Consider the following 144,179-nt stretch of genomic DNA (forward strand, 5'->3'; position numbering starts at 1 on the left):
TTACCCTGACAAAGGGAGCTAATTACCTTTCATGTAGTTTATTTGAAGTCTCTATACAGAGGGGAGAAAGAAGCAAAGGGGTGGAATTGTGATGCCTGAAACTATCACTGGAAGGGGGGGGGTGATTAGGTGGGACTGCTGGGAAACCCCTTAAAACCTTGAATGGGAGAGCTTGGACCCCAAGTCCTGTCTAGCATGCCTGCAGCCACTTCTTCTTAATAAAGGATTCCTGTTGGAAGAATTATTCCAAGAGTTCTGTCTTCTTAAGATGCAAAGTGGGGTGGGTCCTTACAGGCACTGTGAGCCTATGGACATCTCTCTCTGCTATGGACAGGCTTCCTTCTCCACCAGATTTAAGTATTTTGCTTTAAAATAATAGTACTTATACTGAAGTTAAGAAAAGTGTCAGTTTTAACAATATCTTTGTTTTCAAAAATATAATCAAATGCCTAGTTAAACTAGATTTTTAATGAATTCTTAGGATCTTAGAGTTCTTCGAATAGTAGATAATTGCAGTTGAGTGCTTTGTTTGGAAATTATCCTCATTTGCCCAGAAAAGTATCATAGGGAAGCTGAGAGGGCAGTGTGTGCTGTGGGTACTAGATTGACCAACAGAAAACAATCTCAACAGTTTGCTTTTTCTTGTAAATGAACCATTTTATAAAGAGGCACAATTCTCCTTCTATGACAGTTCACCACAAATGTGATTCTCAGAATTTCAGATTTCAATTTGGTTGCCTAGAGAATCATTCAAAACATTATTTCCACAGCTTCTACCAAATGTACAGCAATGTTATCATATTATTTAATCATTATACTAAAACAGAGGATTGGAATATTAGTAGTAGAACAGGCAATAACTAGGATTTTCATACTGGTCATTGTCTTATCCAAATATGCTTATGCTTCTCTTTATCAGATTGGCCTCCAGTTCTTACTGGCTTCAGGAGAAGGCAAAGCAGAGCTGAAGATACTTATCAATTTAAGGATATATTTAACTGTTTCTTTGTTTAAGTGTGATGATGATTCAGAAGCCTTTGACTGTAATCCAGAGATGTGTTTCTGAGTGCAGCATACTGCTGTGGAGTTATATAATTAAATCAGCTTTTTTCTACTGATTTTCTTTTGATTGCATCAAAATCTTTCACTAATCAAACTAACAACAACAACAACAATAATAATAATAATAATAAAGTTGGAAGACTAGTTATCAAATGGCTGAGAACAATTGCACAGTTGTCTTAAATAATATCCTTAAAGATAATTGATTGTTCAGTTGAAATTAAAGGTACAATTTGTTCTTTTGTATTGAAGTGATAGACTTTCTTCTAAATTACTGGAGGAATTTACAGAGATTTTAGTTGTTTCAAACCTTAACATAGGTTTCATAGAGAGACCAAAAGAAAAAAGAAAAAGGCCCCATAAAGCTCTATGGTACAACAGAATGCAGCAGAAGGAAAATTGTGATGTAAGTCTTTAAGATTCTTGTTGGGAAAGCACTTACTCTGTCTGTAAAAATAAATTGGATTGGAAGCACTCCTGTTAATTAGGGAACTTTAAAAACTTCAGCTGGATTACACCATTTATATACAAACAATTGCAATGTTCTTTGTGTATCTTTTGCCATGATAATTGTAGTGGTAGTAGTGGTGATTAGGATGACTTTAAAATAGCAACAGCTGAAAGCCTTTTCTATGCTTCAGAAACTGACAGTCAAAGAAAGAATATTTCCTATTCATATTCCAAAATTTCTGCAATGAGAGATTGGTGCTAAGAAAAGATTCAAGTTGAATAATTAGTTAAAGCATTCCCTTTTATTATTATGAATGAGAAGGATTACCTTTTCTACCCTAATTTTATTTTGTATCTGACTTCTTTTAAAAGCCTGCTTGAAATGACCCCAAAACTTTGTGCTGAAGTTCAGAATCAGTTACAACATAGCAGCAAGATTATATAATACATTTCTTGCACATCTTTTTACATGCCTGGGAATACATTTATAGCAGTACACTTTAAACTTTAGATTTTAAGGCAGTTTTTTAAACAAAAAACCAGGCATAAATCAGTCCAATGGAAATATTGTTTCAAAGAAATAGATCATAAGGTAACATGGGTTGATGTTTCTATGGAACTAAACTTTCCTATCAAATACATACGTTTAATCTTTCTGCAAGATTTCTTTAGTCACCTTTCAAAGCAGATGCATAGGAATTTGCTCCACGTGGAAGTTTGCTAATTTCAAACAATAATGTAGAGATTTCCCTGACATTGTATGCCATATGCTAAATAAAATAGTTACTTACACTTAACTTCTGGCAAAATGTACTATTAGCAGGCCAAACCAGTATTGCCTTGCCTTGAAATTTCTATTGTAAGAATTTGCCAGATTATAATTGTTTTTTTAAATGGTGGAATAATTTTTGGTTCAGTTCAGTTTATATATTCAAAATGATGCTTATGGAAGTGAGAATACATAATATTGTACTATGGTGAAATGGCCAAAGGAGAGAGTGGAACAAACATCCTGCCTCCACTGTTTTTATTTCTCTACATTCTCTTTTTCCCACTCCAAAATCTTCTGGTCTTTGTGAAAAAAGGAGAAAAGTAAATATGATAATTAAATCTGTGAAACATAACACCAGTAATAGAATAATCAATATAGGTATACTGTGCTTCCCCCTTCTTCCTTGTGATACAAAATGGTTGACTCCATTCCTTATTCAGGCCCTTGGCTGGTAGCACTTTTCTCTTTAACATGTATTTTGTTTTACTAAAGATTTTCACAGTCATCTCTTTTGGTAATAATCTACCTACAAGTCCTTTGTGTAGCCTTGGAATTTCTTGTTCACATAGTTCATGAAAACTGACAGGGCAGTTTTTTGCCATTTTAAGGTAGGAACAAACTTATATTCTCCCAATTGTTTGATATAGTTCCATCTTATTTGCATCCTAACTGTCTGAAATGTTCAGTCCATCTAGTGATACCTAAGAACCTAAGTATGATTATTGGCATACTTGCCAGTTGGCATGTATGCTGGTCATTAAGGTCTAACAGTCATGATTTTAAAATTAGTTAGAGTTCTAAGTGTTATCTTGAGATGGCAGACCGTAACTGTTGTCTCTAGCCAGCTTCATTGCCAACTGATTAATTCTCTTCTTTCTAAAAAGTTGTGAATTTTGTACATCAAAAATAAATATTTGTCTATCGTATTGTGGAGGAATGGAAACTCAACAGTACCTATAGACTAGATTACACATTTTTGTCCATATGAAAAAGCAAATGGGTGATTAAAAAAAACTTCTGAAATCTTCTAAAGATATGATAAAATAGATAATCCTATCAGGAGCCCCTGTGCTCAGTCATTCGGGCTCTAGCCATCTTACAGCTGTACCCTACTTGGGATTACCCCTGAAGAGCATTTGGAAGCTACAGATGATTCAGAGGGCAGTGGCACAGATAGTTCTTGGGGTCCCAGGAGTGGCCCATGTAACACCACTGCTCCACCAACCGCATTGGCTATAGATCTGACTTTGGGTACAGTTCAAGGTATTGGTAATCAGCTTTAAAGCCCTTCATGGATGGATTCAGGCTACTTGAGGAACCTTCTTATCTCACTGGGATTGGCTTGCCCTACCCATGCTGGCAGAGAAGACGTGCTAATCAGCCTGGATCCAGGATCCAGGAGAAGGACCACGGGGATTCTGCCCTGTGGAACATATTGCCCCCAGTGTGAGGTTGGCTCCAACCCTCCTGTCTTTCCAGAAGAGTTTAAATACTTGGCTCTGCCAGTTAGTTTGGAGCCTAATGGGGGAGTATCACAGTGGGGGTGGTTAACTGATTAACAACAGATCCCACCTCACTCCCCATCCTGCTCCTGCCCTCCCCATCTTTTAACTGTGCCATAGTATTCTGAATTGTTTTTATATTAACTTATTTATATTTTTAGTTTATATGGTTTTTGTTTTTTATGATTGTAAGCTGTCCTACCCTATAAATAAATAAATAAATAAATAAATAAATAAATAAATAAATAAATAAATGCTATGTAATACTGCTCCAGAGGCAAATTATATTGCATTTATTTCTATGTTTCAAAGGTTAAGTTGTCCTTTTAATGCTATTTTTCTCAGAATGTTTCCATTATGACACACTGTATTTTTCTTCCTCTTTCAAGAAGGTTTCCAAATACCCAACTGGTAAAGCTAAGGCTACATGAAGGAGAGTAAAGATAATGGTTTTGCAGGTAAAGCAAAATCATTTATTTATAACATTGGATATGATTTGTTCTCTGTTGCCTCTTTGGTTTCCAAGATTGATTTGTATGTGGAGAGGGAGTAAGAGGGAAGGGGAAAGAACAAGTTGCTCCAATCTTATTTCTTTATTTTCAGTACTCTTTAAAAGCTTGTTTATAATTCATCGGGGGAAATTAAAATCTGAATGCCCAGTAAAATCAATCTATCAGCATTCCTTGAAGGAATATATTACTAAGAGCATTCTCAGAGTAACAAACCAAACTGCTTCAATCAACACATACAAAGGTTGTATATGACTTGACAAAAAAATTCTCAAAAAGTCAACATGAAAAAAATCACCTTCCATTTATTTGCAAAAGTCATCAATAAAGAATCCAGTTTATGGATATATTTTTTCTACTGATGCAATTGTTGTCATTGTACTGGGGTTTTATATGGTGGGGTATTGTTTAGACTTTTTCCTTGAAGTTCCATGTTCATAGTCAGCTCTTTCGTCAAGAGCAGGAATTAAATTTCCTATGTTGGATCTTCTGATTTCAATAATATGAACTTCAAAAGACAACCAAAGTCAATGAAAATAGAGAAAACCTATTTCCTTATAATAGCCAATTGGTTTGTTATAAATAAATGTTCACATTAGTTCAACTAGAAATTCAAATTTATCTAGACATATTTCTTGAAAATAATGCATCTTGCATAGATGAAATGACCCAACTACACACATATCCCATTCATCTATCACTGTGCACACACATACATAGCAAATCATTCTGTTAGATACTATGCAAAACTTCCAAGCTTTTTGAACCTGAACTTATCAATTCTCTAGAACTTAAGGCTGCACAACCCTCTTCCCAAGAAGTGCAGCATTTGATGGATAGTGTTGTTTCTGTTCTGTTTCATCAGAGATAAGAGAGCACATAGTTTAGGTAGCTCTCTCAGACAATCTGAAGATAACTCTTGTCTAGTGTACTGAACTGGGATTCTCTCATAAAGTCTTGATCACATACGTAGAAAGCAGTTCCAATTATTCTTAACTGAATGTTTGCTAATTTTAAAATTATACTTATTCTACTTTAAGAATGCATTAAATTCTTAAACATTTTGGGAACTATATGTTACTACAAATAGGCTTTGATTGAAGCAACTAAGCCTTGTAAAGAAATACATTTAGAGCAGGGGTGTTAAACTGTCGGCCTGCGGGCCAGATGCATCATGGTGTAACCGTGCCTACCCCATTGCTGGCAATGGAAAAAACTTGCGATACGCTGCAACACGTCACGTGATGTTGTGAGTTTGATACCCCTGATTTAGAGGCTTTTCATTTGAAGATTGGATTTAAACATCTGAATATATAAGAAACTTGCCACAGATATGCTATTCCTATTGTGCAAAGGATTCCAACATGTGTTTTTTGGTGTTAAAACCATGACACCATTTCCCAAATAAATAGAGCAACTAAACCTCAGACAAATGAGATTTCCATATAAATGTACATTATATGTTCCTGATTGTGGGAGAAGAAAGGAAACACTCTGTAAGTGGAATGGACCTCTATGTTGTGGTTACCATCTTTGGCCTCTTAGCCTCCTTTATGATGTCTACTTCATGAGTGTTTGTTTTGATTAGAATGATTCACCTACCACTTGAAAACAAAACTGCTCTGATAGTGTTTATTTCTGGTCAGCTTCACTTTCGCTGACATTTCCTGAACAATGCTGTTAGCAATTAAAGCCACTGAAGAGCTGAATTATATAGATAAATGCAAAATATTTAACAAACATAACTCAGGTTGGTAGAAGCTAATTACGTTTAGGCAACATAGCTGAGGTTCTTTATATGAAGAGAAAGAGAATGAAATATTTCTCTAGTGAGTGCCAATTAAACATGGTGGTACAAATATTCTATTGGGGCAGACCATCTAAAAATTAGATGAATATCTAAGTTGCACCAACAATTGTTTATTTTTTAGAGTCAAGAAATTTGTTCATGATCATATACTAGCAGTTTGTTATTTGACCAGACCTATTAGCCCTGTATTTTATCAGCATTTAAGTCAATACTGTAAAATTAAAAGTATTCCAGATACTAGTGGTAGAATAGACCATCTAAGAACTGATTAGCTAAATAAGAGCTACCATTTGTTGAAATGGTTTTAATTTATAGGATTTACATAAAAATCACTAGACATTAATTTTATCAGCTTTAAGTATGTGCACTGAAGCTTTAATGTTATATCATCCTTATGTGCTTCTTTGGATAGTTATTGTTTATTCCCATATGGATACAGTAGAAAAAATGTTTTATTTCCAAATGTTTTGGCTGCAAAATAATCCCTGGGCTTTATTGTGCCCTAGAATGGATTTTGATATTGAGATTCTGAAAATTTAACTCTCTGAGAAAAAAATCTACTTTAAAAATATGTAGTAAGAGTGAAAGAAAGATAGTAACTTTTATGGAATGATAATTTTGAGGGGTTTTCCCAACTCCAAATTGAATACATCTTTCCTAGTTCATATCAATGGCAATAACTTCAGCTTAAGCATGTTTTGACAGTTCTACATAGATAAAGTAACTTTGCTGCTTTAAAGTTACCTGAGATGTTTTCTAATTTGATAGCATGAATCCATGATAGAAATGAAATCCACAATATAGCTTTACCAAAAGTTCAAGAGTATTTTAAAGGAGATATTAGTTGATATAACAAACCAGAATAAATAATTTGAATATCTGATAGCGTTCCCCCTTCAATTTATGGCAGCAAGTCCTTAAAACATTATAAAAATATTAATGGATTTGAGATTTGAGAGTGGTGTGGTGTGGTGGCCTAGTGGTAAAGATGCTTGCCTCCCACTCAGAAAAGTGAAAGTTCAATCCTAGATGGTGGCGGATGTTTCTCTCCTGGGGTGCAAAGAAAAAAATAATAAATCCGTATAGGCCCAGGAAGGGCATCCAGCCAGTAAGTGTTCAGCTCCATCCAGTCACCTGACTCTACCCCGAATTAAGAGATTGCAGGTCATAAAAAGGGAATAAATGGATTTGAGATTAAAATTGCTTCATTAAAAAATTAAATATTTTGGAAGGATTTGATAACAATATAGTATTATAAACAAAATCTAAACCTGTGATACTTATCTGTTCAATATGTACATCCAGATTTGTTAAAATTCTGTTAGGATTTAAAGTTTTTTGTAAAGCGGTTTCTTTTTTCTTTATATTTTTTTGTATGGCTTAATTTTAATTTTGTTGTTCCTTCTTTTGTATGGGTCACTTTTCTACTTTTGTATTCTGTATTCTGATACTCTGTTTTGTTTTGTTTTTTGTAATCTTCTTAAAAAAAGAATAAAATTTTAAATTTCAAAATGAAAGACTTAAAATTATTCAGCTTTGCCTGAAGAATGCTTTTGTCATTTAGTCTCCATGATTACAGGAGTGAATTTTAGTAGAATAGTCAAATCATTTGATTTAAATATTTCTTACTGTATTTGACAGTTGTGCTATATGCCACTGTTTCTAATCATTCTGCATTAGTTTAAGAAAAATGCAGTACTTGGGTGTTTATGTTTGAGAAGAAATTGTTACTGTGTGTCTGCATGTGTCTGCATGCACACTGACGCCTACTCAAATCCTTTAAAGACAGCAATTTTTTATTATTGACAAAGTTAATTTTAATAGTTATGTGTTGGCTTTGTTTGTTTGTTTTTATTTATGCCTTTCTGATATGATTGTTCTTTTTTAAGTGTCTTTGATTTTGAGCATCAGAGAATTTTGCCCAAGTACCAGGTAAAATATAATTGATAACAATGGCAAACTCTTCCATATTATGGATAACAATACTACACCAGCATTGATGCTATATATAATACCCTGACTATTTTCTGCAGGTTCACCTTCTCTAAGTATGTCACACTTTTTTCAAGTGTGAAATTAGATTTTCTCCCAGCATAATGATATCCAAAAAGAAAGATGTGAGCTTTTACTTGAGTTAAATAATAACATGATAGAAAATAGAAAACTGATCTTTTTTCATCAGAACCAATTTGTCCATCAGTTTAGTTCATCCCAACTTTTTTTCTACAGAAATGTGGACATAATTTTAAAGAAAGTTCCATATTGCAACTACACAATATTTTTATTGTCTGATGATGCATCTGGTTCATAGAGAATCATTGAAATTCAGGTGGCATACAAGTTTAATAAATTATTATTATTGTCAGGTAGAACTCAGATGCTCCTGAATTAAGCATTAAGCAGAATAAGCATGAGTTTAGGGCACCACCTGAAGGAACTTTTTTCCACTCATTATCATATCCTTAACTCTTTCATTGCCACCATCAGCTTTAGTTGGGTTTTTGTTTTTTGTAAATTGTGTTTATTTGTCTTGTTTAACTCTAATCTGCATAGTCAAAAAGAAAAAGAAAACCTTTGGTATGGTGGATGACTACAGTTTAAAAATTTGGTTTGAAGATGTCATCAGATATCAAGTACATTTGCATCTCATAGCGTAAGAGTTTCATTTGCATAGAGGGGCACCATTGTTGAGCTGTTCTTAGGGCATCAGTTAGTCTTAGTTTGGCCCTGGGATTAGATAAAGTATAGGTAAAGGTTTCCCTGTCTAGTCATGTGTGAATCTAGGGGGCAGTGGTAATCTCTATTTCTTGTCCAAGGGAGCCAGCATTGTCCAAAGACATTTCCATGACTGCACACTGAGGGCATGACTGCACACTGAGATGCATGGAATGCTGTTACCTTCCCACCAAAGTGGTACCTAATTATCTACTTGCATTTGCATGCTTTCGAATTGCTAGATGAGTAGGAGCTGGGGCAAGTAACAGGAGCTCACCTTGTCACACAACACTCATGTCTTGAACTTAGGCTGTCAGCTTTTCAGCTGACAAGCTCAATATCTTTAACTGCTGAGCCATTGCACCCCTGAGTTCAAATATATTCTTCAAAATAAAAATGTTCTTGGAAATTTTTTTTTCCTTTTCCTTTCCCTTTCCTTTCCCTTTCTATTTATCTTACCTTACCATAACTAAACTCTGGTAGACCAGGTAGCTTGGTGGATCTCTCCCCCCAAAATATTCATGGATCTGTTGGTGGTTCTGGGTATTATATTGATGCTTCTATTATCAAGCCAATAATAAAGCTATATCTGTATATGATATGATTAAGAATAAAAAGGGATAGTATTGTTTATTTTTTTACCTAGAGTTGCTTGCTTACTCATCTGCAAGTAAGCATGGAAAATGCCAAGCTTGAAAATTGGAGACAAGTTGGATTTTCTTTTTTTAGCTTTTCTGTGCATCATAAATGGTTATGTATTCTATTGGTAGATACACTGGTGAAATATTTCTGGACTATGTTTAGGAACTGCTGCCAGTAGTTTAATTATTGGCTTCTTTGTTGTTTGTATAACATCCACCTGCCCCTTGTCAAGATAAACACTTTCTGGACTATGAAGATAAAACTGTTAGGAATCAAGACTTGGTTCGTGTATAAAATATTATTTCCATTAACTCTCTTGCTATACCTTGTGAAATAAGGCACACATATGACTAAGGTTATCTCAGCATAACTCAAAGAGATATTGTGAAATCAGAAAAGTCTACGTAAAGCACTAGTTTAACACAACTGTTAATGGATTTAAGATAGTGTTGAGTAAATATAAGACATGTAAGGCATATCTTATGGAGCAACAGAAAAGGATTATGAGTAGCAGCAAGAGAAGCCCAAGGGTTCTTCAGGAAAAAAGATTGACCTATAACTGAAGACCACAGGACTAACTGACTTGCTTAACAGCTTAAAGGATTAACAGTGAATGAGAATGCCAGACATTGCAAAATGTATTGTCAGTTTACCAAGAGCTTATCAGGAGGAATAGATCAGATTATACTGACTATGAGGTAAAGAACATTTTCAGGGCTCTGATATGAATGTTTTACCCTTCACAAGGAGTTCCCAGAGGACAGGTATATCTGTAAACTTTCTTTTTTAAATATTCATTCTTTCTATTCAATATTGAAAATTAAATTCAGTATTGAACACTAAATATTCAGTACTGAAAACTGAGCTTTGAAAAAGAGCCAGCACGGTCCAGTGAGGAAGATACCAGGCTAGAAACCAAAAGACAGTGAGTTCTAGTCCTTCCTTAATCATGAAAGTTGGCAGGGTAATTTGGGGTTCATTACTCTCTCTTAGCCCAACTCATCAGGGTTTTGTTTTGGAGAATGGAGGAGAAGGCAGGAACACGAAGTATGTTTGCTACCTTGAGCCATTTATTTAAAAGATATAAATAAAATCAATACATAAATAATCAATCAATCAATCAATCCAAATATTAATACTAGTATTTGGCAGATATAGGAAAAAGCAAATAAATGCAATTTAAAAATGAATTTCATTTTTTGAAATTGTTGCTCAGTTTCCATTTTCCTATGCCTAAATTTGGATAATTTTCCCATTTTATATCTTAAAAATATATTAGAAAATATATTTGTGCACCCTAAAAAACTTATTCATTCCACTCTGAACAGCCAAGGCTGGAATCAGGATCCTGCATATTTGACATAACTGCCTTTTGTGATGAGCTAATAAAATCACAGGTTGTAATATTTTCCAGAATAAGATTGTTTTGAATGCCCAGGGTGGCTTACTGAAAAGTTAACCATTGGCCTTCGATTTTAACTAGGCATATTTCTTTTTACGATTTTTTATTTTTTATTTAACAAATACAGTCTTTCAGGAATTTTCAGACTAATGTTCTGAACTTTGCTTGAGTTTTTGAAACCAGCACATATCCCAAAGTCTAAAAGCTATTAAAACTGACATTATAAATGTTTCCAGTTTTGAAAAAACACTTTTTGAGGCATGCCAAATCATTTTGTCTTTGAGATTTTTCTTTTATATCCAATTCTAATGCTGCTTATCCTTCAAGGAACAAAATCTCTCTTTGATGCACTGTAATCTTGAGGGCTCCTTTCTAAGAACAGTCTGAAAAGTTAGTGGATCAAGACGCTTACTGAGTTAGATTCTTAATCTGGGGCAGCACAATGTTATGAGTGTCAATCCAAATAGTAAGTCTTACTGAGTACAAATTGAAAGAAAACAACTGAAAAAAACTTCCCTATTGAATCCATTCTTTGGTATAGCTCTAGCCCACAGGTCGACAACCTGTGGCTCCGGAGCCACATGCAGCTCTTTGAGCCTTCCCCTGCAGCTCCCAGCCATCTCTGCCATTTGCAGACAGAGACAGAGAGAGGCAATTGCACTTCCCTCCTTCTCCTCTCTCTCTCTCTCTCTCTCTCTCTCTCTCTCTCTCTCTCTCTCTCTCTCTCTCTCTCTGTGTGTGTGTGTGTGTGTGTGTGTGTGTGTGCAAAAGAGAGTGCACTCACAGTGTTCTCCAAGGAGCTGAAAAGCTTATTGGGCAGAGTTCCTTCATTTGCTGCGTCTCAGCAGGAAGCAGGAAGGGCAGGAGAGAGCTAGCTAGCCCAGCTATGCTGACTCAGGAATTCTGGGAGTTGAAGTCCATGAGTCATAAAAGAGCCACGGTTGCCTACCCCTGAGCTTGTTGGAGAACAGCTTGAAGCCAGTTTGCCAGGTAACCAGAAGATTGGAGAAAGGGAGAGAGGGGGGGAGAGAGAGAGAGAGGGAAAGAGAGAGAGAGAGGGAGAGAAAGAGAGAGACTCACAGAGAGAGACAGAGACCCTTCTGACATCTAAAATGAAGATAATACTGCATATAACCTTTTTTACCTTTATTATACACACACACACACACACACACACACACACACACACACTTATAATAAAGGTAAAAAAGGATATATGCGGTGTTAGCTTCATTTTAGATATCAAAAGGGTTTTGCGGCTCCCAGTGTTTTGTTTTTGATGGGAAATGGTCCAAGTGGCTCTTTGAGTGTTTTGGGTTGCCTACCCCTGCTCTAGCCTGTATGCAAATATACAGCACATATTTTATACTTTGCACAGATCCGTGTATTTATCACAAAACAACAAAGGCAGAGTATAAATAATCAAATAAAAAATAAATACTACTCTCACATACTAGTGATGAGATGCTTATTTTCAGAATGGCTCTGAATATCAGTTCTGGTGAACAGAAATAATAGTGATTTTATTATAGCAAAAATCACTACAGAACACAAGGATTATATACTTTAAGGAAACTTTAAGTGTGTTAGAACTAAGTTATTTGAAATACCTGTCACAATACCATTCAGATTTTGAAGGCAAAATTTCAGATTTGTCATTTCTATTTTTTCTACATTTTATTTGAGAATTCTTGAGTAATTCTTTTACTATGGAAGGTAATAAAAATTAACTTACCCGGAATACTAGCTTACAAATGATAGTAAATTATCTATGATAATATCAGACACTATACTGTATACTCTTCCATGTCATGTGTTAGTTACTTGGCTTATGCCCAGATGCTGCTTATAAAGGATGTGCCATGAAACATGAAAACTCCACCAAACCCTAGCATGTCAAGTTCTAGTTATACAGATGTATTTTATGGAATTTAGATATTACAATTTATAACTTCAGATATTATCACATTGTATATAAATTTTAGATGTCATCACATTTTAGTAATTTTAGATGTTATCAATAAGTCATTGGTCTCATTAGATGAGTCTGCATATTGACTCATAGATGATGAGTCGGCACATAGATGGGAAGTTGAACAACTAGTCCTGTGGTATAGCAGAAACAATCTGGAGTTGAACATGTTTAAAACTGTAGAGATGAGAGTGGATTTTAGGAGGACCTCTCCTATTCTACCACCTCTTCCTATATTAGACAACAGAGTATCAACAATAGAAACCTTCACGTTTATGGGTTCTATAATCTCCCAGGATTTGAAATAGACACCCAACATTAGAACCATAATTAAAAAGGCACAACAAAGAATGTTCTTTCTGTGTCAAGTTAGGTAGTTCAGACTGCCCCAAGAGCTGTTGATACAGTTTTACAGAGGAATTATTGAATCTGTAATTTGTACTTCTATAACTGCCTAGTTTGATACAACAACCAGACAGAACAGGTACAGACTTCAACAGATAGTTAAGACTGCAGAAAACTAAATTCAACCAGCCTGCCTTTCATAGAAGACCTGTATATTGTGCGGGTCAGAAAGAGGGCTGAGAAAATAACAAAAATAGCAAATCCCTCAAATCCTGGACATAAACTGTTTCAACTCCTCCCTTTGGGACATTGCTTTAGGGCATTACATGCCAAAACAACTAGACACAAGGACAGTTTTTTCCCCCTTGTGCCATCACTCTGCTGAACAACTAATCCTCCCATGCTGTATGGCTAATTATTATTATTGTCCTTCTAATCTTCTCTACTACCCCCTCTTACTGCTAGGATAATGATGATTCTGTTGCATCAAGGTCATTTATATATTTATTACAGATAGATGTACAGGTGCTACAGATCACTCACGACTCACTGTTGTACTGGTCTAAGGCTACAGTCAACTAACTTTGTTAGCCAGTTATTATACTGCTTGTTAAAATTCCAGATACAAAGTCTGCTATCATCTTTAGAAATCAGTCCACAATTAGGCAAAACAATTTAAGCAAAGCTGCAGAGAAGCATTAGTGGACCTATTGTACAATGGTTTTCATTTGGGGATTTAATGTTTTTTTCCAGGAACAACCCATTTATAGCAAAAATAGGGGTGCACAACTTTTTCAGGCTATTTGTAATATATAAATTGAAAGTAAATTGAGTAATTGTAATTAAATCAATTACATGCAGTTAATACTTGGTCCCATGTACTAATTCCTTTCTCAAATGTTATATTAAAGAGAAATGTGGTGGCTGAAGAAACTGTATCCATGATATATAGTATATCATTATTCATGTTTTGAATAATATTATTTTTCTTTTCTTGAGCATATTTTTACTTTATTTTACATTATCTTATGTTTCTTCATTTGGAAATAGAGTAATAACAAATATCAAAAAAGAGGAACCCCACGAAGAAACCCCAAGATAGATTGCGCATTTTCAATAACAATAGTTTTAATCTTCCTAAAAAGTTGATTTCCTAATCTGGTCTACCTAGTGAGGCTGACAAATACAGCTGTTCAGAATTTTGAAGAAGAAAAATATTTCTTTAATGTCACTTACATATTTCATTATCCACATTTGGAAACTCTCCTTGAAGATCAGTTGAAAGCTTTGTCTGGTTCAATGTACAGCAGCCTGGTTTGTTGTAAGCACACCAAGGCTTACATTTATTGAGCTTGGCTAAAGTAACAGAAACTTGTTAGCTTGATTATCCTCCTCCTCCTCCTCCTTATAGTTCAATGAATTAGAAACACATCTGATTCACCATTTCTAAATGTCATCTTGTTTTGGACTTACAAAATTCTTCAGCCTCTTTTGCCTTAGCAATAGTTTCTGCATATCTTCATCTTGTTTTGGACTTACAAAATTCTTCAGCCTCTTTTGCCTTAGCAATAGTTTCTGCATATCTTCATCTTCCTTACTTCTCAATGGAAGTTAATACTACTTCTATGAACAAGCAATTAATACTAGTGGAAGCTTTCCTCTTATTCGTGTTTATTGAACACATATTGGTCAGCTGTGGGAACATGGGTTTCTTCTATATTCTAGGTGATAGAAAGAAAATACAAATAGGATTCCAAGGATACCAAGAGAGTAAAGAATTTGGATATAAGTATATCATGAACACTGATTTGTCAACAACATTGTGTGATTGATACATTCTACCTTTTTTGTCAATGAGCTGGCACTCAAAGATCTGGACCAGGGAGAACTCTCCAGTCACTTGCTCCTCAGATCAGAAGGTGATTGTGGCTTTGGTTTGATATGAAACAGCCACAGCACTGCCTGGTCAGAAAGAGCAAGTGTACTAGCCCTTTACTGCATAGGAACCTGACTCTCACAGAGCATAACTTGCAACTGACTGTTTTGATGGTCCTCATCCTGCATGAAGAAAGCATAAAATGTTCTGCAACATTGGGATTTCAATTATAATAATCCTCGGAAAAATTGAGAATTCAGTTGATGAGTTATTTGCAGGTAGGTTTTGATTTGTTACTTTCACAGTATGTGCTAGGGAGGAATATATATGTTATATCTTTTTCTTTAACTGTATAGTCATTTTTGTATTGTGTAACAGTTATAGACAGACCATGAAGCAAAAAGGTTACAAGTGGTTTTCCCCTTTCTACATGTAACCATATTGAAAGATGACTTATAATTTATTATCTGGTTCTCTAGGCCTTTATTTTTACTTGGTGACTAGGACAGTTTTACCAATCTGAAATATTGTGTCATGCATTGAAATCTCCATTCCAGTTTGTACAATTTTCTTGCAATAGGGCCTTTGTTTGTAACTCATGTTCACAGGGTTTATAGAATTCTTCACTGTTGAAATGTGACAGACTTTGTGGTTATACATTTCTCTATTACTTTGCAGCTTCCTTTATGGCCTATACTTTTCACTTGACAAAAAATCTTTATGACATGAATTTCTTCATGATTTTTTCCTATGAGATGTAATTTAACTGAAGCACAGGAAATCCAAGATTGTTGGAGAACTGATGAACACAGTCATGCCTTGTGCTATCATACGTTCCAGATTGAGTGAGAGGGTCCATTTTTGTGCTTCAGTTCAAAGATCTACCGTTTTATAAAAAAAATGTTCTGGATAATAAAGTAGTACTTACCAGTGAAAGTTGTAGCTGTCTGTCACAACTCATATAATCTTATGAAAAAAATTCCAAATTCCAGTTTTTATTGAGATCAAAGGAATGAACTAACCTTAGTGGTGGTCTAAATACAGTTTGCTCCTAGTATTTATAGATGCATAATAGCTCAGTAGTTTAAAAGACTCCTGTACTCCAATAGTTTGAGTCCTACCACCACGTGATGGAGTGAGCTTTCATCACTTGCCTCATTCCTGCCAACCTAGCAGTTTGAAAACATATCAATACAAATATATATATTTGGTTGGGAAAGTAACATTTTGTGTTTTGCCGTACACTTTGCATGTTGAACATGGAAATGTTTTTGGACAATGCTGGCTCAATGGCTTAAAGAAATGGAGATGAGCACCATATAAATTGACTATGACTAGCAGAGTAAAATTCTCAGGGATTCCTTTACCTTTACCTAGTATTTGTAATTTATATATAATGCCAGATACCATTCAAACACCAAATGTAGCTTTTTGGCTCATTCCAGAAGTAGACTCTCTAACTACTTCATAGGTGTCCATATATCTATAGGGAAGTGAGAACTTGCTTGGCAGATTCTTGCAAGATCATTTTCACATACTTTAGCACATTTCTTCATAATGTTATACTGTAGCAATCTTTCCCATTTTTGCCCATTTTAATATACTAGGGATGCTTTGATATCTGCTGATTTCAATGGTCGTAACAGCACCATTAAATTTGTTCAGCAAAATTATTGATGTTTATGAACTTAAAGAAGATACAAGCATTTTCTTATTAAGGCTATTACTATAGTCATTCTCAAGAGGGGAGCAGGGCAAAATTAAATATACATATGTGTGTATGTGTGGTAAAACTACATAATTCAAATAATGCAGTTAATATGATTAGTTCTCATGTTTTTCTTTTTGATCATGTCAACTTGGTAACTACTATTGAGGGGGCTTTGGAGACAACATCTAAAGGTATTTTGATGGGAAGTGCAAATACAACCAGTTTCTTGAATGTCTTTGAGAAATTTTGAAGTATTCCTAAATATCCTTTCCAGAAAAAAAACAGATGAACACACATTAAATTATTATAATTTTGCATTCATTTCCCTAATCTGCTTAATACTTACGTTAGGATATACGAGTTTTTTGCAGCTTGTTTTATAGATGAATTAAATGCATTTAAACAATGCCTGTCTTTGTTGATTTCATAGTGAATTCCAGCATGCTATTTCCCTGTAGATTCTCCTGCATGAAACCCCATTATCCAGGCTCATTTCATTGGGAGTAAATTTCCATCCATAATGAACTTTTCTTTATTTTCAATTGTTCTGCTAGGAGACACAATGCCTCATGCTGAGAAACCAAGAAAATGGTCTCTTTTAAATTAAAAATGGGAAATGTGGAAGAAAGAGTAGATTGGGAAGGAAAGCTAAATAGGTGACAAATTTCCAGATGGATGTCATACTTTCCATTCAGAAATATAAAATAGGAAACAAGAGCAAGAGTTATATCTCATCAATCACTATCAATACTGCTTCACAAATGCACCTATTTTTCAGGAAAGATATTTCACAGCAACATATATACTGCCTTCACTGGCTGGTATTGGGTGTTAGACAGCCATGATCGATCAAATTCTGCCTATATTCTCAACTCATGAGTCTTAATCCCATTTGTGAATTTAATATACAGAGCAGAATCTATGATAATTTACCAGAAATCATCTTTATCTTTAATGCTTTTTCCTGATAGTTTTTCCCCTGCAGTATTTCTTCTAGACTACTGATTCTCCGTTGACCTCTGGTATCTGAACTAAACCAAGGGGGAAAATCAGCTGATAATAGGAAATCTGTCAATTTGTTAATATTATTATGTCCTTCTGGAATAACTGAAGATAATTATTAGATTAGAACTATTCTTTGTCAGAAAGTCTATTACTTCATCAATTGCACAAAAGCTAGACAGTAAAGTCAAAAGGCCAGGATATTTCTTACAGGGTATGCTAAACCAGAATATGACATGTTAATTTTTAAAAAAAAAAAACAGGAAAAATACAGGTAGTCCTTGACTTATTATCACAATTGAGCCCAAAATGTATGTTGTTAAGTGAGACATTTGTTGTGAGTTTTGCCCATTTTCTAACCACAGTTGTTAAGTGAATAATTGCAGTTGTTAAGTTAGTAACATGTTTGTTAAGTGAATCTGGCTTCCCTATTGACTTTGCTTGTCAGAAGGTCACAAAAGCTTTTCACATGACCCCAGGACACTGCAACTGTCATAAATATGAACCAGTTGCCAAGCAACCAAATTTTGATCATGTGATCATTGGGATGTGAAAAATGGTCATAAGTCACTTTTTCCAGTGTCATTGTGACTTTGAATGGTCATTAAATGAACTGTTGTAAGTCAAGGGCTACCTGTATTGATATTTGAAAGATTTCAGTTTCAACTTGCAAGAGACACTGGTATATGGCGATGATCTTGGGAGAGAAGACAAAGAGCTACAGAGTAGACAACAGCCAGATAAGAGTCAGCTGAGCCTGAAGAAAGAATGTCTCAGAGGGTACCCTTGCTAGTTTTTTGCCAAGACCAGGGGGATAGGTGTAGTTTTAGACTTGCAAAATTCTTTTAATGTAACCTTACAATATAGAGTTCTTATGGGTGTGCTTCTTCTGATTTTCACCCCAGTATTTCATCATTTCAGACTCTATTTTCCTAACCTGAAAGGGAACATATGCTAAGGAACTACACAGAACACAGAATCATAGAACTGGAAGGGATCTTGGAGGCATTTTAATCCAACCCACTGCTCAAGGCAGGAGACTTTATACCATCCTGATCAAATGGTTGTCCAGTCTATTTTTGAAAACTTCCAGTGATGGAGCACCCACAACTCCTGCAGCTATTCCATTGATTAATTGTTCTCACTGTCAGGAAATTTCTCCTTTTGCATTGGATCTCTCTTTAACAAGTTTCCACCCATTACTTCTTGTCCTGCTCTCTGATGGTTTGGAGAATAAGTCAATCCCCTCTTTGTGAAAGCCTCTTAAGTACTGGAAGACAATTTTCATGCCTCCTCAAGCCTTCTCTCAAGCCCCCTCAACTAGGCTAGGTATGTCTAGTAGTCCATTCACCATAAAATTTAGCTCCAGTCTCCTTAGCATCTTTGTTGCTCTTCTCTGCAACTCTCCAGGGTTTCAACATCTTTTCTATCTCATGGTGATCAGAAATGTCCACACTATTCCAAGCATGGTTTACCAGCTATGATGAAGGATAAAAGGTCCCTTTACCCCTGCAGTATGAAATTCTGAGCCTATTTTTACAAACAAAATGAGAGGTAATTTTAATTGCATCCTTAAAAAATACATGCTTAGGAAGAAATCTTCATGCCTTTAAGATTTAGAAATGAACTGGCTATAATTCCATAGATTATAACTAAAAGAATTCTGAGATTTGAGGATTGTTGTTGTGGAGAAAATAGGAGGAAGGAATATTAGATATGTGCACCTCCTTGAGTTGCTTATAAAACTAATAAAGGCAGGATGTTAAATAAATAAATATCTACCCAATATATGCTAGAATGGATTTTTACTACAGTAATTGGAAAATCTCAGCAAAACAAATGATGAAATAATATATACCAATAGTAATACAAACTAACAGAGAAAATATTAGCACTAAGATGGTATAGTTAACTCCTGCAATGTTCTATATGCAATAAAACAATTTTTGCAGCATTTAAAGAGATTAAATCATTCTGGTCAGATAGGAGAAAAAGATAAAATGAATCTAAACCATCTGGAAAATTAACTAATAGTTATTGGGAAACGTGCACAGATATTCTTGTAGAAAGTACCAAATAAAAGAAAATGAGCTATTTATTGAATGAAAGTTACATGGATGGTGCTGAGCTGCATGCATAATTTTCCTGTATTTTCCTTCTAGTACAGTCCTGGATAATATTATGACTTTTTTTTTTCCTGGTGGCCATACAGTTTTCTTGTAGATATCAGTTTGATGCCTTCGTTGAATAGATCAAGGAAGATGTTGAAGATGGTGATATTCTGGAAAATGGTTTAAATTATTCAGGACCTTCTTCTGATTTGTTTTTATTTTGTTCTTACTGTATTTCACTGAAGTTTTGTTGTATGTTTCTAAGCCAACTATGGATATTTTAAATTTGTTTTCTAAATTCTAGAATCCAGGTAAAAATATAACACAAATAAATAAGTTAATGTTAAAATTTTTGTATATTTTGAAATCCTGCAGCTAAAATTGCCCAGAGTCACTTTAGAAAGTAAGACGGGCAGGCATTTATTTTATTATCTGGTTTCATAACCAGATCTTTCTGGGAGGTCATTTGTTTATTCATTAGATTTATATCTCATCTTTATTTTCAAAAGTATCAAATACGCTTTCTGTCCTGCTTTTTCTAAGTTCAGCCCTACAGAGTGTCAAAGGAAAAATAACTACATGAATTATTCTGAGCTTATATCTATCTATCTACCTACCTATCTATCTATCTATCTATCTATCTATCATCTATCTATCTATCTATCTATCTATCTATCTATCTATCTATCTATCTATCTATCATCTTCTATCTAGCATTATTCCCACACTATGGAAGGGTCCACTTGTTGGCAAAGCCGTCTCCATTTGGGTCGATCTAGGGCTTCTTCAGGGGCAATGCCCACATATTTCATGTGCTCCTTGATGTGATCCATCCGCCTTTCCTTGGGTCTGCCATGGGATCACTAGTCATGACAGTCCAAATGCATGGCTGTCCTTGCCACTGAGTCTTCTTTACCGTGTACAATGTGTCTCCATACCATCTAAGTCTTCCTATAATCAATCTTTCTTCTTTCTTTCTTTCTTTCTTTCTTTCTTTCTTTCTTTCTTTCTTTCTTTCTTTCTTTCTTTCTTTCTTTCATGGCTACTGAATCCATATGATACACCTTGTTCAACTCCTTGCCCATCCTTTCCTTCTTTCACCTCTACAAATCAGCTAATGCCTGGCCCTTTTTGGGGGGAGGGGAGGTAATTTCAGAGGGATTTTCTGGAATAGTCCTGAACTACTACAATCAAAATTTCTTCTCTCTGAGTTCCAGCATAGCCAAATTGTCCTACCCTCTCTCTAGCTCCAAATCCCTACTTTCTGACTTTCTCTCTAAAAAGTCCATATCCTTAAAACTGATCCAGTCTTTTGTCCAAACTTTTTGCCCCAGTCTCAGAACTAGCTTCCAGACACTGTATCAACTTTTTGTGATTTCATGAGTTATGTGTAGCCACGGTCTGCTGGTAGAAAATGTAATAGCAACCCTTAATTCAAATATGAAAGTTCTTTTCCGAAGTTCCACCCAGCTGGTGGCATAGTAAGTAAGAAAAAAAAAAAAGCAAAAGTAGTTCATATTTGTGAAAAAGAAAATATGGATTTGAGGTCTTACCTACAAGACCAGAGACTCTTTTAAAAAATGTTATTGTTTTGCTCATTTGATTACTTTCTACAAAATATTCATTCTGATTGGCTTATTGATTGTTACAATCTGGGTTGCCAATGATTCTAAGCATTTGGATGACACTAAATCAACACTGAACACTAGTTATTCAGAAGGTTTGTAAATATATTCAGGCTGCAGCTTGACCAATGCAGGTTCAATATGTAAATCTGATGTAAAGAAAAAGGGGCGTTGTCTTACCTGAACGCCTTTTCTCAGCATGATGATGGAGAATCCACGGATGGGTTGTCTTAATCTATCTGCTTCAATTGGACTAAGTCTGAAATTGGTAACGCCCCCTCTGTGCCAAGTGCACCCCAGTTTTAGACTAAGGCGATACCCAGACTTTAGTCCGACGCGTCTGAACAAATGGGAACCAGGCCAACTGACCTAATGGGAGGGAGTGGATTCTCCATCATCATGCTGAGAAAAGGCGTTCAGGTAAGACAACGCCCCTTTCTCCAGCATGATTGGATGGAGAACCCACGGATGGGACATACCAAAGCCCTGTGTCCCTAGGGTGGGAAATTAGATTGGGCCTGGGTCCCATCCAATGTTAATGTGTGTTCTAGTACCTTGCGGCCGAATGAAGCCGTAGAGGATGTGTATACATCCATCTTGTAGTGACGGACAAAGGAGGAGGGCGATGCCCATGTTGCTGCCCTACAAACTTCCTCTATGGATGCCTGGGTAGACCAGGCTGCTGTAGTGGCTGCGCCCCTGGTGGAATGGGCCGTGATATGGCTGGGAGCTTGAAGTGACTGAGTCTGGTATGCCAGAGAAATACAAGCTCTAATCCACCTGCCTATAGTGGGCGAGGAAACCTTTTGTCCTAACGACGATGGGTGAAATGACACAAACAGAGCCTCAGTCTTGCGGAAAGATGAGGTTCTCTGTATATAACAATATAAGGCCCTGCGAACATCCAATCTGTTCCACTGAGCCTCTGTGTTATTAGATGGGTTTGGACAGAAGTCCGGCAAAACTATGTCCTGGGACCTATGATATAAGGAGTTAACCTTGGGCACAAAGGAGGGATCTAACCTGAGAGTAACCCTGTCCTTATGGAAAATACACAGGTCCTTTCTTACTGACAGGGCAGCCAGCTCAGAGATCCTTCTGGCTGAAGTTATAGCAACCAGAAATGCCACCTTCATTGATAAATGTTTGAGCAAACAAGTGTCAATAGGCTCAAAGGGTGGTGAGACGAGAGCCTGTAGAACCTGATGAAGGTCCCAGGAGGGATATCTATGTACCGTTGGTGGTCTGGCATTGTTAGCTCCCTTTAGGAAGGAGCGTATCATAGGGTGTTGTGTTAAGGGCTCCTTGCCATAGGAAATAACCGTGGCAAGTGCTGCTACCTGCCTACGGATGGTACTTGTGGAAAGACCTTTGTCCAGACCATCCATCAGGAACTCCAGGATAACTGGCACTGCAGCCTGTAAGGGTTCAATATTGTGCGCTAAACACCAATTACAGAAGCTCTTCCACGTGGCATCGTATATTCTATTCGTCGAGGGTCGCCTGGATTGCTGGATCATGGCTATGACCCTTGACGAATATGAGTCTAGGCCTAAGGCCTGCCTCTCAAGTGCCAGACGGTTAACTGGAGCCATTGAGGGTCTGGATGATGTAACTCCCCCTGAATGAGGGAGATCCGATTGGCTGGAATCCTCCATGGAGCCGATACGGAGAGCTCCATCAGGTCGGCGAACCAAGGTCGTCTCGGCCAATGTGGGGCGACCAGGAGAACCTCTGCTTGTTCGCGAAGGATCTTCCTGATCGTGGCCGGTAGGAGAGGTAGTGGAGGAAAGGCATAGAGCAGTTCCCTGGGCCAGGGACTGCGGAGTGCATCTGTTCCTTCCACTGATGGGGACGGGAACCTGGAAAGGAATCTGGGAAGCTGTGAGTTGGCTGGGGAGGCAAACAGATCTAGGGTTGGGGAACCAAACCTGTCCACGATCTCTCTGAAGATCTCCGGATTCAGCTGCCATTCGGAATGGTCCACGGTGGCTCTGCTCAGTGAGTCCGCCTGCTGGTTGGCCACTCCGGATATGTGCTCCGCCCTGATGGAGGCAAGATTCAGTTCCGCCCAAGACCCCAGCAATCTGGCCTCTTGCATGAGAGGCTTGGACCTCGTTCCCCCCTGTCTGTTGATATGGGCCTTGGCTGTGATGTTGTCGGTTAAGACCAGGACGTGCTGGCCCTGTACTAAGCTGCTGAATCTCTTTAGGGCCATGTGTATGGCTCTTAGCTCCAGCCAGTTTATATTGTTCTTTAGATCCTGCCTGGACCACTGACCCTGGGCCCAGTGTGTGTGGAGGTGTGCCCCCCACCCAAATAGGCTTGCGTCTGTGGTGATGGTGATCCTGTCTGGTTCTTTGAATTCTGCTCCCCGTGACAGTGCTGGAGAGTCCCACCAACGAAGGGAGTTCAACACCGCCTGTGGAACTCGGACCTTCTGGTGGGATGTGCTGGTATGAAGTCTCTGAAATGGAAGGAGAAGCCACTGTAATTCCCTGGCATGGAGACGTGCCCATGGCACAATTTGCACGCAGGACACCATCTTCCCTAGTAGCTGTGAAAGGGATGCCAATGTGACTACTCTGTCCCTTCGGATCCGACGTACAAGAGTCTGGATAGAGTTCCGTCGGTCCTGAGATAGGTATACCGTGCAGTTGTCTGTGTCTATAACTGCCCCCAAATGGAGGAGCCGAGTTGATGGCACAGTCTGACTTTTCTGGAAATTAACGGAAAACCCGTGCTTCTGCAGAACTTTGATGGCTAGGGCGAGATCTGCTCGGGCCCTCTGCCATGATGATGACTGAATTAGAATGTCATCTAAATAACATTGAATCCTGATGGGAATTAGTCTAAGGTGGGCTGCGATCACTGCCAGTACCTTTGTAAATACTCTCGGTGCAGATGAGAGGCCAAATGGAAGGGCTCTGTACTGGTAATGGCGTCGGGCATAACTAAATCTGAGGAATTTGCGGTGTCCAGGAAAAATGGGAATGTGCAAATATGCCTCAGTCAGGTCTATGGAGGTAAGAAAGTCACCTTGCCTGACACTAGCCAGGATTGATTGAAGTGATTGCATCTTAAATTTCTTATACCTCAGGTAGAGGTTTAGACCTTTTAAGTTCAAGATCGCCCTCCAGCCCCCTGAAGCCTTGGAAATGACGAAGAGGTCTGAGTAAAACCCTCGCCCTTCTTGTTCTTTTGGAACTGGTTCAATTGCTTGTATTTGCAATAAATGAGCTATTGCTTCTGACATAAGTTCAGCTCTGGCCCTGTTCGTTGAAATAGGAGAAGAGCGGAACCTGTCGGGTGGATGGGAATAAAACTCTAATCGTAGGCCTTGGGAGACGGTGTCTAACACCCATGCATCCGTAGTAGTGGCCGCCCAAATGTTGGAATAGAGGGCCAGCCGGCCTCCTATGGGAGGTGAGGCTGCAGACTCACTTGCCTCGCTTGAAGGAGCGGCTCCCTGTGCCCCGAAAGGACCGTTTAGTCTGGAACTGTGGTCTGCCTCTGTATGCTGAACGATCTTGTTGTCGTTCCTGCCTCTGAAAGGAGGGGCGAGAAGCCTGGGCCCAATCCCAGGATTGCGCTGGCCGAAAGGGCTGCCTTCTGTAGTTACTCTGCGACAAGTTCCCCCAGCGCCTATCTCCCCTCCTTGATGTATTGACCAAGATCTTGCGTTTATTCTTACCTTCGGTTAGGTATGGCTCTAGCGCCTTACCAAAGAGTTGTCCACCTGTGTAAGGCTTGGAGGCCAGACGCCACTTGGCCTTGGTGTCTGCTCGCCAGTTTCTGAGCCAGAGGAAATGTCTGCTGTGATGGTCCGGGCAGTGTATCTGGCCGTGTGTAAGGAGGCATCGGCCAGATACTGGGACGTGGCCACCAACTTACCCAGATTCTGGTGGACTCTGAGGTGGTCCGGAGGGATCATGTCCTGGAGCTCCCGTAACCACAGGACCGAAGCCCTGGCAAAGAAGGCCATGGAGGTTGCCGCCCTCGTTGCCCAGGCTGACGCTTGGTGGGCTCTGCGTAGGGCAGACTCGATCTTCTTGTCCTCTGCTCTTAGTGCCTCATTTATGTCCCCAGGAATATTGGACTTGGGAAACAATGAGTTCAAGGGTTCATCAATTTCGGGTATCTCCAAAAGGGAGGCCAGGGAAGGAGCGACATTGAACAATTGTCTTTCTACTGGCCCAGGGCTCAAGGGGGATCCTAGGTTCTCCCATTGTTTCTGGACCATCTTTAGAAAAAGGGGAGGGCAGGGAATATGATTCTGTGAGACAGAGGGTTCAGTGTAAATGGCATGGGGACCTTGGGATGTTGGTGGGGTCTCCTGTTGTTGAGTGAGGTTAGCAGTAGTACAGGCTTTGAGTAAGAGGGAATTAAAGAAGGAATGGTCAAAGAGACCAACAGGAGGGGTGGGCTCGGATGGGGCGATGCCCTCGTCCTCAGACAAGATCAGGTCAGGTTGTTCAGCTCCCGTAGATTCCAGGTCCGATGTGGGGTCATCCATCCAGTCCGGAGATTGTGAGTGATGTGTGGTCTGGGGGGGTGGCTGTGGAGTGTTGGAGGCCATAAATTGAGCCACAGCCTGGGCTATCATGGACTGGAGCAAGTTTGGATTCAGGGCCTGGTTCTCAGGGAGGCGAAGCCCTGCTGCAGTGGGTGTAAATGTGGCCTGGAGCCCTGAGGTGTCCTGACCAGTCATACCCCTCCCTGAGGTCACAGCTATGCTTGAATCTGACTCGGTAATTCCTCTGGGGGGAGACCAAGCCCCTGGGGCTGAGGCACTATGTGAAGAAAGGGGCTCAAATATAGACCTCCCCCTTGTGCCTGCCAGATCTGGGGATACCGTTCTCGGTCCTTGGCCCCCTTCCTCTCTCTGTGGCTCCCTGCTTAGTCGGGCTCGCTTGGTGGTGTTCTTTCCACTTGCCTCTGATTGACGACTTCTCTTGACCGGCTCGCTGCCTCTCTCTGCCATGACGGTTGCTCTGGTCTCAACCTTGGCAAAACGCCCCCTCAGCGCTGTAGTTCACCAAGGGAGTCTACAGAGATAATTCAGCCCTAGAGGGGAAGGGCGGGGAACTGATGTGGGCACCCCGATCACTTAGGATCGATCAGGCCCTCCCCGGTCGGAGCTGCTCTCTGAAGCGTTGGCCACCGATGATCGAATGCTGCCTTCAGAAGAAGGTTCCAGGCAGCCTGGACTCCGGCCACACCCAAAAAGGCCTCCAGTGGCTTTAGCCACGCACAAAATGGCCGACGATGAATTTAGTAACAATTAAAATGGCCGACGAGGCTTCAGCCCCACTCAAAATGGCCGCTGAGGGCTTCAGCCACAAACAAAATGGCCGCCGAGGCTTCAGCCCCACTCAAAATGGCCACCGAGGGCTTCAGCCACAAACAATATGGCCGCTGAGGCTTCAGCCCCACTCAAAATGGCCACCAGTGACTTTCGCCACTCCCAAAATGGCCGTCACTGGCCTCAACCACCTATCGGGCTGAGCCACACCCAAAATGGCCGCCGGAGGTAATTCAAAATGGCGGCCTCCAATTTGGCGCCTTAAAAAGGCCCAGAAAACAGACGGCCGTTGGAACGAGGCCTTGAGGCCCGGGGTGTAAGCTGCGACGAGCCCTCGTTCGGATGAATCGCCTGGGCTCCTAAGCAGCTGGTGGCATGCGATTAGGCCGGCTGAGCTCCGAAAATTGGGCCGCGCCCAATTTCTCACCTGTTGCTGTCGGCTGGGATTGAGGGACCTGAGAAGGCTCCCTGCCGGCCTGACGAGGCTCGACGATCGTTGCGGAGCCCTCAGTGTGATCGGCAATGCCTCCGACGATCAGCTGGCAGTCGGAGGATCGTCAAAGCAGCTCCGGATGAAAGCGATGTGATTTTGAAGGTTCGAACTACTGTCCCTAACTGAGGGAAATGAACAAGGGGAAACTTCCCCCCCTCAGGGGAAGGGGGTGTGGGTCTGTCAGCCTAAATAGGCTTCAGACTGGTCTAGTTGATCCTTTTTCCTAGCTAATAATCGATTCAAATCAATAACAAAAAACAATTAATACCAATAGCCTGAGCTAAGCAATTAAATGGAATCTAACAGTCTTCTGCTCCAGGAGCGAAGACAAAACGCGTCTTAGAGCAAATAGGACTAAGTCTAAAACTGGGGTGCACTTGGCACAGAGGGGGCGTTACCAATTTCAGACTTAGTCCAATTGGAGCAGATAGATTAAGACAACCCATCCGTGGGTTCTCCATCCAATCATGCTGGAGAACTACTGATTTTCTACTTGTTTCTTTTCAGCTAATAGGAAGGGGATATGCAGCTTCTGATTCTGTAATGAATATGGAGGATGGCTTTGAAGGTTAGAGGGAAAATTTATTACAAAGACAACAGATAAAGGACCTTGAGCCCTGACCAAGAAAGTTGTCTCCAAAATATCTCAAACCCCCTCCCCCCCCCACACACATACACATACTGTAAAATCACATTAAACTGAAATTGGGACAAGGAAAGCACATTCAGACTTGCAATATTTTATTACTATATCTGTTCTAATAAAAGAAGGTTTAGATATATAAAGTGACTGTTTCTTAGTCTGCCCTATTTTATAAGAGCGGACAGATTATGATTTGCCATTTCTAATATCTTTTAAATCAGGAGTAGAAACCATCTGTCCAGTAATCCAACCCAACGGCATGCTTCATTGTAAAACATGAGTTTATGCATTTTTCTCTTTCATGCCTACTCTTTTTTTCATCATCCGTGTTAGTTATAGAGGGAATGTTTGTCACAGGCTTTATTTTTAGTGAAAAGGGCACAATTGCAAAACACTGTTCTAATGATATTTTATCATTATAATATTTGAAACACAAGGAAATCTACATTAAATAGTGATAATAGAATAAATCAAAGAGAACCGACTACTAAAAATAAATAAAAACATTATGTGAAAACTTTCTAGTGAAGCGTTCTTACTTTCTCTTCCATTTTTACCTAACTGCTGAATGCAGCCTAGACATTTATACTTACACCAAACATTGTAAATTATTGTTAGTGTCTATTTAAGCCCCTTCATATATTATTCACTGGTTTCATAAACTTTTTCCTAGAAACCAAATTCCAAATGTTTAAATTTGGCCTGTTGCATAATATGTAGTATATAATAGAACAATTTTTGCTTACATTTGGTGAGTCTTCAATATGGATATATACTATTTTGTCATTGCTGCATATTGTCCAAATTTGGTTTCTCAATCTGATACTGATTATTTTTTAGGATTTATTTTTTAAAATGTTTTTATATACTTATTTCTAGAACTTCTGAGATTTTAAATTATATAACCACCACACATGATAAAATGTTCTTCTATTATGATATTTCCAGATTTAGTATTATCTGATTTGTTTATCTTGCTAATTACTGATGGAGTTATATACCATCTGTAAAATATTTTGTACCAATTTTACCTAAAGTTATAAAGAGTACATTTTATTCATGTTTCCAATACTTATTCACTGTAGTTATTTCTCTGAAGTTTTGCATCCACTTTACCATTTTTCTGTTTGTTCCATATATGTGTCATATTTTAATAACAGTTTATACATATACATACATAAACAGGGGGACAGTGATGGAAGCAATTAAAGTATTGACTGAGATTCTGTTGACAGCCAAACTGGAATGGGAAAAAAATGCTGTGAGGAAAAAATTGGATGTTAGGTTTTACTTGCATCTGTAAAGCTGATAATGATAGAAAGAGAAGAAATAGGAAATGATTCGAAGTTCAAGAATCTGAATTGGTGTCACTTTGAATGAAAAGGAAATTGATTTGGGATTATTTGTAGGTAGGATATTTCTGTAAGGGGGAATAAATTAACTGAAGGAATTTCTGGGTACATAAATGGTACAGGTGTCAGAAAATGAGAGAAGGATATTACTTTAGTTACAAGTGGGGGGAAAAATCTAATCTCTTAAAGAATCTTGAAAAAAATAGCCTTTTTCTGGAACAACTTTGCCATTGATTGTAGAGAAAAGAACAAGGTATTAGTAGTGTTGGACAATGAAAACATGAGTTTGCAGAATGTATTTCTTAAATGGTCATAGTTGTTTTTTGAGATACCAATTGCTAAATCTTTGACTGGAGGCTACCTTATACTAAATGCTTAGCATAGTATAAGCATTCACCCATGAATGCTTTCATATACAAAGGGAAGGAAGGAACCCATTCCTTTATGCAGTTAAAATATACAGTATATCATTTCTTTATTCCAGGAACATTAAAAGGGAAGGAAAACAACTCTTGGAGAAGCAGTTGCATATGACAGACTAAAGAGATACAGTACAGGGGTACCAAAACTAAAATTATATTTCTTTCTTTCTTTTTTAAATTCTCAGTATACATATATAGTGTCATAAGACTAATGCAATTTATTGAGGAGAAGCATGGTAAAGGATGATTTTGTATAGCAATAAAAGGGATAAGTGCCCCCATTTTCAAGCTGGTATATATATTGCTGTCTTCAAATAGGAAATGTGCCAGCAGGAATTAAAATCTGGAGCAATTTATCAACAGCAAAATGCTAGTGATGTATTATATTCAGGGGAAACCAACTATTCAGAACCCTTTCCTTTGCAGATGTAATTTAGATAAATTAAACTGAGTCAGAGTTCCTTTGTTCTCTTTTATAACAGATTGTTTCATCTGAAATCAGCAATTAATGGTATATACTGCTCTCTAGGGCCATTGATCCTCCACTGTCTTTGTATTCATCACATGGTGAAACAGGCTTATAACTACATAGAAATAAACCCACATACAGTTATCTCTTGGAGCAGCCATCAACAAAAAACTCAAGTTACATTTTTTTTTTTGGTAAATCTTTAATTCTGGAATGTTTTCCATTTCATGAGATTTTGGAAGGGGTGTCTTGCCATGTCATAAGAAATTATGGAATGGTCTCCATTGCCAGGAAAGACTGATGGTGGCTAACTGAAGGCGAAAAATAACAAGGAACTCTAATGAGTTGTCTTTGGGGATGCAAACTGGAATGCACAGACATGTAATATTAGGTTCTTAAACTTTAATGGAAATGTGAAATAATGGCATGACTAAATTATAAGATATAGTACTAATGTATGAGATTTTACTAAAATTAGTGTTATGTTTGTACTTTAAAATAGATTATGGATTCATGACTTGTTTTATCAATGTATAAAATACGAAGAAAAATAAAAACAGGAAATTAATGAAGGAAGGAAATAGAGACAGGAAAAGAAAATATGGAATAGAAGGGGAAAAAAGGAATAAGCTTCCAACCCTTTTTAGCACAGTACAAGGTAGCAACATTACAGCCTCAACTTTTTATTTTTACACATTAGTATATAGCTAGCAATTTCTATAACAACAAATCTATCTAATCGGCAAAACCAAAGTCAAAGTTTCATTTTTTTTCATCACAAGCACAAAATCCAGAAGTGATATCCAAATAAAAAACATAATTAAATATATTCTCCTCTTTGAATAAAGTAATCAATTTAACCATTTCTGCTTTATCTTCCTTGCTGTGGAAATAATATATATATTTCTGCTTGCAATTAATAATCTTTATAAACTATCATCATTTATATTAACAAAATTCACTGTACTCTTTCAGATTCTTGAACCTTAAAGGGAAAAAACTTTTTTCATATATTCACCTTGTAGGCAGAGCATTTGAGCCAGATGCTGGAATCAAAAGAACATTAAACAAATAGATGTGACCAATGGGAAGACTAGAGGCAGATTCCATCCTTCTCACAAAAAGGTTTTATTGAAAAACTGAACATCTACCTGCATGGGGGCTCTACTCAGGTAGAGTGATCTGAATGTTCCTCTTTTCTTTCTATTGGATACATCCATCTATCTGCCTATCTGCATCTATCTGTCTATCTGTCTGTCTGTCTATCTGTCTGTCTCTGTCTCTATGTATCATCTTTCACCTGTCCTCTATCATCTATTATCTATTGAGAAATTCTTCCTTGCTTCTCTTTTTTTTCAGATTGAATTTTATTGTGTTTACCTTCAAATTAGCTACTGATATGATATCCAGAACTTGCCTTAATAAAATTTGCTTTACTTCATGTGAACTTTTTTCAGTATGTGTGTGTAAATAATCTACTAATAGCTTTCAACTCAATGGCTTTCTATACATCTCCCACCATCACCCCAGTAATCTGCATAGTTTTCTGATTATCACTGTATGTGTTTTAGGAAGTAGTTGCATCTTTTTTAGTGAGCAACTTACTTCCCATTCTTCCCTATAGAGCAAAATATAATTCACTCAGAAAACATATGAAGTTATATGTTATGGAGCTTTCAAATATGCATCTGTCTGCATTTACTAATGACAATAAACCAGATGGGATTTACTAAAATTCAGAAAGACTCAGTAAGTTTGTGATAAATGTACCAACTGAATTAAACCTGCTTGAACACTACCATATTGTAGAAGTTACTATGCAAAACAAAAAAATATTATTATGCATGCTAAGTTTCACTTTGGCCAGCTAACTATCTTGAGCTAAACTGATATCAACAAAAATATAAAAGAGAACTAGACATGTAAAGAGAGCCAGTGTGCCTAAGCTCTTCCATATCCTTTGCTTTTCTGAAAATCTGCTGAATTGGGATGATCTTTTTCATGGGGATTTTCTCTTTCACTAAACTAAGTCTCTTGGCTTTCATGCCCAGTTTCATTTCAGTTCCATCTGAGAAGAATCACAAAGTTTGTACCATAAATAAATAAACCATAAATTCTTGCCCATACTATGGAGGTCACATCATCCATATTGCATTCCATGCAATCACTGCAAAATTAATAGTTATCAAAGCTGTCTTAATTAAGTGAATGAATGGTTTTAACATGTGAACTATCTGAGCATCTGAACTATCTTCAGATGAAATCAATAGACCTAAAGCAGTTTTGCATCTCACAAGATTATAACTATATTTACGTAACTGAAAAAATAAGACTTGTTTGATACTCCTGTAACTAACACAGTAGATCAATCCAAATCTGGTGTTTGTGACATTTATTCATAAACTATTGTATTTTGCATATTTATTCTAGAATTCTTAAATTCAGAGGAATCTTTGCATTTCAGTACACAATTTACTTTTTAAAATATGTACTATTTAACACAATTATTTAAATCACTTTTTGTGTGCATCTTTTCCTAACGCATACTAACAATACAATTCCTTCTGTTGCTGACATTATGTGATGAAGTCCATATTGGAAGCTGAAAGAAAGTTTTGTAAGTTTCAATAATTGTTTAATATATTATTTGTTTACTCTTTAAGATCCCAGAATTTTTTTAAAAAACACCCAGCACAGTGGTAAATTAAAACACTGGTGTTAAGTCCTCGAGTTAGTGGTGAAAGAAGAGCATGCATTCTGTAGCCAACCAGTTCTTTATTTTTCGTCTGCTCACTCCAACAACAACACAGAGGCTCGCAGGCCTCTCTTTAATATAAGGATTCCTGGGCAAAAATGTTACAATGAGAAAATGGCGTGCTTTCGCGCCTTATGCATATGTGCAGGCTGGTGCCGCTTAGTCTGGTCCCGGGCAGCTTGCAACAGCCCGGGACCATAGCAACGTCCCGAGCCTGCTTTTGCAGGCTCAGGACACAACACCCCTTCCCCCCAGATAAAGCTTACTCTATACACATATCCGACTTCTCTGAAGTGATGTGGTATCCTAATCCAACATTGAAATGCATGGACTGTGGATGTTGCTCCGGGATCACACTTTTGTATGATACTGTGCTACCATTTTGGAATTATGGTGCCTGACACTCACAATTCCAACTACACCATTCAGTTATAGTATAGCTGCTTTGTTTTTTCCTTGACTTGACAGAAACATCACAAACTCCTTAAGGTGTTTAGGTGGGTGTTTAACCCGTTGCGACCTCCTCGGACCTTGGGAACACCCTTTACTAGGGTTGAGTTGCCCCCTCTTTGCTACCCTGGTGGTCCCCATGACCTGGGTTCTGTTACCTGGTCTGCTTGCTCACCCACCGAGCTTGGCAGACCAGGACTTTGCTCCTCCCCATACCCGGTTGATCTGCCTGAGTGTAGGCTGTCTGGACCCTCTGAGTCCCACCCAGTATTCCGTTGACTTGTGGTATTCTCCAGGTCCACAATGGACCTATCTTGGGAACACAGTCCCTCACTCCCAAGCCCAGTAGAAGGGTTGTCCATGGTAGCTGCAGTGCCCCAATACCCTATTGCCCCCCATTCTGTGCTGGAGGTACCAGAATCAGGATTCGCCTATCTGACTACCCCCTTTTCCATTGATTTCCTTCTGGGAGCAATTGCAGAATTGGGCCAGTTTTCTTGGGTGGATGCCAGTTCTCTTGTAGACTTTGAATTGTTTGGATACCCCTGGTTATTCTCCCTGTCTGGAATGCTGTATTGTGTTTGTGAATAGTGTGGGTACCCCCTGTGTGACTCCCTGGCTGGAGTAAGTAATGGTGTGTGCATTGTTCCTTGTCCCCATGAATTCCTGTTGGGCACACTTGTGGAACCTTGTTAGGGGCCTTCCCCTGCTTCTTCATCTGCCCTTGACTGTTGACAGCGACCTTCCTTCTGCACACTATAACCCTCCTCCCCCCACAGACAAAACCCAGGAGCGGAAGAGGAAGAGTCCAGTCTCATACGCAGCTGATCTATGTGCCGCCGAAGAACACAGCCATTGTCCAAGGACACCTCATAGGACAAAGGACCAGTGAGCTTGCAGACCACAGCTGGAATCCAAAGATGACCGGGCCCGTAGGTCCGGGTCCAAACCAGAGCTCCCACTTGCAAACACCTTGGTGCCTGTGGCTGTAAAATCAGAGGCACCACCCTATCAGGGTGCAATCTGTCAAGCTTAGTGATTAGTCTTTGACCCCAGCGGAGTTCGGCTGGGCTCTTCCCAGTGGATGTACAAGGTGTGATGCAGTGTGCAAGAAGAAAGTCTGCTAATGTGTGATGTCAGTCACCGTAAGTCAGTTTCTTGAGGGCATCCTTGGTGATGCACACCATTCATTCAGCCATACCATTGGTGGAAGGGTGGAAAGGGGCCGAAGTCGCATGATGGATCATGTTGGCCTGAAGGAAAGCCTGGAACTCAGAAGAAGTGAATTGAGGACCGTTATCTGAAACCAGAACATCTGGAAGGCCGTGTGCTGCAAAAATGCCTCTCAACACCTGGATTGTCCTGGCAGTAGTAGTGGAGGAAACAGGAACAACCTCTAGTCACTTTGAATGGGTATCAACAAGGACCAAGAAGAATTGCCCCTGAAAGGGCCCAGCGTAATCTATATGCACTCTGGACCAAGGTGATTGTATTTCCTCCCACCTATGCACAGGGGCCTGAGGCATTTCTGGCCGTGAGTGCTGGCACAAGTGACACCCATGCACCTGGGCCTCTATAGCCTTGTCTAGCCCAGGCCACCACAGATGGCTGCACACAAGCGCTTTCATACTGACAATGCCAGGATGACCCTCATGGAGAGAGACCAAGATTCTCGGTCTCAATGAGGCAGGAATAACTACCTTGCTGCCCCTCAACAGGCAACCCTTAAAGGTGGATAACTCATGCTTCTTCAGCCAGAAGCTTTGGAACTCAGTACCTGGACTTCTGTCAGGCCATCCAGACAAAACCCATGAAAGCACACATGTAAGTGTGAGATCTCTGGCTGTTTCTGCAGCCACATCCCTGGCATTGAGGGGAGATTCAGGCAACTCCTGAATGGAGAGAATATTGATGGCAGGAGCAGGGTCTGCTTCTACCAGCTTCAGAGGTAGTCTGCTTAGGCCATCAGTGTGGCCCATTTCCTTACCAGGTTTGTGAATTAATGAATAATCATATGCTGACAAAAAAATAGACCACCTCAGCATTCTAGGGGAAATAATATGAGGGGTTTGTTTGTTAGTTGTAAACAACCCCAGCAGAGGCTTATGGTCTGTGTAGACTGTGAAATGTCGGCCATATAAAAAATCATGGAATTTCTTAATTCCCACTACTATGGCCAATGCTTCCCTGTCTATTTGAGTGTAATTACACTCAGCAGAAGATAGAGTCCTGGAGTAATATGCTACAGGAACCTGAGTTCCATCAGCCCTCAAGTGGCTAAGTACAGCTCCCACCCCATAAGGGGATGCATCACAGGCGATGCAGACAGGTAATTTTTCATTGAAATGTGCAAGCACATCATTGGACGTTAGCAAGGCCTTGACCTCATTGAAGCTCTTTTCGTGGACTTTGGTCCACTGCCAAACTGCCTGCTTGTCTAAAAGCCTATGTAGTGGTTCTGCTACAGCAGCTTTGTGAGGTAGGAAAGCGTTGTAAAAATTCAAGAGACCTAGGAAAGCCTGCAGTTCACTTTTAGACTTAGGGCTAGGAGCCTGCTGTATAGCCTTCAATTTAGATTCAGCAGGGTGAATACCTTGGGCATCTATTCTGAATCCCAAGAAATCTGTAGAAGTGACTCCTATCTTACACTTGTCTTTTTTTAGTTTTAGGCCTGCTCTTCGGACACGAAGCAAAACAGCCCTTCATCTCTCTGCTAAATTCTGAGTAGATTCTCCAGCAATAAGGACATCATCGAAATAGGGGCAAACTCCAGGGATACCCCTAAGTGTACTGTCCATGACACTTTGGAATATGCCAGGGACTACATTTACCCCAAATTGCAGTCTCTTGACCTTGAATGCATCCCTATGCATTACAATGGTCTGTGTTTCACCAGCTGCTTCATCAACAGGTAACTGTTGATATGCCTGTGCCAGATCGAGCTTTGCAAAAACTCGCCCCCCTTTGAGGGAGGCCAAAATATGGCTGACTACTGGTCAACGCATGCTGTTGCAGTGCCTTGTTTAGTGTGTACTTGTAGTCTGCACATATGCATATGTTCCCGTTAGCCTTGAGAGGCGTGACTATGGGGGTTTCCCATGGACTTGAATCTACAGGCTCTAAAATACCTTGCTGGATCAATTTATCCAGCTAAGCATCAATTTTACCTTTTAGTGCAAAAGGTACTCTCCTAGCTTCAACCCTAATGGGTGTGATGGTAGGGTCAAGCCTCAGTGAAACTGGAGGCCCCTTGTAGGACCCAAGCTGTGGACTAAACACATCTGCAAACTCCTCGCAGACTTCTGCTAGGCCCATGTTTGCAAATATTGCAGCCCTGTAACCTGTATTCCCAAGGCCTCAAACCAATCGAATCCTATAAGACTCATTCGTTCACCCCCAACAACCAACACATCTAATGGACCTTCAAAATCCTTGTGCTGTACTGTAAGGGTGGCCTCCCCCTTTACACACACCTTGGAATTTTGAAAGTCTATTAAGACTATGTTTGTCCTGGAACCCACTGCTGTTGCAAATCTTCCTAAATGTATAAATAGAAATGATTGAAAGAGTGGACCCAGTTTCCAGCTCTATGACCAAAGGGACGCCTTGCAACCTCACCTTAAGTGACAGCTTCTTTTTAAGTGGTTTGTGTGTGCCTGTTCTGCAAATTCTTCTGCGCAACATGCAGAAACCCACCCTGTTTTGGCTGGGGACCCTGGTACCTTTCAGACGCAATTCTTCTCGAGGTTGTACCTTCTGGTGAGCCAGACAGATGGATGCTATGTGGCCTTGCCTGCCACACGCTCTGCAGATGGCAGAACGGAACCTGCAGTCGGCTGTCTTATGGTGACCTTCACACCCGAAGCATTTGGATGCAGCTGGAGCTTTTTCTTTGTTTCCTTCTGTTTTCTTTCCATGGACTGGTAAAGATGATCCACTTCTTCTTCAGGATCTTCCTCCGAGCCTTCTTGGACTCCCTCATGGTGCACGGAGACTGCTTCTGGGTTGTTCCTGATGGGCCCCATTTTCTTGACCGCCCCATCTGCTGCCTCCTCAGCCGTTACCTCTCTCAAAGCATCTTGGAATGAAACATTTCTTTTTGCAAAGAGCCTCTGTTGTAAGTCTCTGTTCCTTAAACTGCATACAAAATGGTCTCTCAGCCTCTCTTCCAAATCTTTAAATTTGCAGGGTTTGGCTGCTCTTCTCAAAGCTGCAATGAATTCCTTGGCTGATTCATCTGCCCTCTGGTCCCTCTGTTCAAACGTGTGTCTCCACGCAATGACAGACATCTTGGGCTGGAAATGTTCTTTTAATAGCTTCTTTAAGTCTGTGTACGTTACAGACTCTAAAGGAGCAGGGGCCACGAAATTTTCCGCAATTTCAAACGCGTCCTGACCACAGACACACAACAAGTTTGCAGCCTTCAAGCCATCTTCTCTAACTTGATTCACCCTAAAGTAATTTTCTACTCTAGCAACATAGGACTCCCATCTTTCTGGGTGAGCATCGTCGAATTCGGACAAACGCTCTATCTTTGCCATCCTTGCTTCTATGTCTAGGAAGGAGTCTATCAGCCGAGCTTACCTCCAGCGTTGCTGTACTGGCAGGCCAGATGCTGAATTTAACGCCGTCTTCCTTTCCTCAAGGACTCCTTGGGTAAGTCTTACAGCTTTTCTTCTTTAAGCTTGCAAACTATCCCATCTTTGTTGCCCGTGTTAAGTCCTCGAGTTAGTGACAAAAGAAGAGCACGCATTCTGTAGCCAACAGTTCTTTATTCTTCTTCTGCTCACTCCAACAACAACACAGAGGCTCGCAGGCCTCTCTCTAATATAAGGATTCCTGGGCAAAAAGTTACAATGAGAAAATGGCACGTTTTCACACCTTGTGCATGCGCGCAGGCTGGCGCCTCTTAGTCTGGTCCCAGGCAGCTTGCAACAGCCTGGGACCATAGCAACGTCCCTGCTTTTGCAGGCTCAGGACACAACAACTGGGTTCATGTATTGACCTTTCCTATTTAAGGGATCAGATGGAAGATGATAGTGAAACCTTGTTATTCGTGATTCTCAAGAATGGGTCTCCCCCCCCCATGGTATCAAGCATACAAATGCTCAGTATCAGTGCTTTACTACAAATGTTCCATTTCTATTCATTCTTTGAAATAAGGAAACACTGATTTACTGTGTGCAAATGGATGACAAGATATCAGTTGTCAAGAATGCACATAATAAAACCCTCAATTTAAGAAACTAATCATAGAAAGAGATGTTAGTTAAATATTTTATATATTTTACACAAAATGGAAAGTAGAGTATAAGCATGGGTATTTTATTTTACACGAGTGAAATAGTGAAAGGGGATGATTGACATGCACAGAAACACACTATATAGGAAATTGTCCACTTTTGTCCACTTTTTCTAACGTCTACTAAGGCCTGTTAAATCAACCCTTTTCTGCATTATAATCTGTTCCTAACCCATTTACTTTAAAGTACTTTTAATAGAAATCAATGGAACCGTCTGGGACAACTGTCAAGCAAGTGGAAAGTACATTTCATATTGGATACCAATTTACCACATGTCACATTTTCCCTCTTTCCATTAATGTTTAACTCTTTATCTCTGTTAGAATAAGGATTTCATTTTACTGGGTATATTTTTATATATATATATATATAAAGACCTGAGCAAAAATTTCTTTAGCTAAAGCTACTTGTGCAGATAGTAGCTCAGCAAGAATCCATTAAGCATTTTTTAAATAGATGAGATAAAGTTAATAAAATATATTACCATGTTTTATGAAATAAGCCCATAGTCAGTCATGTAGATCTCTGGAAGAGTATATTAAATTTTATTGTCTTTTATTCATTGTTTTTAGTGTCGTGGTTGAATTATGGACAAACATTTTTCTCAGACACCCTTCAATTTTTTCCTTTTACTGATAAGCATATTCTACTTATGAAATAGTCAGGACAGGAGACAGATTCATCCTTGCCTTGTTGTCTTACGTTGGCAGTACCTTATGTTTAATTAACTTTCTTAATTATCCTTGCCAGACTTGATTTATCAACAAAGTACTTAAAAAACTATGCTGAAAGATGTCTTCCATTTGCCCAAAGCTTCTGCTTTTTTACCTCATTGTCAAAGGGTTTAGATTTTCACTGGAACTTATTTTGCAGCATTGTTGAGCTTATTTTCTTTGTTATATAAAATGGCACATAGTATTGAGGGTATTGCAAGATGTTTTATATAGTTTCTGGAATCCTGTGTTGATCTGAAATATAGGAGGAATTCTCTTCTGATGTACCTTTGGATTTAATCAACATGGAGGAAGGCAAGGAGGCTAGCGATTGCTAAAAAAAGGAAATAAAACTGAAGTCAAGATAATAATATATAACCACCCATCCATCTTATAATTCACATATGCATAAAAACACACCACTATACCTATCTGTTAGAACTTTGAGGAGGCCAAGTTGAGCAATTGGCACTTGAGGGATTTCAGGATTGCTGTTTATTGTTGTAGGGGAGAATAACAGAACCTTGAGAGGTTGTTGGGCTTCCTGTCCTTCCCATCTTACATCAAATAAAATCAATGCAGTTATTTTGAGGTTTTTTATATATTCTTCCTTTTCAAGAATGAATATTTTTTTCTAAAAAATCTCCTGAGAATTGTTAGTTCATTTCCCCCTTTCTCATGGCCAGAACTACATTTCTTTATACTATCAGAATTTTATCAGTTTTCCCTGATAAACAAACAAACAACAAACAAATTATTTTGGATTGAATTAAAGAAACTTTTAGTGCAAATGTGTTTGGCTTCAATGATATGATGATATCATGGACCATAGCCAAAAACCAGATAAAAAAATCTAAATAAATAATCTAAGTCACAAGATTTTAGGTAGATATTTAGAGAGGCATATTATGCTACTATAATACAAACAGAAACATTTGCACAGACTGTTTGCAGTTCCAAAAGAGGACAGACAAATATGCATCAGGCCTAAAATAACTATTTTACTGGCTAATCCCATTTTTTATGAAGCAGAATGAGATAAATGTCTATATGATATTTGCAAACATTAATACTTCAATTTATTAGCTATTATAGTTTGGGAAAATATTTTCCAGTTCAGAAAGATATTTGTATGTAGTATATATATGTGTAACATGGACTTATATAAAGACTTTAAAATTTACAATTGAAAATGTTTAAGACAATACTTAATCCATTACTTTTCATGATGCCCTTAATCTGCTGTTAATCCTGACTTCCGATTTGCTATAACGGCACTGCGGACACTGGAAGATGAGCTCCGTCTTTCATGTCCAAATTCATCCCACTGGGGGACTCTGGAAAGGGTCAAAAGTTGCCCTATAAGGCAACGAGCAAGGAGGGGACCCCCGTTTGATCATGGGAGGGCGGCGGCCCTTCCATTTGATCCAGGGCAGCCTTCCAAATCGGCAAGGGAAAGACCGGACATAGCAATATGGCTCGTTACTAAGCTGCTGACAGTCGAAGTCAGAATCACCACCAAGCACCATTAAAGCAACACGGATGAAGCTGGGTGAGATCTGATCTTCTCTTTAAAACTTTAAATATATTTTCCTGTAAAAGTTGCCCAAAGTATTTTTTCCCCCTGTGAGGAGATGGGAAGGGAACTTTTACCCCAACCTTTAACAAAAGCAGCGACTAACTACCCAGGGGAATCAGAGCAACTATAGGAACAATTTTAATCTAATTGGATGTTTATGCTTTTGAAATTTGGGGACTAAAAGTTTTCCTGTTCTTACTGGAGATGTTTGTTTTTATCTAAAAAAAGACATAAAATTTGAAAAACTATCATAAAAACTTTGGACTTAAAAAGATCTAAATGGCATCAGTGACATCCTGTGGCGAAGTATGGTATTACAACTTGTTATTGTCTAAAAGCCCCTTTATGGATTACTGCCTTGTCGTGGCGAAGGGGCTTGTGTAACTCAATGAAGCTATAAGCTATGCCGTGCAGGGCCATCCAAGACGGACAGGTCATAGCAGAGAGTTCTGACAAAATGTGATCCACTGCAGAAGAAAATGGCAAACCATTCCAGTATCTTTGCCATGAAAACCCAATGGACAGTACTAAAAGGCAAAAAGATATGATGCTGGAAGATGAGCCCCTCAGGTCAGAAGGTGTCCAATATGCTACTGGGGAAGAGCAGAGGGCTAGTACTAGTAGCGCCAGAAAGAATGAAGCGACTGGGCCAAAGCCGAAAGGACGCCCAGCTGTGGATATATTTGGTGGTGAAAGGAAAGTCCAATGCTGTAAAAAATTTTTCTCCATAGGAACCTGGAATGTAAGATCCATGAATCAAGGCAAGCTAGACGTAGTCAAAAAAGAGATGACAAGACTGAACATCGACATCTTAGGAATCAGTGAACTAAAATGGACAGGAATGGGTGAATTTAACTCAGATGACCATCAGGTATACTTCTGTGGGCAAGAATCCCTCAGAAGGAATGGAGTAGCCTTCATAGTAAATAAAAGAATAGGAAAAGCAATACTGGGATACAATCCCCAAAATGACAGAATGATATCAATTCGAATCCAAGGCAAACCATTCAATATCACAATAATCCAAATCTATGCCCCAACCACTGGTGCTGAAAAGGATGAAATTGACCGGTTCTATGAACCCCTACAGCACCTTATAGAATTAACACCAAAAAATGATGTCCTTATCATCATGGGGGATTGGAATGCTAAGGTAGGAAGACAAAAGATAACTGGAATAACAGGCAAGTTTGGCCTTGGAGTACAAAATGAAGCAGGGCACAGGCTGATAGAATTTTGTCAAGAGAATACGATGGTCATAACAAACACTCTTTTCCAACAACCCAAGAGACGGCTTTACACATGGACATCACCAGACGGTCAACATAGAAATCAGATTGACTATGTACTCTGCAGCCAAAGATGGAGAAGCTCTATACAGTCAGTAAAAACAAGACCAGGAGCTGACTGTGGCTCAGATCATGAGCTTCTCGTTGCAAAATTTAGGCTTAAATTAAAAAAAGTAGGGAAAAGCACTAGGCCACTCAGGTATGAACTAAATCATATTCCTGATGAATATACAGTAGAGGTGACAAATAGATTTAAGGAACTGGATCTGATAGACAGAGTGCCTGAAGAACTATGGATGGAAGTTCGAAACATTGTACAAGAGGTAGCAACTAAAACCATCCCAAAGAAAAAGAAATGCAAGAAAGCAAAATGGCTGTCTGAGGAAGCTTTGCAAATAGCTGAGGAAAGAAGGGAAGCGAAAGGCAAAGGAGAAAGAGAAAGATACACCCAATTGAATGCAGAATTCCAGAGAGTAGCTAGAAGAGATAAGAATGCCTTCTTAAATGAACAGTGCAAGGAAATAGAAGAAAACAACAGAATAGGGAGGACCAGAGATCTCTTCAAGAAAATTGGAGATATGAAGGGAACATTTCATGCAAAGATGGGCATGATAAAGGACCAAAATGGCAGAGACCTAACAGAGGCAGAAGAGATTAAGAAGAGATGGCAAAAATACACAGAAGAACTATACAAGAATGAGCTTAACATCCCAGATAACCACAATGAGATGGTCATTGACCTCGAACCAGACCTCCTAGAATGTGAAGTGAAATGGGACTTAGAAAATCTGAGCAACAACAAAGCTAGTGGAGGTGACAGTATTCCAGCTGAGCTATTCAAAATCTTAAAAGACGATGCAGTAAAAGTGCTACACTCAATTTGCCAGCAAATTTGGAAAACTCAACAGTGGCCACAGGATTAGAAAAGGTCAGTTTACATTCCAATTCCAAAGAAAAGCAATGCCAAAGAATGTTCAAACTATTGCACCATTGCACTCATTTCACATGCTAGTAAAGTTATGCTTAAAATCCTACAAGCTAGACTCCAGCAGTATATAGATCGAGAACTACCAGAAGTACAGGCAGGATTTCGAAGAGGCAGAAGAACTAGAGATCAAATTGCCAACATAACGCTGGATCATGAAGAAAGCTAGGGAGTTCCAGAAAAACATTTACTTCTGCTTCATTGACTATGCTAAAGCCTTTGATTGTGTGGATCACAACAAATTGTGGCAAGTTCTTAAAGAGATGAGAATACCAGACCATCTTATTTGTCTCTTGAGAAACCTATATGCGGGTCAAGAAGCAACAGTGAGAACTGTACACGGAACCACTGATTGGTTCAAAATTGGAAAAGGAGTCCGGCAAGGCTGTATACTGTTGCCCTGCCTATTTAACTTATATGCAGAGCACATCTTGTGAAAGGCAGGGCTAGATGAAACAAAAGTTGGAATTAAGATTGCCAGGAGAAATATCAACAACCTAAGATATGCAGATGATACCACGCTAATGGCAGAAGGTGAAGAGGAACTCAAGAGCCTCTTGATGCGGGTGAAGAAGGAGAGTGCAAAAGTTGGCTTGAAACTCAACATTAAGAAAACCAAAATCATGGCATCCTGGCAAATAGATGGAGAAGAAATGGAGGTAGTGACAGATTTTATTTTCCTGGGCTCCAAGATCACCTCTGATGGGGACTGCAGCCAAGAAATTAAAAGACGCTTGCTCCTGGGGAGGAAAGCTATGGCAAATCTAGACAGCATACTAAAAAGCAGAGACATCACCCTGCCAACAAAAGTGTGTATAATCCAGGCCATGGTTTTCCCAGTTGCAATGTATGGCTGTGAAAGTTGGACCATAAGAAAGGCTGAGCGCAAAAGAATTGAGGCCTTTGAACTATGGTGCTGGAGAAGACTCCTGTGAGTCCTTTGGACTGCAAGGCGTTCAAACTGGTCAGTCCTAGAAGAGATCAACCCCGACTGCTCTTTAGAAGGCCAGATCCTGAAGTTGAAACTCAAATACTTTGTCCACCTAATGAGAAGGAAGGACTCACTGGAGAAGCGCCTAATGCTGGGAAAGATTGAGGGCAATAGAAGAAGGGGACGACAGAGAATGAGGTGGCTGGATGGAGTCACTGAAGCAGTAGGTGTGAACTTAAATGGACTCCAGAAGATGGTACAGGACAGAAAGACCTGGAGGAACATTGTCCATGGGGTCGCGATGGGCCGGACACGACTTTGCAATTAACAACAACAACAATTGTCTAAAAGAGTCTTGGCTTGAAGCCCAGATTTTAGAAAAAACTTTTCTGACCTTGACAGATACCACCTGTGAAAAACTCAGCTGCAAAGAAAGAACTCCTGGGTGGCATATTTGGCCTGTTTGAACTATGAATGTAAACCAGACATGTCAAACTTGTGACATCATGTGATGTCGCGCGATGTATCAGAACTTTTTGCCCATTGCCCACAATGGGGTGGGCGCAGTTTCCTCGTGATCCGTCCGGCCCACAGGCCAGAAGTTTGACACCCCTGATGTAAACCTTTACTGATTTTCAGAGCTAAATGTGGGGAATTGCTTTCCTATTTCTTTACATGAGAAATATCTGTTATTACATGAGATGATGGAATACTTTGGTCTATAAATTCTTATTTGGCAAACAATTTCTGCTATAAAGACTACCTATCCCATACCCAGTTATAAAAAACAAAAAACTGTTTTTAACGTTTGATTTTAAAGTCTTCAGCTTAACACAATATTAAAAGAATATGGATGAAGATTAGGAAAAAAATCCTTTCTGTGTTGAAATCAATACAAAAAACCATCCTTTCAGCTTGTGACAAAATAAGATGCAACATAAAGGAACAAGATGCCAGCTTAGATATACAAACCCAGATCTTGACTACAACCAAAGAACTAACAATGCAGAAAATAATAGGAGAAGTGGAACAACTAAACACCAAGACAGAGAACTAAACTGACTGACAGATCCAGCCAACAGAAAAATCAGAAAAGGGAGTGACAACACTGAAAATGGAAAAGACTTTTTACATAAATCAGAAGAAATTTGAGGAAAAGGAAGAACAGACTGAATGGAAGATAAACCTATCCGGACAATTGTGGGAAATTGGAGTAATAGGAAGGCGATCTAATGAATATAAATGGGCTAGTTCTTCCAAAAAAAACTGCAACCAAATGGTCTTTCTTATTTCAAATAATATATATAATAATAGAGGGAGAACTATTTGATGATTCAAAAGTATTGACATGGAAGGTTAGTTGGCAAAGGAAGAAAGCCAGAGTAAGGCTGAAGAAAACTAGGGTTTTGATTGATTAGAGGGGATTTCATATCATTAATTAGAGGGTTGAATATGGTGCAAAATGAATAATTTTTAGAAAATAAAGTAATATTATAATTGAATAGGTAAGATGTGTAACAAGACTGATAGATTTTTGGTTTAATATGGTGGAAAATAAATAACTTTTAGAAAACAGAACAAGACTATATGCAAATAGATAAGATATGTATTTAGAATATTAGATTTTGTTATGAAAGGGAAAAAGGAAGAAGTTGAAATAAGGGAAACTTACCTAAAGCTTGGAAATTATAAATACCAAATGTTAATTTGAATATTGATGGGAAATTAAAGTTTGGGGGAAAAAGCAATAGCAGGACATTGATTGTATATAAGGATTGAATGTAAACACAATTAAGATATGTATAAGCTAAAATTATTGATAAATGTAACAATGATGTTTTTATTTGGTTGATAATAATAAGAACTACATTAGCCTAATACAAGATAGTAGATATTAAGGGAAAAAGAGAGGAAATATCTGATATTGTAACTTGAGATGTGTACTAAAGATTTATGTATGTTATTGAATTATTGATTAATCCAGTCACCACGTTGCTTTTTAAATACTTAATTGCAAAATTAGAAAACTAATAAAATATTATTAAAAAAATCTGCTGTTAATCCTTTTTCTACATATATTGTTAATGAAACCCCCATATCATTTATATCAGCCAAGAATTCTTTATGATTGGATATCCACTATGTTCCTTTCTCATGTAACTTATTATTCATTATATACATTCTAAGAATGTTTGTTTTCTCTCAGGATATCCATTAATCTAATTCAGTGTTTCTCAATGTCAGCCACTTTAAGATGTATGAACATCAGCTCCCAGAATTCCCCAGCCAAAGGATCCATACAACTTAGAGTAGCTGAGATTGAGAAACAATGATCTAGTTTATTGAAGTATAAGCTATGGAAGTTCATGCTATAATAATCTGATTATTTTAAATGCCCTAGCACTTATATTTTTATTGCAACATAAAAATGTGGATGAAAATGTTTAACTTCTGTTAGTGAAGCCAATATTTTATATTATCAGCAAACATAATGTGCTGTTCCTAAAATAATAGCATTACAACCTATATTGAGCATTGTGATTATCTTTCTTCTGTGGGTATATCACATATATCACAAACATAATGTGATTTTTGCTTAGGATGGGTTGAAGTTCTTAAAGAAGGATTTTAAAAGCACATTTGCTAACAGTTTTAAAGAAGAGAAGGACTGAATACAGCAAAATAAGTCAACGTGACTACAGAAAAGCTTTGTGAAGATCAAAACACATAAAAGGACACATGGAGGAAATGGTAAGAGGTCAAGTCACAAAGGAAGAGTACAGACATATGGCCTGGAACTGTAGAGCTGGTGTCGTGAGCAATAGCAGTAGCACATAGACTTATATACCACTCCATAGTGCTTTACAGCACTCTCTGAGCAGTTTACAATGTCAGCATATTGCCCCCAACAATCTGAGTCCTCATTTTACCAACATCAGAAGGATGAAAGGCTGGGTCAATCTTGAGCTACAGTACTCAGGATCAAACTCCAGGCTGTGGGCAGAGTTGGCCTGAAATACTGCATTCTAATTACTGTACACAAACACACACCCGTTCCATAGCTCCACAGAGTGAGATAAACCAAAAGGGCTTCTTTGGATATGTTCAATATTAAGATGCCTATGTTGATCCTGTCTATTTTCATATCACTGGTTGTAGTTTTACCCCATTACCTTATGGAATACTACTATAGCCACATCTAATTAATTACTTTGCTGAATATATATATGTGTGTAACTCCTTGATAGAAGATTCAGTCACACCTTGACTAGATTAGACTATTTATGCAGACATAATAAATAAATAATGTTTATATCTTCCAGTATTTAAATGCATGGCTTCTTTTTGCTATTCTTAATGATCTTTGGCATGACATTTAATAGCCTTGAAGCCAAGTATTTATTGTAATATCCACCTCTGGGTGGGGAATTATTGGTTCCTGTGGTAACCTTCCCAGACAACAAAGTAGTTGGGGAGAAATGCTCTTTAAATACCTGAAAGGATGTCTCATAAGGTGAAGACATGAAGAACAACCTGTTTTCTGTTGTTGCAGAGTGCAGGATATACATAACATTGGATTTAAATCACAAGAAGAAAGATTCTACTAAAAATTAGAAAATAGTAAGAGCAATACAATAGTAGAACCAATCACCAAACGTGGTGGTAGACTCCCCTGGAAATGGTCTAGTATAACCTCTGTCTGGGAGCTTTAATTTGAATTCTAGCACCGAGCAGATGGCTGCACCTGATTGTGTAAATCAGGGGTGTCAAACTGCTAGACCATGGGCTGGATGCGTCATGCTGAAACCATGCCCGCCCCATCTCCGGCAATGGGGAAAAAGTTGTGATACATCGCGAAACGTCATGTGACGTGGCAAGTTTGATACTCCTGGTATAAATGTTCCTTTCCAACACTGATCCAATTTTAAAAGCTAGATTGGCTAAAAAGATCAGCATTTGAATATTTGTATTGTAGGCCTTCAAGTAAACCAAAAGGGCTTCTTTGGATATGTTCAATATTAAGATGCCTATGTTGATCCTGTCTATTTTCATATCAAATGTACAAATATATGCACCAAACAAGTCAATCTTCTGAAGGCCAAAGCTAAAGCTTTTGAGAAGCCCCAAGTAAGCATAGCATATTATATCTGGGCAGGGCTAAGAGGTTTTTTGGGAGGAGGCAGGCTTCTTTTGTGGTGGCGGGGTTGGTGGTTGTTCAAACTCTGATATGCCTATTTCCCTATTTAGAGCTTTGGTTTCCCTAGTTTTCTGATTTCTAACTGGTAGCAATTGGCATGATCCTCTTTTGGAAATCACATTTAAAGGGATTTTGAGGACCACAAGAAGGAGTCACATGGGTCACCAGTTCTTTTCCCTTGGTATACACAAATCTTTTATGATATTTAGAACTTTCTTGGAGGCAGTAGTGGATAGTGAAACTAGAACATAAAATGAGTTGGGCAATGAATTGCATGTGGGCAGGTTATAGCTTGTTGTAAATGTTAATTTATTTTTTTCTGCACTGTACTTTTTATTTTTACATTTTTAGCATTAACTAGCTGCAACATCCTATACCTGTCTACATAGAAATAATTTCCATGGAATTAGCTGAGTCTTTTTTTCTGGATGAAAAGGAATTTGTTTATGGATGAGAGAAGAAAAGAAGCATGGAGATCCACCAATCAGAGGCCATGTTAACTGTGACCAGGACAGAATGCCTGACTGTCACTATAGCCAAGGTGGAAGAAGGAACTGAAATACAGAAAGGGATGGCTTAAGGTAGCTTCATTTCCAGCTGGTTTACTCATGGTAAACAAGCAACTGAAAGCTGTAGTGTTAAAAAAAAGCATACTGGATCTCTAAAAATATCTCATCACTTTGCTGAATAACAAAAACAAAAAAACAAAAAAACTCATCACCAACAAAAAGAACAACAACAACCAAATAAAGCACATTCCATATTAGAAATTATTTGGAGGTGAATTAAAAATAAATATTTGGGATGTACTAATTTATATCATAGCTGGATTTGAAATACAGTAAAATACTTGATTCAGGTTGCTATACAATAAACAAATCAGAAAAGGAAAACCAGAAGTAATTATTAGAGTATCTTCTCCATCAGGAAAAGCAACACAGTTTAAAAAACGTATAGGGATCTGATATAGACATATAAAGGCAAGTACTATATTGAGTTATTGATAGCATTTTCCCCTTATCTTCCTTAAAAGTCTTTCCTTTACAACAATTGATTTTTTTTTCAGAAGCAGTCAATTCATTCAGGAATTAGTTGAACGAAATAAATGAAATAAGAAATGTACACTGCACATGGTTTAAGCAAAAGAGAGGATAATGTGTCTCTTGGTAGATTGTTGTTTCAGTTTGCATACATTAAGGGTAGTGATTTCAGTTGCAGAATTTGCCTCTCAGTTATTGAAGTGCATGAAATGAATGTGTTGCTTATATTGGGTGGTGATATAAATATCCATTTCTATGTGCCAGGCTCCGTGTTTCCATTTATCTCTTAAAACCAGATTAGAAGTGCTTTTTTAGGATTATATCAATATTACCAGCTGTTCTAGATTTTTCATCTCTCATATGGCATGTCTCTTGTATCCTTGTAACTTGGGTAATGATAAACCATAAGAATATACATCGGATAGTGTTACAGAAACCCTTACTGTATGTTTCTCCCCCTTTCTTGCCTTCTCAGACTCTGTGTCTGAATGCTGGGTGTCAATGATTTTGTGCAGTTCTGGGATCTGCTGTGGTATATTATTTTAATCCATCACTTTTACCTCTTAGAAAATGACTCCTTGTAATTGCTAGGCTCAGAGCTGTAAATCCAGCTAAGCCACATAATATCTCTTCAATACTTCCTCATAGCTTATTGTATAGATTATCAGGCTAGTCAGGCTAGCATGCCTTTTTTATGGGAATGGGTATCAAATGGCTCCCATCAGTAGCAATCTTGTCTGTAATTTTGGTGTGGCCAGAGTAGGCCACTTTAATATTTACCACCATAATATTTTTTCCTTAAAAGTTTTTGCTAACATTGACTGTGCATTGTGTATGCTATTAACATTGTGTGTGTGTGTGTGTGTATGTGTGTGCAAAACATTTTCAGCATCATGAAGAACTAACTTGACACAACTGACACTAGATTTGAATTCAGTGATAGGTAACCAAAGATATAATTGTGGGTAGAAACAGACTGAAAAAAGTCTTGCCTAAATATTATTAATATTTTGACATAATGGAAAAACAAACAACAACCACAAGGATTTCAAAAAGTCAGAGAGAAGTACATTTTGTCATTAAGAAACACAAATGTCAACTCAGTGAAACTTATCAGCATTATCTCCAAGGAGAGAAAAATTGGTAAAGTATGAGTAAAGTTGTTCAATCCTGATAATTCTGCCTCCCAATGTTATTGTGTCTAGAAAGAGCTCTAGTTGAGTCAATCTCTCATTAGAAGCGATTTCAGTTCTTCACAGAACTACTCTTTTTGTTTTGCATGTATCTTTTAAAGTTGAAATTGGAAGGGAAAGAATATGTCCATTTTATTGTTAGATATCTGCTCTCTAAAGCAGAACATTATTTCATACCATTTTGAGTTGAAAAACCAATGAAAATGCCATATTGAGGCCTAAAGTTGGGATATATCATAGTTATAAAGCCCAATAAAGCCTCAGTGTGTTCACAAAGTCCTATCCAGTTAGTGTCCACCAAGGACCCTACCAAAAAAAATAGAACTCTTGGTTCTAGATCCCTTACCCTTTTTTCTAAAACTCAAAAATGCATGTGAACTTTTGATAACAGTTTAGTTACCACTTCAGCCTCTTGGGGAAAAATCCTTCTCAGTATAGGCCACATTTTATAAAATGTCCTTGACTGATTCAGTGTCTAGGCTTCATCCAAAGCAGTTAATCCCTTTTAGTGAGTTTTGTTGGGTAATTCTCATGGGTTTATTGACTACAGTGAAATCACGCTGGCTTGTTCCATTAAGTACATCATGATTCCTTAACAGCATTAGATATTCCATGACCTTTACTTGCATTTAGTACTTTACTCAATTAAAACACAGATCTAAAATGCATTCTACCATGCAATTAAAGTGAAATTTATTTGTTTTACTCTGGATATTCTGTGCTAGGAAATAAGGTGTATGGCTGCATGGTGTAGCAGTGATGTCTTTGTGATGTGCTGCTATAGCTCACTATAAACTATTGCAATTTTCAATATGTTCCTGTGGACTTGAAATTATACAATGGAACTGAGCTGTAAGCAGATGTAAGAAACTCAAGCATTTAGCTTTTCACCTTATACCCTTAACTCTAAAATTACATATTTTTGTAAGCCATTCCATGCCCTTTCAATTAATTTGTTTTCAAATTAGAGAACAGTTGCTCCTAAAACTCTGCTGTGATAAACACATTATATGGTTGTGTGTTAGAACACTAATTGATGTTATATAGAGAAGTGACCCTTCTTTACTGCAAGTGATATGAGAAAATCTATGTTGGATCAGACATCAGCAACCTCCTACTCATCTTCTGAGCATCTGACATCAAGAAATCTAGTGCCCATTATACAAAAGTTACAATATAGCCATTACAACTGCTAGCCATGAATAAAATAATTTATCTACTTTTGTTTTACCAAGATTTTAGAAACTTCGTTCTAAGATTTCTGTTCAATGACAACTTGAACAGAGGTTAAGCTTTGTTTTTTGCCCATGAGCACAATGGAAAGTGATGAATGAAGCTCTCAACCTTGGCACTCTAAGATGTGTGGACTTGGGTGGCTGAGGAATTCTGAGAGTTGAATTACACACAACTTCAAGTTGCCAAGATTGAGAAACACTGCCTTAGATATACATGGAAATGTCTAAATGCAATTAAAGTTGCATTCAATTTGCTCTGCAGTCCTCTAACAAGTGATTCTGGGAACACATTAACATCTTTGCATAATTATCAATGGAGATTTGATATTTAATCCTAAGCCATTCTGGCCAATGTAAACACACTGGGAAACTAAGACAAATAGAATTGAATAAAAAAATAGGTGGAATTCCTTTCTGTTTCTGTAATGTTATTTACTTATAAACTTCTATCATGAATCAGATTTCCCATACACTATTCAGTATGCCTCATGTCTCTTGCTCCATCATATAACAGGTGACATGAGGGAAATTATAAAAACATGAGATAAAGCAATAAACCCACAAAAGACTTCACTTTGTATAAAATAGTTTAGTAAAGCTGTACAGTGCATCCTCCTGACTGAGAAATACAGACAGTCACTTAATCATTTCTATTTCTCCCCTGAGTGAAGAACAAGTGAACTGTCCATCTTTTTGTCTTTTAAATCATGCCAATATAGCAGATTGTTCGTCTTTCCCAGATGTATTCAAGCGTCAGTTCATTTTTGTGCCTTTTATTCTTACTTTGCAGACTGACAAGGTATGGATAGATTTGTGCTATCTATTAATAAAGGAATCAATTCTTTTTTTAAAGTCAGAAACTTCTGGCATTTATATATTTAAAATATAATTCATTTTCCCATCCTATTTAGGGGGGGGGAATCCAACTATTGATAAGCATTTATGAAAGAAAAATAAAAAATCAACCATTTGGATGAGGGGATAGATGGGGAACTCATCAAATTTGCAGATGACACCAAGCTGGCAGGAATAGCCAACATTCCAGAAGATAGATTTAAGATACAGAAGTATTTTGACAGACTTGAACATTGGGCACTATCTAACAAAATGAAATTCAATGGTAAAAAAAAGTAAGATTCTACATTTAGGCAAGAAAATCCAAATGTACAGATATAGTATAGGTGGTACCTTGCTCAAAGGTAACTGTGAGAGGGATCTTGGAGTCCTAGTTGACAATCACTTAAATATGAGCCAGCAGTGTGCTGCAGCTGCCCAAAAAAAAAAAAACCAACACAGTGCTAAGCTGCATTAACAGAGGGATAGAATCAAGATCACGTGAAGTGTTAATACCACTTTACAATGCCTTGGTAAGGCCACACTTGGAATACTGCATCCAGCTTTGGTCACCATGATGTAAAAAAGATGTTGAGACTCTAGAAAGAGTACAGAGAAGAACAACAAAGATGATTAGGGGACTGGAGGTTAAAACTTATAAGGAATGGTTGCTGGAATTGGGTATGTCTAGTTTAATGAAGAGAAGGACTAAGGGTGACATGATAGCAGGGTTCTAATATCTCAGGGGCTGCCACATAGAAGAGGGAGTCAAGCTATTTTCCAAAGCACCTGAAGGCAGGACAAGAAGCAACGGGTGGAAACTAATCAAGGAGAGAAGCAACCTAGAACTAAGAAGAAATTTCCTGACAGTTAGAACAATTAATCAGTGGAACAACCTGCCTTCAGAAGTTGTAAATGCTCCAACATTGGAAGTTTTTAAGAAGAGACTGAACAGCCATTTGTCTGAAATGGTGTAAGGTTTCCTGCCTGAGCAGGGGGTTGGACTAGATGACCTCCAAAGTCCCTTCCAACTTTATTACTATTACTAAATGAAATTCCCATGCATTTCTAATCTTGGACCAATAAGGCCTTAGCATTTTCAAAAAATATTGCACAGGTTGGTTTTATAATTTAATTTCTTGCTGATTGCTTGTGATCACAAAATGTCTATACAACTGTATAGCTGTTTGCTCTGTCATAAAAGTATGTTAGATTAAAAGGATATATCAAGAAACAAAATGAGATAAATTGAGAAAATATTTATTTATGCTAAGCATGTGATTAGCAGTTATTACTAGGGGTATTTCAGTAATTTTGTGTTTTGGAGTAGCCTTAAACTCTCCCAATGCAGTGGAAACTTCAGAATTTCAAGCCTTATTGGCCCAAAATATATAGAGGTAACTCATTAGGAAATATTAACTATTATCAATTTTAAGTTTATATTATGCTTGTATATCAAATTTCATACCCTATCAATCAAGTAGTTCAAAGTTAATTCTTTAGAAGAATGGTATCCATTCCTACCTACTATATATTGCAATAGAACAACACAATTGCTACTATAGATCAAGCTCAATGAGAAGGCAAAAGTATCTTACCAAATCTATACAGTGCTTTTTAAAATTTTGATAGGTACAAGCACAAAAGATTAATTAAAATATTCCTTCCAACTCTATTTCTAGAATGCGATAATAGGTAATTTCCTAAAATAGTTAGCAAGGGAAATGCATGAACTTAATGTACCTAAAGGGTTTCAATATACAGCTGGAGCAAAATGATAAATTCCCACACCACCCTAGTTCCTCCCCTTCCAACACATGAGATCACTTTCTTGTAACAGGAAAAGGAACTGCCAATAAGGAAAAACAATTGAGGCGATCTGTCCTTTTTAATCCAGAGAAGATCAAACGCTGCAAATCATCAGCTCCTCTTGTCTTCAGAGTTGTCTTCAGTTGGTCATCTTCCTCTGGAAGCCAATTCACATAGTTGTTTCAAGAAATCTACTTTGGATAATGCTGCCCTAAAATGTGAATAAAATGGTGTTGTTTTCAAATAATAGAGTAATTGCTTCTTTATGTCAGACAACAGCAATAGTTTATTACTAGCGATGGGCTGAAAGCTTTATGTGAAGATTAAGGTGAAAGACAGCATCTGTCAACCAGAAGATATAAACATGTAAAAACTATTGATCTTCAAGGCTATCATGTGATATCCCCTCTATTAATTCATGGGAAAGCAAATGAAAGACGCTATGAGTTTAAACCACAATTGATATCATTTGAGTCATTTGCAACTTGTCATTGATAATAGGTGTTTTGTATGACTTCATTTTTATGTGCAATTAAAATTATTTTCTAGCTGAGCTTGTCTTCTGCTATGTATAGCCAGGTTAAATCATAAACTGTCAGGGTTTATGGATTTTTGTTGGGGAGGCCGATATTGTAGTGAAGGAAATCAGTGAATGAAGAATTTTATTCACATTAGTGGGTATAGAATAGGACATTACAATTGTTTTATATTGCTTATTCTAGGTCATGAAGCACATTGACTTTAACATACTGTGGGATTTTCTGGGAAATGTAAGTGGCAATCCATACCAAATGTCTGATGTTTCTGGTACCAACTTCAGATTTAATATCTTATTAAAAAGGACAGACTCTTAAAAATGCAGCCCAGCTGTTTAAGCTAAAATGTGGGGTAAGCTCTGGATATGAACTCAGCTGCTGCAGGGATTTCAAATCATCCCTCTTTAACTTGAAACGGAAAGTACTAATGCTTGACTATTATCTACTTAAACAAATTGTGTACTGTGGAGTCCTTGGGGCTCTCTGAGCTTGGTTATTTGCTTGCAGACATTTCATTACCCAACTAGGTGACATCATCAGTACAAATAAGTGTGTGTGTGTGGTGTCTGTTCCCTGTAGGTTCTCTTCAAGTTCTGGTGAGCATGTGGTTTTGTCCTGGGTAGTTCCCTTGAGTGCTTTCTGCTTGATTGTTTGCCTGGTATTAATCCCTGGTTAGTGGAGTGTTGGCCTTTGGAGAGGATGTATTCTGGTCTCCCCCCCCCACTTTCTTAGCATTATTTATTGTCTCTTTTGAATGCTGTGAAAATGTGGTTTAATTTTATATGTCTGTTAATGGCTGATTTGTCTGAATGCCAAGCTTCTGGAAATTACCTAGCATTTTTGGATTTGGCTTGGTCTAGGATGCTTATAGTTTCCCACTTGAAGCTATGTTTGAGTCTGCCCATGTGTGATGAGATTAAAGAGTTTTTGTCATATCTTCTGACTGCTAGTTGATGTTCTGCTAGTCTGCTAGTCTTTTTGCTGTTTGTCCTACATAGTGGCTGTTACAATGTTTTATTATACTGCATATTGTAGATGACTCCTATTTTTTCTTGTTGGGCTACTGGGTCTTTTAATTTACTTAAGATGTGTTGGAAGGCTTTAGTTCAGACATGTCAAACTCACGACATCATGTGATGTCGCACAACATATCGGAGCTTTTTTGCCATTGCCAGCAATGGGGTGGGTGCGACTCCGGTATGATGAAACTGGCCTGCAGGCCGGCAGTTTGACACCCCTGCTTTAGTTGATTTGTTGCTATGGTGATGATGTATGAGTGTAATAGCCTGTTGATTGTTTTTGAGATGTTTTTGAGGCACAGTGATGCTATCCTTTTCATAGCTTGTATTGGTTTTAGATTGAGTGGTGTCCTTTTCTGATATTCTGGATTGTTGCAATGCATTTAAACTCATCTGAGTAATGTGTTTTACACAGCTACTTTTGTAGGTGCTGTTACTTTGGCAATGGAGCACTTGTTTAGTGTGGGTTGTTTTTTTGATTGACTTGCATTTCTACTTTGCTGTCCTTTTCTCTGTTGATGAGGATATCCAGGAGGGGAAATATGTTGTTGTTGTCACTGTTGTTGTTTGCTTTTGAATTGTAGTCCTTTAAAGATGTTGACTGTTTCATGTATCTTCTCTAGTTGTTCCTCTTTTTTTCCTGTTATGATGGTGTCATCTGTATCCTGGATCCATACTTGGTTGTATGTGTGGGAGTGCTAGATGCTGCATTATGTTCTCTGCTATGATACTCAACTATTTGCAAGTGTTTTATCATGTTATGATGCCCATAGCAAACAGTAATACAGTTAATACAATTTTGAGGAGGTTTTTTTAATCAGCAATATCTGGAAGACTATCATTGTGTACTTCCTAGAGGAGGGGTGTCAAACTGCCAGCCCGTGGGCCGGTTTCATCATACTGGAGCCACACCCACCCCATTGCCGGCAATGGTGAAAAAGCTCCGATACATTGCGCGATGTCACATGACATCACGAGTTTGACATGTCTGTCCTAGAGAGAAGCTAGAGAAGTGACCACACTATAACTGTAAGCTGTCTGAAGTTTCTTCTTTCTTTTGTCTCCTTTCTGCCTTTATGTGAGTAGTTTAATTTGATATTCTCTGCCAATCTTTGGCACAACACAGCAATCTGCATAGTATCAGTGAACTCACAATATGTGGTGGTTTTTGACATATTAATGAACTGTGCCTAGGGAGCATGTTATAGTAGTTGCTACCACATTACAAGAGAAAAGTTAATGAAGAAATTTCCTGTGAAGTTCATTTAGTAGAAGACAAGGTGAAAAAGAGAAAGAGTGATATACCCCCTTTATGGATTACTGCCTTGTCGTGGCGAGGGGGCTTGTGTAACTCAATGAAGCTATAAGCTATGCCGTGCAGGGCCACCCAAGACGGACAGGTCATAGCAGAGAGTTCAGACAAAATGTGATCCACTGGAGAAGGAAATGGCAAACCACTCCAGTATCTTTGCCATGAAAACCCCATGGACAGTACTAAAAGGCAAAAAGATATGACGCTGGAAGATGAGCCCCTCAGGTCAGAAGGTGTCCAATATGCTACTGGGGAAGAGCAGAGGGCTAGTACTAGTAGCGCCAGAAAGAATGAAGCGACTGGGCCAAAGCCGAAAGGACGCTCAGCTGTGGATATATCTGGTGGTGAAAGGAAAGTCCGATGCTGTAAAGATTTTTTCTCCATAGGAACCTGGAATGTAAGATCCATGAATCAAGGCAAGCTAGACGTAGTCAAAAAAGAGATGACAAGACTGAACATCGACATCTTAGGAATCAGCGAACTAAAATGGACAGGAATGGGTGAATTTAACTCAGATGACCATCAGGTATACTACTGTGGGCAAGAATCCCTCAGAAGAAATGGAGTAGCCTTCATAGTAAATAAAAGAATAGGAAAAGCAATACTGGGATACAATCCCCAAAATGACAGAATGATATCAATTCGAATCCAAGGCAAACCATTCAATATCACAATAATCCAAATCTATGCCCCAACCACTGATGCTGAAGAGGATGAAATTGACCGGTTCTATGAAGCCCTACAGCACCTTATAGAATTAACACCAAAAAATGATGTCCTTATCATCATGGGGGATTGGAATGCTAAGGTAGGAAGCCAAAAGATAACCGGAATAACAGGCAAGTTTGGCCTTGGAGTACAAAATGAAGCAGGGCACAGGCTGATAGAATTTTGTCAAGAGAATATGATGGTCATAACAAACACTCTTTTCCAACAACCCAAGAGACGGCTCTACACATGGACATCACCAGACGGTCAACATAGAAATCAGATTGACTATGTGCTCTGCAGCCAAAGATGGAGAAGCTCTATACAGTCAGTAAAAGCAAGACCAGGAGCTGACTGTGGCTCAGATCATGAGCTTCTTGTTGCAAAATTTAGGCTTAAATTTAAAAAAGTAGGGAAAAGCACTAGGCCACTCAGGTATGAACTAAATCATATTCCTAATGAATATACAGTAGAGGTGACAAATAGATTTAAGGAATTAGATCTGATAGACAGAGTGCCTGAAGAACTATGGTTGGAAGTTCGCAACATTGTACAAGAGGTAGCAACTAAAACCATCCCAAAGAAAAAGAAATGCAAGAAAGCAAAATGGCTGTCTGAGGAAGCTTTGCAAATAGCTGAGGAAAGAAGGGAAGCGAAAGGCAAAGGAGAAAGAGAAAGATACACCCAATTGAATGCAGAATTCCAGAGAGTAGCTAGAAGAGATAAGAATGCCTTCTTAAATGAACAGTGCAAAGAAATAGAAGAAAACAACAGAATAGGGAGGACCAGAGATCTCTTCAAGAAAATTGGAGATATGAAGGGAACGTTTCATGCAAAGATGGGCATGATAAAGGACCAAAATGGCAGGACCTAACAGAGGCAGAAGAGATTAAGAAGAGATGGCAAAACTACACAGAAGAACTATACAAGAATGAGCTTAACATCCCAGATAACCACAATGAGATGGTCACTGACCTCGAACCAGATATCCTAGAATGTGAAGTGAAATGGGCCTTAGAAAATCTGAGCAACAACAAAGCTAGTGGAGGTGACAGTATTCCAGCTGAGCTATTCAAAATCTTAAAAGACGATGCAGTAAAAGTGCTACACTCAATTTGCCAGCAAATTTGGAAAACTCAACAGTGGCCACAGGACTGGAAAAGGTCAGTTTACATTCCAATTCCAAAGAAAGGCAATGCCAAAGAATGTTCAAACTATCGCACCATTACACTCATTTCACATGCTAGTAAAGTTATGCTTAAAATCCTACAAGCTAGACTCCAGCAGTATGTGGATCGAGAACTACCAGAAGTACAGGCAGGATTTCGAAGAGGCAGAGGAACTAGAGATCAAATTGCCAACATACGCTGGATCATGGAGAAAGCTAGGGAGTTCCAGAAAAACATTTACTTCTGCTTCATTGACTATGCTAAAGCCTTTGATTGTGTGGATCACAACAAATTGTGGCAAGTTCTTAAAGAGATGGCAATACCAGACCATCTTATTTGTCTCTTGAGAAACCTATATGTGGGTCAAGAAGCAACAGTGAGAACTGTACACGGAACCACTGATTGGTTCAAAATTGGAAAAGGAGTCCGGCAAGGCTGTATACTGTCGCCCTGCCTATTTAACTTATATGCAGAGCACATCATGAGAAAGGCAGGGCTAGATGAATCAAAAGTTGGAATTAAGATTGCCGGGAGAAATATCAACAACCTAAGATATGCAGATGATACCACTCTAATGGCAGAAAGTGAAGAGGAACTAAAGAGCCTCTTGATGCGGGTGAAGAAGGAGAGTGCAAAAGTTGGCTTGAAACTCAACATTAAGAAAACCAAAATCATGGCATCCGGCCCTCTCAATTCCTGGCAAATAGATGGGGAAGAAATGGAGGTAGTGACAGATTTTATTTTTCTGGGCTCCAAGATCACCTCAGATGGGGACTGCAGCCAAGAAATTAAAAGACGCTTGCTCCTGGGGAGGAAAGCTATGGCAAATCTAGACAGCATACTAAAAAGCAGAGACATCACCCTGCCAACAAAAGTGCGTATAGTCCAGGCCATGGTTTTCCCAGTTGCAATGTATGGCTGTGAAAGTTGGACCATAAGAAAGGCTGAGCGCCAAAGAATTGAGGCCTTTGAACTATGGTGCTGGAGAAGACTCCTGCGAGTCCCTTGGACTGCAAGGCGTTCAAACCGGTCAGTCCTAGAAGAGATCAACCCCGACTGCTCTTTAGAAGGCCAGATCCTGAAGTTGAAACTCAAATACTTTGGCCACCTAATGAGAAGGAAGGACTCACTGGAGAAGGGCCTAATGCTGGGAAAGATTGAGGGCAATAGAAGAAGGGGACGACAGAGAATGAGATGGCTGGATGGAGTCACTGAAGCAGTAGGTGTGAACTTAAATGGACTCCAGAAGATGGTAGAGGACAGGAAGACCTGGAGGAACATTGTCCATGGGGTCGCGATGGGTCGGACACGACTTCGCAATTAACAACAACAACAACAATACACACACACACACACACACACACACACACACACACACACACACACACACACATATATATATATATATATATATATATATATATATATATATATATATATATATATATATATGATTGTTGCAGCTAGTTTCTATGATCATACACTCTATGAGTGTAAAGTGGCTAAAGTACAATTTCCAACAGTCCAAATGAACATACCCCAAGATGTTAAGAAAGAGAAACAGTATGATGTAGTGGTTAAGCTTCAGGCTACAAATTACAAGTCCATCAGTTCTAGTCTCACCTTAGGCACAAAGTCAGCTATGACCTTGGGCCAACCCTTCTCTCTCAGCCCTAGAATGGGACAATATTCTGAAAGCTTTCCAAGAAAACTGCAGGGACTCATTAAGCAGTTAGCAAAACTCAACACTGACTCAAAGGGGTGTACATGTGAGTGCAGGTGCACAAATAGAAACACACATAATGAAAACACTAGTTTAGCAATATGGAGGGTCACATCTCATATAGAGAAGATTTTGGTATCTGATATACAGAAGAATACCTTCTCTAGGATTGATTCCTAGATTTTGAAATGGTCTCTGCACATTTATAAAATGGTAAAAACACAACTCTTTTGCCAATATTTTAATTGTGAATTAATCATAATGATGATATTAATTTTGATTTGATTTTAATTGTATTGATTTTTGCTTTAATATTTTAATTGCATTGATGTTCTTTGTAGTTTACAGTTTGCTTTCTTGTTTATAAGCTACCTTCAGTGCTTGCATAAAGAAATGGGCTATAAATTTAATAATAAATGAAATTTAGCATGTATTATCGCAGTCATATCTCATTCTTTCTTTAAGATAAAGGCAGTGTCCCAATGGACACATTGTTTTTGTAATGTGTATCTTAAAGCTCTTGGTAATATTTCTGTTCTTGAAGGAAAATTGAAGTTAAGAAATTATGAAGTTCTCTGTGAATTCAGTAGTGGAACTTTATTGCACAATTTATTGCCTCAAAAATATTAGTCCTTTCTCTTTTTTAAAAAAGCCAATATCTAATTATTAGATCCAAGAATATAATTTTGGTGGGAGAGTTATGGAAACTATCTTTATTGAATACACAAAAAGTAGATAGATTGAACTAATAAGAGTATACATGACAAATCATTTGAAGAGCCTTCACCATGGAAACTTTCAAAGGAAAAATAATTGTCCATATTCTGAATGCAGACCTCATTGGCAAGGAGGAAAATGTACATCATGGGTTACCTGTTGGCACAAAGGATACAAGCAAACAGTGAAATGGTAAATAATACATCTAAAATTTTGTGATAAATATAAAACTAAAACAGGGCTGAAAAAGGAGATGTTAGAATGTGAAAAAAGGAAAGACTTGGAAATAATGATTGGATGAGTCAATGATTCTCAATGAGAAATATATTCTGAGGGGGAAAATGCACTATAAATGGGACAACTGTTACTAATTCAGCAAAACATACTGGTTTGGAAATATGGAAAAAAGCTTTCATGCAATTTCAAGTATAAGATATAAATGACAAATTTATTCCAATTTAAGTTAGGAAAGAGGGGTTAGGACAAGCATTCCATGATAGCAAGCCTTATTAAAACAGAAATCTTTTCATGCGAGTGAAACCAACTTGCTAGTTATGTGATCCCTAACTGGTTAGATCAAGTATCCAGAAGAAGGGAAGTGATGATAATTTCAATGATAGAAATTAAAGCTATGGGGCACTTCAGACTCAATTTCCCAAAGATGCTTTGGAGTGTGCAAGAGGTGTTCAGAGAAGTACTGAACAATTAAGCACTGAAGCTTTTTTTGAAAATTGAATCCAAAAAACTAAAATGCCGGTATTGGAATAGTTTGTCATTATCGTTTACTAAGAAAAATCCAGTATGCCAACAAAGAGAGAGAGAAATGAAAGAATTGTAAATATTAAAATTTTAAATATTTTGATATATAAAATTATTAAATATTTATTTAAATTTATATGGCCACCCATTTCCTATACATTATTCTAGGCAGTTAACAATAAAAAATAGAATAAAAATGTCATCAGAATTACCATTTATACTCATGGATAAGCTGAAACTGGAATTTTTACCAAAATACTATGAAAAATGTGCCACTGAAGATGAACCAGTCCTGGACACTTTGTACATTTAATCACCACAACTGGTACATTTTTCATAGTATTTGAAATTCAATGTTGGGTTTATCTGCTTGTGTTTGTGTTTGTGTGTGTACTTGAAGAAAGTATTACCATATATACTTGCAGATAGGTCCATCTGTGGATAAGTCAATCCTAATTTTTTGTGTGTGTTTTGACACCTAAAATTCTTAGTGTATATATATATATATATATATATATATATATATATATATATATATATATATATATATATATAACATTTACTGTAGCTGGTGTAAGATTATGGTCTTCAAATATCCCTTCTTTTTTACTCTTTATCTACAAGGCAAGTGTAATATGTCCAGTGAATAACTGTTAATATCACCATCTGTTTCTGATGTTCATATTTTGGGAAGGGTTACCAGGGAATCTCACCAAATTCTATCCTATTTTCAAGGAGCCTTAGATTTAGACATAGGCAAAACCATCAAACTTTTTTTTTTGGGGGGGGGGTTCTTTTCCATCTATATATTCATGTTGTCTTCTGTTAACATCTCATAAAAAATTACCATTTCTTGTATATAGCTTCCAAACTAAGCTTTTAAGTATTCATCTTTACTTTAACCTAATAAAATTTTGAGTGTAAATAAGATTATAATATTCACATGATTATCATAATATATTTTGAGTCAAACAGTATATCATTGTGGATTTCAGCATGCAAACATTTTTTGGAATTTTATATGTATCCAAGAAGTGTGAGCTGAATAAATTGTTTAGCCATACCTACTCAGTGAAATATTGTAGATATAATGGTTACTTCATTGTTCACTCTGAACAATGATTACTTAAAAGTGAGCCTTCAGTGTGTGCTAGAACATATGCTGTGGTATAGAAGAGGCTAGCATAGTTTTTTCTAGAAACCCCATATTTTGAGGTGTAAACAAGCAAGGAAAAGTAACTTTAGGACTATGTATTCATGGTAAGAAGTAGGCTGTAAGAATGTGTGAGCCCAATGATGTCAACCCTAGTTATAGTTTTTATTTTCTATTTAGTTTTCTTCTACATGGCTGTCTCTTACTCTCTCAAAGTTTAAGAGTCCCTAGTGAATAAACTTCTATAAATATGGTATTTGGAACTTCTTAATTTTAGCCAGTTTGTCTATGTTACACACATTATATATTATATGTGAATTTTGCTGGTTTTAACATGATATTGTCAACTACTTTGAAGCTCCATTTCCTACTGGAGTTTGATTAATCTCTCAAGCTTTCCAACCAACCCAAAATCATATAATTATGCTTTCTAATTTTGCAGTTACTTGAATTCACAATGATTATGAGATTAGATGTAATGAGAATAATTACTGCATGAAAATGGACAATGGTTTTTGAACAGAGAAAAAAATATAATTTAACAAGATAATACCTAAAGAACAAGGACAGTCAAACTTAGTTTGCTATGTACTCAGCTTATTTAAATATCATTGGCAACAGCTTGTACTTTTCATATTCTTTTTATAAGAGATTCCATACGTGAGGACTGCAAGTAAAATTTTAATATTATAGCAACATCTATAAGAAAATGTAGCCACACGTACCATTGTCTACTACAGAAGTTCTGTTTTGAAAATATTTTCTTCTAAAGCTAGAGGTGTTATTTGGTTCACTAGGATATAACATTTTGTTTATCATTTAATAGTAATAACAGTTGGAAGAATACAGCTATAAAAAAGACAACTGTACAAATTGATTAAACAAACCACAAAAAACAAGGAATATATATATATATATATATATATATATATATATATATGTGTGTGTGTGTGTGTGTGTGTGTGTGTGTGTGTGTGTAAAAAATGTGTGTGTGTGTGTTTGTGTAGGGACTATAGAAAACTAGGTTTTATATACATAAATACATACATACATACATACATATATATATATATATATATATATTTGGTATACCAATAACAGCTGGAAGAGCAAAGCCATACACGTACATATGCATATCCATACACACACACACACACACACACACACACACACATATCTGCGTCATTATTCATGTTAGGTATGTGGAGTTACTGCCGCCATACCTAACATTGAGGAGACATGAACAACGACGCAGATTAGCTGAATGAGTTAACCTTTTACCATCTTCACACTGGATGAATAAAAATATGAGAAAGCTGACTCACTTACCCATCAAACAACATGATGGCATGACAGGTGTATTGATGAAAACATAAGCGGAGCCTGCTGTTGAGCCGAAGGAAGGACAGCAGACTAATATGACTGGGACAAGATACAGGACGAGGACATCAACAGCTGATGTGCTTACACAGCAAACCAGCACCACAACTAACCACTACAGCATAAGCAATGATCCAGTCAGAGCGCCGAACAATCATGCACAACAGCATAAACGTGCCCGGCAACTGGTGAAGGAGAGAGTGTCAAGATTGCAATGAGGGCTGGCTTATATGTCAGAGCCAGAATTGGTGCAGCCAAACGTGGGAAAGCGGGGGGCAGCAAGCCGATTGCATGCTCTGTGAGGACTTTGACAACTGATGTGCCTAAGCGACAGACCAACACCACAATCGAATGAGACGGCATGAGTGATAGTCCAGCGACAACACTGAATGGCCACATGCAGCAGGATAGACGCACTGAACAGCTGGGGGGAGGAAAGATGTCAAGATCTGGGCAGAAGCTGGCTTGTGCGACTAAGCCGGAACTAGTGCGGCTGAATGTGAAAGAATGGGGGATGGGCAGGCTGGTTACACATTCTATAACTTGACAGTTAAACTGTCACAGGTATATATGTAGGTTATTCCCTTTAGCCCTTACTTTGATGATGTCAACAGGTTGACGAAAGCTCAGTAATTAAAAAGGCTCTTTTGTATCTTGGAGTTCAGTAGCTTTATTAGTTATATATATGACAGCTAATTAGCTCTCATCAACCAGCCATACCTTTCTGAGATTCGAACCTGGGCTGCTTGCACGTTAGGCTGCTGTGTTGACCCCTAGTGTTTTTTTTATGTACCCTGTCGGCCCAAATATGGGAAGAAGAAATCTTTTGCCTATATCAATCCAATCTAAGGCTATCCACAGGTAGCAGTCACTACTGCAACATCATTTATATGCTAAATTTTTGGATTGTTAACAAAGAGTTAAAGGGAGACTGGTACAGCTATTTTGAGCTAATTAATTCTCATCAGCCAGCCATACCCTTCTGAGATTCGAACCCAGGCTGCTTGCACATTAGACAGCTGTGTTGACAGGCAAAAGATTTCTTCTTCCCATATTTGGGCCAACAGGGTGCATCAAAAAAACACTAAAGACATATCTCCTCCCCTCTCTCTTGCCTCCCTGATACAGCTGACAAAGTAAGAAAGAGCCTGTGGCCTAGGGGTCAACACAGCTGCCTCACATGCAAGCAGCCCAGATTCGAATCTCAGAAGCCTATGGCTGGCTGATGAGAGCTAATTAGCTCAAAATAGTTATACCAGTCTCCCTTTAACTCTTTATTAACAATCCAAAAAATTAGTGTATAATGTTGTCGCAGTAGTGACTGCTGCCTGTGGATAGCCCTAGATTGGGCTGATATAGGCAAAAGATTTCTTCTTCCCGTGTGTGTGTGTGTGTGTGTGTGTGTGTGTCTGTGTGTACCTACTTTCCTACTGTATATATATATATATATTTCTGAGGTTTTCGTGGGTGTTTGTATGTAGGTCTTTGGTTATTCGGGTTTTCTCCCATGTCAAATTGGAAGTGTCTTGGTGACGTTTTGATGAAGTCCCATTCATCGTCTTCAGGCTGGTGTTTCCGGCTTCATGCTTCTAGGAGCAATGTGTGATCATAGCTGTTTCTTCCTTTTAACTGCCAGTGGGGGATTAACTGATTGGATGGGAGCTTGACTGTGTTCTGATTGGGTGGAGGTATGTTCTGATTGGGAGAAAACCCGAATAACCAAAGACATATATATATTATTATATATATATATAATACATTCCTTGTTTTTGTGTGGTTTGTTTGTTTAATCAATTTGTACAGTTGCCTATTTTCACAAGTGTCTTTGAGTAACATAAAATAAAGTGGTTAAAGTAAAAATGTAAATGGGAAAGTGATTATTTTCTTTACATTTTGGCTATGAGTTACATCTATTGTTGAGTATCTAAACAGGAAATCCACAGACTTCTAGTTGCTTGCCTCTGACATTAAAAAGCAGATGTTGGTGTCAATTGACTTGGTGGGTGAGGGGCTGCTGTTTTAAAGAATACTAATATTGCAAGATGAAAATAAGAGGACCATGATGTATTACTGTTCTTCTTTCTTATGATAGACCTCATATTTTGTACAGTGGCAGACAATCTCTTCTCTTATTTCATTTATTCAGTAGTATTTATTATGTAGAATAGAGCTCACTAAGTATTATACCACCAAGGAAGCATATTTGAGTTCAACAACAACAACATTTAAAAATAGTCAAGGACTGCATAATAATGTATAATGTATATGCCAGGAAAACCTTATTTTCTAATAGGAAATGACAAATGTCAGTGTGGAAGTATGTACAATATGCATATTTTCACTAATATGAACATTGTAATATCTGATTAACCCCCTTTCCAACTACTTATGTATAGATTTGCTTCCTAGAATTTGATAAGTTCACTCTGACCCTCTGATAAAATTCACTTTATAATTGGAACTCATAAGTAAGCTATATTAACATGCTTAAAGTTACTTAGTCCACAAAGAAGCATGTAGGAAATGCCCTATATTAATTTATGAATTGCAATTTTGCAGAAGCAAGAAAGGCTCCAATAATAAAAGGGAGGGAAATCAGCTATGTTCTGGAGATATTGCAAAGTGTGAAGTTAATCATTGTGATATATTCCTTTTGGCTATTTTATTTTCATTCCCCTCCAACCATTTCTTGATTTATAGTTTGTTACCACTTATAATGCATACCAGTACTTCCCTTAACAGTCTGGTGGCCTCATTCAAGGGGAGTTGACAGACTTCCAAGAGCTGTCATGATCTGGTAACTCTGCTCTGATTCATAGGGGATTAATTGCCCCTTAGTACTGGTGAGCTGTAATGCTGTCACCAAGACTGTGGCTCTGTCACTTTGATACATAACATAATCAAGTCATATAATAGCCCTCTATGCATGGAAAAAGCTTGGAAAATCCCAGCCAAAAATAAAAATAAAAGTGAACACAATGTGGTAAACATATATACTGGCAAAAAAAGAAAAGATCTGTGTCTCTTATTTTTATTTTATTCTTTTGTAAAAAAAAAAAAAGTGTAAATGTAGCTACAAATGAATTAATAGATGTTGCATTTATTAGAATATAGATAGAAATATTTGGGGATTTATATACTTATGGATATTGGCAAGTTTATACACATTCACACTGGTAAGTCTGCACACTTTCACTACAGTGCAGACTTATCAAGAATGGCAGTCTGTGGCCCCAAAGCACATGTATGTCCTTTGCATGCAACTTTCTTTAAATTAAAAAAAACCTCCCACAGACCTAACATGCAAAATAAATTGGACAAGAAATGATGAATGTTAGCCAATGCAATTCTCTGCTTTCTATCCATGGGATAAAATAGATCTGTTTCAGAAAACTGTGGCCTGTTGTTGCTGTTCCCTTTTACTTCTCTAGTTACAATTTGATAAAAAAGGAATCCCAAGAAAATTAAGGCTGTCAACTCTCATTAGTCAAGAGCAGGAAAGTAGGAAAATATTTTGTCACCTTTTAGGGAGAAAAAGCTGTTACGCTGATGTTCAGCATTTCATAAACACAGCAGCATGTTATTTGTTTAAAGATAAATACTTATCCAGTACCTTCTTTTGATAGCTCAAGTGATATAAAAAGTGATATAATTGATTCTTCACATCTACAAAACAAAAACATCACGTTATAGATTACAATGTTTAGAGCTTCAGAAATATGTTTCCTTCTTTGATACTTTTTTTAAAGGTATGGGATGCTTCAGTACATTTTCTCTCAATCTTGTAGCGTGTGGGCATGCTGGCTGGCAAATTCTGGGGGTTGAAGTCCATACATTTTGTGAATTTTCCCTCCAAAATGCCAAGAAGGAAACCATTTAAAATCAGTAGCTTACATTGAATGGGCTAAATTTAACTTATTTTTTAATTTCTTTGTTTTTAGAATGGTGGGTTCTTTCAGGATGTACAATGTTAAAATTGAAATAAGGAGATTCATCATTAGACCCATGCAACTGAATACTTTTTGCTAAAATCATTTCTGGAATTTGTATCATCTTCATTTTCTTCCATTTTATTTAGTAGGATATGAAAAAAATAGATGGATAGGAAGATATAATAATTAAAATTAATTAAGGGAATACCATACGTCAGTGGAGCATAAAGAAAAGGATAGCTGAAGTTCTACTCATCACTGAACTGGTTAAAAGTTTCTTCTGGTTTTTCTTCTTCCTAGTTAATATTTTACTTGGAACAGCTGCAATTGCCATTGTTATGTCCCGAGCCTTTGCAAACGGCTCGGGCGTTTGCAGGCAGTCCCGGGCAGGTGCAAAGCTGCCCAGGACCAGACAGGCTGTCGCCAGCGCCGTGCGCATGCACGGGTGCTGGCACGGGAAAAGTAACCCATTTACCCGGGAGTTGCCTATATAAGAGGCTGCAAGGCGTTTGGGCGAGGCTGAAGCCATCTTCTTGTAAGCTGAACGCTGAATAAAAGAAACTGAGAACTCCAGCTGCTTCTCGTGTCTGTTTTCCCGCCACGGACTCAACACTGGCGACGAAGGTGGGATGCCTTGCACTACCTGGAAAGGAAGAAGTGTAAGCTTACCAAGGAGTCCTGAGCGGCGGAAGAGGAACGGCGTCGACTCGGCAGCTGCCCGCCATTCCGGTGCGCATTCGGGGGTAGGCTGGCTGATAGACCCGTCTCCTGAAGATCCGAAGATGGCGAAAATCGGAAGGCTTTCAGAATTCGACGTCTCACATCCAGAGCGTGGGAGTCCTACGTATCCAGAATGGAGAACTACTTCAAGGCAAACCAAGTGAGGGAAGATAGCTTGAAGGCTGCCACCCTGCTTTGCGTTTGCGGCCAAGACGCCTTCGAAATCGCAGAAAACCTTGCAGCACCTGTCCCAGTAGAGTCTGTAAGCTACGCAGACCTGAAGAAGCTGCTGAAGGAGCACTTCCACCCCAAGGTGTCCGTTATCTCATGGCGCCACACCTTCGAACAGAGGGATCAACGGTCCGGTGAGTCAGCCAAGAAATACATCGCCGCGTTACGGAAAGCCGCCAAGCCCTGCGAGTTCAAGGACCTCGAGGAACGACTGAGGGACCGATTCGTGTGCGGGTTAAGGCATCGAGAGTTACAACAGAGACTTTTCGCTAAGGAAGAATTATCCTTCCAAGACGCCTTAAGGGAAGTCACCGCAGAAGAAGCAGCAAGCGGCGCCGTCAAGAACATGCGGCCGATCAGAAGCAGTGCAGAGGGTGCGTCCGTGCACCAGGAAGACGTCCGACGAAACTCCGAGGAGGATCCGGACGAATAAGTCGACCGTCTACACCCCGCGAAGGAAGAGAACCAGAAGGGAAGCTCTTCGGCTCCGCTCAAGTGCATCGGCTGTGGAGGTCGCCACAGGAGAACCGACTGCAAGTTCCGCTCCGCTACCTGCCGGGCATGCGGCAAACAAGGGCACATTTCAGCTGTGTGTCTGGGCCGACGAAAGGCACAACCCCAAGAAGAACGCCTGAAGGGTACCAGATTCCCCAGCCAGAATAGGGTAGGTTTTTGCGCTTCGCGAAGAAGCATCTGTAGAATAGGCACACACAAGCCCATGAAGAAAAAGCTGTCACTCAACGTGAAGCTACAAGGGGTTCCATTATCTATGGAACTAGACACAGGGTCTGCCCTTTCCATTATTTCATTGCATACATTTAGGAAGATTGGTTCCAGTAGTGGGACTAAGGCCAAGTTAAGGCCTTCTGATATTGTATTAACAGATTTTCAGAACTCAAGAGTGTGTGTTAAGGGGGAGGCCACCCTTAACGTGCAATACAAGAGTTTTGAAGGTCCACTAGACTTATTAGTAGTAGGGAGTGAACGAACGAGTCTCATAGGACTCGATTGGTTTGAGGCCCTGGGAATACACGTCACAGGACTCAACAGTTTACAAACACTCGACCTACAGGAAGTCTGCAAAGAATTTGCAGATGTTTTCAGCCCCCAGCTGGGCACATTCAAAGGACCACCTGTGTCCTTAAAGCTAGACCCCACTGTCACTCCCATTAGGATTAAAGCAAGAAGGGTCCTTTTTGCTTTAAAAAGTAAGATTGATACTGAATTAGACAAACTAATCCAACAGGGAATCCTAGAACCTGTTGATTCCAGCCCGTGGGAGACCCCCATTGTCACGCCTCTAAAGGCAAATGGGGACATTCGCATTTGTGCTGATTACAAATGCACACTCAATAAGGCATTGTAGCAACATGCCTATCCTGTTCCTGTGGTCAGTCACATCCTGGCCTCTCTCAAGGGGGGCGTGTTTTTGCAAAGCTTGACCTAGCTCAGCATATCAACAGCTGCCTGTTGATGATGATGCTGCCATAGCTCAGACCATTGTGACCCACAGGGGAGCCTTTAAGGTAAAAAGGCTACAGTTTGGAGTGAATGTCGCTCCTGGGATTTTCCAAAGCGTAATGGAAAACACACTACGAGGTATACCAGGGGTCTGCCCCTATTTTGACGATGTCTTGATTGCAGGAGACTCCACACACATTCTAGCTGAAAGGCTTAGGGCTGTCCTGTTAAGATTCAGGAAATCAGGCCTCAAGCTCAGAAAAGACAAATGCAAGATTGGGGTGCCTTCTACTGAATTTTTGGGATTCAAAATTGATGCTGCTGGGATTCATCCTGCTGAATCCAAACTAACTGCTATTTTAGAAGCACCCAGGCCAAAGTCCAAGGCCGAACTTCAGGCCTTCTTAGGCCTCCTGAATTTCTACAATTCTTTTCTTCCACATAAAGCTAGTGTAGCTGAGCCTCTTCACAGGCTACTAGACAAACATGCTGTGTGGCTGTGGTCACAAGCACATGAGGCTTGCTTTAAAGAAGTCAAGACCTTGCTCACTTCTAACAGTGTTCTTGCACATTTCAACGAGTCCCTTCCTGTGTGCATCGCTTGTGATGCGTCCCCCTACGGGGTTGGAGCTGTCCTGAGTCACCTCAGGTCTGATGGAACTCAGGTTCCTATTGCATACTACTCCAGAACACTGTCTTCTGCCGAGCGCAACTACGCTCAGATAGACAGGGAGGCTCTGGCTGTTGTTGCTGGAATTAAAAAATTCCACGATTTTCTATATGGCAGGCATTTCACGGTCTTCACTGACCATAAGCCTCTGCTGGGACTGTTTACCACACGTAAGCAGACTCCCCACATCATTTCCCCTAGAATGCTTAGGTGGTCTATTTTTTGTCTGCATATGATTTTTCATTACTCCACAAGCCTGGGAAAGAAATGGGCCATGCTGATGGCCTCAGTAGGTTGCCTCTGCCAGTAGTAGAAGCTGACCCCGCGCCAGCTGTCAACATTCTATCAATCCAAGCCTTGCCCGAGCTCCCTCTTAGTGCCAGGGATGTTACCGCTGAAACAGGTACAGATCACACACTTTCACGTGTCCGCTCCTGGGTCCTGTCCGGGTGGCCTGAGCACTGCCCTAGTCCTGAGTTTCAGAGTTTCTGGTCCAAAAGGAACGAACTGTCCCTTTCTCAGGGTTGTCTGCTTTGGGGAAACAGAGTTGTCATTCCCACCTCAATGAGGACTAGGGTCTTAGAATCCCTCCACGAGGGTCATCCTGGCATTGTTCGTATGAAGGCTCTTGCACGCAGCCACTTGTGGTGGCCTGCTTTAGATAAAGATATTGAGGCTAAGGTACACGCATGCCACCTGTGCCAACGATCTCGCCCAGAGATGCCCCAAGCTCCTGTGCATAGATGGGAGGAAACACAGTCCCCATGGTCTAGGGTGCACATTGACTACGCTGGGCCCTTTCAGGGCCAGTTCTTCTTGGTCCTTGTTGACAGCCATTCAAAATGGCTTGAGGTTGTGCCTGTCTCATCCACCACCACTGCAAAGACTATTCAGGTACTGAGGGGGATTTTTGCTGCACACGGGCTGCCAGATGTCATTGTGTCCGACAACGGCCCTCAATTCACCTCCTCCGAATTCCAAGCTTTCTTACAGGCAAACCTGATTCGTCATGCCACGTCTGCGCCTTTTCACCCGTCCACCAACGGTATGGCTGAACGCATGGTGCGCATCGCAAAGGACGCCTTGAAGAGACTCACCTACGGGGACTGGCATCACAGGTTGGCTGACTTTCTCCTTTCTTATCGCACCACACCGTCCACTTCTACAGGGAGAAGTCCAGCTGAACTTCGTTGGGGGTGCCAACTTACTACTAGACTTGACCGGTTGCATCCGGACAGACTGCCTTCATTTACCTCACATCCTAGGGCACCTAGACAACTACTTGTGGGTGCCCCGGTTTGGGCTCGCAATTACGGGCCTGGTCATACATGGGTCCCCGCTTCTGTGTCCAGGATCACAGGTCCTCTCTCCTACGAGGTTGCCCTGGACAACGGTCGTGTCCTGCGTCGGCACATCGACCAACTTCGCTCTAGGCGAGACTTTTCTGATGAGACTCCTGGGTCTTTTCCAGGGGGGGAGGGGGACCCTTTGGAGCAAAGGGAAGGGCAAGAGCTACTGCCCATCTCCACTGAGGGAGCCACAAACGGCCCATCCCAGGGTTCTGCAATTGCTCCGAAAAGAAAGTCATGGAGCTTACCCACACAACAGGCACTCACGCCTACTCCAGCCAGGGAGTCACCCCGGGGGCATACTCACTTTCCACACACATCACACAGCACTCCAGTAACGGAGGATACCCGGGGGCATCCCAACAAATCATTCCCCGCAAGAGAGCTGGCACACAATTCCCAAGGTTGGCCTGACCTTACCCCAAATCCTACAGGGGGTCAAACATACACAGAGCTAGTCGAGGAGCCAAGTCCCGACTACAACACCCCTAGCACAAATCAGGGAACACCTGAGTTTTGGGAAAGTACAGAAACCCACACGAGCCCGAGCACAGAATGGGGTTCAGGGAATGGACAGCCTCCTGACGGGTCTTGGACTGACCTAGGAGGTTCTACAGAGACGCCCAGCAGTGGCTATCACTTCAAGGGGCCTGAGGGTCTACAGCTAGGTAGGACAACCAGGTCACAAAGCAACAGAAGCCCTGGCCTGACGAGCCCGGTGGGCAAGCAAGCAGGCCAGGCATCGGGGCACAGTCCTTGGAAGACACCAGGGCACAATAGAGAGAACAGGCTCACGCCTCCCTCCAGTCAGGGGACTTATGCCAGTAACCCAGAGCTAAGAAGGTCACAGAGAGCAAAGAAATCTCCTAAGTATCTAGAAGATTACATAACATTGCTGGCAAGGCAAAAGCCAGTAATCAGTGGGAGCACTGGGGAGCAAAATGTCATATAAAATAAATGTTGTATGTTGGTAGTAGTTTTAGCCCGGGGGAAAGGGGTGTTATGTCCCGAGCCTTTGCAAACGGCTCGGGCGTTTGCAGGCAGTCCCGGGCAGGTGCAAAGCTGCCCGGGACCAGACAGGCTGTCGCCAGCGCCGTGCGCATGCGCGGGTGCTGGCGCGGGAAAAGTAACCCATTTACCCGGGAGTTGCCTATATAAGAGGCTGCGAGGCGTTTGGGCGAGGCTGAAGCCATCTTCCTGTAAGCTGAACGCTGAATAAAAGAAACTGAGAACTCCAGCTGCTTCTCGTGTCTGTTTTCCCGCCACGGACTCAACAGCCATTGTTTTTTAATAAAAGAAACTTGGTGTAATTGAGTGCCTATATGTGCATTGTGTTGTCTTATTTTTCCAAGTAGTGTAAGAATCTCTACAGAGAAGAAGATTGATGCTACTACCTGTTAGTGTTAAAGGAACATTACATTCCAAATTGCTTCAAAGAGTATAATGCCCTTTTGTCATCTGAGTTCCTTTTCCTTATTATAGCAAAGTATTCCTTTTAATATTGACTGTTTGATCTAACATTATTTGTTTTCTTTCCTTTAAACTTCTTTCAAAAGTACTGGGGTCAGGGTGGGGACGAATGCCCTGACATTCTTTAAAGCTTACCCTATAATGAACATCATGCATAATTTTTTTGCAAGGAAAGAAACAACAACAACAAAAAAAAACAACATTCTTCATACTGGCAAGATCAATCCAGACTTGGGGACAGAAGATCCATTCTTACACACAGAAGTTTATTGTAGTTGAAATCCAATAAATTGAGAGGACAACAGATAAGAGAAATCTTAATTTCCAATGGCCTTTCCAATTAGTGCTTTAATAGTGCCTGCAGTCATTTAGTCATGTTTGCTATGTTGTTAATAAAGTGAAGTGGAAATCTATGCTGCTTAACAATGATACAAACTTTCTACATTTTTGGTAATCATTTGTCTCTTATATATCCAACCATTTAGCATTGCAGGAAGAGGACAAGGTGATAGAATGGAGAAGGCTCTCAGAATGAAAAGACTGCTGGAGCACTAAGCAGCAGAAGGGGCTGAACCCATAAACTTCTTCTAACATTCCTCCCCATAGTAACTGTGTATTAAGAAGAAATTGTGTCCATCTGTATTATTCAAGTATTTCTAAAAATCAAGGATCCTTCTCAAAATGACTGTTTTTCAATGCTGCCCTGTGTCACTGAATCTGCCTGCCTTTTTCTAATTGATCAAATGGGAAAGAAAAATATAAACAAATTTATGAATCTTTTATAGATGTTCCCTAGTTTAGAAGAAATCAGAAATTTTAGGAAAATTATCTCTCATTCCCATCAAATGTTGCAGCATCACTATCCAGCCAGCATGGTCAGTAAGAGGCACTGGAAGTTGTATTTCAGTAATACCTGGAAGACTATAGGTTCTCCATTCTTGACATGAGGAAAAAGAACAGGGCATTGGGCATTGGATTTATGAGTGGTAGTTCATTCTGCAACTATGGATCATTCCCTATATCAACTGAGACTTCCAGGAAGAGAAGGCCATTTGCTCTTCCTTGTGTGCCTAGATTTAAGGTGAAAAACAGATCAAACAAAGGCAATAAGATTTGATTACAAAATCAGTTAGCACTTTGCATTTTCTTTAATAGTCACTCCTTGGGAGGGCAAGTGTTACCCACTGAAAACCAGTTACATAATATAAAAAGTGGCCCTACTCCATTTGACTGGAGATGCTACAATTTTGCATTTGTTTGTTTGTTTATTTATTTAAGTTTATCATTGACCATTCTGGGAGTTGTTCATGCACATACATTATGCCACTGAGCCTTGTCTTCTGGAACATGCAGTGCTATGGGAAAAAGTGGCTATCATCTTATGCTAAGCTTGAAGTAGGAGGGAAAGGGCTTTAATGATGGTTTTGTATTAACATTATTCTCCTGGCTGAAAAGGAAATAAAAATTATAACAAACAGGGATGTCTCTGAAATATTTCCATTAGATGTGAGGCTTGCAATGAAGGATATATAAAAGCTCTGATTCCTTTTTCCCCTGCATGAATTTCCATTATGAAGCGACTCACATCCTACAACAATGGCAGCTTTCAAATTTAGAAAAGTAATGCAATTTTAATTTAGCTTATAATGATACTTTAATAAGCATGCCTGTTATTAGGCATGTCAGCCTGATTGCTTTCCTGACTGCAGTTTTCAATTAAGCATAATGTGTCCTATTCATGTGCTGAGAAGAAGAGAGTAAAGAGGTGGGGACTATTTTTGTTGGCAAATCAGGGATTTGAATAGGCACTTAGAGAAAATATATCTTGTAAAGCTATGTTAGATTTCAATGACACTAATTTCCTCCATTTACTGAAATACTTCTAACTTGATTAAAGCCATTTCTCCTGCTAAGTCCACTATGAAACTAGTTTTGGAGCAGTTGTATGTCAATAGTTGTATGTCAAGTTTTGTTCATTTAATAAATTCATAATGGAACTACTAGGAAGAATGGACAGGCTTAAAATCATGACTTTTCTTGTTCATTCTATAATTTTCTGATCATCTGAATGCATATTATTTATGATGTAAGAGGAGTGGCAGATTCTTGGGGTGGAGTTAAAAGAGGGATCAGCCTAGAATCTCTATGTTTCCACAAGTGAACTAAGTCCAACCCTCTCTTGAAATACTTGGTCCCTTATCTAACTCCAAGCAGTTGAGAAGATTCCTGTGCATAGGCAGTTTAGCAATATATCCAACTTAATTGGACCATCACCTGTGGACCTGGTCTTTCAGGCCTAACAATTCATTATGAACCTGAATTGTACTTTCAATTAATCCACTCTAACCATCTAAATCAATACTTTTATACTATGAGAAATAAATATTTGTGATCTTAGGATGTTACTAAACTGCATTCCTTTCTCTTGACCATACTAGCCAATGCTATTGAGATAGTCAAGGTTAAACTGAACAATATCAAAAAAGCCTCATATTTTTCCTGAAAATCATCCATTTTTCTCTAAGTTAATCATTCAGTGAGTCTGGTTTGGAAAATGAAAAGTATTATATCTGAGAACCATTTTATAAATAACGTTCGTATACAAAAATATCACATAGCTTTTTTATAAGTTTTATTTTTATATATATATAGATATTTTTTTTATATATATATATAAATATAAATTTTTTAATTTAATTTTTTATTTTTATTTCTTAATTTTTAATTAAGCCTATATTCTGCTCTGGGAAGCTCAGGGGGGGGGAGGGATGGTTTTTGTGAGGGGTGGGGGATGGGGGGGGTTTATATATGTAATGTTTAGTTTCTTTTTTGTATATGTTGTCTTTTGTTTTGTATTGTTTTTGTTTTTTTGTAAAATTTATAAAACTTTCAATAAAAAAAAAAAAAATAACGTTCGTAGAAGTGAAGTTATATTCAAGCTACATGTATGAATTTTTCCTTCAGAATTGCTTCTTCTCTTTCCACTAAGGGAAATCTAGTCACTGATGCAATGCAGCATCTTTTGCTTTTATTTCCGTGTACTGGAAAGCCAGTGATATAAGAGTATTTGTAGCTCCCAAAATATGTTTTATTTGAGTTTACTTGTAAAACTTAAATTGTGGCCTGTTCAGCATTCCCAGCACACTTTAAGAAAGAGTGAAAAAGATAACAATGCACAATGCTACTACTTTAAAAAAGCAGAAGCAAAGAAAGAGACAGAATACTCAGGATATCTTTTGATAAAGAGACTGGAGTCTTCAAAAGGCACAGAATAACAATCAAAAGTTAGCACTTAAGTTTAGTGTAATTGATTTAACAAAATAAGTTCACTGGAGTTGGGTGGCATTAAGTTTAAATAATAATAAAATTTGTAATTAAAATATCTTTCTAATAATTTCTTACCTTTCATACTTATGACTGCTGCAGAATTCCTGTGGACCCTTGATCAAAATTTGGACACTTGGCAACTTACTCATATTTATGACTGTTGCAGTGTCCCAAAGTCATATGATCACCTTTTGTGACCTTCTGACAATCAAAGTCAATGTGACAAGCCAGAGTCACTTAACAATTGTGTTACTAACTTAATAGTGCAGTGATTCAGTTAACAACTATGGTAAGAGAGGTCATAAAATGAGTCAAAATTAACTTAATAAATGCCTCAGCAACAGAAATTTGGGACTTAATTGTGGCCATAAGTCAAGGACTACCTGTATTTAGATATTTAGTAAAGTAATACTCAATCTTACTTGTTCAGGATGGTGATTCCATACATCATGAATATATCTTATTTTCATAAATGTTAGCTCAGATTCCATTTTACTTCACTTCACTATAACCTCCAAGAATGCTAAATAGCTGTTATTCTCAACTTCATGTTGAATTTTATAACTTGGTTTCATCTATTAGGAAGTCAATAGATTTCTATTAGTGCAACCTTCGAAAATATCCAAGTATATAGAAAATGATGCCTTTAGATCACAGAAATGTATAAACACTCAAACAGTTGAAATAAGGTAGAAGTTTATCAACTGGTCATACGTCAAAACAATCCATTATTTGGAAAGATACAAACATTTACAGGGTTTATTCAGTTCAAATATAAACATTATTTTCTATTATCAGAGGCCAGCATATCTTTTAGTTCTGTTCCATGGTCAAGGTTCCATGGTTTACATTTTCATGGAAGAAAAAAAAGAAGAAAGCAAGTGAAAGTAATGTTAATGCCATGGTGGTTAGGCAATTTAGGAACATCTACTTGTAAACAGGGAGGATGAAAGAGAAAGGGGCGTTGTCTTACCTGAACGCCTTTTCTCAACATGATGATGGAGAATCCACGGATGGGTTGTCTTAATCTATCTGTTCCAATTAGACTAAGTCTGAAATTGGCAACGCCCCTCTGTGCCAAGTGCACCCCAGTTTTAGGCTAAGGCGATACCCAGACTTTAGTCTGACGCGTCTGAATAAATGGGAACCAGGCCTACTGACCTAATGGGAGGGAGTGGATTCTCCATCATCATGCTGAGAAAAGGCGTTCAGGTAAGACAACGCCCCTTTCTCCAGCATGATTGGATGGAGAACCCACGGATGAGACATACCAAAGCCCTGTGTCCCTAGGGTGGGGAGTTAGATTGGGCCTGGGTCCCATCCAATGTTAATGCGTGTTCTAAAACCTTGCGGCCAAATGAAGCCGTAGAAGATGCATATATATCCATCTTGTAGTGATGGACAAAGGAGGAGGGCGATGCCCATGTTGCTGCCCTACAAACTTCCTCTATAGATGCCTGGGTAGACCAGGCTGCTGTAGTGGCTGCGCCCCGGGTGGAATGGGCCGTGATATGGCTGGGAACTTGTAGTGACTGAGACTGGTATGCCAGAGAAATACAAGCTCTAATCCACCTGCCTATAGTGGGTGAGGAAACCCTTTGTCCTAATGACGAAGGGTGAAATGACACAAATAGAGCCTCAGTCTTGCGGAAGGATGAGGTTCTCTGTATATAGCAATATAAGGCCCTGCGGACATCCAATCTGTTCCACTGAACCTCTATGTCATTAGATGGGTTCGGGCAGAAGTCCGGCAAAACTATGTCCTGGGATCTATGATACAAGGAGTTGACCTTGGGCACGAAGGAGGGATCTAACCTGAGAGTAACCCTGTCCCTATGGAAAATACACAGGTCCTTCCTCACTGACAGGGCAGCCAGCTCAGAGATCCTTCTGGCTGAAGTTACAGCAACCGGAAATGCCACCTTCATTGATAATTGTTTGAGCAAACAAGTGTCAATAGGCTCAAAGGGTGGTGAGACAAGAGCCTGTAGAACCAGATGAAGGCCCCAGGAGGGGTATCTATGTACAGTTGGTGGTCTGGCATTGTTAGCTCCTTTTAGGAAGGAGCGTATCATAGGGTGCTGTGTTAAGGATTCCTTGCCAGAGGAAATAACCGTGGCGAGTGCTGCTACCTGCCTACGGATGGTGCTTGTGGAAAGCCCTTTGTCCAGACCATCCATCAGGAACTCCAAAATAACTGGCACTGAAGCCTGTAAGGGGTCAATTTTGTGAGCTAAACACCAATTACAGAAGCTTTTCCACATGGCATCGTATATTCTATTCGTCGAGGGTCGCCTGGATTGCTGGATCATGGCTATGACCCTTGACGAATATGAGTCTAGGCCTAAGGCCTGCCTCTCAAGTGCCAGACGGTTAACTGGAGCCATTGAGGGTCCGGATGATGTAACTCCCCCTGAATGAGGGAGATCCGATTGGCTGGAATCCTCCATGGAGGGGATGCAGAGAGCTCCATCAGGTCGGCGAACCAAGATCGTCTCGGCCAATGCGGGGTGACCAGGAGGACCTCTGCTTGTTCGCGAAGAATCTTCCTGATCATGGCAGGTAGAAGGGGTAGGGGAGGAAAGGCATAGAGCAGTTCCCTGGGCCAGGGACTGCGGAGTGCATCTGTTCCTTCCGCCGATGGAGACGGGAACCTGGAAAGGAATCTGGGAAGCTGTGAGTTGGCTGGGGAGGCAAACAGGTCTAGGGTTGGGGAACCAAACCTGTCCACGATCTCTCTGAAGATCTTCGGATCCAGCTGCCATTCGGAATGGTCCACGGTGGCTCTGCTCAGTGAGTCTGCCTGCTGGTTGGCCACTCCGGATATGTGCTCCGCCCTGATGGAGGCAAGATTCAGTTCCGCCCAAGACCCCAGCAATCTGGCCTCCTGCATGAGAGGCTTGGACCTTGTTCCCCCCTCTCTGTTGACATGGGCCTTGGCTGTGATGTTGTCGGTTAAGACCAGGATGTGCTGGCCCTGTACTAAGCTGCTAAATCTCTTTAGGGCCATGTGTATGGCTCTTAGTTCCAGCCAGTTTATATTGTTCTTTAGATCCTGCCTGGACCACTGACCCTGGGCCCAGTGTGTGTGGAGGTGTGTCCCCCACCCAAATAGGCTTGCGTCTGTGGTGATGGTGATCCTGTCTGGTTCTTTGAATTCTGCTCCCCGTGACAGTGCCAGAGAGTCCCACCATCGAAGGGAGTTCAACACCAACCATGGAACTCGGACCTTCTGGTGGGATGTGCTGGTAATGAAGTCTCTGAAATGAAAGGAGAAGCCACTGTAATTCGCTGGCATGGAGACGCGCCCATGGCACAATTTGCACGCAGGACACCATCTTCCCTAGTAGCTGTGAAAGGGATGCCAATGTGACTACTCTGTCCCTCCGGATCCGACGTACAAGAGTCTGAATAGAGTTCCGTTGGTCCTGAGATAGGTAGACCGTGCAGCTGTCTGTGTCTATAACTGCGCCCAAATGGAGGAGCTGAGTTGTTTGTATGGTGTGACTTTTCTGGAAATTAACAGAAAAACCATGCTCCTGAAAAACCTTGATGGCTAGGGCGAGGTCTGCTTGAGCACTTTGCAATGATGATGACTGAATTAGAATGTCATCTAAATAGCATTGAACTCTGATGGGAATTTGTCTAAGGTGGGCTGTGATCACTGCCAGTACCTTTGTAAATACTCTCGGTGCAGATGAGAGGCCAAATGGAAGGGCTCTGTACTGGTAGTGGTGTCGTGCATAACTGAATCTGAGGAATTTGCGGTGTCCAGGAAAAATAGGGATGTGCAAATATGCCTCAGTCAGGTCTATCGAGGTAAGAAAGTCACCTTGCCTGACGCTAGCCAGGATTGATTGAAGTGATTACATCTTAAATTTTTTATACCTCAAGTAACGGTTTAGACCTTTTAAGTCCAGGATCGCCCTCCAGCTCCCTGAAGTCTTGGAAATGACGAAAAGATTTGAGTAAAACCCTCGTCCTTCTTGGTCTTGTGGTACTGTTTCAATTGCTTGTATTTGCAATAAATGAGCTATTGCCTCTGACATAAGTTCAGCTCTGGTCCTGTTCGTTGAAATAGGACAAGAGCGGAATCTGTCAGGTGGATGGGAACAAAATTCTAGTCTCAGACCATGGGTGACGGTATCTAACACCCATGCATCCGTAGTAGTGGCCGCCCAAATGCTGGAATAGAGGGCCAGCTGGCCTCCTATGGGAGGTGAGGCTGCAGGATCACTTGCCTCGCTTAAAGGAACAGCTCCCTGGGCCTCGAAAGGACCACTTGGTCTGGAACTGTGGTCTGCCTCTGTATGCTGAACGATCTTGCTGTCGTTCCTGTCTCTGAAAGGAGGGGCGAGGAGCCTGGGCCCAGTCCCAGGATGGAGCTGGCCGAAAGGGCTGCCTTCTGTAGTTACTCTGCGACAAGTTCCCCCAGCGTCTATCTCCTTTCTTTGATGTATTAACCAAGGTCTTGCATTTGTCCTTACCTTCGGTTAGGTATGGCTCTAGCGCCTTACCAAAGAAATGTCCACCTGTGTAAGGTTTAGAGGCCAGACGCCACTTGGCCTTGGTGTCTGCTCGCCAGTTTCTGAGCCAAAGGAGCCTTCGTGCTGAGATGTCTGCCACGATGGTCCGGGCAGTGTATCTGGCCGTGTGTAAGGAGGCATCAGCTAGATACTGGGATGTGGCCACCAACTTACCCAGATTCTGGTGGGCTCTGAGCTGGTCCGGAGGGATCATGTCCTGGAGCTCCCGTAACCACAGGACTGAAGCCCTGGCAAAGAAGGCCATGGAGGTTGCCGCCCTCATTGCCCAGGCTGATGCCTGGTGGGACCTGCATAGGGCGGACTCAATCTTTTTGTCCTCTGCCCTTAATGCCTCATTTATGTCCCCAGGAATGTTGGAATTGGGAAACAATGAGTTCAATGGCTCATCAATCTCAGGAATTTCCAAAAGGGAGGTCAGGGAAGGAGCAACATTGAACAATGTTCTCTCTGCCGCACCAGGGCTCAAGGGGGATCCTAGGTTCTCCCATTGTTTCTGAACTATATTTAGAAAAAGGGGAGGGCGGGGGATATGATTCTGTGAGACAGAGGGCTCAGTGTATATGGCATGGGGACCTTGGGATGTTGTTGGTGGGGTTTCCTGTTCTTGGGCGAGGTTTGCAGTAGTGCAGGCCTTGAGAAGCAGGGAATTGAAGAAAGAATGGTCAAAGAGACCAACAGGAGGGGTGGGGTCGGATGGGGTGATGCCCTCGTCCTCAGACAAAATCAGGCCAGATTGCTCAGCTCCTGTGGATTCCAAATCTGATGTGTGACCATCCATCCAATCCGGAGATTGTGAATGATACGTGGCCTGGGGGGGTGGCTGTGGGGTGTTGGAGGCCATAAATTGAGCCACAGCCTGGGCTATCATGGACTGAAGGAGGTCCGGGTTCAAGGCCTGGTTCTCAGGAGGGCGAAGCCCTGCTGCAGGGGGGGTGAATGTGGCCTGGGGCCCTGAGGTGTCCTGACTGGATATACCCCTCCCTGAAGCCACTGTTGAGTTTGAATCTGAGTGGGGAATTCCCCTGGGGGGAGACCAGGCCCCTGGGGCTGAGGCACTATGTGAAGAAAGGGGTTCAAAAATAGACCTTCCCATTGTGCCTGTCATTTCTGGGGAGGCCACTCTCAGTCTTTGGGACTCTTCCTCCTTCTGTGACTCCCTGCTTGGCCGGGCTCGCTTGGTGGTGCTCTTTCCACTTGCCTCTGTTTGGCGTCTCCTCTTGGCCGGCTCGCTGCTTTTCTCTGCCATGATGAGTTGCTCTCGTCTCAACCTTGGCAAAACGCCCCCCCTCGGTGCTGCACTTCACCAAGGGAGTCTACAGAGATACTTCAGCCCATGAGGGGCGGGCGGGGAATTAGTGGGCACCACGTCCCTAGGGAGCGAGCAGGCCCTCCCTGGTTGAAACTGCTCTCTCTCGAAGAGCTTGCCACCGATGATCGAATACTGCCTTCAGGAGAAAGCTCCAGGCAGTCTGGGCCTCAGCCACACACAAAATGGCCACCGAGAGTCAATTCAAAATGGCGGCTGCCAAATTCGCGCCCAAAAAAACGGCCGTTGGAAGGAGGCCTTGAGGCTTGGGGCCTAAGCTGCAACGAGCCCTCGTTCGGGTGAATCGCCTGGGCTCCTAACGCAGCTGGTGGCATGTAAATAGGCCGGCTAGGAAGCGCTGAGGCAGTCCGAGGCCTGATAGGCCTTCCCGGCTCCGAAAATTGGGCCGCACCCAAATTCTCACCTGCTGCCTTCTGCTGGGGCCGAGGAACCTGGGAAGGCTCCCTCCGGGCTTGACGAGGCTTGTCGTCGCTTGCTGAGGCCCCAATGCGATCGGCAGCTTACCCTTGCTTCTCGGAGGTGTCGGCTGTCAGCGTATGGAATCAGCGACCTCCGACGATCAGCTGGTAGTCGGGAGATCGTCGGAGCAGCGCCTTGGTGGAAATGGTTTGATCTTGATGTCCCTAAACTGAGGGGGAAAGAAACAAGGGAAAGGTTTCCCCCCCCTCTGGAGGGAGAGGATTGTGAGTCTGTCAGCCTGATTAAGTTTCAGACTGGGGATGATTGATCCTTCTTCTGTATATAATCAATTCTAAATCAAATAATAAATAAATAAATAATAGCCTGAGCTAAGTAAATAAATGGAATTAAACAGTCTTCTGCTCCAGGAGCGAAGACAAAACGCGTCTGGGAGCAAAGAGACTAAGTCTAAAACTGGGGTGCACTTGGCACAGAGGGGCGTTGCCAATTTCAGACATAGTCTAATTGGAGCAGATAGATTAAGACAACCCATCCATGGGTTCTCCATCCAATCATGCTGGAGAACAGACTTTCCAAAGTACCGCATTTTAACTATAGGAATATATGAACTTTTGTCTACCTGGAAATACATGGTATACCAATTTAAATATACGGAACTATAATGGTGCAGTGGTATTACAAGAGTGAAATAAACTATTGGTAATTTGGGTAAAAGATATTTCACTTTTAAAAGGAGTAACTGATCGCATATTATTCTAGATATAACAGATACAGTCTCTGTTAGTTGGGTTCTAAATGACAGATTATATGAGCATACCTCTTAGTAAGGTGCTACATTTATATTTATGCTTCTTTATAAAATATTTATATGGAGATTTCCTACTCAGGGTAGTTTGGTCAGTCAGAATGATTCCCATTCTTATCATAGAAATTGATTTTTTTTAAAAAAAAAACTAGGTATATAGTAGGTATATAATTATATATGGGTATATCTGAGGTATATAATTGACAAATGTAAACTATGTAATGGTCTGTGTTTTTGCAATCATTTAGTAATCACATTTAAATTTCCATCTAGAGGAAAATATTCTCTGTATTAGCAATAGAAGTAAAATACTAGATAGAGTTGTAAGTAATGAAGATATCAAGTTTCTACTTTATGAGAGATGGACGTTTTGTAGATATCATATAATTTAAAAAGCTTAGGAATGTCCTTTTTGTTGTTTACTTGTATGTTATAGAAAATGTGTAGCAGTTTAGATCTTTTGCAGTCATTTATAATTTATGTGGAAAATGTTAATCTCATTACTAAATCCCCATAATCTCTGCTTTTGCTTGTGAATGCTAGCCAAATGACACAAAAATGAAGAGTGTTATATAAATATTCCTTCAAGGATCAACAGGGAACAAGATATTGTTTGAACCAATTTTGCTTTTTTCAATAGCTGCAAAAAAATAGAGAAATAGAGAAAGAATGGCAGAAGAGGGTTCTAAGGATAGTTGCCTGGGGAATTCAGCTGGATATTTTGTCATTATTCTGGGCCTGTTTCTTCTTCCCAGAAGACTATTTCTGCACTGATAGATTGCAAGTCAGCAGAATAACCTAAGGTTAATGAGGTGATGCATTTCATCCAGCAAAATCATCTAGCAGCTTGTTTTCTTTTTGGGTGGTTCATTTTTGTAGCCTTATTGTTGGTCATTACATCCAGTTAAAACTGCATAGCATGGACTAGAGAAAAATAGTAATATTTCTTTTATTTTGAGATCATATAATATTTTCTGACCATAATGCTGTGGATTGATGAGTGTCCATGATGTACTATGAACTATGGATCACTATGTGCATTTTTATGAGCTATAATGATGAAAAGGTAAAAAGTCTATTCAAGCTTGGTTTCCAATCAGACCAATTTATATGTCATTAAATCAGACACATAAATGTGAGTTGTTAAAGGATTAATATGCATCAGTTCGTTAGTAATTGCAAGTAAAAAGATATTTGCCTCTTTTCTGATTTAAAAAATGCTAAATTATATGTAGATAAATATATATATATATATATACACAGAGACACAAACTGTATATATATGTGTGTGTGTGTGTGTGTGTGTGTGTTTCTATCTACTTATCTATCTATCATATACACACATACACACTGTATAGGTACAAACACAGATATATAGATAGATAACTGGAATACTGGACAACGGAGAACTGAAAACCTGTGTCTACTGCAAACCTATGCACATGGGCCACATTCTCAGCTTTGCAAGCACCCAAAATAAGCTGTGTTCAGACCCTCTTCAAAAGGGAATTAGGAGATCAGCCATATTGGACTTAATTCTCAATAACAGAGATGAAATGATAGAAGGTGTTGAAGCCACAGGAACACTGAGGGGAGTGACCATACAGTATTGGAATTCAACACAAGCACAAGCAATAGAACACAGTCAAACTAGAGTCTTGGACTTTAAGAAAGCTAATTTCAACAAACTTAGAGAGAGCTTAGGAAGGATTCCATGGATGAGAATCCTTGGGGGGGAAACAACTCAAGAAGCTTGGGAAATTTTGAAAAGTGATATTATAAAAGCCCAGTCTAGCACAATACCAACAAGGAAGAAAAATAACAGCTCTCAAAAGAAACCAGCATGGCTGATAAAGAACTCTCTGATAAATTGAAAGACAAAAAGGACAAGTATAAAAAGTGGAAAGAGGGGCACATAACTAAGGCAGAATATCAGCAAATAGTCTGAGCCTGCAAAGATGAAGTGAGGAAAGCTAAGGTTCAAAATAAACTAAGGCAACAAAAGTCAAAAATAACAAAAAAAGCTTCTTTCAACATGTAAAAAACAAGAAAAAGTTAAAGAAATGATTGATCCATTAGTGGGAGAAAGTGGCAAGAAGGTGACAAGCAACAGGGAGAAAGCAGAACTACTCAACTTGTTTTTTGCATCTGTCTTTACACATAGAGAAAAAACAGTCCAACTTATCAAAAACAGTACCACAAAAACAGATTAGAAACACAAGTTAAGATAAGCAAAAAAAAAAAAAAAAAAGGTAAGTGAGCACCTGTCCACCCTAGATTAGTTCAAATCACCAGGACCAGATGGACTAGACCCCAAGGTTCTGAAGGAACTGCCAGATGTGATCTCAGAACCACTGAACTATATCTTTCAAAGATCCTGGAGCACTGGGGAACTATCAGAAGACTGGAAAAGAGCTGAAGTAGTTCCCATCTTCAAAAAAGAAAACAAAATGGATCCAGGAAACTACAGACCTATTAGCCTGACCTCAATATCTGGGAAGATCTTGGAAAAGATAATCACGCAACAAATCAGCGAACACCTAGAGGCAAGCAAAATCATTACCAAAAGCCAAGATGGGTTTGTCAAAAACAGATCATGCCAGAAAAATCTTATTGCATTCTTTGACCAAGTGGCAAAATTAGTGGACCAGAGGAATGCTGTGGATATAATTTACTTGGATTTCAGTAAGGAATTTGATAAAGTAGATCTTAACCTATTACTTGATAAGATAGAAAAATGTGGGTTTGACAGTATCACCACCAGATGGATTTGTAGTTGGCTGACCGGCCGTACTCAATGTGTAGTCCTCCATGGAACTGCATCTACATGGAGGGAAGTGTGTAGTGGGGTGTCCCAGGGCTCTGTTCTGGGCCTAGTGCTCTTCAACATCTCCATTAATGATTTGGATGAGGGAATAGATGGGGAACTCATCAAATTTGTAGACAACACCAAACTGACAGGAACAGCTAACACTCCACAAGATAGGCTTAAGTTACAGAAGGATCTGACAGACTTGAACATTGGGCACTATCTAACAAAATGAAATTCAATGGTAAAAAAGTAAGGTTCTACATTTAGGCAAGAAAAACCAAATGCAAAGGTATACAGTAGTATAGGTGGTACCTTGCTCAATAGTAGCAACTGTGAGAGGGATCTTGGAGTCCTAGTGGACAATCAGTTAAATATGAGCCAGCAGTGTGCTGCAGCTGCCAAAAAAGACAACACAGTGTTAGGCTGCATTAACAGAGGGATAGAATCAAGATCACATGAAGTATTAATACCACTTTACAATGCCTTGGTAAGGCCACACTTGGAATATTGCATCCAGTTTTGGTCACCATGATGTAAAAAAGATGTTGAGACTCTAGAAAGAGTACAGAGAAGAGCAACAAAGATGATCAGGGGATTGGAGGCTAAAACATATAAGGAATGGTTGGTGGAATTGGGTATGTCTAGTTTAACAAAGAGAAGGACAAGGGGTGACGTGATAGTAGTGTTCCAATATCTCAGGGACTGCCACAAAGAAGAGGGAGTCAAGCTATTCTCCAAAGCACCTGAAGGCAGGACAAGAAGTAACAGATGGAAACTAACCAAAGAGAGAAGCAACCTAGAACTAAGGAGAAATTTTCTGACAGTTAGAACAATTAATCAGTGGAACAACCTGCTTCCAGAAGCTGTGAATGCTCCAACACTGAAAATTTTTAAGAAGAGACTGGACAGCCATTTGTCTGAAATGGTAAATGGTGATGATGATGATGATGCCAGGACAGACTGTAGTACCATAACTCTAAGAAAAGCAGAAGAGAAACAGCTTCTCGATGTTTTTCTCTATCTCAAAAACTTCATATTCCGACACACAGCACCCAAATCACAACACACCACACAGCTAACCACCACACAAAAAGTAACCCTACCATACACAAAAGGGGTGTCAGAAATGACAGCCAGGTTTCTCCAGTCTCTAGGAATAGTAATAGCAACCCACAAACCCACAGCCACATTCTGCCAGGAATTATCGAGAACCAAAGACAAGATATAGAAGGATGAAAAAAATAATGTAATCTACAAAATCATCTGTAATGATTGCAACCAATTCTACATGGGACAAACATCACATCAATTAAAAACCAGGATCCACGAACACCAGCTGGCAGTCAAAAGCCACAATCCCATATCCTTAATCTCTACCCACACTGATGCCAAATAGCACCAGTTCAATTGAAACAACACAAAAATCATCAGCCACGCTACCACCTGCCACACCCATGAGTTCACTGAAGCCTGGCACTCCACAAGCAATTCCATCAACAGACACATTGACTTACAACCAGCCTATGAACCCCTCAAAATCCAAATCAACCACATAGTCAACCAGATAGCACCAACCCTCAACCAACCCATGCAAACCCCTGACCTGATGTAACCTCCCCATCACAAGACTCATCCCAAGCCTCTCACTGATGGCTCACACCTGACCATCACAAGACCCTCATTACACATCCATACCTGAAGCCCTTATAAACAGAACACCAACACTGATATTCCCTAAACTCCACTGAAGATGTTACCTAGCCAGGTAACAAAACATTCAAAAACCAACCCACAAGATTGGAGATATACATACATATATACATACATACACACACATATATATATATGTATGTATGTTTGTGTGTGTATGTATATACACACACACTAGAGACAAATATTCTGTTACAACACATCCCAAGGGACAGGGACTTACACACAAAGAAATTCCTAGAGTATCTGTCAAAAAACTATCATCCAGTGAAATGAAGAAACATTCATTTACCAACTGGGACCATTAAACAGTAATCTAGCACACAAAGAATATTATCAAATAACAGTTGTAATATAATTTTATTATATCATTCTCTTAGCACTAATAATCACAAAATATCTCTCTTCTAGGCAAGCTGCCATTGAGAAACACATACAGTTGCAGAAGTATTGTATAATGAAACAGTCTGTTTTAAAGCTCAGCATGGCTTCTAAATCTGACTACAGATATATGAAGGAACAAAAAAAATGTTCTATAAACCTTCTGGAATCTCCTGCATGAGTCCTAATAAAATGAAAAAGATTTCCAGTGTAAAATTAAAGAACTCTGCTGAGTGCAGAAACAGATTGTCTAGTAGTTATTTGCTGCTTAAGAAGATAGTGCTAAAGAAATTTGTTTCAAATGCTCTGTCTGAGTTTATGATAGCCATCCTGGAACACAGGGGAACTATCAGAAGACTGGAAAAGAGCTGATGTAGTTTCCATCCTCAAAAAAGGAAAAAAAAATGGATCCAGGAAATTACAGACCTATCAGCCTGACCTCAATACCTGGGAAGATCCTGGAAAAGATAATCAAACAACGAATCAACGAACACCTAGAGGCAAACAAAGTCATTACTAAAAGCCAACATGGGTTTGTCAAAAATAGACATGCCAGACAAATCATTTGTCAAAAATGTAGTTATTTTTCCAGTGAATGCAGGTAAACTGAGGAGTAAAGTCAGCTACTGTGAAAATGTTCTCCAGTGTGCATGACAAATATACATAAAGGCATTTTGTTATTTTAGTGTCATGTTGCAGAATAATAACAGTAATAATAATAATAGTAGTAGTAGTAGTAGTAGTAGTAGTAGTAGTAGTAGTAGTAGTAGTAGTAAAGTTGGAAGGGACCTTGGACGTCATCTAGTCCAACCCCCTGCTCAGGCAGGAAACCCTACACCATTTCGGACAAATGGTTGTCCAGTCTCTTCTTAAAAACTTCCAGTGTTGGAGCATTTACTGCTTCTGGAGGCAGGCTGTTCCACTGATTCATTGTTCTCACTGTCAGGAAGTTTCTCCTTAGTTCTAGATTGCTTCTCTCCTTGATTAGTTTCCACCCATTGCTTCTTGTCCTGCCTTCAGGTGCTTTGGAAAATAGCTTGATTCCCTCTTCTTTATGGTAGCCCCTGAGATATTGGAATACTGTTATCATGTCCCCCCTTGTCCTTCTCTTCGTTAAACTAGACATACCCAATTCTAGCAACTGTTCCTTATATGTTTTAGCCTCCAGTCCCCTAATCATCTTTGTTGCTCTTCTCTGTACTCTTTCTAGAGTCTCAACATCTTTTTTACATCGTGGTGACCAAAATTGGATGCAGTATTCCAAGTGTGGCCTTACCAAGGCATTGTAGAGTGGCATTAATACTTCACGTGATCTTGATTCTATCCCTCTGTTAATGCAGCTTAGCACTGTGTTGGCCTTTTTGGCAGCTGCAGCACACTGCTGGCTCATATTTAAGTGATTGTCTACTAGGACTCCGAGGTCCCTCTCACAGTTACTACTATTGAGCATGGTGCCACCTATGCTGTACTTGTGCATTTGGTTTTTATTGCCTAAATGTAGAACCTTGCTTTTTTCACCATTGAATTTCATTTTGTTAGTTAGTGCCCAGTGTTCAAGTCTGTCCAGATCCTTCTGTATCTTAGCCTGTCTTCTGGAGTGTTGGCTATTCCTGCCAGCTTGGTGTCATCTGCAAATTTGATGAGTTCCCCATCTATCCCTTCATCCAAATTGTTGATGAAGATGTTGAAGAGCACTGGGCCCAGAACAGAGCCCTGGGGCACCCCACTACACACTTCCCTCCATATAGATGCAGTTCCATTGAGAACCACACGCTGAGTACGGCCGGTCAGCCAGCTACCGATCCATCTGGTGGTGATTCTGTCTACCCCACATTTTTCTATCTTATCAAGTAGTAGGTTGTGATCTACTTTATCAAATGCCTTACTGAAGTCCAAGTAAATTATGTCTACAGCATTCCTCATATCATACTTATATTATTATCCATCATTCTTTATAAACTCCCTCCAAAACACAAATTTAAACATTACTTAAAACATTAAAATTCCCTTATACACATTTAAATCTTTACCGATAATAAATTCCATCCACAATAGACACATTAAACATTTAAATCTTTACCAATAGTAACTTCCATCCACAAAAAACACAGTCCTTATCAGTCTCGATTGTCCATGTAAAATTTTCATTCGATCTCCATCCTTAACAGTCTCTCTTATCCATAAGGCTCGAAAGAAATGCTTTGAGATCTGCCCTTAAAGGTTGCTCCGAAATTATAAATCCTGACTCTCCCGCCGGCTCAGAAGCCAACACATGTGAAGATTCCTTAAACTCCTTCTTCTGTTGGTCTTTTTCTTTACTATTATATGTTGCACAAGTTGTCATCCGCCCCTTCCTCTCAGCTTGTTGAAGCCCCTCAGACTGAAATTTCCGATTTTCCATTTCTTCAGACAACAATTTTACCCTTGAGGGTTGCTCCCGAAACTTTATAAGTCTTGCTTCTCCCGCAGGTTTAGAAACCAATAAATGTTAGACTTCCTTAACCTTCTTCTGTTGCTGCTTCTCTTTACAGTTATATGTTGCACAAGTTATCTTCTGCTCCTCTATCTGAACTTGTTGAGGCCACTCAAGCTGAGGTTCCCCAATTTTCATAAGTATAGGCTCTTCAGGGTATAATTCTACATTCTTTTCTTCCAAGGCTTTAAACTTAGTAGATGGCGATGAACATACCCCCAGGACCGAAATATAAAAATCTTTTGCTTGAAAAACAGTATTAAGTCTATAACATATCCCCAGGTAATTCACCACCATTCCAATCGGAACATCCCATCTGAACGAGATTCGTCTCTTTTTAAGTTCATCTGCTAAAAAAGCAAACTCCTTTCTTCTTCTTAAAATTTGAGATGGGATCTCCTTTAAAATTATAACGTCTTGTAAGGCAATTTGAAATCTCTTTTTATAAAAAGCTTGTATAATTTCATTGCGCAGGGATCTTTTCCCAAAGTAAATTACCACATCTCTTGGCAAATTCTTTTGCACTGCCACCACAGAATTAACTCTAAATAATTTTTCAATTTCACTAAGTATTTCCTCTTTTTCTTTATTCAAAATCACAGCAAAGTCCTTTGCAACCATCTCTTTCAGATCTCCTTGCAAAGACTCTCTCAAGCCTCTGATTCTTAAGGCGTATTTGTCCATATTGAAGCATAAGAATCTCATTTTCCATTTCTTTTTCCATACTTTCAAATTTTTCCTCCATCAATTCCACTTTTTTCTCCTACCTCTTCCACACGGGAATTCAGCTTTTCAAAAACAGAGGCAACTCCTTTTAAAGCCAAAACTATATCTTGCCTCAAAATCTTATTATTTTTCTCTAAAATCTCTTTCATTTCGGCCCTAATTTGAGATATAACATTTCCCATCATATCTTGCAGATCCTTCACCATTATTGGCTGAGCCAAGGAAGAAGGTGAGACTATTGATTTAGGAGCTGTAGGAATCCCTGGACGCTTTGGAGCCATCTTAAAAAAAAAATCTTTACTCCTTCTTGAGAATTACAAAAATTAAACAAAAGAAAAAGAGAGATTAAATCCCCCCAAAAAATTCAAAAAATCCTTCAAAAGGAGGTCATTATAGCAAAAAAAATACTAAGCACTTTGGGGCCACAAAAATTAAACAAAAGAAAAAGAAAGATTAACTCCAGAAAAAAAATCAATAAATCTTCAAAGGGAGATCATTGTAATAAAAAAGGGAGAAAAAAAAGGAAAGAAAAGGAATTAAATAAAAAAAAATCCATTCCATTTTTTAAAAAAAATACAAAAGACAAAACAGAAAAATTAAACAAAAATAATAATGCCTCTAAGATCCAAAAAAACCGATCGCTATCTTATTTTCCCTTTCAGCAAGAAAAAAAAAATCATTAAAAAGAAAAAGAAAGGGAAAGAGAAACACCAGGAAGCCTGCCTTTAAAAGTAAACAAAAATAATAATGCTTCTAAAATCCAAAAAAGCCGATCGCCATTTTATTTTCACTTTCATCAAAAAAAAAAGAAGAATAAAACATCCATTCCAATCATTAAAAAGAAAAGAAAAGAGAAAGGGAAAGAAAAACACCAAAAAACCTACCGATCACCATTCTAGCTTCCCAAAAGGAAAAAAAAATTAAAAAAAAAACGCCAGAAAGTCTGCCGATCGCCATTTTACTTTCCCTTTCAGCAAAAAGTAAAAAGTAAAAAGAGGGAATATAAACGTAAAAATAAATCTTTAAACTAAAAATCCATATAAAGTCAAAGAAAACAAAAGCTAATCCTCTAGTCAACTCTGTCCGCTTCTAAAAAACTCACCAGATCTCTTTAAACGCGGAGGTGGTTGCAACGGCTTGTTTTGTCCCCAAGGACAAAAGCAGCTGGGAAGCGGAGACAGTCTGAACTCCGTGGGAGCACTCTTTTCACCCCCCAAAAAATATTGGGGGGTGTATAAGAGGCTCTACCACTATTCAGACAACCTTCTTCCCCCCCCTTTGCCCGGGAGGGGGATTTTGAACCGCTGAACAGCTGGTGTCCGCTGTTCATAGTGATTCATTACACTTACCCAGGAGGATGGCTACAAAGTAGCCGCCATCGCCCGCGCAGATTCACCGGAAGTCCGATTTTCAGGGTCTATTGTCATGTTGCCCAACAAGGTCCTTGACTAGTCACAGAGTATAGGAACACAAGGTCTCAGTAATTCAGAGGAAGCATCCTTAACTGAATCTTCAGCCTGCAGATATAGGCCATTATCTGTGATCTATCAATGAAAGGATGACTCTGTCAGAGTTTCTGCAATTTCACAAACTAAGATTTTTCATAGAACAAACCCAAAGCAGCAGCAAGCATGCATGAAGCTAAAGAATCAGCTGACTCTTCTTAAGATTGCAGCTGTATACAGGTATGTTCTAGAACAGGGGTGTCAAACTGCCGGCCCGTGGACCGGACGTGTCATCCAGAAGCGTGCCCACCCCATTGCCAGCAATGGCAAAACCGTCCGGATACGTTGTGTGATGTCATGTGACATCATGAGTTTGACATGTCTGTTCTAGAACAGGGGTGTCAAGCTGCCAGCCAATGGGCTGGATGGGTCTTGCTGAAACTGCGCTCACTCCATTGCTGGCAATGGAAAAAAAGTTGTGATACATCACAACACGTCACGTGACATTGTGAGTTTGATACCCTATTCTAGAATAGCAGAACTTGCTTCATTTATTTGTAACCCAAACTTGGCTTACTCAGTTATGCATAAATTCTACTAAGATTTAAAAGAGAGAAGATTTCCCCCTAAATGAGACATCTTTTCTCTGTTTAGTTATGTGAAAAAAATAGGTACATTTATAGGTGCTTGTATCAATATATAAGCCTATTAAGGTTTACTATTTTTATTGATAAGTCACCCCTTTAGGAAGGAACAAAAACCTACTAAAGTGTATCAGATCAAATAAAATTGTGCATGTTTTGAAAAAAGAAAACATTTTTTAAAAATTAGGATTAGAATGATAACTCATTCTAATTAAGTGTGTTACTTTCAGTTCTATTCATTCTTGACCTGTGTGGTTTGGTTTGGTTTTGAATTGTCAAGGGAAAAAACAATTTAAATATATATTTCAAAGCATAACTTGTCTCAAAATAACTTAATTCTAAATCTACATTTTTAATACGCTCTGTCCTATTATTATGCTCAAAAGTCAGAGTATCAGATAAATACGAAATTCAGTGAATGGCTAACTTGGTGGACATTAATCCAGGTTATAGAAACTGGGTCTATCTCAGTGGGACTCGCAAATCTCATACGCAGGTTTAATATTATTATGGAAGATATTAACCACTGAGAGGGAAACCTATTTCAGAAGGATGCCAGAAACTTCTAAACAGCTTTTAGATAGCTTCTATGGTCATAAAAGCAAAGACACAAAGATCTCTTTTTTGTTTCCCTTGTAAATGAAGCTGGGGTAGTTACTTAAACTTGAACACTTGCATCAACAATATCCTACCTTTCAGAACTAACATTTTTAAAGTCATTCATTTCCTGATCTGTTGGCTATTTCAGTTATAGGAGTTTACACAATTTTACCTTATGATACTCAGATGAAATTCTTGTAAGTAACATGAAGCAGTTCTGTCATCCCTCAGCAACTTATCTTTGACATTTCTGAATAATACATTACCTCCACATTTTTCTTTCTACTTTGTCTGCAAGATTAAAAAATGGAAATTCCTGATTAAGCAAAGTCAAATTTAAATTGGTTACATAAAACATTTTTTCTCAATCTTAAATCCAAGAACTAGCTCTGCTTACTTATTGACTGTATTCATGGATTTTGCATACAAAGCTAAATAAAACTGGTCCATGTTGTTTAGTGGATCTGGAATTGCCATAAACCTGATATAACAGTTAACTTTTTCTAGGTCCTCCCTCTATCCATAATATGTATTGGGATGAATTAATTTTATAGCTCAATTGTAAAGCATATATTTTGCATAGAAAAGGTTATTCTATGAAATTTCCAAATAGGACTGAAAGTTTTTCTGAGATTTTGTAATCTAAGCTGGAGCAAGAAAGTCTGCTTCTCAAATTTTCCACATCTCCACATTCTATTGTATTTGTAGCCTCCTATTTTCACATCCATTGGCACTCATAAAATTTGCACAAACCATGTAAACTTTTTTCTTTTCACTTCTAACCTAACATTGTTTGTGTGCAAATTTCCTTAAGTTACACCTTTTTTGACAGTTTGGAAAAGAAACTGTGCCATAACATATAGCTTGATATAAGGTACTTTTGCATGTTCACATTTGATGCCAAGATTGAAAGTGACAGATAATTTAAGAAATTACTTAAGAATTCTGATACTCTTTTATACACTTCTGAATTTCACCGAGTTTGGTTTATTCATTGTATTTCACTCTTTTATTGTCATCAAATAATTTTAACTTTTCCAAAATCACATGCTTATCATTCCCAGTTTGCTCCAAACTTCATTCAGATCAGAGATATTTTATACTGAATGCTGCTTCACAATTTCTCAGATACTTTTTCCCCCTACAAAAAAGGCTGTTACTTTTTTTGCTTTAATTTCAGGTCATCTGAGAATTTATTTTGTAACTTTTGATGTGATTTTGACATTACTTTATAGTTGGAGATGACAGTGGGTCCTACTTCTACCATTTTTGAATCAATCACATATGTAAGGATATGTGTCAGTATTTTATTTTGATATTGGGATTGATTATATTGTTGTAATACTGGTCCCCATAACTTCTAATAGTTCTCTGAAATGCTTTGTCTTAGATCTTAGTCTTTCTTGCTTTGTCTTCTCTCCTCCTTTTGGCAATTTCCACCATTTGTTCTGACATCCAGTTTGCTTTCTTCTGCTTCTTGATCTTTAGCAGTCTCTTTTCTTTTTCATCCTTAGCAATGTCTTTGATTTCATTCCACACTTCCTCTGGTTGTCTATCAATGGGGTTAGGACATTCAGAATGAATCCTAGTATTCTCCTTCAAAGTGCTATGTATATGCTCAAAATTATTTCATGAAAATTGATTAGCTTTTTTCACTACTTTACTTGATAAAGAACTTGCCCATGAGCAGTTTGTGATCTGTTCCACAGTCAGTCTCTGGCTAAATCTTTGCTGCATAGCAGAGCATGTCTTTGTACCAAAATAGTCAAATATATTATTGCTGATACCTGAGTTCTCCATCTGTTGATGCCCTTGTATATTATAGATGCTATTTGGGTTGTTGGAAGACTGTGTTAACAATGAAGAAAGAACTATATTACTAAAAATCACTGAATTTGTTCTCCTCTTTCCAACCTTGGTATTCCAGTCTCCATCCACTAGCAGAACATCTTATTTTTATGTTATGTTGACTACAGATTGGACTTGACCATAAAACATTTCAACTTCCTCTTCTTTTGCATCAGTGATTGGATTTCTTTATTTCCCACCTCTCATCTTGAGGCAGGAAATTTTAGACTGTGCACACAAATTTTGAAACCCATCTACACAATTCATTCCCTGCAATAATCTTACCTTGATTATCAGTTGCAGGAAAATTGATAAAAAGTATACTTGGATAATGCATTTTGCTATTATGTCCTTACCATCCTGCACAACTGTTTATGTTTTGATGATTGGTCTTTTTTATAGAGAAGAATGTATATTGTATTAAGGGAAGTGGAATAATTACCCAGAAGAATCAGACTATTAGAAAGGTGAAAGCAATAAAAACTCAGTATTTATAATTTGAGCATGCTAGTAAAATGGTATTTGTTATTTCCTATACTGAATTAAAAGCTCTGCAGCAGCCACCATCTAAAGTGCTTTGTCTGAAGTGGGAATGTGGACTAATTTGCAATGATAGTGGCCTTAGTGCATTTAGAGCTGTCAAAGCTGTCAATTTACTCTCATAAACTGTATATGCTCTATGCTGTTTATGCTGCTGCATAAATGGATCTTTGATAGAATGTTGTTAGCAAAGCAAGTGGGATCTGAGAGTGAATAGAAGGCAAGGAGAACAAACATGCACCATATATTTATACTCATATGAAATATATGAAATTCAGATATGAAATATACCATTATTCACAAGTGGTATTTTGGTTTTTAAACTTGTATAATATCTCATTATGCAAATAATATAAAGATAAAATTCAATAAATCTAATTTAGGAGTTTACTGTGCAACACATAAGTATGGTCAAGCTTCCTCTAATCAAGAGAAGAATGGTTGAAATTAGCCCTGAATTAAAATTGGCTCATTACTATAAAGGCCTTTTAATAAAAAAAATGACTTGAGCCTAGCTTTTATTAAAGCATGAAGGGGTCATCTGTCTGTAGTGCACAGGAACTATATTTTAATTTCTTGAAAGTGAACTTTTCTGGTTCATTTAGTGATTTTTCCCAAAATCACAATGACCAGGGAAGAAATGTTGAAGTTCATAATCTCAACAGCTACACCTGCATTTTTCTATATGAATCTACTTGTATAATACTTTTTCTATTATTTCTGCCAATTCAAATAAATTAACACTGGTTAAAAATTCCATCATAAAAAATACCTAACTCAAACATGCCACTTATAAGAATTGGGTCTCAGGCTGATAAGTTCTCAATCAATTGTTGTATTAACTCATAAATGCAGATTCTTTCAAGCTATCCATAAAGGGTCCTTTGTATTCTCCGAGCTTGTTGTTTTCTTGCAGGCCTTTCTGTGGGCCCACTTCTTACTACCAATGATGATGTTAACCTAATTAATTGCTGCCACAATCCCTCTATCATCTATGGTCCTACTCAGTAGTTTTTTTGTAAAAAAAAAAAATGTGCCGGAACTCACACATGTCATACAACCCGCCTTGCCTATCCTACAAAGTTCCATCCAAAAAAGGTGCCGGAACTCCGTTTGGGTGTTCTATGACAAAAAAAGCCCTACTCCTACTCATTCTAGAATCCCAACTTCTCTCTCTATTCTTGGCTTCTTTTTTCTTTTTGGGTCAACAGCCATATCTGTGTAACTACTCATTTCCCAGCTTTGTAGGTTTCTGTCATCTGTCCCTTGTTTGCAACATGGCATCTTTGGATATCAGAATCAGAGATTTATGCTTCATCAGCTTGTATCTCAACAACCAGAAATGCATAGCCCAACAGATCCTCAGCGCTCTAAGTGGTATCATTGACTTTAATGTTGTACCATGCTAGTCCATTGGGTGCTATTGGCTTGGTGGCAAAGTACAAAAGCTCTGATAGATAATTATTTCAGGGTTCCATAGATCATTTTGCAGGGTTATGGAATTGAATTTTGAGCGAACCCCAGTCCAAACAGCTCTATGCATTCTAAAACATCTATAGAGTTTTATCAGGTTTCCCTTATTGTGCAAAAAGGGATATTGAGAGTATCCCTCCAGAGACCCACGGGCTCTATTTTTCTATATATCTATATATCTTACAATTCCTTAGCAAATTCAGAAATGTAATAGAGCTTTGCCATGACAACTGTATTTAGGGTGATATCATTTGCTTCCTTCATTTCCACTTGCTGAGAAGGATGTGGCTCATGTCTACATTTTTTTCAGGATGCATTCTCTCAGATATCTATTGTACGCTAACCTCCCTTTTGGTAATTGGTCTACTTACCAATTTCAAATTTTGCTTTAATTTAAAATGTAAAATATCACCTTATTTTAAAATCTATATTTAAAAATCTTCCTTTCTTCATTTTTAAGTACATTTGTTTTATTTAAAAGCCAACAGACATATTTTTAAAAAATTAAAAACAAGCCTCCAATAGCAATGTTTTATTTATTGCAGTAAACAAAAAGAGAAGTTTCACCTATTAAATTTTGTATAAACAGGATCCAAAGTAACTTCTCTGGTATATCTCCTTTGTTTTACATATCATTTTCCCCATTACAACAATTTTGCATATTTTTATCATACCAAAGATTGAATGTTGGAGCCACTTGTGTTTTCCAATATTATGCTATATTTGAGCTTCCACAACCATTATCAGGGTTCATTTTAAATTTGCTTTCTTTTTCATAATGTTCTTCATCATTATCATAAAATTTCTTGAGGTAGATTTAATAGGTTGGTGGCTAAGGATTCTCCAGGTCATATTTTAGCTTGGCCATCAAATTGCTATCAACTATATCTTTGTTTCAGCTACCTTTTAATGTCACCAATATATAATGATGATGGGGATTTATCATACATGCTGTTAAAAGAGTTGCCTATGTAAAGTACCTACATATGTAAATTACCAGGGTTGGTGATATGTTGTGGATCCCCCAGCATCCTCTCTAACATCAGAAGATGCTCTGGACCAGTTCTTCAAAGTCTTGTCTCCTGGACATGTGAATGAACTCCAACAAAATGCTAGGTTTCAATAATTCACTTTTTGCTTTATAATATTATAAATCTTTATATGGCTTGTAAATACATTTCTAACTAAAAATAATATCAAAAACTGCTGCCTAGCAGTATCCCAGATTTTTATTTCATCTTTTTTAAATTAAAAGAACCTTTAAACATTAGAATGGGAGAGGCAAGCAGAAGCAAGATGCTCATGGATTTTACATTGCCTACCCCTATAGACATATAATTCAATATGTATATTATTCTGTATGTGAATGAAAAATCTAATTCATGAGTGGCAGCTCAGCTCCCAACAGATCAATACATTCCTTCTCTTCCAGCAGACACTGTTGAAGTAGACCACTTCATGAATGATTTCAGAGATGAAGCTCTTTGAAGAGAGGCCAGCTTGGTGAAATAGCATTTTCCTCCCCCCTTCAAATTTTTTTGAATATCTTTAACACTGTTATCAAAATTTCATATGGGTGCCACTGATGTATAAATGGATTCAGAGTAACAAATAGCACCATAAGCAAACTTTTAGTGGCAAAGATATGCAAAACGCAGAAAATTCAAAACTTTTTTCACAGAACTATATTTATTAGCCAAAAACTAATGTGCCCAAGTATGTCAGCTTAGCCTTTATTGTGTAAAAATAAGTGCAATACTGGGATACAATCCCCAAAATGACAGAATGATCTCAATTCGAATCCAAGGCAAACCATTCAATATCACAGTAGTCCAAATCTATGCCCCAACCACTGGTGCTGAAGAGGATGAAATTGACCGGTTCTATGAAGCCCTACAGCACCTTATAGAATTAACACCAAAAATGATGTCCTTATCATCATGGGGGATTGGAATGCTAAGGTAGGAAGCCAAAAGATAACCGGAATAACAGGCAAGTTTGGCCTTGGAGTACAAAATGAAGCAGGGCACAGGCTAATAGAATTTTGTCAAGAGAATACGATGGTCATAACAAACACTCTTTTCCAACAACCCAAGAGACGACTCTACACATGGACATCACCAGACTGTCAATATAGAAATCAGATTGACTATGTGCTCTGCAGCCAAAGATGGAGAAGCTCTATACAGTCAGTAAAAACAAGACCAGGAGCTGACTGTAGCTCAGATCATGAGCTTCTCGTTGCAAAATTTAGGCTTAAATTGAAAAAAGTAGGGAAAAGCACTAGGCCACTCAGGTATGAACTAAATCATATTCCTGATGAATATACAGTAGAGGTGACAAATAGATTTAAGGAATTAGATCTGATAGACAGAGTGCCTGAAGAACTATGGATGGAAGTTCGCAACATTGTACAAGAGGTAGCAACTAAAACCATCCCAAAGAAAAAGAAATGCAAGAAAGCAAAATGGCTGTCTGAGGAAGCTTTGCAAATAGCTGAGGAAAGAAGGGAAGCAAAGACAAAGGAGAAAGAGAAAGATACACCCAATTGAATGCAGAATTCCAGAGAGTAGCTAGAAGAGATAAGAATGCCTTCTTAAATGAACAGTGCAAAGAAATAGAACAAAACAACAGAATAGGGAGGACCAGAGATCTCTTCAAGAAAATTGGAGATATGAAGGGAACGTTTCATGCAAAGATGGGCATGATAAAGGACCAAAATGGCAGAGACCTAACAGAGGCAGAAGAGATTAAGAAGAGATGGCAAAACTACACAGAAGAACTATACAAGAATGAGCTTAACATCCCAGATAACCACAATGAGATGGTCATTGACCTCGAACCAGACATCCTAGAATGTGAAGTGAAATGGGCCTTAGAAAATCTGAGCAACAACAAAGCTAGTGGAGGTGACAGTATTCCAGCTGAGCTATTCAAAATCTTAAAAGACGATGCAGTAAAAGTGCTACACTCAATTTGCCAGCAAATTTGGAAAACTCAACAGTGGCCACAGGATTGGAAAAGGTCAGTTTACATTCCAATTCCAAAGAAAGGCAATGCCAAAGAATGTTCAAACTATCGCACCATTGCACTCATTTCACATGCTAGTAAAGTTATGCTTAAAATCCTACAAGCTAGACTCCAGCAGTATGTGGATCGAGAACTACCAGAAGTACAGGCAGGATTTCGAAGAGGCAGAGGAACTAGAGATCAAATTGCCAACATACGCTGGATCATGGAGAAAGCTAGGGAGTTCCAGAAAAACATCTACTTCTGCTTCATTGACTATGCAAAAGCCTTTGATTGTGTGGATCACAACAAATTGTGGCAAGTTCTTAAAGAGATGGGAGTACCAGACCATCTCATTTGTCTCTTGAGAAACCTATATGCGGGTCAAGAAGCAACAGTGAGAACCGGACACGGAACCACTGATTGGTTCAAAATTGGAAAAGGAGTCCGGCAAGGCTGTATACTGTCGCCCTGCCTATTTAACTTATATGCAGAGCACATCATGAGAAAGGCAGGGCTAGATGAATCAAAAGTTGGAATTAAGATTGCCGGGAGAAATATCAACAACCTAAGATATGCAGATGATACCACTCTAATGGCAGAAAGTGAAGAGGAACTAAAGAGCCTCTTGATGCGGGTGAAGAAGGAGAGTGCAAAAGTTGGCTTGAAACTCAACATTAAGAAAACCAAAATCATGGCATCCGGCCCTCTCAATTCCTGGCAAATAGATGGGGAAGAAATGGAGGTAGTGACAGATTTTATTTTTCTGGGCTCCAAGATCACCTCAGATGGGGACTGCAGCCAAGAAATTAAAAGACGCTTGCTCCTGGGGAGGAAAGCTATGGCAAATCTAGACAGCATACTAAAAAGCAGAGACATCACCCTGCCAACAAAAGTGCGTATAGTCCAGGCCATGGTTTTCCCAGTTGCAATGTATGGCTGTGAAAGTTGGACCATAAGAAAGGCTGAGCGCAAAAGAATTGAGGCCTTTGAACTATGGTGCTGGAGAAGACTCCTGCGAGTCCCTTGGACTGCAAGGCGTTCAAACCGGTCAGTCCTAGAAGAGATCAACCCCGACTGCTCTTTAGAAGGCCAGATCCTGAAGTTGAAACTCAAGTACTTTGGCCACCTAATGAGAAGGAAGGACTCACTGGAGAAGGGCCTAATGCTGGGAAAGATTGAGGGCAATAGAAGAAGGGGACGACAGAGAATGAGATGGCTGGATGGAGTCACTGAAGCAGTAGGTGTGAATTTGAATGGACTCCAGAAGATGGTAGAGGACAGGAAGACCTGGAGGAACGTTGTCCATGGGGTCGCGATGGGTCGGACACGACTTCGCAAGTAACAACATAACAACAAGTGCACGTTTATGCTGCCTTAAAGCTTCAGAGCTCTGTATTGATTTTCTAGGACTACACAGTATTGTGTTTTTAATGTATGAAAATAGCTATAGGATTCAATTACTCCCTTATTTTTAAGCGTTTAATTTATTTCCATCTACTGCTGTGAATCTATTTTCCTTTTTCCATGTGCACATTTACTTTAATATTATCTTGTTCCCTCCAGATATATTCTGTGATAAGCAGTTTCTTTAATGCAACATACATTCATTGAAGAGTTGAAATGCTAGGTTTGTAGAGTCCTAACAGTTTACTTAAATGAATTTAGATAAACATATTATAACATTTCTTTACTTCTTATGTTTTTTAAAATAAAAAGTAGCACAGTTTGCATTTATACACTCAGTATTTTTTCATTTAAAAATTGTTCCTTAGTATGAACTCTGAATCCAGAACAGAGTGGACCAGTTCAAAGTGTGTTTCTGACAAGGCCATTTTAGACAATATTTTTATTGAAACCCCTCAATCCCCAGAGTGTTTCATGACTGCAGCAATAGAATTTGTTCCTGTTGCAGACTTGTCCATGGTTTCCTTAGTATAGTTTGGGAGGTTCTATTTGCCAAAATTAAAAACCAGTTTTGATTTTAATCTTTCATACTTCCTTGTTTCCAAAATGCTTTGGTGGAAGACAGCAGTATTGGTCCTAATGATGACTTGTCCAACCATCAGTCAAGAATGCCATGACCTTTGCAATCAGATTGCCATTAATTCTGCCTACCATAGCATTTTAGAGTGAATATGGTAGCAGAAGGAATTTGAAAGATGTTAAGCACCTGCTTACAGTTGGAAGTGCCAGTCTGGTGGCAGGGACTCTTCAGTACTTCATGACCTGTTGACCACAAGGGGCAATAAGGTGTAGTTAGCTAAGAATTTGTTCTGTGCTATCTTTTCTCTATCTATCACTCTGCCTACTCTTTGTCTAAGAGTTGTATAAATGGAGGTCACATCCTTCTGACTTTGTTCTCAGAAATGTACACACAGTGAGAACACATTCCTTTGATTCTCTTCCTGCTAATATATAGCTTGTTACTAGCCTTTGTTTATCTATAGTATGTATTTTCTGAAAATAGTTATTTCCAGTATAAGTTATAAAACCTGTTTCACTAATCAAATAGAGTCATAGGTTGGAAGGGACCTTTGAGGTCTTCTAATCCAATGCCCTAGTCAAAAAGAAGACCCTATACATTCCAGACAAATGGCTATCCAATCTTTTCTTTAAAACTTCCAGTTACGGAGCACCCACAACTTCTGAAGGCAAGCCGTTCCACTAGTTAATTGTTCTCACTGTTAGGAAATTTCTCTTACTTCTATGTTGGTTCTCTCTTGATTAGTTTCCATCCATTGCTTCCTGTTCTGCCTTGTTCTGCTTTGAAGAATAGGTTGTCTCTCTCTTCTTTGTGTCATCCCCTCAAATATTGGACTCCTGCTATCACCTGTCCTTCTTTTCATAAGACTAGACTTCATTAGAAGGCACCCTCCTTTTTGTTCTGCACACCAAAGTCTAAATACTAGAGGAAGACAAGGCAGGAATCTCCCCAATGTCAAGATCAGAGATGGGAGCTGATCCAAGACAAAGGGATGCTGGGACAAAAAAAATAGCATGGCAACAGAAAGGGAGTCAGATGAGAAGTTAACCAACAGCTGCCCTAATGAGTCCTGCTCAGGAAACTAGCCCAACAAAGCTTCTATAGGAAGTCTACACGCAAAGAGCTATGCCTTCAAATAAAAAAAATGAGGAACAGGCATCGTTAGTGATTAGTTTCATACCTTCCTAGAGACATTTGCCTGGTGTTAGTATATGTAGAAAAGATGGAGCAGGTGACCTTTGATAGGAGGATAAAGGGAGGCAGGTCATCTCCTTGGGAATTCTGATGGCTTTATGACTTCACACCTGCAGCTCAAGTGTCAGTTACTGTCAGTTATCAGTTATCAGAGTGAAGATGTCTCCCAAGAGGCAGGTTGGTCTTCAGAAGGGCTCCTGGACTCTGAGGAACCTTCCATTTTTTTGTAACCAGCTATTAGAGGGATAAGTGAGGGTGAGAGTTTGGGTTTGGTTAAGGATTAGGGTGAGGGTGAAAGTTAGGATGAGGGTGAGTTTGAGGATCAGGGTCAGGATAAGGGGGAGAGTCAGGGAAGTGAAGACAGGCAAAGAAGGACAAGGAGGGAAGTGGGAGAAGGAAAGGAAAAGATGTGGGGAGGGAGACAGTAAGGGGAAAGCAAGAGAGAAAGGGGAAAGAGGGAGAAGGGGTAGGAAGGGAGATATAGACCATGGGGGGATAGGGGAGAGGGAGAGGAAGGGAGGGAGGACAAAGGGAGAAGGAAAGGGGAGGGGAGGGAGAGAGAGAGGGAAGGAGGAGAGAGAGGGAGGAACAGGAAGGCAATCCTGGTCTTCCAATCCTACTTAAGCCTTTCAACCACTGGATCACACTAATACTTACTGGTTGTATGGGATTAGGCAAGACTCCCAGAGTTGCTGGGAGTTGGATGGCATACAATTTTAATATATTTTTGGTTGGTCACACAGTCAGCCAGATGTTTAGACTGGATTTTGCATTTTATCCAACCAATATCATTAATATGTAGAAGAATTTTTGGTTTTGGTAATGCTTGCTTCGCCTACTCTTTTCCCCTTCCATTTGTCTTTTTCCAAAAGAAATTGTTGCCTGAAAAATCACTATTTTAAAATCTCTTAAGGTAGTCTCTCTTTTTGGTCAGCAATATTTCTCTTTTGATTAAGTGGAATGTGCAGAATAACAGAACAGAATAACAGAGTTGGAAGGGACTTTGGGGGTCTTCTAGTCCAACCCCCTGCTCAGGCAGGAAGCCCTATATCACTTTAGACAAATGGTTGTCCAATCTCTTCTTAAAAACTTCCAATGTTGGAGCATTCATAACTTCTGAGGCAAGTTGTTCCACTGATTAATTATTCTAACTGTCAAGAAATTTCTTCCTAGCTCTAGGTTGTTTCTCTCCTTGATTAGTTTCCATCCATTGCTTCTTGTACTGCCTTCGGGTGCTTTGGAGAATAGCTTGACTCTCTCTTTAATCAATAGACTTGCACTCTAGGAATGCTCATCTACACAGAGAAAATGCTTCAATATTCAATACTCACTTCACTATTTCCTGTTCTTAACCTTAGAGGTTATCAGGAAAAGTGTTGTGATTCTGTTATCTAGTTTGACTGCCTTAAGGAACATACACACACACAAACATGATATACAATAGATAAAAATGGGTTAATCTCTTTTACTTTTGTTTGAACTCAATCCCAAACAAGTGATTCTAATATCTTCATGTAAGAATGCTATTATTCTTTGCCATTATCATTTCTGTTTTTCAGAAAAATCCTTAACCTGCCTGAAATTTTGCTACAAATATTCATTAGTGGAGGGTCCAAGTTCACTAAAAAAATTACTACATTCTATCAGTGCACTCTAATGTTCCTACTTTGAACTGCTCATTGTGAGGAACAGTATGGAAGGATATTTATGTCCAGGGATTTATGTCCCTGGTCCTACTTGTCTCCCAGGAGGAAATATCAAAATTATTAAGGTTGGTTTCATTCAATTTATCATGTTCCAGATAAGGAAAAGGAATTGGCCCTAAGTACTCCAGTGAACTCCAAAGAAGAACAGGAAAATGGGTCTGGAGACTCCAGCCCAGCCCAATATTTTAACTGTAGCTCTCAAGCATTCCAAAATTATTAAAAGTCTCCATCTTTTTATGTATGTGTGCTCCAGTTCATCTGGAATTTTAGGATCTGTGAATGGTGTAATATAATATAGTTTATTAATTGATTAATTTTACGAGCATATCAATAATGGTGATCAGTCAAAATTCAGCATTGTTATAGAAATTGCATCACTAGAAGCTTCATGGTGTACACATTTAGTGTTTTTTTGCTATATAAGCATCTGAAAGTGTAATGATGGGACAATGCTTTCTCAGAGGGACAGATTTCTAGAACTAACTCTTGAAAGAAAGTAACTATGCAACACACTGAATACTTCTATGTGTGGGCATTGCTCACCAGCAGGGTTTGTATACACAGTTCCTGATTTTCACAAACTATTTGTGAAATGTTTATGATTATTGCATGCTCTGAAAAACTTTCAAGAGGGAGATGGGAATATATTTGTGAGCAGATTCAACCTCTTCTTCCATGTGTCTTGATACTCTATGTGCTACTTTCTTCTATTACATTGACTTAAACATTTTAACCTAGAAATCTTTGTAGGCTTTTGTACTTATGTATGTTCACTGATGCATGTTATTTCTGTAGTATTGCATGTTACATGTTTTGATTCAAAATGAGGAACATGGAAAAGAAACACTGAAATGGATTGAAGAACTGCCTATCTTAATATTAAGTTCACTGTTGCCTTTGTTACATGAAATAAGCAAACTACTGTAAGTGCAATCCCATAAAAGAAACGAACTCTTGACAGATTGTATGCAATCAAAAGTGTAAAAAAGCCAGGGAAATAGCCATTTGGCAAGAAATAAATTATGCACTGTATAATGTGCAAATGTCCAAATGTAAAATATGTAAACAGCTGACTAGTGATGGATAATTAACATGATACAATAGTAATGGTTATAACAAATAATGGTATATATAATGTGAAGTAATACTTCAATGGATCTTTGAGTATCTGAAAATGTTGGATGTGTACAAAGTAATGAATATCCATACTATACTGCACCATTTACAGATAAAACTCCAGATGAACTGGAGCACATATGCAAAAAAAAAAAAGAGTCAGAATAAATAGAAAACAAAGCTTTTTAAATCCTCTCTTTGTTCCAATATACTTTTACAAGATTACTGCTTTTTCCAGCATTTTAAACATAGGTTTTAATTGATCTTTCAGTTAGATTTGTAATATTTTATTGTAATATTTCATGGAAAGCTATAAACATTTTGATCTTTTTAGATAATTCTCATGTGTGTTGTAAGATGCACCTTCCTACAATCCCTTTTTTTGTGTGTCTCAGTCTTTTCTATTCCAGTATAAAATGTACCTGATAGTGATTGGAATTGTTCTGATCGTTTGTGATATATTTTTTTCCCTGCAACTTTTCCTAGACATAAAATAACCCAGGGAAAATGAGCACAGATGTAATGAACCAGAAGTAATTACCTATAGACCAGCTGGAAATGTCTATTCTCTTCCCTATAGACTGAGGAAAAAATAAGCTTGCCAGTTTAAGACAGAACCACTATTTTGAAAAAAAAATTCTGCATCTATGAAAATAGTCATGATATATGGATATTTCATGAAATTTCAAGTCCTTTCTTATGATATGATTTGAACATTTGAAATAGTTGGAGGTGGGAGTGATCATATGCCAGAAGGAAGATTATTCCTGTAGGGTTTTTTTCATAGAAAGGTCATTATTTTTCTCATTTTTTAGGTTGTAAATATTATCTATGTGTTTTAATACCTTTCTAAATATATCCATGGCAATTAGAAACAAGATTTAATGCCAACATGAATCGAGACCAAATTAGTGATTGGAGCTAATATTACAACAAACACACTATGATTATGGCTTTAGTAGGTATGCAAAACATCCTCAGTTATTAGTTGTTCATAGTGATGATTCTGTGATATTTGGGTTGTTTCTGTGTCACTGCTGTTTGATTTTAATTGAATTCTGGAATGAGGTCAAAGGCCTACCTATGTCCCTAAGGACTGCAGTTAACCATTACAGTTTATCCTTCATATCCTACATTGAGAATAAATCTGATGTTGCTGAATCCAGGCCCTACCCTCTTGGAGCTATGAGAAAGAGGAAGACAAGGAAGAACAAAGAGAAAAAGATCTTGTCTTCAGCTCAATGCCCCTGTGAAGTCTTTGACCCAATAGCTGATGTGTATGTGAAAGTTAGGTTCTTTTTTCTGGATTTCGTCCTCCAAACTGGGCCATGGCAACAGGATCAAGAGAAAAAGATGGAAACCAATTGCTCCTGTTACTATTATTCCCCTTCCCCCCAGGAAAATTTTGTTTTGAGTATGGAATTAAATAGGCCTATTTGTTTATAGCAATTATTCAGGATCAAATTGGACACAAAGTTAATTACCTCACGAATGGATTGGTTGTTGTTGTTTTTACATTCTTTTAAATGTAACTAGCAGATTTAACAGTTAAGTATGAGCAATGCTTGCTATGGGGAAGAATAACAATTATTTATCTTTTGACATTGTATATGTGCTTTTAAGGAAGCCTCCAGTGCTCTGCTTCCTCATAATTAATGTAGAAGTTATATGGAAGAGTTTCTACCTCCTCTGCCTTATCTAACAGCATTTTTAAAATGCCAGCAATCCAATCCAAAATAGTATGAGAGAATTTGAAAGCCTGGAAATGAAAGAGAACTTTGACTTCATGCACATTACTGAAATCTGACAGTATGAGAGAGATGAATTGGCCACAACTCATATTCAGACAGGTTATAATTTACCTCTCACCATATGGCTTTGCACTTGATGGCATGTGTTCTCAGATGCTAAACGGGATATACAGGTTCAGCAGGGGAAGCCAGCCTTCAACCAATGAGAACTTGAATCAGTAGCCTTTGTGCATTATAAATGTCACAACAATAGATTAGGCTGGGAAAAAGGAAAACTTGGGTGTGCTATGATGCATCAAGGAGACAGTTTTTAGAGCAGTTTTAGGATAATCTAGCAGGAAATAAATAGCAAAGCAAATAAAATTAATGTATTTTTTTTTCTTCAAGAACAATGTTCAATTGAATCTCAGGAGCAATTGGAGAAACCATTTTAAAAAACAATAGGTATTTTTAAAAGCTTATGTAGACTTGTGCTCAAATTTCACTTCAAAAAAATATAAATGAATGAGTTATGATTGCATCATGTGCACATTGCTTTACAAGTACAGGAAAATTTTTAATAAATATATTATGCTTCTTCAGAATCTTGTCAAGCAATCAAACTGGACACAATATTATTTACATCGTAAGGCTTTGCACTTTTCTCCTGTTTATTACTAATACTCTTAGGTTACCTCTTTTACAGCTGCTACTATAAGTGGAACAGAAAGCTGCCATTGGGATCTTTCCTACCAAATCAAAAAGCAGCAACTGAGGGAAGAATGCAGATGGGAACTCTGAAGTAATGCAGAAACCTATCTTGGGATTTTTTTTTTGCCATACATAGTTTAAACCAGGGGTGTCCAACCTTGGCAACTTTAAGACCTGGGGTTGAATTTCCAGAAATCCCCAGCCAGCCAAGTCCACAGTCTTAAAATTGGCAAGATTGGACACCTCAGGTTTAGACTATAAATTCAATGCATAGAGGTCAATGAAGGAAGCAAACAATACCAAGCAGGAAAGTAACATAAATTCACACATACTAACTTTTCATTGGAACTAGTGTTAGAAATAATCCCTCCTAAAATTTATCTTTTCCTTCCTTACTCTCTCCATTAATTAAACTTGATTTCATCTAGAGACATATTCCTTTAATGCTTTGGTCAATGTGACATGTTTTTTAAAATGCATATAAAATGTATACATTAGGGAGAAAATACCAAAATCCACAAAATGGGGAGAAATGTTCAGAACATAAACTCTTTATTAAAGTAACATACAGCAATTAATTATACTGGGGGTTTGCCTTCAAAATTATGCATATTAGCATGCTGAGAAAAATGTATACAAAGATGCTTATAATTGAACTGTCTATACAAAAATGTTAATGCCTATTTTTTTAAAAAAAAAATCATACTGATGTGGCAGTGGGATGGAATGAAATTTGATTTGGGTTAAAATGAGAAACTCAATGAAATTATAAATAATTATAAATAATACATAAAAATGAGTCTGATCTGAATTGAATACTGAATGGAATTTTTACTCAAAGAATAGAGAAAATAACATTTCTAAAAAATATTTCAAACTGAAGTTGGATGACCTCTCCTCAACTCTCTGTGTGGATAAGCCAAGTAGGTAGACTGACGAGGGAGGGATATAGATACCTGTTATTTCAGAATGACCTATCAAATTCTTAGTTTGGTTGTCTTGCTGGATATTTAAACCTCAATGCTCAAAGTTTTTCATGACTGCATAGAATAATATTTGGGCTGTGAAAAAGATTAGACTAAAGATACAGTCAAGGACCACCTCTATGTTTAGTAGAAACAATGCTGGGTGAGATTATGGAAAGATAGAAAGAAAGATAGTGAAAATATGTATTTATGTTGCATTTATATATCCCTTTCGTCTCAACCCTGGGAGGTAGTGACGGTGACCAACTCAATCACCCCATGAATATTTGAAGCTTAATCTTGGTTTTTAATATTATAATCAATGCCATAGAATAATTTATAAAGTACATATTTTGAAACAACTGTGAAGCATGCAAACTATATTCAGACTCTGTCAGTGAGTCAGTGTCAGTCCGTTGAGACATCTTTAATAATTTAGGTAAGAAGCACTAACCATGTGTTCGAACACTACCTTTATTATAAGGTTCAAGTAGCAGAATCTTGTCTAAAGTCTGAAAGCATTTTCCCCTTCTTTAGAAGTAGTCCTTGACTTATGACCACAACTGAGCCCAAAATTTCTGTTGTTATGTGAGACAGTTAAGTGAGTTTTGTCTCATTTTATGACCTTTCTTGCCACAATTGTTAAGTGAATCACTGCAGTTGTTAATTTAGCAACATGGTTGTTACATGAATCTGACTTTCCCATTGATTTTGCTGGTCAGAAGGTCACAGAAGGTGATCACATGACCCCAGGACACTGCAGCTGTCATAAATATGAACCAGTTGCCAAGCATCTGAATTTTGATCATGTGATCATGGGGATCCTGCAATGGTTGTTAAGTGTGAAAACAATCATAAGTCACTTTTTCAGTGCTGTTATAATTTCAAAAACTTACTAAACAAATGGTTGTAAGTAAAGGACTACCTGCACTTTTACTTTCCCCAAAATTAGGAAGGTTCCTTTTTTATTCTATATGCTAAGTTACCTTTTTCATTATGCTTATCTACCCTGTGGACTTTCTTCCCATTCCCACCGGCTATTACAGGCAGTTAGAAACATGGTTTCCAATGGAAAGAAGACGATTTTGTGTTGGGGTGGCTGGAGAGAGAGATCCTAGTGGCATTTATAATATTTTATAGAAAATATCATTTGAAATTAAGCACACTTTACATCAAGAATTACATAAAATTATTACAGTGTTTGAAGATTGCCACTAGAAAGAGTGCTAAAGTAAAATCAGTTGTGGAAGCAAGGCAATTTTTTTTATTGAAAGTTTTTTAAATTTTACAAAACAAATCCCCTCCCCAAACCTCCCCACCCTCCCATACCCTCCCCCACCTCCCCAAACCTCCCAAACCCTCCCCCAAACCTCCTAGAGCTGAGTACAGGCTTAATTAAAATTTTTCAGAAAAAGAAAAGAAAAACTTAAAACACATATAAATCCTAAACAAATCTAAATACATTAAATTAAATAGGTTATCTTCTCTAAAAAAATAATAATTGCAATCATTAAACACATTATAATATACTCTAAACATTTTCTAGTATCATACTTATATTATTATCCATCATTCTGTATAAACTCCCTCCAAAACACAAATTTAAACATTACTTTCTTTGAATATCTATACCTACAATATAAAATCTAATCTCTCCCTCTTTCTTTATCCTAGAACACAAAAATAAACATATAAACCTTCATTATACCATTAAAACTAAATACTCTTTGAATACTTAAACTAAATACTTAAACTTAAACTTCTTATCTAAGATTTTCATTCAATCTCCATAATCTTCTCTCCTATCAAAAAAAAAACTTAAAAGACATATAAATCCTAAACAAATCTAGGTACATTTAATTAAACAAGTTATCTTCTCTTAAAAATAATAATAATAATAATAATAATAATAATAATAATAATAATAATAAACCCAATCATTAAACACATTATAATATACTCTGAACCTTTTCATATCATACTTATGTTATTATCCATCATTCTTTATAAACTCCCTCCAAAACACAAATTTGAACATTACTTAAAACATTAAAATTCCCTTATACACATTTAAATCTTTACCAATAACAAATTCCATCCACAATAAACACATTCCTTATCAGTCTCTCTTGTCCATAAACCATTAAAATTCCCTTATACACATTTAAATCTTTACCAATAACAAATTCCATCCACAATAAACACATTCCTTATCAGTCTCTCTTGTCCATAAACCTCAAAAGAAGTGCTTTGAAAACTGCCCTTAAAGCTAACTCCAAAAAGTTTGTAAATCTTGCTTCTCCCACAGACTCAGTACTCTTTTGAATACTTAAACTAAGTACTTAAACTTAAACTTCTTATCTAGAATTTTCATTCGATCTCCATCCTTGTCAGTCTCTCTTATCCATAAATCTCGAAAGAAGTGCTTTGAAATCTGCCCTTAAAGGTAGCTCCAAAAAGTTTTAAATCCTGCTTCTCCCACAGACTCAGGAGCCAATACTTGTGAGGCTTCCTTAAACTCCTTCTTCTGTTGCTCTTTTTCTTTACGATTGTATGTTGCACGAGTTGTCCTCTGCTCCTTCATCTCGACTTGTTGAGGCCTCTCGAACTGAGATTTCCCATTTTTCATTAATATAGGCTCTTCAGACTGCAGTTCTACCCTTAAAGGTTGCTCCAAAAAATTTATAAATCCTACTTCTCCCGCAGATTCAGAAACCAATAGTTGTGAGGCTTCCTTAACCTCCTTCTGTTGCTCCTTTTCTTTACAGTTATATGTTGCACAGGTTATCCTCTGCTCCTCCATATCAACTTGTTGAGGCCCCTCAAACTGAGGTTTCCCAATTTTCATAAGTATAGGCTCTTCAGACTGCAATTCTACCTTCTTTTCTTCCAAAACTTTAAACTTAATAGATGGTGATGAACATACCCCTAGGACCGAAGTATAAAAGTCTTTTGCTTGAGAAACAGTATTAAGTCTATAACATATCCCCAGGTAGTTCACCACCATTCCAATCGGAACATCCCATCTGAACAAGATTCGTCTCTTTTTAAGTTCATCTGCTAAAAAAGCAAACTCCTTTCTTCTTCTTAAAATTTTATATGGGATCTCCTTTAGAATTATAACATCTTGTGAAGCAATTTGAAATCTCTTCTTATAAAAAGCTTGTATAATTTCGTTGCGCAGGGATCTTTTCCCAAAGTAAATTACCACATCTCTTGGCAAATTCTTTTGCACTGCCACCACAGAGTTAACTCTAAATAATTTTTCAATTTCACTAAGTATTTCCTCTTTTTCTTTATTCAAAATCACAGCAAAGTCCTTTGCAACCATCTCTCTCAGATCTCCTTGCACAGACTCTCCCAAACCTCTGATTCTTAAAACATATTCCATTTGTCTATATTGAAGCATAAGAATCTCATTTTCCATTTCTTTTTCCATGCTTTCAAATTTTCCCTCCATCAATTCCACTTTTTTCTGGTACCTCTTCTACACGAGAGTTCAGCTTTTCAAGAACAGAGGCAACTCCTTTTAGAGCCAAAACTATCTCTTGCCTCAAAATCTTATTATTTTCCTCTAAAATCTCTTTCATTTCTGCCCTAATTTGAGATATAACATTTCCCATCATACCTTGCAAATCCTTCACAATTATTGGCTGTACCAAGGAAGAGGGTGAAGTTATTGATTTAGGTTGTTGCACTGATGATAACACCGAAGAAGAAACCACCTTAGGAGCTGTAGGAATTACTGGACGCTTTGGAGCCATCTTAAAAAAAATCTTTACTCCTTCTTAAAAATTACAAAAATTAAGCAAAAGAAAAAGAGAGATTAAGTCCCAAAAAATTCAAAAAGTCCTTCAAAAGGAGATCATTATAATAAAAAGAAAGGAGTTAAAAAAAGAAAAGGGAAGAAGAAAAAAAATAATTAAATAGAAAAAATCCATTCCATTTTTTTTAAAAGTACAAAAAGCAAAACAAAGAAGTTAAACAAAAATAATAATGGTTCTAAAATCCAAATCCAACATCAAAATCAAATCCACATTCTGTTCCAATCATTAAAAAAAAAAGGAAAAGGATAAAAAAAAAACACCAAAAAGCCTGCTGATCGCCATTCTACCTTCCCAAAAAAGAAAGAAAGAAAGAAAGGCTTGCCGATCACCATTTTACTTTCCCTTTCAACAAAAGAAAAAAAATAAAAAGAGGGAATATAAAAGTAAAAGTAAATCTTTAAACTTAAAATCCAAATAAAATCAAAGAAAGCAAAAGCTAAATCCTCTACTCAGCTCTGTCCGCCTCTAAAAAAAACTCACCAGATCACTTTAATCGCGGAGGTGGTTGCAGCGGCTTGTTTTGTCCCTAGGGACAAAAGCATTTGGGAAGCGGAGACAGTCTGAACTCTGTGGGAGCACTCCTCTCACCCCCCAAAAAAAGCCTTGGGGGTGCATGAGAGTGGCTCTACCACTATTCAGACAACCCTCTTCCCCCCCTTTGCCCGGGAGGGGGATTTTGAACCACTGAACAGCTGATGGCCGCTGTTCATAGAGATTCAAACACTTACCCAGGAGGACAGCTACAAAGTAGCCGCCATCGCGCGCGCAGATCCACCGGAAGACCGAAGCAAGGCAATTTTTTAACAGCTTTTGTAATGTTAATAATAGTGCAAGCGGATTAAAAAAATAGCTTACTTTTTTTTTCAAAAGTAACATATCCTGGCAAGCACACCCTGCTGAGTTTAACTTTAGAAGAAGAAAATGTATCTGAAACATTATATTAGAAGGAAACTATAAAGCAAGTGTGTAATTAGTATGTAATAGAGATAAACTGGTAGTAAAACAGGAATTAATTCTTAAAGTGCTAACAAGCTATTTGTCAATGCTGAAAATATTGTATATTCTTGCTTTTGACAATATGCAGAATTGTCTGGTAATTATGGGGTTAATACAGAGCAGAAGGGGGGTTGGGGGTAAAGCCCAGGAAAGAAAGAGGAAGAAAACATTTGACCTTCACACTAATTGGATAATGTGAGATATGAGGGCTAATTTAGGGAGGGAACATGCTGATAATTTAACTGCTCAGAGGAAGAGAACTTAAATCCTAGCATCCCTCTGTTGTGCCTGTGCCAACATTTTGATTCAATAAAAGACTTTTAGGAAAATAATGCCTGGAAGTTCTTTGAAGTGTTTCATTAGCCGGAACCATAACACTATTGGAAAGAGGCTAGTGAAAGCAGTAAAGGAAAGAAAAGTTTTATGTTAGGCATCCCTCCTAGATGCAAAATCTATCAATTACATAATGTGGGTATGAAATTCGCAAACTTTTCCCTATCCCCAGAACCGTTCTTATTGCTACAGTACCTCAATGCTTGAAGTACGGTGTCCTTCTGGATGTGAAGGCAGGTAGAGGATAGCTTAGAAATTCATATGCAGTGTTGTATGCCCCAAAATTCTCTTAGAAAAAACTAAATATCCTACCTACCTGTGATCTCATAAGACCTAGGGACACTGTTCAATGTTTATATCAATAGTTCCAAAATATTGAAACACACTATATAATAATAATAATAATAATAATAATAATAATAATAATAATAATAATAATAATAATAATAATAATAATAATAATAATAATTCGAATTGCAAACTATAGGCAGAACCTCCAATTTCAATCCAATCAGAAATGTTTCTACCAATCCATCAATGGAGAAACTACAAGGAATCAGTCAGTACCTGACAAGGAAGAAACAGTGCAGTTCTGGAAGCAGATATGGGATAACCCAAAGAAATACAACAAGGATGCGGCTTGGTTAAAAGAGGTGGATGCAAATAAAACAGAAGTTGAAATGAAAGAATAGTAATAACAACAAAAATGGTAGAAAAAAGAGCAAAGAAAATCAAAAATTGGTCAGCACCAGGTGAAGATGAACTGCATGGGTTTTGGTTGAAACATCTAACTGTTATACACCCACTCATTGCCAAGCAGTTCAACAATATACTACAAGGAGGAGAAATTGAAAAGTGGCTAACAACTGGGAAAACCTACCTAATAATGAAAAATCCAGCAAAAGGGCAACACCAGGCAACTACAGGCCAATTACCTGCTTACCAACAACTTTCAAATTACTAACTGGTGTGGTAGCTGATGCAGTACAACAGCATCTAGTTGAAAACAATCTCTTTCCACCTGAGCAGAAAGGAAACCGCCCCAATAGCAGAGGAACAAAAGATCAACTCCTAATAGACAAAATGATCTTGGAAAACTGCAAGAAAAGGAAGACCAACCTGAATGTGGCATGGAGTGACTACAAAAAGGCATTTGACTCTCTGCCACATGATTGGATAATCAAGTGCCTAGAAATAACAGGAGTCAGTAGAAACATCAGAAAATTTGTGCAAAGATCGATGGCACAATGGAAGACACAGGTGCAGATCAATGGTGAGAGGCTGGGAGAGGTTAATACCAAGAGAGGAATATTTCAAGGAGATTCATTATCACCATTACTATTTGTTATTGCACTATTTCCTCTGTCAACAATACTGAATAACTCAGGACATGGCTAGCAAACATCAAAAACATCTGCCAGGCTATCCCACCTCCTTTACATGGATGATCTGAAGCTGTATGGAAAAACATCATCTGAAATAGAATCGCTGCTCAACACTATCCATATATATAGCCAAGATATTGTTATGGAGTTTGGCTTGGACAAATGTGCCACACTTACTATCAAACAAGGAAAAATAGTGAAAACTGAAGGAATCAAGATGCCCCACGAAAATAACATTAAGAGTCTGGATGAGGAAAAGTACTACAAATACTTGGGTATCCTTCAAGCTGACAACATCAAGCACACTGAAGTCAAGAAAAAGATTAGAGGTGAATACATCAAGAGAGTGAAGAAAATCTTAAAGTCCAAACTCAATGGAGCAAATACCATAAAGGCAATCAACACCTGGGCAATCCCAGTAATTAGGTACACAGCTGGAATAGTGGACTGGACTCAAGCAGAACTAAAAGCAATGGATAGGAAGACCAGAAAAATAATGACAATGAATCATGCCCTTCATCCACACAGTGAAATTGACAGACTTTATCTACCAAGGCAAATAGGTGGGCGTGGAATGCTACAAGTACATCAGATGGTTGAAGAAGAAAAAATGGCTTTGGAAGAATATTTGAAGAACAGTGATGAAGATGCACTGAAATTAGTATATCAGGAAGGCTTACTGACTACTGGAGAGACCAAACTGGCCTACAAGAAAGACCAAATGAAGAACAGAATAGAGGCATGGGAAGACAAAGCAATACATGGCCAATACATTAAAAAAATAGCTGGGAAAGCAGATAATAATAAAACCTGGCAATGGCTAAGAGCAGGAAAATTGAAGAAAGAGACCGAGGGACTAATTCTGGCTGCACAAGACCAAGCCTTAAGGACAAATGCATACAAAGTCAAAATCGAGAAGACAGCAACAGACAGTAAGTGCCGCCTATGCAAAGAAGCTGAAGAAACAGTGGACCACTTGGTAAGCTGTTGCAAGAAGATTGCACAGACTGATTACAAGCAGCGGCATGACAAAGTAGCAACAATGGTGCATTGGAAGATCTGCAAAAAATATCATTTGCCTGTAAGCAAAAACTGGTGGGATCATAAATAGAGAAAGTCATAGAAAATGATAAAATTAAACTGCTCTGGGACTTCAGAATTCAAACAGACAAGCACCTGCAACATAACACCACAGACTTAACACTTGTCGATAAGAAAGACAAAAAAGTCTGGATAGTGGACGTGGCAGTGCCTGGAGACAGCAGAATAGAAGAGAAAGAACTGGAGAAGATAACAAAATACAAAGACCTACAAATAGAAATAGAAAGACTGTGGCAAAAGCAAGCAAGGGTAGTACCAATAGTAAGAGGCTCCTTGGGTGCAATCCCAAAACAACTGGAGCACCACTTGAACACCATTGGCATTGACAAATTCGCTATTAGTCAATTGCAAAAGGCGGCCTTATTAGGAACTGCTTCCATCCTGCGACGATATCTGTAATACCATCAAACATCCACATCTGCCTATCCCAGGTCCTGGGTAAGGACTCGATAGGTAGACAAAATGCCAAATCCAGTCTGAACATCTGGCTGACTGTGCGATGTTCCATAATGATAATAATAATAAAGTTGGAAGATATCTTGAAGGTCATCTAGTCCAACCCCCAGCTCATGCAGGAAACCCTATACCATTTTAGACAAATGACTGTCCAGTCTCTTCTTAAAAACTTCCAGTGTTGGAGCAGTCACTGCTTCTGGAGGCAGGTTGTTCCACTGGTTAATTGTTCTAACTGTCAGGAAATTTCTCCTTAGTTCTAGGTTGCTTCTCTCCTTGACTGGTTTCCATCCGTTGCTTCTTGTCCTGCCTTCAGGCAGCAGAATTGTTATCCACAAATTAGCACTGTGTGATCAGAGATGATGGCAATCTGCTATTCTTCAGCTATCATCCTGTTATTATTTTTTACATAATGTGAAGAAAGGAGCAAAAAAAAAATAACCAGTCTCTCTGAGATTGAAATAGTGGCCCAACAAAATGATGGTCTAAGTTTGCCACTTTTGAATAAAATAGAGAGTTGGTTTGCTGGTCCAGCTAGATGTAACAATTTGGGATTATTAGATTTATTTATATTTTAAAATGGTTCACAGTGGATTTGCAAAAAAACATTTTTTTATGATGGAATAAAATTTTTTGATAGTTTTAAGTTTCTCCAGAAATAGATTCTACAACTGACATAATAAATTGTGTGCCTAAAGGAAAGCAGTACATGCTCAAGGTTGAATTTTTACAGAAATTTATAATATAAAATATAATCTAAAAATGTAAATATAAATTTAGAAATATAAAATTAGAATGCTTTTCTCTTCAGTGTGTAGATTTATATGGACATAATCCTATATAAGGATAATTAGTGTTTTATATTTATTATTCAGTATTTTGTAGTTTTTTTTATCCAAATGAGCTTTTCAGAACTTACTATCAAGTGTTCTTTTGTTGATATGTTTTCCACACATTAACTGCTGCTTTTCTGCGTATGAAGAATTTGGCTGCACTTTGGAAAGTGAGTGGGTGGAAAGTCACCCCAGAAATTATCTGTTCATGTGTAAATGATTCTTCACCCTTGCATTTAATAAGTAGTTTTCTGAGCTCTAATTGTATCGGCTTATACTGTAAAATAAATATTAATTGGCAAAGGCTGGTTTTAGAAGATAATATGACAAGCCTTATGCCATCCCAGATGATTTCTCATGATAATATACAATTTGATTGTTAGTTTAGAGCAAATTATTTTTCTTCCACAGCCAAGGAAAAATAACTTGTAATTCTGACTTCTTTTTGCTCTTTGGAGGTGAGAGAATAAAAGATTACAGTGTAGTAGGATTAATACACCTACTGTCTTTAATTTAGGATACTTAATGGGCACACAAATGAATTTGGTGACTGCTGGCCTGAAAGCTGCCTTTCCTTATTTTTAGGTCATTTAAACTCAGCAGGTAATGTGTAGCTTATTACTAGTTAATGTATTACAGTTTTCTTAATCCATCACAACTGTCCACAATGGTCAATTTGAATTCAAAAGTATCTGGAATGCCTTATGTTTTACCTGTTTCAGTTATAATTTCCAGAGACAACATTTTAACTTTACTGTATGAAAATCCTATGTTCTACCACTGAGCTATAATCTCTGTTAATTTCATTTCCAGTAGCACTTATTTCAAGAAAAAAAATTCTTTAAAAAAACAATATACTTTTTCAGGTATGTTGCAATACCCTTTCATTCATTTTTCCCTAATGGCTCCCATAGCAACATTCAGATGCTTTTCTAACACGTATTTTGATGCAGTTTATGGAATAGATCAGGGGTGTCAAACTGCCAGCCCGCAGGCCGGATACGTCATGCTGAAACCACGCCTACCCCATTGCCGGCAATGGGAAAAAAGTCACGATACATCATGACACATCACGTGACTTGCAAGTTTGACACCCCTGGAATAGATGATTCAGAAAAGGTGGTGGGAGGGGGAGACCATTTTCAGTGCTGCTTTCCTTGCTTTTATAAGAGATTCACATGAGGGATATTAGCTTAGTTGTAAAATATATGCAACCCAAGTGACTACAGTGAAGTTGATACTGGCTAGGAAAGATACATTTCTTAAGCTAAATAGCTAAAATTTCAGGATGCAGAAATAAGGAAATAAAAACAAGAAGTGGATTGCATTGCTAGACATCCTGCTGTAATAACATTATGACCCACAGTCTTGCTCTTTCATTCCATACAAACCATATACAGTGTAGACAGAGAGAGAAGCTGGAAAGAAATTGCTATGTTATTTGGCTGAGGAAGGCACCTGACTTGAATATCTGAAAGGAGGCAAATAGATTGGATTTAGGGGTGCCAGATAAAGGGTTGTTTAACTCAATACAAAGGATTTAGCAGCCAAGAAGAAAATGAATGAGGACAATCATTATAGGCTTTGTAGAGACACAACTCTTGGCATTGATAATGGTTGATGAGGGAGAGACGAGATTGGTCTAAGTAAGTACTGTACTTTAGAAATACGCCAATAATAGAGAGAGATGCTCAGTCTATTTCATGATGGATGGAATAGCTAAGAAGAAGTTCAGTAGCTTGAGATAGTTTGATATTACTACTGGATCTGTAATATATTGTATTACAGCATTCTGCTTCTTTACTGATATAAGAAATGATGTAAAAAGTTCACAGATTGACTGCAATATTTGTTTAATATTTCCTGTACTTGAAGGAAGAGAAGAACTAGCTTTGGAGACTTCTTGCAGATAGATTTGACAGCAAACCTGTTTAAAATAAGAGCTATTAGGGACAATCTCTGAGGAGATTTGGAGCAGATTCTGTGTGGTAGCAGAAGTTACATATAAAAGCAACAAATAAATCAACCAATGAGAAAAACTCCATGAAAAAAAGTAAGAATAACTAAGTGGTGAAACATACACAGATGTATTCTTTAATTTCATGTAACTTTTAACTTGTGTTTCATATTCTCCCAGCAAAGCCTTTTTTTTCCCCAACATAAATTATTTTCTTGTCTATTTCCCTTTAATACCATCAAGAAGAGAAACCACTACAAATAAATCTTAGACATCAACAGCATATCTAAAAACAGATCTTAAAGTAAAGCATTTATTTTGTCATGCATTTGGATTTTAGCTTCCTCAAGAATGTTCTTTCAGATAGCAAGTTGTCCTATCCTCTTGTTTGATCTTGTTTTACATTATCTTTTGAGGTCAAATCATCGTTATTTATCCAGAACTGATATAATCTTTCCTAATTCATTTTGGGGATAGGTACACATATCTCCAAATCTCTCTGCCACCAAATGAATAAGCTTATTTACATTGAGATTTCTTCTCCTAATAGTTCTTTATTTGGTAGAGTGTAGTATCTTGGGCTGGAAGTGATTACAGTATTCTAATTTATTCAGAGAGCCAGATGTTTATAAAATTTTAATTGTTTAACAATATTGTTTAACTGGCAAAGTAGAAAGAATGAATCAGATGGAAGTTGTTTCTATTTAGTGGTACACCAACAAAACTCTAGAGACTTCCTTTCCTTTTTCATTCCCCTTTCCTATTTTTTTCTTTCTGTATTAACTGAACGTGTTTGTGTTTACTCACACAGCTCCATTCAAGGAGGTTATATCAATTATACACATGGTGGGCCAAGTCATCAGGAGAGGACTCATGAGCAAATTTAAGGGGAAGGATACATTCACTACCATTCCAAGGCAGGCTTCCTTTACCATTCTTTTGGCACTGCATTTAGGCAGCATTCAGGATCCAAACTGTATGAGAATCTTCTTTAATAGCTTTCAGGTTTGCAACTTGGTCTTGAATGCAAATCTAGATTGTCCACCCATATGAACTTATTCTAGACAACTCTCGTCTTCCCTCTCTCCTTAAATAATTTCTTCCTGTTTGCTTTGCATTGGATCCTGACATTGAGGATCTAGACCTGCTTTATGCATCAGACCTATTTTACATCTTGTACAAGAATCATGAAGAGGTATTTTGTATTTCCTCTATTTTTCAATGTGTATATCAACTCAGTAATCCATGCCTCTCTGTCCCACTTTAGCAGTATTAACAGTCAAGCAGTTCTACGTTTTTTATAGACAGATGACATTGTGATTATGAAAAAAGTGCTAAGGACTTTAGTCTCTTTCTGCTCAGGAGAAAAGCTAGTAATAAACTATCAAGAAACTAAAGTCATAATATTTGCCCAAAAGCATAAAATTCATAAATGGCAAATTAATGGGAATTCTCTCAAGCAAGTGCACACTTATAAATACCTTGGAGGACTTTTCCAAGTCCCTCTATACAGGAGAGCACATTTTGTATCTATCTGACACATATTGTTGAGCATAGCTCTTCAGCTATCCTGTGATTTAGCTATTTAAAGGGAATTCACTTTATCCTTGCAAGGTCTTCATAGCTAAGGTCCTCTCCCAGCTTCTTGGTTTCCAAGTCTGTACTTTCAGAAATTTTAACATTCTTGAAACCATTTGTTCTGAGTTTATTACAGCTATCTTTGAAGTCCCAAGATACCTTAAGAACACTTTGAAAAGGACTTGGTCTTAATAGATCTTGTATGCTTTTTAACTTTGGGTAAAGTTAACTGATTCCCATTGATCCTTAGAGACCACTTTAAGTCAACTTAGTTAAAAAATACTATAGGCAAGCTTCACTCAGTGTCCTCACTCTGTAGGACACTCATTGGAGAACCTTTGTCCAGAAATATCCATAAAAATCATATCTGACATACTGATCTTCAAACTAATCTAAGTAAGCTCCCCAATCCTTCAGGACATGAGGCCTTTTCAATTACATACAGCATGTGTCAGCTTCCTACTCTTATCACAATCCTGAAATTTTTCTGGGTCTTGACACTGATCAAAGGGATGCTTTGCCTTCTTCTGTTTTGTTGGGCTGGTACTCCCTCATCAATATATACAGTCCTGGTGAAAAGGTACAGTAGAGTCCTTGAAACATATATTCCTTTATTTTTCCCTCTGCAGGGAATCCCCAGCCTGTTTTATCCACCTGTGTTATTCTGGTATATATGGATGCAATATACATGTTAGACTGACAATCTACTCATAACCTTTAAAGCAGGTTTTTTAAAGAAAATAATTTTCTATTATATTAACTGGAAATATATAATTAATAAAACATAACAGTTTTCTGTTATGCTCTGAGTGAATTTAATATTATTCTTCCATCAAAATCCCACTTTTGCTTTTTTTTGCTACTGTCAAATTCATTTAATCTTACAGTCTTTGACCTATTTGAGTTCTGAATCATGCTTCACCAGCAATCTATAAGTAACTATCATCAAATGTTCTAAGATTTTGTTGCAATTTTTGTAGAGTATATACAGTGCTTTTTTTGTAAAAAAAAAAAAAAGGTGCCGGAACTCACACACATCATACAACCCACATTGCCTACCCTACAAGGTTCCATCCAAAAAAGGTGCCGGAACTCCGTTTTGGGCATTCTATGAGAAAAAAAGCCCTAAGTATATATAAGGAACAAAAAATCAAGATAATAATTACAACAATGCACATTACTGAAAGAGAAGACAGAGTTGACTCCTTTCTCTTCTTAAATTTAAAAATTTTAAATTTAATCTAGCAATTATAAAAGTGCCAGGCTAGAAAGAAGGAGACTGTGAGTTTCATCTAAATTCCTCCCTAGTCATGAAAGCCACTGGGCAAGTCACTCTCTTTTCAGCCCCCACTCGTAGTGGTTGCTCTGGGGAAAATAGGAGAAAGCTGTGTTGGATATATTCACTGCCTTAAGCTATTTGTAAAAGTAATAAAGGTTGGATAGAAATAAATAAATAAATTGAAACATCATCAATGAAAACATATGAAGAAAATATTTCAGGACTTTTTTTCTTGAAGATGTTCCACTTCTCATCCAAGAAGCTTCTTCAGTTCTGAATGAATGGTGGGGGATGGAAGGATTTATATTCCTTGCGGTCATTTGGTCATTAGCACTCTTTCTGAGAGTCATTGAGGCCGCTTGGAGGTTTATCTCTGCCCTCAGGGTCACCTGAGTAATGCAAATGGGTGTGGAATCTTTTGGGAACTGCTAAAAGGACTGTGTTGTAAACAGGAAATAGGTGGTGTCATATCCCCCCCTTCTGTTGAGGGCTGTTCAATCTTAATGTAGATGACCTTTTTGACCCCTCTTTCAAACCAGCAGTCCTCTCTGTCCAGAACATGGACTTTGCTGTCTTCAAAACAGTGGCTTTTTTTTTTCTCTTTCAAATAAAGATGGACTGCTGAATCTTGTCCTGATGGGTTTGTTCTGCTATTTGGTGCTATGCAATCGCGAAGTGGTTGTTTTGTTTCTCCAATGTATAGATTTGTATATGTCTCACTGCATTGTACTGCATACAGTGATGTGATTCAAATATGTGAACACCCAGTACTGGATGCTGCTTCCGGAAGTCCATTCTGGGCCTGGGCAACAAAAAATTAGCTACCGGTTCTGCCAAAGTGGTGCAAACCAGCTGAATCTCACCACTGACTGCATATATCACACTGCTCAGTTTGTGTCTCAGTATTTTGGGGTGGACAAGCTTCTACTTTAAAGCTTCTATTAAAATGTGTATCTATATTATGTGATTGAAAATCCTCCTGAGCTTGACTCCTGAGGAGTCAAATTAACAAGCAAAAATAAAAACTAAAATTACATGTTGCTGATGCTATACTACAATTTCCCAAACAAAATGATTCCTTCACATTGTTAATGGAATGTACACAGAAATATGGTCATGTGTCAGATTGTCAGATTAATTTAAAAAAAAAAAACCTCAGATGTTGACATGGAATAAACTTCCTGGTTGTGATAATATAAGGTTTGGCAGTACTGTCAATTGTAACTTAACTTTTGTGCAACGTACAGTTAACTTTGGATTGAAAACACCACTTTAGATGGATATAATCTGTAATTTAATTAAGGATTAGAAAGAAACAGCTAGAAAGCTAAGAGTTTCATTAGCACCAGTATTTTGGAACTGTTGCAAGTTGTGCTGCAATTGTATAATAAACAAATATTTCAAGTCTACAGTATCTGCACCATTCAGTTTACTAAAAATGTTTACAAATGTTTGTTTCATAATAAAATCTATTTTTTGCACTTTTAGAAAAAGTAACTTCTAAGCTATTTCTTTAATATAATGAATTAATGCAATTATTTATATTAATTATATCAACACATAAATACATAAGACATACATCCCTACCCTCCCCCCTCCCTCTCTCCCTCTCTCTCTCTCTTTCTCTCTCTTTTTAGGTTGAATTTTTTAATTAATTTATCTGTTCTCTGGAACTGACTTTGGCTTCTCAAAAGTGGTAGCTTTGATGCTAATACAGCCTTTGAAAGCTTAAGATTTTCTATAACACTTCATCAAGAAAGAAAAGAAAAACTCCAGGTATTGAGTGTAATGATCTTAGGATCTTTATTCTCATTCTGTCCTATAAGAATGCTGAAGCAATTTCAGAGGAAAGAGTACTCAGAAGCATTATTTCTCTTTCTTTCTTGTTTCTCTGTCATCAGCTGCAATATAGTGCATTAACATTATAATGGAACTTGTCAATCATTACCCTGATAAAGTGTGATTCATCTAAAACCCAGGGGAGGAAAAAAGGAAAAAACTGGCATGCAAGCTCACCATTATATTACAGACATCCATATGTATCAAAAAAGTATAAGTGGAGCATTATAATATATATTATTGAAGTTTCTTCCAGAATATTGATATTTGTCACTTTCTTGCTGTGTGCAGATTTTTTTTGTTAACATATTTACAATTCTTTTGTGAAGGTGAATACATAAGTATAATTCTTATAACAGGCATGATGTTTTGCTCAAAAGTAGAGTAACAGTTACAAAGAACTCTGAATAAAATTGCAGCACCCAGGTGAATGTATTGAGCTACATTATACATTGAAGATGAAACATCCTTATTCAACTTTTGGTTGAAACTCAGTACAATCAAATTCCAGGTAGTAAGATAGAAAGCCAAGCAAATAGAATTTGAAATGAAGTCTGTGTGAAACTACGACAGCCTCTTAATGTTATCCACTAGAGTTTGTTTCTCCTCTGTGTTTCTGATATCCTAGTACTGGTAAGAGTTTGTTATATTCCTTTACTTGCTCTTCTATCATAACTATTACTACATATTGAATACTGACCTTAAATACCTTATGTAACGTTCTGGTTCTCAAATAGATGTATATTTTTTTATTTGAAGCCAAAGAAGCATTTATAAAAATAGATCACCCTTCAATAATTTCAGGAATGTAAAATACTTGTTTAACTATGGGGATGGAAACTAAAATATCCATCTTTGGAACTGGATAGAGGGAAAGACTTGGAAATAGGATTGCATGGAAAATAAATCCATTTTTCTTCCTTGGGCTTTTAAAAGAGTAACTCGAAAAATACCAATGCGCAATTATGTTTACCATCTGAATAAGGTTTTCTTGTTCCACTTTGGAAGAAAACAGCAGGACAGGTGTAAGGCTGAGCAAAATCTCCTGAAATACTTACACATTGCGAGAAATGTGTAAGAGCAGATTCATCACCTTCAAAATGTGAGATCTGGGAACAAGGACTGGAATCACATTGCATTGTTATCTAGAATTTCCAATATATGTTCAGAGATATGATAAAGGAGAACAGAAAGCCCACCCAATGAGAAAAAAACATGTTACTTTATTATTTATTTATTAAATTTCTATACTACCCATCACACTTGTGTGCCTCTTTATAATGCAGAAGAATCCCTCTTTAAGACCACTGTTGAAACAAATTGCAAAAACCACAGCCTGCTTGCCTGTTTCACCTCCTTTAAAGGGACAGAAGGAGTACCTTAAGACTTGCAAAAAGTACAAGTCTAGTGTATTTCTCAACTCTCCAAAACCTTGAAATAAATGGTTATTATTTTACATTTGGTATTGTTGTTGTTGTTAATTGCGAAGTCGTGTCCGACCCATCGCGACCCCATGGACAATGTTCCTCCAGGTCTTCCTGTCCTCTACCATCTTCTGGAGTCCATTTAAGTTCACACCTACTGCTTCAGTGACTCCATCCAGCCATCTCATTCTCTGTCGTCCCCTTCTTCTATTGCCCTCAATCTTTCCCAGCATTAGGCCCTTCTCCAGTGAGTCCTTCCTTCTCATTAGGTGGCCAAAGTATTTGAGTTTCAACTTCAGGATCTGGCCTTCTAAAGAGCAGTCAGGGTTGATCTCTTCTAGGACTGACCGGTTTGAACGACTTGCAGTCCAAGGGACTCGCAGGAGTCTTCTCCAGCACCATAGTTCAAAGGCCTCAATTCTTTGGCGCTCAGCCTTTCTTATGGTCCAACTTTCAGAGCCATACATTGCAACTGGGAAAACCATGGCCTGGACTATACGCACTTTTGTTGGCAGGGTGATGTCTCTGCTTTTTAGTATGCTGTCTAGATTTGCCATAGCTTTCCTCCCCAGGAGCAAGCGTCTTTTAATTTCTTGGCTGCAGTCCCCATCTGAGGTGATCTTGGAGCCCAGAAAAATAAAATCTGTGACTACCTCCATTTCTTCCCCATCTATTTATTTTACATTTAGGGAGATTAAAAGGCATCATTTTGCCCTCCACTCTAAACAAAAACTTCTATGGGTCTTAAAATTTCAAATCTGCTATTTCCAATGACAGCTTCACCAATTTTGGCCCTCAGGCAGGGCAATAAGTTGTATTGTGATGCCAGCCCCCCTCCCAAAAAAGCCCCTTCACAACCTAGAAAATATCCACTCAGACAGATAGAATTATCCTTTCTCCTTAATACCATTTGTGTTGATTTTGTTGCCACTGTATTACACTATTTAACACCTGAAGGAAGTAATTTCAGTGGGGAAATGATGTCTTCACTACAATAATTTTTAAAATGTAGAAAGAAATACAAACATTTCTAAATATTAAAATACTGGTAAAAGATTTATTTTACCAAGTATCTTCACTTGGTTTCAGTAACACTATTATTTTAGAGTTGATAGAATTATATTTTCTAGAAATATGGTAGCATTTCTTCATCTAAATTTGAAAACAAAAGGAAAATGTTTTATTCATTTCTTTTTCTGAAATCTAGATTTCTCTTGAAATTCTTTGGCCTGTGTATGCCTAATCTGAATTACTAAATCTCAGACTTTGAATTGATGTAAGATTTGGTGGTATTATATAAGATTATTATTGGTGCTCAACCTTGATGACAAATTAACTGTCTCTAAAGGCAAGCGGAGTTTTTAATTTTTCTTTTTTTCTTCCTTTCTTTCTCAGCGCACTAACAAATTTTAGAATTTTTTTAGTACTGAGCACCCCATTTTAAGTAGAGTTTCTTCGCTGCATTAAATAGAGTTTTCCATGGAAGCAAACTGACAGCTTCATAAATCTGAATTAAGGTGCCAGTTCTACCTTCCTAATCCAGTACACTATACAATTTATGGGTCATCTCACAGATTTATAGAGAAATGGTTAAAGAATGGTGATGAAGGCCAGACATTTTGTTTTCTTAACTCTAGAAACACCCAGTAGATCTTAGTCATTTTAAAACTACTGCTCTTATGGCACTTATGTCAACAATTATTTAGAATACCAAAATGATTTCAGAGTTCTAGTCCTTTAGAATTAAAATTGCCAAATCTTTTTTTTATTCTTTTTATTCTACATTATAATTCTGTAGCTCATTTGTTAACTATCTCCATTTTTTCTAAGTTGTCCTTGACCATTGAATACAATTTGCTTGGAAGGTTGTTGTGTGTGAGGTTTTTTTAGTAGCTATCAGCTGCTTTGTGTTGGTTTAATTTACTCATATAAAATTACTTACTTGAGCTGTTTAATTTGTCTAAGAAAAGCTCCATCAGGAATTCATATCAGATTCATCTTTTCATAGCAGTACTGATTATAAAGTTGGGTTTCTCTTATGGAGGGTTTTTGGTAGATGATGGTTGATAAATGTTGATAAAATAGACTTATAGTTCTGGGATATGCAGTTCTTCTGGAGGTCTATCTTTTCTCATATTGAAAGAATAAAGTTGATTTATACACAAGAGGATGCATTATATTGCAATGCACTATGAGAATAACCTTGATCAGCAGTGGGAAGAGCCAGAATGAAGGCAACAGTCAAGTATTTGAGAAAACCTCAGATGATCTTTTCTCAGATATCTTAGATTCTCAGATCTGTCCCTAGTTTTCTTGTATATAAAAGTGGGGAGTGGGGGAGGCACTTTTGGACTTACAAGGTCCTATTAATGTAACCTATAATAAAAGTAGTTTTGGTATTCATAACTTTGGTTTACAAGTCTGGTCTATCTGAAAGAGCTGACATAATAAGAGTGTTAGTTTACAATCCTTCTACCAAGAAGGAGAGAGAAAAGCAACAGAGTTAGCAGAGAATGGAAATCTGACAATAGCATAGAACCTTTCTTATCACAGTACAGTCATTGGGATAAAGAAAGTTGAATTAAATCTACTGTGAGAAGAAAAATGCTACTTTGCCCTAACAGGAGAACCTGGGATAAGTGATATTGGGGAAAGAAAGCCCTTTAAAGGGAGCTCTTTCTTTCAAAGTATGACCATTGCAATTTTTGTAGTTCTTTAGATAATCCTAGATTCAGAGTTTAGACTACTTGATGCTAGATCAGTGGTTCTCAACCTTTTTAATGCCGCGACCCCCAACCGGTCGTAAGTCAAGGACTACTCAACCGGTCGTAAGTCGAGGACTACTCAACTGGTGCAGCACCGTTTGCAGAATGGGACTTTTGGCGGGCTCAGCAGGGCAGAGACAGCCTGGACAATTCCTATTGGCTTTTGAAAGCCAATAGAATTAGACTCTATTCAAGAGAGTCTATTCTATGGCTTTCAAAAGCCAATAGAATAAAAGGGAGTAGCACAGCTAAGGAAAAGGGGGAAAAAATGGTGGACTGCATTGTTTGGCGACCCCCATGAAATGGTCGTTCGACCCCAAATGGGGTCCCGACCCACAGGTTGAGAACCACTGTGCTAGATTATACTGAATAAGTTTTCAGAATAGCAGCTCATGTACTCCAGTGAAATCTGGGTTACTTGCACAGCTTGCTCTTTCCGGTGGGTTTTGCTGATTCAAATACATGCCTGTTTTGTGGATTGATTGATTGATTTAGCATATGTCATATCATACATGAACATGTTAATATATATATATTGGATATTGGACCGATATATGCCGGTCATGATGTGATCTATAGTTTGACAGAGGATTCTGCAGTCACACTGAAGGGAGGATACTATGCCTCATTTCTGCCATGATCCTGGCAGACTTCATATGAGGATTTCTGAATGGGTATGGAAAGGAGCTAGAATATATCTGGACTAATTCTCATAGAGTGGTACATTTTCTCCAGTTCGTCTATGTTTTATGAGTGCTTCTTGAAAATGGATTTCTAAAGAGCCCCTGAGTGCAAATCCTGGAATCTATTTCAGAAATATATGAAAAAAACCACCCTTGATTTTCAGTACTACTTTAACTTAGGAAAGCAAAGACAGAGCTACTGAAATCAGCACATGCTGAGATTTCATTATTTCTAATTATGGTTAATTTATTTAGATTCATGTGAAAATAGTTTATTAGAGTGAGGTATTATAGTGTTCTTAATTAATTATTTTCTTCTTTTCTGAAAGTAAAAATGAGCAACTTGGGAGTTGAATAATGAGTCTATACAAAATAAATTTGTCATCTTGATTTACTATGGTGAAATACAGCTAGTTGTGGCTATATATCAGAATAGCTGGCCCCAGTCTAAATTCTTCACTGATTCTTATTCCTTGAAAAATCAGAGCACAACTTGATATCTCAAGGGTCCTCTTGATTCCTGAATAAGAAACAATACTTTTATTTAATTATTGATAAATATTTGAAATCCAAAATATTTGGATAACTGCTGTTTTGAAAGTACATGGAATGCTTCATCCAATGTTAATGTATTCTATCAGAATACTAGTGTCATACTGTGGTAAATTTTTTACTTTCCTTATCCCAGTTACATTTCAGAAAGTGACAGGTATCTCTTTTATCAAGAGAAATGGAAGATTTTTTGATCCACAGAAATCATGTAATGTACATTTTAATATATACTAATTTGAGTCCCAAAGATGCTTTTTCATGAGGCAACTGGACTTTCTTATTTTTCTTTGAAGATGTTTCACTTCTCATCCAAGAAGCTTCTTCAGCTCTGACTGGATGGTGGGGAATGGAAGGATTTGTACTCCTTGCAGGCAGCTGGTCATTTGCATTCTTTTAGATTCATTGAGGCCACTTGGAGGTTTATCTGTGTCCTCAGAGCCACCTGAATAGTGCAAATGGGTGTGGAGACTTCTTGGCTGCAGGATATTTTCTGCTCTGTGTCTCTTCACTGTTGAAGATAGGCACAGGCTGTTGGGGATGAGTCTGTGTTGTCTGCATCTCAAATTGAAGCGCAAATGGTTCCTATAGTCTGCAATGTTTTCTGGAAATCTGTTTATACTCCCACACCATTCAAAGGGTGTTCATCCCAAAGTGCATAGCTAAATGTCTATGGGACAGCCATGATCTGGATGACTGAGAATCTCCATAGACGTACTTCTGAGTATGCTTCTTGTCTGCACTACCTCACAAGGCTGAAAAAAGGTGCATAACAAGATTGCAACCTGACCATAGTTATCTAGAATGATGTAACCAATTGCAAGCACAGGCCATGTAGATCTCAGGAAAAAAAGTGTTTCTTTTAAGTATGAAATAGTGTTTCAAACCATTGCTTATGCCCATTTCCTCTTTATAATCAGATAACCATCAAGAGAAAACAAATGCATTCAGTCTGCAGCTTTGCAAATTTCTAGCTCTGCCAGTTAAAATTCTGCCTTCCTTGACTTCTCCAAAAGTGGCTATAGAATACAGTAGTTAGCCATAAATCCAAACCCTACAGCCATATAACTAGGAAAAGGGTAAAGATCTAATAATGAGTATCTGAATGTAAAGTTAAAACCATAAAATTTTCTTTTGAGTTTCATGGAAAAAGGCTTGGAAAAAATGGAACTTTGATGTTATATTTGTTGATGGCAGCAAGATTGTTTTATGCACAAAAATGGAAGGGCACTTCAATCCCCACAATGGACGAATGGTTGCAAAAGTTGATGGAGTTAGCAAAGATGGTTAAATTGACTGCTTTGATAAAAGGAAAAAGAAGTACTTTTGTTTCTGCTGGGAACCATTTCTGGACTTCATGCTTGAGGTAAAAAAAAATGAAATTTTGATTTTGGGTTTTACCGATTAGATAGATTTGTTGATATAGAAAAGTCTAGTTTATATTTTATGCTTGTTATGCAAAGAATAATTCCATCAAAAGTCTCCTTGCTGCTTATTTTACATGGCTGTTCAGGAACTCCCAAAGTCCAATTATTTTGATTATTAAGATAGATAATCACCCTATAAAGATCTGATAAAAATCCTAAATATTAAATTGCATGACAAAAACAAAAAAGCAACATTAAGCAGATTTAGAATTGAATTTTCTTTTGAAATTTGATTGAATAACTCTATGTTAAAAACAAACTGGTCACGTCCCAGGTGATAACATTAAGAATCTATTTGTCACATCCCATATCTTTAGTTTTATCTAATACTGATCATCAAATATAATTGTCAGTTGGGAGGGAAATAATAACACCTTTTTAAATATGTGCAAAAGTGGGAGATTGGTTCTGCCTTTTTGATACAAAGCTAGACAGATAACTTTGGTTCAGTCCCTGCCTCTGCGTTGTAATAAGTCAAAGTAAACTGCATGGGCATGGGCATGTAATGTTAAAGAATCAAGACTGCACTGAAAGTACATAACAAACAAATTGGAGAATCAGCTTTAGTTCGACCCAAAATTTTGTTTTAGGAAGGCAGGAGGGAAATGCCTGGATAAAAGACAATACCAATTTTAAGCCAAAATAGCATTGGGTCTAAGTAGCTTAAAGGAGGTAGCAGGCAAATCATAACAGACACACATAGACAAATGGGCTGAGGGTGATGAAAAATAATTGGTCCTACCAGTGTCATCATGCTGACTTGCCAAAGAACTTGACTTCCTGCATCTCTAAATCATTTAATGAAGGAAGGCATGGAAAGGTCAGGATATGCTATTCCAATTACTGTCTCTACTCTTCACAGTGATTTGTGTAGAAGTAGCAGTAAATATTTTCATAGAATCACTGTATTTTATAGTGAAGCTTTCCAGCATAATAATAATGAGGCTTTACTTCCAGCAGAACTTTCTCTGTGTAAATGTATATACTAACATGTGTCTGATCAAGTGGCACCTATGAGACACAGTTTAGTAGTGATTGTTAATTGGTAATAGCTCTGATTGCTGAGTATCAAGGATATTCCATCATCTTATACCAAGAGGGTTGTTCAAATGTGTATCAGATTATTAATATTTATTTTTATTTTATTTATCAAAGTTTTAAACATCCATCTCCCCCACAGAGAGACTCTGGATCATGTACAAATAATATATTAAAAGATAAAAACAGCATATGAAATTTAAAAAGAGGCAACAATGGTTAAAATTCAATGTTAACAGTTAATTAAAAAGGAAGGAGAGGGCTTTCAGGACTCTAACCACCCACAAAACTGCATCCTTCTCTGTGAGTTCCAAGTTAGGCAGCAGTATTGCTTCTACCATGTTCCTAAACCTGTTACTGTAGTTCTAATACATTTCAAGACTAAAATAAGGTCACCTGAAGGCTTTGAAATCCATACCAGGAACAATCTTTTTATCTGTTAGCAATCTCTGTATCTTTTCAAGAAAAGTACAGATCTGTGATGAAAGATCCAACACAGTTGGAAGAATCTTTGTTTATTCTTAATTTAAAGCTCATTTATTCTTCTGGTTGTCTAAAAGCTAATTGTGTTAGGGTTAAAGCATTGTATTATGGTTGCATTTTCAAAAAAATCTTGCCAAGTAATTTTATGTAAGTATGGGTAAAAACCTAATTGTTTATAATCGACTGACATGCAGATAGGCAAGCAGGCAGGCAGGTGAGAAGGAAGGCAAACATTTTACAAACTGGAGGGTCAGATCTGCTTTTTTAGATCTGAAATCAAGAGCAACACATCATCTAACTTAGAAGATGATATGGCATTATTCAAAAGGGTAAAATGTGTAATGAAGTGTCTGGCTAAGCGCCAATATAATATATGAAATTAAATATAAAGGGGAACATTTTACTATTTATTTGACTACTTATTTATTAATTAAATGTGTAAGGTTGCCCATTTATCTGATAAAATTCTGGATGGCAAACATTCCATATAAAATATCAGCAATAATAAAAGAAACAGAAAAATCTGAACTGAGGCCCTCTCCTTAAAAACATAAGACATGTCATCAATGTCAGCCCTACAAAGTACATGAGACTAGGAATCTAATGTCATGTAGGTCATTAGTATGTTTATTATAGAATTACAGTAACAGAATTTTGCAAGTCTGAATTCTATTTCCCAGTCTGTCCCTTTATCTTCTCAAGAAACTCATGCCTAGAAAAATAGGTCTCCACAGTCTCTTGAAAAAACAGTAAGGTTGAGGTTGACCATATCTCTGACTAATAATAATGAATATAAAACCCCTAACATTCTAAAGTGAGTCTAAACCTTGAGAATTTTCTAAACTACCTACTACTGCTGTTTGCGGGTTGGGCGGGAGAGTGAGTCAAGATCACTCAACCCCTTATGATTTCACAGACAAATGCAGGTTTCTTGAAAATAATGCACAAGTGATTTGCTATTATTTTAATAGTAGTAGTAGTAGTAGTAGTAGTAGTAGTAGTAGTAGTAGTAGTAATAATAATAATAATAATAATAATAATGTTGGAAGGGACCCCCTGCTCAGGCAGGAAACCCTATACCATTTCAGACAGATGGCCGTCCAGTGTCTTCTTAAAAACCTCCAGTGTTGGAGCATTCACCGCTTCTGGAGGCAGGTTGTTCCACTGGTTAATTGTTCTAACTGTCAGGAAGTTTCTCCTTAGTTCTAGGTTGCTTCTCTCTTTGGTTAGTTTCCATCCGTTGCTTCTTGTGATGTTTTTCAATTTCCTGATCTATGGTTGACAGAAAGTGAATAGCCAAAAGTTCCTTAATTCTTATTATAGTAAACATGTATTATTGGTGCATATATAAGAAATACTGCACTAGAAACATATAGCTAAGGAAAGGCATATCCTTTTCTTGCCCAGACATTTCTACTGCAAAACTAAATGCTATTATCATGTCAAAAAAGCTATTTTCTGTTGTGTAGTTGCTTTAACCAGCGTTTCTAACAACTGCGTGCTTTTTTCCTGTTTTCATCATTCTTTAACAAGTCAAGACCATTTTTTTCATAAAATCTTTTAAATATCTGCTATTTCAGTAACATATGATTCCCTTATGTATCCTTTCTCTGAACTTATTATTACTATTATTATTATTATTATTATCTGTTAGTGAAATTGTTCAGTTTAGAGATTTCTTAGATTAAACATGAATTCATATGTTATAAAAGGTGTTAAAAAAACCACAATCTATGTCAAGCAAGACCAATGGAAGAACCAATTAAATCAATCCAATGTGAAAACAGAAGTTGCTATCTATGCCTATGAAGGTTCTCAGAAGTCTTTTCAGTAACCCAGATCACAATTTAGAGACCAATAGCCCATCGATATAGTAATAAAATAATACCTTCTGAAGATGTCTCCCTTCCTGTGAGCTGTGCAGGAATAGTATGAACTTAGAGGCATAGAATGTTGTGGAATTATCTAATAGAATGCCACAGAGGAGATAAGAATTCTATTTTCACTGGAATTTGGGTAGTCAGTTATCCAAATTATTTTATCTGATTTCACTGCTGATAAAATTCGGTCTTTGTTTTAAATAGAATTCTGGATAATATAAATTATGGACAAATTCATATAAAAAATAGTTGGCCCATACCAAATAGTCTTTTTATGCAACTTGAAGAGCATGAAAGAAATGTGTGTGTGTGTGTGTGTGTGTGTGCATGTGTTTGTGTGTTTGGTATGAACTTGCTATTGGCAGAAAGCTATTATGAAGTCTTGTAGGCTTTTATTATTGGACTAAACATTATCTGCACCATACAGAAGTTTTATGTGTGAAATAATTGTTATAATAAAGTTTGCCTAAAGGCAGATATAAAGCAGGGTCACTACATTTTAAAGAGCAGTTTGTCATTGATTAGTGTGAATTGACTACATTGAAGCTATATGTAGTAATGACTGAGAGATTCTCTTAAAAAGGCCAAAGTTTTGATCTCCTCTCTTTCTTCTCCTCTGCACCCTTCTTGTGTACCAAAGCACTCAATTTCAATAACGGTGAGCAAAATAGGGAGAGAAATACTTTTTTCACTATCTATAGATGGCTGACCATCCGTAGATAGGTCTTGTAACAGATATTCAGAAACAGTTACATGAAGAAAAAGGACAGAAGTATTCCTAAAGTCCTGAAAAAGGAAATAGTATAAGAATAAACTTAGACTGACTCCTTCCTGAGTCTATATCAGGGGTATCCAGTCTTGACCACTTCAAGACCTGTGGACTTCAACCTCCCAGAATTCTCCAGTCAACCTGGGAGTTGAAGTCTTAAAGTTGCCATGGTTGGATATTGCTGCTCTACACCATCAGATAGTGTGGGGGAAATGGGCAGGGTTTCCTAAAGCTTATTAAGCTAATGGAGCCACATTGTTGGTTGCTCATTTCAAGCACTGGCAAAGGAAATTTTCACTTCCTTCCCCGTGCCAATTTTTTGTGTTTATTTATCTAAAGGAATTAAGACAACAATCAATAGTTTCATTGGCATCAGACCTACAGGAAGCAAATGTTGAACAGAGAGTTTTACCCATCTCTATATATTTTTCATAGATAGCTCCAATGTGATTCATGGAAATGTGTGCAAACAGAAACATTTATAATGATAGAGTGCTTAGAGAGGTTATGTTTTCAGTCTTAGAGATAAACATGGAATTTGTTTTTTTTAGTCCTCAAACAACATAGTGTATTGGGGAAACAGTGCTGAAGAATATGTTTTAAAGTCCTGTAATTGTTCTCTTTTGGATTATCACATTTTCCATTTCATGTTCCATTTGCAGCAGAAACTCAGCATGAAAAAAAGTTCCTTGCATACCAGTCCTATCATGTCTGAGTAAATGTATACTGCATAGAAATATGCATTGACAGACAACAAAGAAACACATGACAGGGAGCTGGTTTAGGAAAAATTGCAGTTCCTTCCATGCTTAGTTGGAAGTACATCTGGCTGAATTCACTGTGATGTGTTAGAAAGTGATGATCACAGAATGACAGGCTTCGATTCATTTTTTTATTTTATGCTATCTTGTAAATGTAGTTCTACATTTTCCAATCAAAAGACTTGCCATCTTTTGTGGCATCTGTTGGTTCTCAAAGTAACCTGCTTCCATGAACATAAAAATAGAAATCATCATTACATTTAGTATTTGTGTACTCTAGTACAAGCGGAGATGATTTACATTTCCCAGACAAATGTGTGGAATGGAGTTAATATTTCAGAACTTTCACACTTACCAGATGTTCAGGTGCAATTTTCAAATTAATGATCAAGATGTGTTTAAAAATAGATATTGTAGGAGGAAATAAATGTAAGAATATATATTTTAAGTCTATATTTAAAATATTTTTTCATGCTATTTTAAAAACACAAAAAACTAAAAGGCAGAAAGAGAATGAAAGAAACTGATTTGCAGGGAAATAATTTACTAGTCCTCTGCAAAATTGTTTTTGTATTGTTTCCATAACATTTTGGAATATAATGTTATAGAGATAACACATTAAGATATCAATAAATGGTCTTGTTTCCAAAATATCTTTGTCTCTGTTATTAGTAATAACTTTCCAAGAATGCCCGTTCCTCCCTCCCTTTCTTCTTTCCTTCCTTCCTTCCTTCCTTCCTTCCTTCCTTCCTTCCTTCCTTCCTTCCTTCCTTCCTTCCTTCCTTCCCAATTAAAATAATCATATACTACATTCCTTCCTACTCATTTCATCAGCTTTCATTCTAGGATATATCCAAACCCTATCATTAAATCTTCAAAAACCCTGTAAATTTCTCTTTCCACAAAATGTAATAATTCTTATCTAAAGTGCATATAAGTTAGAGAAGTTGAAGATTCTGAAACTTCTGAATAAAATAATCAAAAGGTTTAACTCAAGACTATTTATGTAAAAAAGTTAAATTACAACTTTTTGTGATCCTAGGGCATTTATCTCCACCAACGTCACCCCCAGCTCTGCCAAGAAATAAGTCAGATTTCAGCTTACCTCTGAAATACAGAATCTGCTGTAAAAGTGGCAACTGATTTACAATTCATTTGTTTGTTAGTTTTAATTGTAACTCTGGTTATTACTGAGGTCACAGGAAATCATAATTTATCTATAGCTCTCATTTGCAGTTATATTCAATAGCACATACTGTACATGTCTATAAAATAAATTATAAAACACTCTTGATTTGTAAAAATACCAAATTTGATCTCAATTGTCTAAATAAATAAGATCATAGACTTCCTGTTGCTATGAGTAGAGTTGCTGATTTAATTGACACAACCTTCCAGCAAACAATTCTTATTTCCAAATTTTCAATATCTACTTTTTTCTAATTAAAGCTACTTTCAAAGGAGCTGTTACTTTAAAAATGAAATAGATGAATGTCTTGTCTCTGGAGTGCAACTGCCTTCCTACAATTATTTCTGAATGTGTGGTAGTGAGTGTACTACCAGTTACTCTCCATCCTTTGGGTTTCATTTTTTTAAGTATGGATAGAATATTCTTAATTGAGGAAACTTTAAAGGTATAAGATAAGAACATATAACAAAGCTAAGAGCCATGGTAGTGCAGTGGTTAGAATGCAATATTGCAGGCTAATTCTGCCAACTGCCAGCAGTTCAATTTTCACTGGCTCAAAGTTGACTCAGCCTTCCATCCTTCCAAGATCGGTAAAATGAGCACCCAGATTGTTGGGGGTAATATGATGACTCTGTAAACTGCTTATAGAGTGCTGTAAAGTGGTATATAAGTCTAAGTGCTATTGCTATTGCTATTAAGATCGTTGGTTGGCAAGTTGTAAAAAAATGAGCAAGTTCTCCTTTACACATCAATTTCCATGTCTCTAATTAACAAGAAGGCCCAGCTCTGCACAATTACTTCATTCAGTGGTGAGCAATATTATTTAGTGATCTATTTTTAATACCAACATTTTGTTATAACTGTATGTATATATTCTGGCTATATTTATTTCTGTAGTTGTTTGAGTGAAATTATTGTGCTTCCATGCATATAAGTAAGGCCACATAGAATATTTTATACATGAATAACATGAAATGCAAATTGCAGACTGGTTAATCAGTTTCACAAATTCATGAACCTGATTAATTTTGTCCTTCAGTTTGTATTTGGAGATATTTCATTCACTATCTTTTACAAAAACATTTAATCATAAAAAAGTTGTAAAAGAAATCAAATGTTAGCAATACAAATTTCATTTTCTTTTATTTCTGTTAAACAGAATTAAATATCCACAGATGTGTGCATGTATTTCATTCACCTACCTTTAGCAAAAAAAATAATCATAAAAATAAAGTCGTAAAACAAATGATATGTTATCAAAAATCAATTTTTGCTTTCTTTCTGCTTAAAAATATTAATAGGAAAGCCACCTTTCTAATGCTGCCTGACTAGGATTGATTATACATTATAAAACTGAGATGTATCATTCATTTTTGAGATCTGAGAAGTAGTGATGCAATAAAACTGCCTACCAGTCACTAGCAGTGAGATAGATATTGCTCATAAAATCCTATTGATTGTGAATACATTGTTATTTTTACTTTGTCAGCTGGCTGTATTCTCTATTTTATGCCTGCCTTCCTCATAAGGATAAATTGTACAGGTCTTTTCTTATAACAACCGTACTGTTACATATTTGGTGTAAATGGGAGAGGGGAGGTTCAACAATATGAAAAATGTATAAGAAAAGCCATCAAATATACATTCCTAGAGGGATTAATGAGTAGTGGAAATAGAAGAGAATTCATTCTGCAAACGTAGTCAAACTATTAAAATCCAGCAGGTAAGCACAATGTAAGCACAGGCCATTACACATTTATAGAGAACTTACATTGTCTTTTTATTGCCTGACATTGCAAAGAGGCTCAACAGAGCCATATTTCAATACTGTCATTACTACCACTTTTTATACTGAAGCAGCTAAGTTGGGGAAAGGTGGCAAATTGTTGCCAACCCCCAATAAGGTTCTCCCAATCTATTCTTCCAGAATAGTTGCTTCACTAAAACTAAGCATATTGCACCATTATTTTTAGTGGAAAGGAAGGACATAATATTTAACTTTAATCTTTTTAATGCCACATTTAGAAATGATGTTTAATGTCTTTTATTACATTTATTTGATTAAAAAAATGTTCATGAGGGCCCTGTAGCTAAACATGCAAGCTTGAAGTAGATTATTAAATGAGGACTGGATTTCATCCATATTAAGATGAAAATAGACATTTCTAGAGATGAACAAACAGAACAATTTTAAACCTGGTGAGCTGGAACACCCTCTTGATTTCTATACCTCTCTTTAAAAATATTGAAACATGTCATAGCAATCTCCTGGAGCTATATTTTTTTGATACCTATAACAACCTGATTGGTAGAACAATATTAGGTGAATCTTGGACTTCTGGTTTGATGATGCAGTGTAGCGGGTGTGGGAAGATGGGGCTCCATCTTCCACATTCTATTTCACCCCGCTGGGGACCCTATAAAAGGCCGAAAGTCACCCTGAAGAGGCGACAAAGAAGGACGGGACCATCACCAATCAAAGAGGGGTGGCAGCCCTTCCTCTGGATCTGAGGAAGCCCTCCAAACTGATGGTGGAAAGACTAGCTACATTCATGTGGCCAGTCAGAAGTTGCTGACAATTGAAGACAAGCACTAACTAGCAATTTCTGAACAATGTGGAAGGAACTGGGTGAGACTTTATCCTCTTTTTATGGCCTTAACACTAGTTTCCTAGAAAAAAGAATGTCCAAAGCAAAGAATGCTCCCCACTGAGAGGAAAAGAAAATACTCCTCAGGAAAAGAAAAGCAGCAAATTAATTGTTTTGGGGAAAAATAGAGGAAACTACAAAATCAATTTGGAACTAATACAGATCTATAGCTTTGAAATCTGGGGACTAAAAGTACCTTTGAGTCTTCTTTTTAGAAAAAACATTTGACAGTTTGCAAAATAAGCTTGGATTTGGAAAGCTGGAAGACGATATCAATAACATCTAATGGCGAATTATGGCACTACAATTTATTATGCTTAAGGGAAACTTGGATTGAAGCCCAGACTCAGATAAGACTCTTTGTTATTCCTGGAAACTTTCACTTTTGCAGACTGCAGTTGGGAAAAGGGAAAAACAAAAACTATTGGGCTGCTTATTTGGATTGGGGACCATATTGGACTATACAGACTATATACAAAAACAAAATGCATGTTCCATACTCAGCCTTAAATGGTAAAAAATCATCTTTAACACCTGTCTCCAAAGCTCCCAACTTAATATATCAACAAGAAAATGTTAATGAATCTCAGAAAGAAATTCTTTCTATCTTGAAATCAATCCAAGAGACAATTGTTTTATTTCAGGATGAGACTAAAAATAACGCAAATGAGAT

This window comes from Crotalus tigris, unplaced genomic scaffold (genome assembly GCF_016545835.1).
Source record: "Crotalus tigris isolate CLP2741 ecotype Arizona unplaced genomic scaffold, ASM1654583v1 scf7180000018268.1906537, whole genome shotgun sequence".
NCBI lineage: Eukaryota > Metazoa > Chordata > Lepidosauria > Squamata > Viperidae > Crotalus > Crotalus tigris.